We start from the raw sequence: 144179 nt of genomic DNA, 5'->3' as shown, positions 1-144179 counted from the left end.
AGATCTAGAAGGAAAAAGAGGCAAATTGATTGATGCCTTGTTGGAATATGACGTGGAGATCAAACCAACAAAGCTCATCAAAGGACAGGGGTTGGCTAAGCTAATGGTTGAGTCAAATTTGCATGCCTTGGACATCAATCTCATTGCTGCTATGTTCGAGGAAGATGAAGAAAGTCTGCCCACTCAGGTATCAGAAATTTTTCTTCTTTCTCCTTGGTATTCGAACATTTTTTATGTACTCCAAAATCTGTCATCACCACCTAGAATGGCTAAGAATAAAAGTAGGACCCTGAAATTGAAGGCTGCCAAGTTCTGTATCATGAATAATGCACTCTATTGGAAAGATCCTGGTGGTGTCTTTCTCAATTGTTTGGTTGAAGAAGAGGCAAAACAAGCTATGGAAGACTTTCACAAGGAAGATTGCGGAGGCCATCTTTTCTAGAAGACAACAACCAATAAAATTTTGAGAGCGGGGTATTATTGGCCAACTCATTTTTCTGATGTGTACAAAACAGTAGCAAGCTGCCATGAATGTCAAATTTTTCAAGGTAGAAGGAAGTTGCAGCCTTTACCACTCAAGCCCATTGAAGTAAGTGCTCCATTTCAGCAGTGGGGTTTGGATTTCATTGGCGAGATCCATCCTTCTTCTTCAGTGTAGCACAAATGGATCCTCACAGCGACAGATTATTTCACCAAATGGATTGAGGCGATTCCCACGAGGCAGGCAACTGATTCGATAATCATTTCATTTCTTGAAAACAACATTTTGTCTCGTTTTGGCTGTCCAAATAAGTTGATCACTGACAATGTAGCAGCCTTTAAATCTAAAAGGATGATTGAATTTTGTCATAAATATCAAATCACTTTGGGGCACTCAACTGCCTATTACCCACAAGGAAATGGATTGGTGGAATCCTTAAATAAATCTTTGGTCAACATTATCAAAAAGCTACTGGAAACAAACAAGAAAAGTTGGAACAAAAAGCTGGTCAATGCATTTTGGGCAGACCGAGTAAGTCAAAAGAAATCTATAGGCATGTCTCCTTTTGAGCTCATGTATGGTGTGGACACAGCTTTCCTAACCTCTCTTGCAGTTCCGGTTGTCAAACTCCTACAAGAAGCGGGCAGTGAAGATGATCATTTGCAGCAAACTAGAGAGGAGGTATTTCAGAACACTTTCAAGATGCAAGAGAGAATCAAGAAGATATATGACCAAAAAGCAAAAGTGGACAATTTTCAAATAGAAGACATAGTGTTGAAATGGGATGCAAGGAGCGAAGAGAAAGGTAAGTATGGCAAGTTTGAAAATCTTTGGAAAGGACCTTACAGGATTGCGGCATATCGGGGCCAAAATGCCTTCCTCTTGCAAGAAATGAATGGAGAAGACTATCCCGGTGGGCCGGTCAATGGTCGGCTACTCAAACAGTACTATTTTTGAAGTATTTTCTGTTGTCATATGTATCATTGTACATACCGGTTTGTTTAAATTCCATTGCAAGTGTGTATTGTTTTCATGCTTTCAGTTTGGGGCCCGAGGTGAAGGCTATAAAACTAAGGTTTGATTTTAGTTTTGGTTTGGTTTGTTTGAGTCAGGTCTTTTAGTTGATTTCAGTCTTGAAATTGGGTCAGTTTTGAGTCACATTTCAGTCCTAAAATTGAGTCAAGAGTCTCGTTTTGGTTTGTCGAAGTTATTGACTCCATAGCCCAATGGACGAAGGCACTGCCTACTTTCCCAGAGATCTGTAGTTCTTGGCACCTCCAAGGAGCTACCATCCCCATTGGAGCCAATGTTAGTGTCGGTATCTTCATCCCTCCGTCAGAGATCAAATTCTATCGTTGCATTGCATATTAGGTGTCTCGTTTAGTCAGCTGCATTCCATTAGGAGCATGGATCATCTGATGATAGTGGCTTGTTGTACATTTTCCCTCATGTCCTTTACCTGCTGGCCCATTTCCATTCATCAAGATCATCTGCAATCACTTTTTGTCTGTAAATTTGCAAAAGTCATTTCTAGGGTTTCAGTTTCATTAGGTCTAAGGTTTCATCAAAGAGGTCTTCAAAATGTCCAATAAAAGCCAGCAGGCACTTGAGGAGGTTGAATAAAGTTCCAGTACCAAGAAATTTCATAATCAATTTCTCAGAAATGTATTTTTCCTTAAAACTCTGTTTTGAGGAAAAACAGAGTATTTTAGGTTTTTATTGTATAAATTCATGTAATTTCAGTTCTCTTGTATGTAAATCACTTCAATGGCAACCCTGGTCACCTTGCCAAGCCTCAGTAGCTCCATCCCCCGCAAGGCAAACAAAATCAAGTCATTTAGTTCATCAAAAGGCTCAAATAAAGTAAACTGCTCAAAAAACAGAGGTGCAAAGTAAAGTCACATGGCAAACATTATAAAAATGGTTTTTATGCATCAAAAATTAAAAAGCTCTTGTATATAAATCATTTTTTACAATTCAAAAGCTCATTGGCATTCCAATAAGAAAAATTGACTAAGGTGAAAGCCGTGTTAGAAAAAGGAAAGCAAATCGCAGCAAAAGCACTTAATTTTGGAGGCACGACACACTGGGTGAGAGGCGCAGCGCATAGGGCCGTCCTCCTCAGTGTTAAATTTGAACTGGCATGGTGCACACAGGAGGTGCGAGGCGCGGAACATAGAGCTGCCAAGCCCGTTTTCCTCAAAAAATTCCTCACATTGCCAAAATCACTCAAGTACTCTAGTGTGCAAGTAAGTCAAGATCTTTTCCTTGCTAATGAAGGAGTTTTTCTTAAAAATTTATGGTGGTTGTGTGAAGAAACTCAAACCCTATTTCCTTGAAATTTCTCAAAAACCATTGCCTAGGGTTTGCATTTGTCATTTTGCTGCCAAATTCATTCTACCACTCCCTCACTTTTTCACTCCTCCATTTATTTTCCTAGCTTATCCACCCATTCCATAAACTCCCATATTCCTAAAAATCATTTACCCCTATCCCCAAATCCCATTTTCCCAAATCTTAATTACAAATTCCCAAACCCTAATTGTTGTCCCTAAAGCTTCCATATTGTTTCCTAATCTCCTGTTTCCCACAAAACCTATCATAATAGTCCCAAAACCCCTCATATCCTCTCCCTCCACAATCCCTCACATATTCTTACCCTTGGTGGCAGAAAACATCAAAATCACCATAAATCTCTTCATACTCATCAAGAAAACTCACACATTAGCAAGGGAATCTGATCCTTCATATGACCAAGATGAAGAGACACATAGTGACTCTCCTATAGAAATGAATGCACCAAGGAGACCTCACAAGGGTGGCAAACATATAAGAGAGGAGCCTACTTCACTTGCTGAGCTGCAGGCCTGCCCTCTTGCTATCACATGCTTCCAACACCAATCCTGTTATCAGTTTTGTGAGATGGTTGCCAGAGTCCAGTATCATCATGAGTTAGCTCGGTTGTTTGTGCTTCATCTACATAATGGCCAAACCACTCTAGCTAGTGTGACACTCTCCTTGACATTGGAGTCTATTTCTCTAGCAGCCGGCATTCCTAATGTCAGAGAGCAGTGGAATAAAAGGCAGCAGATTGACAGGGAACACTATGAACCATACATCAAGCCCAGTTATTTGAGATAACTTAGCAGATTTTTTCCCTTTCGGTACCTGAAAGACTCCTATGCTCCCTTGATGAAACTCATAATGAAATATTTCAGCTGTGAGGGCCGGTTTTCTCGCCTATATGCTTATCATATCAGATTGTTGATGCACTTTACTAGGGTGAGAATGATGAATCTCCCCTACTTCATGTGCCAAAATATTGATAAGATGACCACACTAGTACAATAGAAGACTCCTCAGCAGCAGTTTAACAGTATATACCATTTTGCACTCATCAAAATTGTGGTCATGCATCAGCTTAGTTTACAGGGCATCTCATGGGAGGATTTAATTTCTCATGAGTTCTTCACAACTCCTCAGGTACCTCCAGAGACTTTTCATGAGACATGTGGACCTTCTCATTAGCAGGAGGGTCATGAACCACAGACCGCTAGTGTGCCGATATTTGTCACATATCAAAAGGGCACTAGATGGTTGTTTGCAGCAGCAAAGCGAGTATTATCTCCACCTGGGGTGGAAGGGGTCTCACTTCCTTCATCAGCATAGAAGGTTCAGGACAAGGGCAAGAGGCCATTTCATGATGAGGGGCCTTCAGGTGAGTAGGAGAATAATTTCATTCTCATTCAGGACGATGACACGGATTTGGGCCCACAAAGCTCAAAGCTCAAAGAAGTCATCCAAGAGCAACAGGTGGAAAAAAATGCTTTATCCCTCAACATGGAAAGATCCGAGTGGATAATAAAGTACCTGGAGCAAAGAAACAAGCAACTATAGGATCAACAAACCATAATAGAGCTTAGAAACATACAAGAAAACCGGCAGGCTGACAAACAGAGGAAAGTCAAGTTCACAACACTTGAGCAATAAATCATGTTGATTGTGAGTCTTGGTTGGAAAGGACTAATATCCATTTGGAGAGGATGCTATAGAAAGCCATCAATGAGAAGAATATGTTGAGAAACATGGCATATCATTATTTGTCAAGCAATATGGTGTGCCAAGCTAGAATCATGAGCTTGAAGGCCAAGTTGAAGAAGAGATCAAGGAGGCAAAAAGTGCAAGATAAGCTTCAAATCTTGGCTAAAGATTCCTTGGCCCAACATAGCACTTTATGGAGAACACTCAGCCCAAATTTCAAAAAAGTTGGGAAACTTTTTGTATTTTTGAAATTTTTGGGCTAAAACACATAATTTTCTGCCTAATGTGCCACGCCACCTAGCGCTCGCTTTTGATAGAGGTCTCGAAATGAAAAAACTCAGCATCTTTGGATTTGTATTGGAAAAATATGCATGCCTACCAATGGCCAAGAAATTTTGACAGGTTTTGAGCCCCCAAAAAGGTCAAAAACACCGAAAAAATGACCTTACTGCCCTTATTTTGACACACAGGAAGTAGTGTTGTGAGAACTTAGTTTTGGAGGAGAAAATGGAGGCCAAATTCACAAATTCTGCTTGATCTAGAAGGTATACAGGTAGACCTTTCCAACAAGCACACTTGGAGAGAATTTGGACACCGGGAAGGCCTCCAAAAGTGGCTGCAAATAGGTGCCACGCATAGAGAAATCAGCGCGGCGCATAGGGGAAATTTTGCTCAGTTTGACCAAGTATACTCTGTTTTTCGCCTAGTTCCTTGACAGTTTGAATTTTCTCTTTATTAATGTCAAACTTATGATGTAATTTAATGTAAATTGATGGATCTTGATGTAATTATGTAAAATTTTCACTCATGGAGGTAGATTCATCTATCAAAAAGTAGTTTGCAACTGAATGAATCAGTTCCCTGGTTTCTAGAGGCAAGCTGTTCCACTGCCTAATTTGTAGTTCTTAGTTCATAATTAGTTGGAACAGCTCCTAAACTCATGAGCTAGACCCATAGAGGCTAGGATGAGTTGTTGTTTGCCTATATCTTATGTTTTTTTAGTCATTAGCATGTTGGACTTTTGAGAAAGTTTGGAGCTTCATTGTATACATTTTCTTAGCAGTTTTGGCTAAGGAATAGACCAGGGTTTGTAGCACTCTATGGGATTCATGTGGCAAGTCATTTTAATATTGTGTTTCCTTCTATAAATGTATGTTTATATGTGTTTTATGTATGACATTATCTCTCTTGCTTCTTCTTAACTAAAACAAACAAGGATAAAGGTATAATCCATTGAAATTGCAGTGCTCTATCTAGGGTTTGCTTAGTTATTGATGTTTTCAGCTGTTTGAAGAGGATCCTTGAGGTTGTCTTGCCCTTTTCAACTCCTTAATTGTCTAAAACTCTCCATTTCATTCAATTAGAAGTATCAAATCACTTGCCTACCTTGCCCCATTGAGACCTCTGAAAAACTGAGCCTCATTCCCAAGACCCAAAAACTGCCTTTCCATTTGAGCCAACAAAACATCATCAAATTCAATCAAACCTTTTTGCACAAATACCTAGCCTAAAATCAGTCTTCATTCAAGTCATCTCAAGCCTCATTAATCATTTTTGCTGAGATTGACATGAGAGAGCCCTCTGCCGACCTGGTAGGGCTAGCTACCAGGTTAAGATTGGTTTGATGTTACCCTAGATCCTACCTTTCTCAGCCTGAGGTAGATTTAGGCCCTAACAAGTCTAATGAGATTCCTAGAATAAATGCTCTCTTTCTAAATTCTTGAGTGTACCCTTGCAAACTTTTCCCTTTCAACTGTCGAAGAGTTTGCCAACTCATCATGGCTTGCTGCATGTAGGCCAATGGATAGAACTGCTTTTTGATTGCAGAAACAAATTCACTCTAGACAGAGATAGCCTTACCATGTCTTTTCATATCAGCTTAGGTCCTACCTTCCCACCAAACCAAGGCAGTGCCTCCTAGGCATAGGCTTGCCAGCTGAATCTTTCTCTTGTCTAAATCAATACTCTGCACTCTACAATAAACATCAATTTGTCTAATCCAATTCTCCAACTTTTCTGCATTCAACTCTCCATCATATATAGGTAAATAAAATTTAACATCTAGTTTGATCGAAGATGCTTTATTTTTTTGTTTAGGGCTGTTAGGAGGTGTGAGAAAGCTTTCTTCTTTCCCTTTTCCTTTTGAGTGGTCATGGAAATGAGACTCATCTTCTCCTTTGTCTTGCTTGAAGCCTGATGAATCTTCCTCCTTATGTTTTCTAAAGTCCCTATACATTTCTTCAACCATGGAATTTATGGCTAGGAAAATATCGATGAATTGAGGGTCTGGTCCTATAGAACCTTCTTCTGACATTTTCTTCTAAGGATAGACTCTCCCAATTTCAGGATTAGTTTCAACCAACTCTCCTTCTCCTAACTTGAGCTTTGATCTAGTTAGCATTCAACAGCTAAACAAACACAAGCTTGTCTAACCTTTACTACCTAGAGCTCTGATACCACTTGATCTGAAAATCACCCTTGAGTGATCTCAGTTAAATATTTATTAAATTAAGGTATTACAAACTCATGTGCTGGTGTGTGTCTATGTTATTTTAGGCAACGGATCGATCAGATTGCAAAATATACAGACACTGGAAATACGAAAAACAGCAGAGAAACACAGTAAGAAAATACAAGAACACAACAAATTAATAAGGAGTTCACCCTATCCTCCAGGGCTACGTCTCTGGTCTAGCTTTCAGTGGTGGCCTTCTGTTATTGTGTCTTTAAAGTAGAGAATTACAATGAGGAGCTCAGTTCTCTTGAAACAGAATTGCTTGGCAGGGTAGTTCTTGGATTCCCCAAGCCACTAGAGTGCACAGACTCTTTTCCTTACCAGCTCTTGACCTCTCTGGTATTTAATGGCAGGAGCCCAATGTGGTGCTCAATTCCCTAATAGATCCTCTCAAGGATGGCTCGATGCTGCCTTATACTGTAGGTTAGCTCGGCTGTTTGTCATTCTACTCTTTGCTTCACTGTCTCATTGTTCTCTATCTTCGTCTTCTTCTTTCTTCGATTCTCGCTCTCACTGTCCTCTCTGGTGTCCTGTTTTCTGTGTGTTCATGGCTTAAAGCCACTCTAGCTCATGACTACTCGTTTCCTCTTCCATCCCCCGTCGAGTCACCTACTACTTCTCACTTGGAGTTCCCTATCTCTACATCTTCATCAATGGCTCACAAGAAGTGGCCACTTGTCCTCCTACGAACTGCGCCAACTCTTCCTCGTCAGTTCAGTGTTTCGGTTACACTATGGAAAGAGTCATCCGCCACCTCAGTGGTCAAATCGGACCTCGAATCCTTATACATCGCGGCTTAATCCCTTGTCAAATCTAGTTCTCCCATCGGGCGTGATCTCAGCCGTTAGATCTGGAGCCCCCAGATCTAACGCCATTAGCTCATTTCGTGCGGTTGACTTGCTCCACCGTTAGCACACGATGAGTGGCGATTTTCTCTCTCCTTCGCCTACCATGCGTCAGGCACTGAGTGGAATCGCTCGTTTTTCTCCAGATCCGCTTACCACCCAGGGGTGCCCCCGATAAATATCGTTGGTTTTGGAGCGTGAGTCCCGCCTTCAGCCTTTAGCACTTTTCCCCATGGTTTTCCTAGCTTGCATGTGACTGAGCACTCAGGGCCTCTCCTGCTCGTTGGATTTTGCCCAACTTAGCATAATTAGCGCATCAGAAACTGCCTCCTTTTCCCGATCCGGGCTTCCCAAGTGCTAGTTTCACCTCCTGCGCGGTCTCCATGGACCTCGGTCAGCGCGCTTTGACCGAGGTCCTCATTGTTCCTCGATGGTTGCCAACTGCCACTGTTCAGAGGTATTCCTGATCGCTCTGTGCTTTTGAATTCGAAGTTTTATCCTGATTTGATACAGTCATTGTGCTTTGGTTATTCTTCATGGATCCAATTCGGATCATGTATGAACCCGACACGCCTGTCATGCCAATACTATACTCAGTTTGACCACGAGATAGAATAATTCTTTGTATTAATAGCTAAGATGCACGAAAAGAGGATGCAGCCTCAACAACCTACCCAGAACCTGCAAATGATGATGGTTGAACCACACGAAGAGGATCCTAATGTGAATATTTTGTTGCGTAGTGGAATGATGACTGGCAAAGATAAGGGAAAGCAGCCTGAAGAAAGTGAATGGGTCTGCAAATCTCCAAAGAAGGAGGTTGGATTTAATCTAGAGCGCGTGAAAGAAACCTTCATGGAAGCGAAGAAAAGCTTCACTGAGGCTTCTACCTCAGGAAGTTGGGATAAGCAGTTTGAAGAAATGGACCCATCCATGCTTACTACCTTTTTTTGAGACCTGTATGAAGCTACTACGTGATAGAAAGGCTGTGAAAGAATTACAAGATTTGATCAATAAATGTGTTGGTAAAGAAAATGCTCCTGAGGGACCACGCATGGTCAGGGAAATTGGTAAGAATAAGGCAAGAACAGGTCGTGAGATGAGGCTCACCACACAAATAGGTGAATATGGAATGGACCAAGTTATTTTTGATCTTGGGTCAGATGGGAATGTTTTAAACAAACATGGGAGAGAATGGGGAGACCTATCCTGTGGTGCTCTCCAATTCAATTAAGGAGGGTGAATCAACAAAAGATTATCCCCATGGGAAGATTATAGGGAGTGACAGTAGATATTGAAGGCATGAGTGTGTTGGTTGATTTCAAAGTGATAGAGATTGTCAATGACAGCAATCCCTACCTTATGTTCCTTGGGATCAACTGGGCTATTAACATGAATGGGGTGATCAATTTGAAGAAGCAGACAATATCATTTGAGAGGAGATCGCTTTGTGTAGTAGTACCTCTGGACCCTGCAGAAAAACCGCGTTATACTGAACCGGTCCGCGATTATGAAAGTGACGATGATTTGGACCAAATCTAAAAAATAACAGCACGAGACCAAGATTGGGTGAATCTGACAGCAGATGGACACATTACATGGGACCACAAAAGTTCCTACACGTCAGATTTGGATGAGGAATTGGGACACTGGCATAATAAGTTGCATGAAGTATCGACGTTGCACTGTAACATGATGACTAAATCACTGCATTGTGTCTCATCAGAGGTAAGGAATCTTCCTTATTATGATGATCTAACTGACATAGATAAATTCTTGAATGAATTTGAAAGGGAAGTCCCTGAGAATCATCACTTCCCAGCAGCGGATTTGGCGCTGCACGCTACGCCTGCTAGATGGTGGGGTACACATAAAGAAAATTTTAATGGACGGCACGAATACAAAAGAATGATGAGGGTGTGGTTTGGTCACCCAAAGGTATGATTAATAGAGAAATATGATGGGAGGAATCATCTATGCGATCACTTAGCAAAATGGACTGATTATTATGGAGCAGAACCGCAACCAAAGTGCGTGCATTTGTTTTATCAAACTTTGGATGTAATACCAATGAATTGGTACTTGGAGATAGAGATCTGCCACGATATGGATGAATGGGATATTTTGAGGCAAGGATTCTTGATGAAATTCAACTTTGAGGATGGATTCGAATGCAACGATGAAGTGTTGCAGGAGGTCAAGGCAGCAATCTTCAGAATACCGCATGATCCCTTGGATTTGATTCAACCATAATGGACCACCCAGTTGTGCCATGCGTTGAGGTGCTACAACGTGATTGCTGAAGAAAAAGAGGAGGATCCAAGGAACATTAATCTCACAAAGGCAGAAGAGAATTGTGAAGTTGAGGGGCTGCAGATAGAGAACCCAGATATCACTGCATCGCTGAAATCGAGACAAGTGAACATTGGAACAAAGGCAGAGCTGAAGTTTACGAAGATAGGGGACTACTGGGATGATGCTACGGTGGATAAGGTCATTGAGTTGCTCCATGGGTACTAGGATTTGTTCCCTACAAATTTTTCAGACTTGAAGGGGATAATAGGCAATTTAGAAATGATGAAAATAACATTGAAACCAGACGTGTAGCCTGTGAAGCAGAGGCCATATCGCCTTAATCCTAAGTACAAGGAAAAGGTCTGCTTGGAGTTGGAAAAAATGCTGGGAGCGGAAATTATTGAACCAATGGAGGAGTCTGATTGGGTAAGTCCTATGGTAGTTCAGGAAAAGAAGCAGAAGGATGAGATAAGGATTTGTGTAGATCTCAGGAAACTGAACGATGCTTGCATTCATGATCCTTTCCCAAATCCGTTCACGGATGAGGTTTTGGAAAATGTTGGTGGGCAGGAAGCATATTCGTTTACTTATGGGTTCACTAGATACCATCAGATAAAGATCGCGCCAGAAGACATGAGTAAGACTACCTTCGTGACTGAGTAGGGATTCTTTCAGTATAAAGTAATGCCTTTTGGACTTAATAATGCGCTAACAATATTTTCACTTGTATTCATTGCGACGTTCAAAGAGTTCCTTCATGCTAGTGGGGCGTGGTGGTAGTGATGGATGGTGTTTGGGCTCGTAAAATGCCACGTAGCTAGTTTGCACTTGATGCTGGATACCTGCCAGAAGTATCAGATCGCATTAAACTTGAAGAAGTGCTTATTTTGCATTCTTATTGGAATCTTGTTGGGTCATGCAGTGTGTAAACAAGGATTAATGGTGGACCCTTCTAAGATTGTGGCTATAATTAACTTGGAGGCGACAAGGAGTGTTAAACAATTACGCACAATGTTGAGTCATACTAGTTATTATCAAAAGTTCATCAAGAGTTATGCTCTAATTACCGTGCTGGTGGAAAAATTATTGAAGAAGGATGCTACATTCTGTTGGAATGAAGAATGTCAATGGAGCCTGGATGTATTAAAGGAGAAGATGGTCACCACACCGATCCTAGTATTCTTGGATTGGAAGAAGGAATCTCATGTGCATGTGGATGCATCATGTATTGCGCTGGGAGAAATGTTGACACAGGCCGGTGAAGGAGAATTGGATCACTCGATAGAATTTGCAAGAAGAAAGTTGTTGAAGGCTGAAAAGAATTATTCAACGACAAAGCGTGAAGGGTTGGCTATGGTGTACGTGCTCCATAAATTCAAGCATTACTTACTAGGCGGTCACTTTAAGATGTATACAGACCATTCTGCATTAAAGTACCTAGTCAACAAGACTGTGTTGGGGGGGGAATATGTAGATGGTTGCTATTGTTTCAGGAATACGATTTCGAAGTAATTGTGACATCAAGGAGACTGAATGAAAGACCAGATCATCTGTCGCGCATTAAGACAAGAGAGGAGCCTACTAATTTGGAGGAAGGACTTCCTGATGTGCATCTCTTTGCGATGCGCGTAGCAGACAATCATTTTGCAGAAATTATTCACTTCCCGACTACAGGAACAACTCCAGAAGAATACACTAGTCAACAGAAGAAGGAATTGGTGGTGCACGCAGAATATTTTTCTGTTATTGCAAGTCACTTGTATAAAATGGGATTGGATGAGATATTTCGATTCTATGTGCCTGATTTTGAATGAAGCAGTATCCTAGCTGAAGCTCATGGAGGAATTGCGGCAGGCCATTATGCAGGAAAAGCAACAGCACAAAAGATTTTATGCGTTGGCTTGTGGTGGCCAAAATTGCGTAAGGATTCCAAAGCATATTGTAGGGTGTGTGATGCATGTCAGAGAGCTAGCAGGCCATCACAGAGGGATGAGCTACCTCTGAATCTGCAAGTGTCATTGCATCCATTTGAAAAGTGGGCAATTGATTTTGTAGGACCAATTCAGCCTCCAGGAAGGAAGATGGGTGTGAAGTACATCATCACCGCGACCGAGTATTTTACCAGATGGGCGGAAGCTTAGCCTATAAAGGACTATACAGGGGAAACAGTAGCAAAATTTCTATTTGAGTATGTGTTGAACAGGTTTGGATTCCCAAAGGTTTTGATGAGTGATCGCGGTACGCACTTCCTTAATGAAACGATCAGCGTGCTGATGGAAGAGTTCCAAGTTTATCATCAAAAGAGCATTCCATATCACCCTCGAGCCAATGGGATAGTGGAAGCGTTTAATAAGATATTGGAGAATGTGCTAAAAAAGGTTTTCAATGCGCAACGATTGGGACATGCATGTACCAGCAGTGTTGTGGGCTTATAGAACTACTTATAAGAAGCTTACTGGTCAGACACCGTTTAGTCTGGTTTATGGCGTAAAGGTTGTGATGCCTATGGAATATATTGTGCCTAGTCTTAGCATAGAGGCATTCATATGAATGGCAGACTGTGGAGCCTTATAAGAGTGGCTCGTGTAGCTGACAGAGCTGGAGGAAGATAGATTCTTGGCTAGATTCCATCAACAAGTTCAGAAGGAGCGCAAAAAGGCATGGCACGATCGACACATCAAATTGCACACCTTCAAGGCAAACGATTTAGTTTTATTATATGATAGCAAGTTTGATAAGTTTCCAGGAAAATTTCAAATGCATTGGATGGGGCCATATGTTATCAAAGAGATTACCGATGATGGAGTAGTTTAGCTTGTGAAATTGAATGGAGATCCATTTCTTGGAAAGGTAAATGGCAGTCGATTGAAACCATACACTGAGGATCTGGCTAGATGACTATATGACGGTAGCACAGTCATAGCGCTAAAGGCAGTGGGACTATAAACTACACTGCTTGGGTTTTATAGCTACACAACAAGAGGTTTTCACTAAACGGAAGAATGTTATGGTATTAGAAAAAGCGCGAAGGGAGTTGTGCTATAGGGGTGGAGACTATACAACATAGCCAAAAAGTGACCATTACAGTCAATGTTCATGATTTCAATGCCAAAAGACAGTTAAGAGGAGGGGGCGGCAAACATTTAAGGCATTTAAGGCTAAAATCAAGTGTGAATTTTGGAAATTTTCCACCATTCTCACATTTATGGATGGATTTTGGGGGGAACAATCGAATTTGAATTCAAATTTGCCTATAAATTACACGTGGCCATCCAGCAAGAAACACTTTGCATTCTGAGAATTTCTGAGTTGTTTCATCTGTTGCGTGAGCTCTTTGAGAATTTGCTTGCAATCCTCATGTCTGAATAGTATCCTGAGTCTGCTCAGAACCTCATTAACAATGTCATGCTTGCACCAACTGAGACCGCTAGTACTGGGGGTGTTGTCACCTCTGAGGGAGTTGCCCCTGAGGTTGTGAGTATGGAGGTTCATGTAGCAGTGCCTAAGGCACCGAGGTCACCTAGGCCGAAGCCTATGCCGATGAGAGAAGTTACAACCCTATAAAGGATAAACAAAAGCAACCAATATCAGTGTGCAAGTCACCGAGGAAGAATGCAGCCACACAGGCTCAAAGAAAAGAAAAGCCAACGGGGCAGGAGAATGGAAAAGTGGTAGATCTAGAGGTTGAGGAGGGCACGGAAGACATTGATATTGAGGGGTTAGACCCAATTTCAAAACTGCCAGAGTATATCCCTCCACGCTAGGGAAAGGTGAAGGTCCCGAAGGACCCAGATGAGAGATAGTTCCTCCGGAACACACCCCTGCTACTAGAAAATATAACTTTTGAAGGTCTGCTCTTGGTGCACATCCCACATCAGAAGCTTGAAGATTGGGATTTGGCGGACATTGAGCGGTTCCCCACCTGGCTACCGATACCTTCATGAAGCGAGTGTCTACAAGGAGTCTGGTGTCACTGCGCTGGAGTCGGTGGAATGGATTCGCAGGGTAAATAAGGCAAGGTTGTTAAACCTACTATGGGTGCCTGACTACCACCGTGCCCCACTAAATTTGACAGTCATTAAGCAGTTGTTGTGCCTTGTGCATGACGGGTGCTTGTGGTTGAGTGAGCCGATACTAATCACTAATATGTTGATCCATAGGATCACATTACTCCCCATTTAGGATTGAATCCAACCAAGGCATTTGGCGGAAAGACGGGTGAGTGTGACCTCGCCGAGAAGATGAAGGACAAGTTCAAACTTGTTAAGAAATCACGCGAGTATTCTATTTCCAGTATTACTGACCCCACGGTGAAGGTGGCCACCCAAATTTTTGTTGGCAAAGTGATGAGAAAGTGTCGTGTGGACGAGGTGCCGACACCAGTGGTTTCGTTAGTGGCTCAGTGCGCAGAGGGTGTACAGTTCAACTGGGCGTGCTACTTGTGCATCGAGTTCCTCGCGAACTGCAGAGAGGCATATGACCACAGTAAAACCTTCCATTACTCATGGCTATTACTATCAATTGCGTTGGTCGCATGGGAGTTACCAGAGGATAGCCAATTTCCTCCGATCGATATGGATTTTCACGAAGTCGCGAAGTTTGCCTCTTTGTGGGCTACCAAGGACACTGACTGAGTCAAGGAAAGTAAAGTGTTTTGGGTGCTGATGGAGGCAAGGATCCGTGCATCCATCAACCAAAAGTTGTGGTTGTCACGAACCATTTTTGAGAAACTATTTGGCTACGTAAAGTTCAAAATAAACTTCCACCGTGTTCACATCTGGGCACAGAAGGATCTAGATCGGAATTGGTATGATCTTCCCTACTTGGCTACGGATAATGCCATTACCGAGGTCCTTAAGCGATGGCCAGCAAATTAGCACACAGCATCGGATTTGGCCGTCTAGACTAGCAAGCCCACAGAAAAGTAGAAAAAGGAAGCGGCCCGACTGAAGGTTCAGTAGTTGGTAGAAAAGAGGAAGAATGAGACTGAGGAGAAGGCCCACACAGAAGCGGAGCGCATCGTAAAGGAATAAGAAGAGCAGGAAGAGCTTGACTCTGATAGAAGTGAGAAATCTCCTTCGTCACAAATGGAGGAAGAAGAACAATTAGAACAGGGCAGAGGTGATAAGGAGAGCATTCCCTTCCACGTAAAGTGACATAAGGAATAGGAAAAGGAGGGACAGCGAAAGAAGACCAAAGCCTCCAAGTCGTCGCTAGATCCAATCACCTTGACAGACAATGAATTGGACGATATTGGAGATAAGGTAAGGTATATGAAAACCGAACTACTGCAACAATTTGAGTAGCGGCAAAAGCAGACTTTAAGTGCCATACAGATGGGTTTGTATGAGCTACAAATCCAAACAACTAGACTTCAGACAGGTGCAGGGCAGAGCAACGCGGTATCAACCAGTTTGGCACCAGGGACTACTCAAGCAATAGAGTTGGTTCGATCCTTAGATCTCCAGGCAATCGCGCTGCTTGGTGGAGCTTTGAGCACGGAGGTGGACATTGACAAGGCTACTATTAGCACTTTAAGGAATATTGTTCTGAACTTGGCTACGCTCCATAGTGAATTCCTTCACATGCTGCAAGCAGGTGTGATTACAAAAATTAAGGCCCGGGAGCAGTGTGTGCTTAGCTTGATTAGTGAGCAGAAAGCCAGCAACGGACAAATGTTCATTGAGAAGACAGTAGCACTAGAAGCATGGAAGAAGGTTCAGGAGCAGAACGAGCGATTTACAGTTGTGGTGGCTGAGGCATGCAGAACAGTCCCTGAGCTTCACATTCCAGAAGAAGCGTTGTTGGAGGCCAAGATTAGGAAATTGGCTGCATGTGTGCATGATGCGAAAACAGAAATGACCAAGGCTCAATTTGAGCTGAAGCTGAAGATCACAGAGCTTCCACCAGAGGTCAGAGAACAATGTGAGGCAGCTGTAAAGGATGCAGCCGCAACAGTAGATGCCGCAGTGGAAGATTGCACCACTCTCTTTGAGCAGTCTATGGAAGTCGTTACGAATCTACAGAAAGATCCTAACCTGCAAAGGTTGAACACAGAATCCCACAAATTGCAGCAGCAGTACGATGAAGCAAGAATGATGGCGTGCATCGTCGCTATCTCACAGTGCTTGGCCAAGCTACATAAGTTAAAGAAGTTGCTCGAACAAGTGGAGGCAGCGTAATGGAAAGAGGCGGTCCTCAAGGCCAGATTGGGGCCTTGGCTAGACGAGGATTATGTTATCTATGCCACCATTGAAGAGAAGTTGGCAGGCCTACAAAGGACACAACAAAATATAAAGTAAGACAGTGTAAGGCCAGTAACAAAGAAGCTAGTGGAGTAGATCAAGCAGGCAACCATGCAAAGCGCTATTGAGGTAATAGTGGAGCAAGTCGAGCTGGGAAGTCTCCGCAGTAAGATTTTTGTGTCAGAGCACTGACTCAAGGGAATGTCACGATATTTGTGTCAAGGGCCTGTTGGGACAGGGTCCCCTAGGATCAACTTTGGGGGAAAAGCCCAATTTTTTGGGCAGAAAGCCCAAGTTTTTGTTATGTAAAGTGTAAAGTCTCCACAAGTTGTGGTCATGGAGCAAGTAGATAGTAAAGTGTCATAAAGGGTTTTTCCCTCCTTTTAAGTAAGTTGTGCCGGCTTTAGTAGATCTACCCATGGTCTGCGAACCATGGGATTGTATAAAAAGGAGAGTCTTAGAAATTCTAAGGCAGATAGATGGTAGCGAAGAATGAATGTAATGGGTCATTAGCAGAAAGAGAAAAGAGTCTTAGAGCAGAAGAGAGGCTCTATAGTTGTGTGTGCAGAGGCATAAAGTAAATTATGAAGCTGAGTGTGCAAGGTAGTCTTGAGTCTGTAAGCATAACTAAAGTATCAATAAAGAGATTATTCCATATATATTTGTGTTTTGTCCATTTACTTCTGTTATGAATGAATGCATTTATGTTATAATGAATAATGGGGTTATGATTTAATATTGTATGGAGGCATGATTCTGCATGTTTTACATTGTTATATGAACGCAAGTACTAATAATTGTTTACGCAAATAATATCTTAATGCACGTTAAAGATATCAGACACTCATGTCGATATGGGTAAATACAACACTAAGGATAATTACAGAGGCACGTAAGTAGTTGATTCACCTATTTAGGGTTCGTGAATGATAGTCATATACCTTCGCGAAGGTCTAGAGGTTGATAAAGGAAGTTATATTGATAAGCCTTAAGGGCTTATCGCTCTGTGCGAAGGCATATTAGGGGTAGAAAATGACATCACGATCATCTCTAGGTGCGGAAACTTGGTTCCAGCATCCCCCCCATACTGCTTCGTGTGAGACTTCAGTCCACGCTCCATGGATTGATGGCGAAAGGGCCAGTAGTGTAGGGATTTGTTTGGTGAACTTAACTCTGAACCTGGGTCAGGACCCACTAAGCCAAAAAGTAGGTAGAATTCCCTTTTTTCATTAAGAATAATTTTCCCTTTTCCATTTAGTAGTCAGACTCCTTCTAGTCAATAGAAGACTGGTTTGAAAAACCCTAGTGGTCTATCACCCCAGTTGAAAAGTGACAATAGCAAACAGTTGCATCTACTGTGTATGCAGTAGTGTCACCTCCAAGTTTGTACGAACCCCGGGTTGATGAAGTAAAGTTGGTAGCCCCAGGAGTTGCAGCATTCTTGCTACAATACTAGTGCTCATCACTTTTTTGGCGCTGTTGTCGGGAAGGTGTCTAAGTAGATGTGGTTGCTTCTTTCTTTCTTTCTTTCCAATTCTGCAAATAGTTTCATTCAATAAAAAGTTGAAATCTTTGTTTTCTTTCCAATTCTACAAGTAGTTCCATTCAGCAAATAGTTGCAATCGTTTCTTTATTTCCATTCTACAAGTAATTCTGTAAAAAAAAAAAAAATGCTTTCATGCCTCGTAGGAGTAGAGATAACTTAGGAATTTTTTTCCCAAATACCCCGACCGCATCTAACAGACCACTTTCCCTCTTCTTTGGTGGCTGTGAGCTAGAGGACCCATTAGGTGAAAAACCAGAGATATTTGAAGAGCCTATTGGGGAAGAATAAGAGACCATTCCACCAACCTACACCATGGCTGAAAATAGAAATGGGATTGAAGATAGAGAAGGAGTTGAGAATAGAGCTAAGGGTGTTTTTCCCATAAGAGAAACCAATGGGGATTCTAGGATGAAAAACATAAGCCCCTCTACCCTTCTTCACTTCCATGGCTTGACCTCAGAGGACACGGATACCCTTTTGTTTGATTTTGTTGTCATATGAAGAACTTATGATTACACCTTTGATGACAAAAAATTGAAATTGTTCCCATCCACCCTCAAAGACGCAGCCTTGCATTGGTTCATGCGTTTAACTGGGGACAACATCACCACCTAGGCTCAGATGCAACAAGACTTCAACAATAAGTATAGGGACTATTGTAGGTCCAAAGATATGAAAGAGGAAATTTTTAGAATGACCTTAGGACATGATGAATCTTTGGAAGATTATGAGGAAAGGTTCCAACTCAGCTACAAAAGGGCCAGATGCACCCTCGATCTTGAATCACTTAAGCTAGTCCTTCTTAGAGGGATCAAGGAAGATCTCCTAGAAACCCTAAACATGCTGTCAGGAGGGGACATATATCAGCTACCATAAGATCATATCAAGACAGTTTTCAAAAATCATTCTAAGGAAGCCAGAAAGAAGGGTAGGCCTAGTCAAGCTTTGGCCAGTTCATGAAATTGGCTCATATAACACATCCATAAAAAGTGAAATTGGGAACATGTTGGAAGACTTCAAGAGTGAAATGTTGCATACCCTTTCTTTGAAAATGGACACCATGTAGATCAAGAGGAAGCAGGAGGAAGCATAAAGATCCTTAGTTGTCTTCTTCCCTAGATGCACTATAAGGTACCCTAGGAATGAATGTCCATTGAATGTTATAGAGATCTACTTAGTCTATGAGGATAACCACTCCACAAAAAAGTGCCCTTCTCTGCTTGGATTAAAATTTGTGTATCAAGGAACTGAAGGGGTAACCAAACAACTATGTTATATCAACCAAAGCAGGCCTCAAGGACCTCGACCATACGAGCAAGGCATGCAAGGGGCATCCTATTCATATTACAACCCTAACCAGAATGCAGCCATTCCCCCGTGGTGCTGTCATGCTCATCCTTCATGGTCCTAAACTTCTCCCTAGTATTTTGCACCTCAATACCATTCCCAACCTGCCAACCAACCATTTCAGTCATATACTCCTCCACAACCTCAATGGAATGAACCATCCTAGGGGTGGAGGCCCCCATACAACCAATCTCTAGCCTTACTGCCTCCATCTCCATCTCAACCACAACTCCTTCACCTTGATCCACCTAAGTAGCCTCATATGCCTTCTCAACCAAATCTGAACCCGAACAACTGCCAGGAAAAATAAGTCTATAGTGGAGAAACATCTTACCCTGCCTATGTTATGGAGATTCAAGAAATCAACCTCAGGTATGGAAGAGTGCTTCCAGAGAATCAACCTCCATATCCACCTGAGGAGCTCGAAGAGGAAAGGGAGGAGAGTGTCCCTCAAGCGAATCCACCTCCTTTTCCTAAAATATTAATCCATCATATCTAGCACACCCCAGAAGAGACTGAACTTTTGGGTGAATTGAAAAACCTGTGTGTTAAAATTCTGCTCCTCCAAGCTATCAAGGATTTCCCCATCTACAAAACATTAATCAAGGAGAAATGTTTCAAACATCCTAGGAGGTGAAAGAAAGACACCCCTACCATTAATTTCATTGGACAATTGTCTCATTTAATGTTGGGGCGGGTGATGTACACATCAATGGTATCATTGTCCCCCATACCTTGATCGGTCTTGGGGCTACCATCAATGTGATGACTAAGGAGACTATTATTAAACTAAATCTCCAAGGATAATTAAGAAATACCACAACAGTATTGCAACTGGCAAACAGGTCCATAGTAGCTCCTGAGGGAGTTGTTGAGGATGTGATGGTCTCCATTGGTTCCTATGAATACCTTGCTAAATTCTTAGTTCTCCAACCTAAACCAAGTTCAGTGGTAATCCTCTCATCCTTGGAAGGCCATGGTTAGCGTCTACTGATGCTTACATAAGTTCTGAGGCTGGGAATATGACCATTAAAAATGGGCATTTTTCCAAACAATTGGTCTTGTACCCTCCTGCTCAACCATATTTGGAGCATGAATTACCTTTATGGTTAGAAGAGGCGGAGAAATATGAAGTCTACTCTTCCCAATCTGTACCCTAGATGCTACTATAGGAGGGGGGCAACTTGATGAAGATGACCTAATTGAGAAAATCCTCTAGAATTAGCCCCCCAGCACCATGTCCCTTGAGCAGTTAGTGAAGAAAATTGAATATAACCCTTGGACTAATTTGATCCTAGCTAATCAAGTCCTATTCATGTCAAGATGATAGAATTTGGTCCAGAAAGAACATTGAAAATTAACCCCTCTTTCTGCACAATAGGAAGAGGAGTTATGTGACATGCTAAGAAAGCATCTGGATGCCTTTGCCCGAAGTTATAAAGAAATGAAGGGAATGCACCCTTCGGTGTGTACTCACCACATTTACATCAAGTAAGGTTGCAAGCCAGTGTGCCAACCTCAGAGGAGAATGAACCCAATCCTCAAGGATATAGTCAAAGAAGTACTGCATAAGTTGTTGGATGCATGGTTCATTTACCCCATCTCAGATAGTGAGTGGGTGTCTCCTCTAGTTCTACTTCCAAAGAAAAATGGAAAGTGGAGGATCCGTGTGGACTACAGAGAGCTAAAAAAAGGCACAAAAAAGGACCATTTCCCTCTACCTTTCATTGAAAAAGTATTAGATGGTCTGGCAGGAAATAAGTTTTTCTTTCTCTTGGATGGGTTCAGTGTTTACAATTAGATCAAGATCAACCTAGAGGACCAAGATACAACCACCTTCGCATGTCCTTGGGGCACCTTTTCTTATACAGTCCTTCCTTTTGGATTATGGAATTCCCCTGCCACTTTTTAGAGGGCATTCCTAAGCATCTTTGCAGAGCTAGTCCGCGACTCTTTGGAAATTTGTATCGCTGATTTTACCCCCTATGGGTGTGATTTACTAGAGGCTCTCTCTAACTTGGGAAAAATATTAAACAAATGCATTGAAATGAACTTATCCCTTAGTCATGAGAAGTGTGAGTTCTTGATGACAGCAGGGACTATTCTAGGTCACTCAATATCCCAGGTAGGACTACAAGTGGAACCAAATGAAATCGCTATCATAAAGTTGGTCCCTACTCGGACTCAGAAGCAGAGGGATGTCAAGAGTTTCTTAGGTTTTTTTGGATACTATTGTTGGGTTGTGTTATATTGTTTCCACGACTAACCCACAATGTCTGAGGGGTTTAAGGGGGGTGGCTAACCCCCCTCTACGGGGTCTGGGGCAACGCCCAGGGAAAAAAAAAAAATTGGACCCTATATTAGGTTGGGCGAACCTACCTATGGTTTTTGGTCCATGGTTTTGGACGGGATGGTTTTCGGTCCATTTTATTGGATGCTTCGACTTGTATAAATATGTATTGTAACATTGAAAGGAACATAATGAAAAATCAAGCTGGTAGTCCCAGTTTTGGGATCCAGGGGAAAATCTTTGTGTATATGTGTTTTATGTGTTTTGCTCTCGCATTTTTATTTTATGTGTTTTTTAGAATGCGTATGAAAGTAATTTTTGTATAGGGTTAACACCTACATTTGGTACCAGAGTTGTTTTGGCTTCAAGGGGACGCCTTTGTTGCTGAGGGGTTTCACTCGGGCCTGCGGTAGACTCTATTCAGTGGGAGATCTGCGGGATCAATTCTGGTGGTGAAAGAAGATGGAAAGAAGTGGAAAGAAAGAGATCGGGAAATGTAATGGTCAGAGTTTTGAGTTGTGGAAACTCAAGATGGAGGATCTGCTGGTGGATAAAGATCAATGGATCATGGTAGATCCGTGTACTAAACCAATGGGAGTGTCTGATGAAGAATGGAAGAAGTTGGATCGAAAGGAAAAGAGCACAATACAATTGTGTGTCTTAGATTCAGTATTGCTGAATGTATCAGGGGAAGCTACGACGAAGGCTTTGTAGGACAAGTTAGGGACTTTGTGCCAATCTAAGCCTCTGGTGAATAAACTGTTCCTACAGAAAAATCTGTATAACCTGAGGATAGCAGATGGAGACTCGGTGATAGAGCATATAAACGCATTTAATACTATGGTAATTCAGTTAGCATCTGTTAATATTAAAATTTCAGATGAAGATAAGTGCATCAGCTTGTTGTGTTCTCTACTAGATTCATGGGATAGTCTAGTTATTGCAATAGGTAGCAATGCAACAACCTTGCAGTTTGATGAAATAGTCTCATCCTTATTGACAGAGGAGATAAGACGGAAAAATATGGAGAGCCAGAATGGTGATGCCTTGTTTGTACGAGGACGATCTCAGAACAGAAACAAAAATAAGTCATCGAGTGTGAGATCTAAATCTCCAGGTAAACCTGTAAAGGTGGTGTGCTGGAAATGCAGAAAGGAAGGGAAATACAAAAGGGACTGTAAATCTAAAGCTCCTGAAAAAGGAAAGGGATCTCATGATGCTTCTTTTGCAGAGGTGAAAACCACCTCAGATGAAGGTGGGGATGTGTACTTGGCTTCTTCAAGTACACATGTAGATCATGAGGCATGGTTGATTGACTCAGGTGCATCATTTCACTTCACTCCCCATAGAGAGTGGTTCTGCGAGTATGATAAATACGATGGTGGTGATGTCTTATTAGGGGATGATAGGAAGGCTAGAATCATTGGTCACGGAAAAGTAAAGTTGAAGTTGCAAGGTGGAAGGGTTAGAACACTTCCGGGTGTTCTGCATATTCCTGCATTAGCCAGAAATTTGATTTTTGTAAGCAAGCTAGATAATGCAAGTGTAAAAACAGTGTTCGAGAAGGATACCTGCAAGATGGTTTGGGGAGCACTGGTATTGATGTGGGGAGTTCGGACTGGAACTCTATACAAGCTGCAAAGTAGCACTGTTGTTGATGGGTGCAATAGTTCTATGGTTCCTGAAAGTGGAGCAGAAAATCTAGTGGTCTCTGGAGAGAAGACCATGCTATGGCATCAAAGGCTTGGACATATTGGAGAAAAGGGCCTTCGAATACTTAATGGTAAAGGTATGGTAGAATGTATGAGTAATAGCTCTCTGGATTTTGATTTCTATGAAAATTGCATATATGGGAAGCAGAATTGGGTGAGTTTCCCCTCTCGTGGTAAGAGGGCGAAACATATATTAGAGCTTGTGCACAGTGATGTGTTTGGACCTGTGAAGGTTCTATCACTGGGTAAGCATGTGTACTATATATCATTTATAGATGACTGCTCAAGGAATACAGGTGTTGAGGACATATAACGGTGGAGAGTTTTGCAGTAAAGAATTTGAAGAATTATGTAAGAAGTGTGGTATAGCACGGCAGAAGACTACTCCATATACACCTCAGTAAAATGGAGTTGCAGAAAGAATGAACAAGACATTGATGGAAAGGGCAAGAAGCATGCTTAGTGGTGCCGGGTTACGATAGGAATTCTAGGCAGAGGTGGTGGAGACAACACGTTACCTGGTTAATAGATCATCTTCATCAGCGTTGGAGGATAAGACTCCACAAGAGGTATCGACTGGTAAGAAACCCTCTCTTTCACATCTGAGGGTATTTGGATGTGATGCATATGTACATGTTCCAAAGGAGAAACGAACCAAGTTGGATAGTAAATATGAAAAGTGCATCTGTATTGGGTATAAGGATGGTTTAAAGGGTTATAAGCTTTAGAACCCAGTAATAAGGAAAGTTTTGTATAACCGATATGTGGTGTTCAAAGAGGTGAAAGATATTATTAAACATGAATTCCAACCAAAGGAACCTGAGAAGATAGAGTTTTAGCTAAAGGAGGGAGAATCAGACTCTACAGTAGAGGAGGAATCAGAAGATGAAGAGCCACAAACTCTAGGTGTGAGAAGATCATTTCGAGAAAGAAGGCAGCCAGAAAGGTATAGTCCATCTGCTTTCTGTTCAAATTTTGCTTTATCTATTACTAATGATGATCCCAAAACTGTGAAGGAAGCAGTAGATTCAGAGGATGGAAAACTTTGGAAAGAGGCCATGGTTGATGAAATGGCATCTTTGCACAAAAATGAGGCTTGGGATCTGGTGGAGTTTCCGGCTAGAAGGAAACTCGTTGGCAGCAAATGGGTGTTCAAGAAGAAGACAAATGCAGAAGGAAAGGTGGAGAAATACAAAGCTCGGTTGGTAGCAAAAGGTGATTCCCAGTTGCCGAGAATTGATTTTGGTGATATTTTTTTCTCCTATTGCCAAGGTAATTTCTATTAGATTATTGTTATCTGTTGCTACTACTTTTGATTTTGAGGTAACAGATGGATATGAAGACAATATTTCTTCATGGGGATCTAGAAGAGGAGATCTACATGAAGCAACCTGAAGGCTTTGCAGTGAAGGGTAAGAAAGAACTGGTACGCAAGTTAAAGAAGTCTCTGTATGGGTTAAAACAGTCACCAAGGATATGGTATCAAAAATGTGATACATTTATACAGGGACTTGGCTTCACTAGAAGCAAAGCAGATCACTGTGTGTAGTTTAAATTAATTGATGACCGTGTTAATTATCTGGTCTTGTATGTGGATGATATGTTGTTGGTTGGAAATGACAAAGAAATTATCCAGGATTTGAAGACCGAATTGTCCTCCAAATTCGACATGTAAGATCTTGGTGCTGCAAACTATATTTTGGGCATGGAAATTAAAAGAGATCGGGCAAAGAGGAAGCTCTGGTTAAACCAGAGGAGGTATGTTGAGACAATGTTGTAGAGGTTTAATATGTAGGATAGTAAACTGGTGAAGGTTCCTATTCCTGTAGGTGTAAAGTTTTCTGCTGAACAGTGTGCCAAGACATAAGAAGAGGAAGAGTACATGTCCTGTGTTCCATATGCAAGTGCAGTTGGTAGCCTGATGTATGCAATGGTCTGTGCTATACCAGACATTGCACATGTAGTGGGAGTATTGAGCAGGTTTATGTCAAAACTAGGGAAGGAGCATTGGACAGTAGTGAAGCGGGTTTTCAGGTATTTGCGTGGCACTAGTGATTATGGTTTATGCTACCAAGGAATACCAAGATTGTACAGAGTTTTGGATATCTGTGGCTTTGTTGATGCAAACTGGGCTAGAGATTTGGATCGAAGAAGATCTACAAGTGGGTATGTGTTTAACCTATTTGGAGGTGCAGTCAGTTGGATGAGTAAGAAACAATCTATAGTGGTACTATCAACTACAGAGGTAGAATACATGGCAGCCACTCATGCAAGCAAGGAAGCAGTTTGGTTGCAGAGATTGTGTTCAAGTATGGGGTTAGTACAGGGAGCTATAAGGATAGACTGTGATAGCCAAAGTGCAATTTTCTTGGCAAAGAACCCTGCTTATCATTCAAAGACAAATCACATTGATGTTCAGTATCACTTTGTGAGGGATATGATAGAAGACAAAAAGGTGTTGCTGGTAAAGGTGGACACTTTGAAGAATACTGTAGATGCAATGACAAAATATGTGAGCTCTGAGAAGTTCTACTGGTGTCGAGAAACAATGGGCATTTTAGCAGTGGAAAAATGACTAAGCTCTCCTATCGCCCCCTGTGGAATGAAAACAAAAAGTGGGAGAATGTTGGGTTGTGTTATATTCTTTCCATGACTAACCCACATAGTAGGGGGGTCACGGGGGGGCGGCAGCCCCCCCTGTTCAAGGGGTTTGAGGGGGGCGAGTAGCCCCCCTCTACGGGGTTTGGGGCAATGCCCTAGGAAATTTTTTTTTGGACCCTATATTAGGTTGGGCGAACCTACCTATGGTTTTCGGTCCATGGTATTGGATGCTTTAGCATGTGTAAATATGTATTGTACCATTGAAAGGAACATCATGAAAAATCAAGCTGGTAGTCCTGGTTTTGGGATCTAGGGGAAAATCTCTGTGTATATGTGTTTTATGTGTTATGCTCTCACATTTTTTATTTTCTGTGTTTTTATAATTCATAAGCAAGTAATTTCTATACAGGGTTAACACCTACAACTATAGGAGATTCATAAAATACTTCAACAAGGTAGCCAAGGAACCTGAATTGTTATGGTCAGAAAGCTACCAAGAGGCCCTAGAAACCCTAAAGGACAAGTTGACTATTGCACCTATACTCCGAGGCCCAAATTGGGCTCTTCCTTTCCACATCCATGCTAATGCCTCTAACAAAGCTATAGGATCACCTCTAGGCCAGATTGATGAAAAATTTACCTTATGTCATTTACTTCACCAGTAAAAATTTGTCCAAGGCTGAATTACTATACTATGGCTAAAAAAGAGCTCTTAGTAGTTGTCCATTCCTTAAATAAATTTATACATTACATCATTGGTTACCAGACTTTTTTACATATTGAACATGCTACTATTAAATATCTGATGAATAAGCTTGATGTGAATTCATAAACTATTATATGGTTGCTTTTGTTACAACATTTTGATCTAACTATCATTGATAAGCCTAGTAGAGAAAATGTAGATGCAATTTTTTTTTCCATATTGGCTTTTCCTGCAGGTGAGGAAGGAATGGTTGATCACCAACTTCCATATGATCATTTATTTTCTATTTGATTTCTCTCTCCGTAGTTTGCTAACATATCCAACTAATTGGTAGTTGCACAGTTCCCTCCAAATCTGTCCTCCAAGAAAAAGAGCAGAATTATAAGGACAAAGCACCCCATTCACTTGGATCGGGGGAAATCTCTTCAAGCTAGGCCTAGATCAAATTCTAAGAAGATGTCTCAGGGAGGAGGAATTTTTTTAAATCCTTCAGGCATATCATGATGGGTCTTGTGGAGGTCACTTTGTAGCCAAGAGGACAAGCTTCCAGGTACTAAAAGATGGCTACTATTGGCCCACTCTCCAACAAGATGAAAGAAGATTTACCAACCAATGTGATCAGTGCCAAAAAATGGGGAAACCTACTCCCATGCATGAAATGCCTTTGTAACCTCAAGTGACTTTTAAGCCATTTGACAAGTGGGGCATGGATTTCATTAGGGCCATTGATCCACCATCAGGAAAAAAAAAGTACATAATTGTGTGCACTGACTACTTGACAAAGTGGGATGAAACCACGGTTGTCAAGGTAGCCATAGAAGAGAAAGTGTTGAGTTCTTGATGGAGAATATGTTTAAGTTTGGATACCCTAGAGAGCTAGTCACTTATCAAGGCACTCAATTCACCTCACACGTGATTGAGAATCTATTAAGCCAGAATAAGATCAAGCATAGGAAATCAACTCCTTACCACCCTCGAGCCAATGGACAAGTAGAAGTTACCAACAGAGCATTAGAAAGCATTCTCACAAAGGTGGTGAGTAGCAGCAGGAAGGATTGGTCTAACAGACTAGTGGAGGCCACTTGGGCATAAAATATAACTTGGAAGACAACCACTAGCTTCACCCCTTATGATTTGGTCTATGGGATTAAGGCTCTACTCTCCATTGATTTTGAGTACAACACTTTAAGAATGGCAGCACAGTTTGATTTGGATGTTACCAGGGCACAGCAAGAGAGGTTGCTCCAGCTCAATGGGTTAGATGATTCAGGATGCAGGCCTTCCTACACATAGAGGTGACTCAAGTACGAAGAAAGCTTTGTCATGAAAAAAATATCAAAGACAAACTGTTTCAAGAAGGTGATCGGGCTTTGTTGTATGAATCCAGGTTTAAGGATTTCAATGGCAAGTTGATGACCAGATGGTTGGGCCCATATATGATAGAAAAGTGCCATGACAATGGGACTATTAAGATAAGAACCATTGACGAAGAAGGTATCCCCTTTATTATCAATGGCTATATATTGAAAGCCTACAAAAAACCTTTGTCGAAGGAAGATTTTGTCAATAGCATCAGTAAGGCAGTGATAGTGATTGAAGGAGTCTCGACTTCCACCTCACTTAATTCTTGAATATTGTTGAATTTTTGAAAAAAAAAATGAAAAATATAATAAGAGACCTAGGTGAAAACCTCCATGAGGCACCTAAGGACCACTTTTGGGTTGAAAATCTCCTTGACGCAGCCCAAGAGTGAAAAAAAAATAGAAAAAATAAAGGATCCATGGGTGAAAACCTCCCTTGAGGTGCCTAAGGTAGGCAAGCACGTTGAAAACCTCCTTTGAGGTGACCTGGTTATCTTTAAAAACACACACATACACAAAATTTTATCGCAGGGACCTCAAACCTACCCACTGATAACAGTTCCTGGTTTTTGTAGGTTTTCAAGGAAATAATGCACACCAAGTTCAAAAGGAAGAAAGCCAAGAAAAACCCCATTCTTCCTTCATTCATTTCATATATTCCATGACCACCATGTATCATCCATCCATACTCATATCCAACCATCAAAAATCCAATTTGCAGGCAATTTTTTGACTCCTATTGGAGTTTCCTATAGTACTACAGGAAGTCCTAAAAATCTACAGGAATGAAATCCCGGTTGAGAAATCATAATGCATGCTTGTTTTTGGTTTAAATAGGAGGCCATTGACCTCACTGCATCTCAACTAACACCATTTCATGACCATGTCACCCTCTGTGTCCATCAAGAAATCCACTTAGAAAAAGGGAAAAATAAAAAATTATATAATAAAAAATAGGAATCAAAGATAAGTCCAAGGGCCATACCATCAATATCCTACCTCACCAACCAATCCATATTCCCCATTGCCACCCCTTCCACTCCTACTTTAACATCTATTCCTAAAATAAAAACAAAAAAAACAAAAAATTCAGAAAGAGGAAACTATAGGATTTCCTGTAGTACTACAGGAAGCCCTGTAGCAGCCTATATTGTAACAGTAGCTATCTCCAAGCTCCTCCTTCAACACCCATGTAGAGGAAGAGTAGCAGCGCCCTTGCAGGCATTATAACACCTATCCGAAGCCCAACATCAACAGAAGAGGCTAGCACCTACAGATCACAACAAAGACGACCAACCTATAAGCCGGATGAAATCAAAAAAACAAGAGAAAAAGAGATGTACCTAAACCAGAAGAAGCAACAAAGCCACCCTCCAGCATGCATCAACTGAGAAAAGAAACCCATAGGTATGGCACCTCATCCACACTCTTTCCTAAGTACAAATAAGATAAAACTGTAAGAATATGAAAAAGTTGGTTTTATAAGATGAAGGTGGCTAGTTAACTTGGCCACCATCAACCCGAAAATAAAAAGTTAAGTTATAGTCAACGAGACACATGGCAATGTCAAAATAACAAGAAATAAGTTTGAAAGGTGGTCAAGTTAAGTTGTACGGGAGTGGGTGACGATTATGAGAAATGGATGCATGATAACTAATAGTGGGCCAACGGTCCAAAAGTAGAAATTACGTACTCAACCAACCAACACATCGCTCCACAAAATCGGCCATAAATAGAAAAATTCCCTAACTTTCATGCAATACATCATTCATTTCGATATTTAGAGAAATGGGGCCACCTGGAGGAGCCATCGAATAATAAATCTAGTCTCATTAATCCTATAGTGAGCACCTACAAGAAATGCAGAAAAACTATAGGAAACAGTGGGAATTGTCAAAAAGTCTATGAGAGGGTGCCTAAGGCCCAACTATTTAAAAATTCTCCTCAAACAAGGAATTACAGTGAAAGGTAGGTGGCCCATATCCTTTATGTTTTAATTAGATAGTTAGAAAAGAGGAAAGAAAAAGAAATTTTCATTTTTTTCCTAGTAATTATGGTGTGCATAGAGATAGACAGAATTTGTGTGCCAGTTTCTTCTACCTACCCTTTACTTAACCTAACATTTTTTCTTCACTTTATTGGGTGCATTTAGGCTAGCATACCCTTTTCTTTCCTTTTTCTTTTTGAAAAGCAAACTATCTAATTCTAACCTTATAACATCCAAGGGCTCAGATTAAACTGATGACCTCCTTATTATTCTATACCTAACTACTAATCTGCCAAGATTAAACAATTTGGCTAGATCTTTATTCTCTAACTATAAACATGAAATTTAAAGCATGAACTAGTCAAGATTAAACTATTTTGACTATCATGGGTTGTGGCATTTATGATAAGATGCACACAACCATTAGTTTTCATAATAAAGTAAAAATTAGTGGCACTTGGACTTGCACACTTTCATGATCTGTTTTTTTGCTTTTTTCTTTTCTCTCTAACCTAACATTTTATTTTTTCCTTCATTTTTTAAGGCATCTATTCTAACATTTTCTTTGATATGGAAATACTTATCAAAATATTTCCTAACATTTTTATTTAGTATTCTTTTTTTCCATATCCTAGCTTAACATTTTTTGAAAATGTTTTCACGTTTTGGACTAATTTATTCTAACTTACCAAAACAAAAAAATTCTACAATATGGGCTCCATCTGGGGACTGCTTTCTCTTGTAGAATGCAGAGAACCTGCAGATCCATGTGCCTTCTCCTCAGGCTATGGAGTCTTTTGCTGTAAAAAATTACACTAAGAGATTGAAAAGTAAAAGAAACCGAAGTTTTTACAATGGTAGTAATGAAATCTACTTCAACTTCTCAATATTGAATGTAATGTTTGAGAAACCTTCCATTTACAGGATAAGTGGAATATAGCCCCTCAAGATTTTGTAGCACAAAAGTGTTGTTTCCCTTCACTTCATCAATTGCTAAAGGTCCAAACCATAGGTTGTCAAACATGCCATGCTTTCCCTTTTCTTCTCTCTTGAAATCCCATCTTAGAACTAGATCACCTTCCTTGAAGTCCCTTTCCCTAGCTCTTCTGTCAAACAGACTCTTCATCTTATTCTGATACTTTTTCAATTTGTATTGAACTTCATCTCTGTTTTCATTTAGTTAAATAATCTGATTTATTCTCCTTGAAAAATCATCAGGTTCATCAGTTGAATCTTGCAGGAATTTTAAAACAGGGAAGGCCAAATTGGTAGGGAAGATTGCATCTTTCCCATAGACTAACTGGAAAGGAGATTTTCCAATAGATCTCTTTGGAGTAATTTTGTTTTCCCATACTGCATAAATTAAATGAGGGTCCCAGCTCTTTTTATGATTTGCTAGAGTCATTTTGATTACCTTTACCATACTTTTATCGGAGGATCCTGCAAGGCCATTACCTTGTGGGTAATATGGAGTTGAATGATGTAACAGAATCTGATATTTTTGGACAAAATCAATCATTTTAACACTAGAAAAAGTTGTTGCATTATGAGTGACAATTTGAGTTGGGCAACCAAATCTAGATAAGATGTTCTCTTCAATAAATTTGATTACTACTGAATCAGTAGCATTTCTGACTAGAATTGCTTCCACTGATTTAGTGTAGTAGTTTTTTGCAGTGAGGATCCATCTATGCTGATTACTTGAAGTGGGATGAATCTCTCCAATAAAATCTAATCCCCATTGGCTAAAATGTTTTGAGACTATTGATGGAACGAGTGGAAGAGCTTCTAATTTTTGCTTACCAGCAAACATTTGACAAGGAACACGACCTCTGACCTTTGCTCCTAATTTAAAAAACAATGTTTGCTGATAAAATCCTCCCCTTAATATCTTATATGTTGTTTCTCTCCAAGCATAATGTCCTCCATAAAATCTTGTATGAAACTGGTTAATGATTCCTTTAGTTTCTCATTCTGTTAAACATAATAACAAAATATTTAGTGGGTCTTTCCAGTACAAATTTGAATTTATGATATAGTACTTGAATGCTTTCAGTTTGAGAGTTTTACACTGGCTTTTGTAGAATGATGCTGGACATTCAAAATGGATCAATAAATTTACAATGTTTTGGTACCAATCTGAAAACAGAAATTTGTCATCAATGTATAGAGGGTGGATCTGATCTAAAGTTAAAGGTTCTTGTGGATTCTTTTCTTCAAGATGAAGGGAAGGTTCTTGTGGATTCTCCCCTTTTGGAAGGATAGAAGGTTCTTGTGTATTCTTCCTATCTGAAGTTTGAGAAGGTTCTTGTGGATTCTTCCCATTTGAAGTTTGAGAAGGTCCTTGTGGATTCTTCCCTTGTATCTCTAAAATGGAACTGATTCCAAGCACTTTACAGTTGGATTTAGCTAGAAGCTTAGCTAATCCTTGACCTTTTACTATCTTTGTAGTTTTGATAGTTAGATCAAACTCCAGTATTTGAGTGATCCATCTGCCTCTCTTTCCATCAGTGTCTGGTTGAGTTAAAATGATTTTCACAGCTCTGTTAGGAAGATAAGAATTAATAGAAGAATGTAGGACATACATCCTGAATGATTTTAGGGCTTGAATAAGGGCATATTCTTGCTTCTCAATTATGTCATACTTAAGCTCAACATCTCTCATAACCTTACTGGAAAAGGCTATGGGTTGGTCATGGGAATCTTCATTCTTTTGTAGTAGAACAACAGCAAGGGTTGTTTCTGAGGCAAAGGAAAAGATAGTGAATGGTTTAGTGTAATCATGGCTGACCAAGGTGGGAGCTTCAAAGACAATCCATTTAACTTCATGATCTTTTCAGAGCATGTCAGTTATATCTTTTACAATCTCAGCATAATTTGGGATGAATCTCCTTAAAAGGTTAATCTTGCCTAGAAAAGCTTGAATCTCCTTCTTGTTTCTAGGTAAGGTAAATGTTTCAATGGTAGACACATGCTTGGGATCAATCACTATGTTAGGCTCCCACCCTAACCCCCTTATTTATGTCATGGGATCACGTCATAGTCAAGATTCAATAAAGCCCATATTAATATTTGTAAGTGGTTAACCCGCAATTAATGACGAGACCACAGTTAGTTGCAAATGGGCCGTAGTATTAGATAGATGGTACTAATAAAACCCACGGTATTGGCCCGTGGTATTGCATGTATGAGTCATATATAAAGGATAGAGACTCCCTGCGAGGAGCATTGTGTCTTATTTTTGTAGTCGAGCTCTACTCTATTGGAGGTTGCCCCCTCGAAGAGGCAAGTGAACATTACTCTCTGAATAATAAAATCATTGCTATTCTGTGTTCTGGGTATCTTTTCTTCGCATATTCTGTATTTGGGTATCATTTTGCAGGTTAAGAGCATAACACACTACTCCTTGTTTTGAAATTATATGGCCCAATAGTTTTCCTTCTTTGATAGAAAACAGACACTTTTTAGGATTCAATGATATTATGAATTTTCTACACCTGTCAAAAACCTTCATCAAGAGCTTTAAATGTTTCTGATCAAATTTAGAAAAAATATTTATTTCATCAAGATAAATGACCACAAAATTATTTACCTCACCCACAGAAGCTACATCCATAGCTCTCTGAAATGTTGCTCCAGCATTGTTTAAGCCAAATGGCATTCTAGCATACATGAGTGTACCCCAGGGTGTAGTAAAGGTTGTCTTCTCTCTGTTTGTTGAATCAACATTTACCTGATTATAGATTGAAAAACAATCAAGCATAGAAAGTATTTGTGCTCCTGAAACCATTTGAAGTAACTGATCCATTTTGGGCAAAGGATAGTTATCCTTTAATCATGCTTTGTTCAAATTTCTAAATTCCACACAGAGTATCATTTCTCCATTCTTGTTTCTAACAGGAACTAAATTTGCAACCCAATTAAAATATCTAAGAGGGAGAATGATCTAGGTATCTAGAATTTTCTTAATTTCCTTTTCTGTAGTTGGTAGAAGAGCTGGATTGATCCTCCTAAGTTTCTATTGATAAGGAACTGATTATGGATTTAAAGGAAACTTATGATGTATTAATGAAGTATCATAGGTTTTTAGATCAGCATAGGTCCATGCAAAAACATCCTCATAATTTTGAAGTAACTTAAGATATTGATCTTTGATCTCAAGATCTAGAGATGCACAGATTTGATGTTTTTAATATCATCATTTGTTCCAATATTAATTTCTTCTATGTCATCTTGTGAAGAAATGGACTGAGGGTTTCAGAGGACATCATTTTGATCAAACAAATTTTCTAAAGGAATGAGTCCTTTGGGAATAAAATTGTTAGACAATTGAATAATGTCATGATCAGCAATTTTTGAATTGAAATTTGAAGTATCAATTCCATTTGTATTTTCATTTATTTTTGTTCTATCTTCATCAATTTGTAGAACTGAAAATTCATTTATAACCTGGATAAAAGATTTCAAATGTTCAGCATCTTCAAATATCTGCCAGTGTTTTAGATTTTTGGGATGGATGGTCTGTACTTGACTTGTAATTGATAGAGTACATTGGTCTGATCAAGAATTTTAAATGAAATAGAAGAAACAGCTAAGGCATCTGCATGAATATTCTGATTTGTTGGAATATAAGTCAAGTTAAAAGCATCAAAGAAGTTTTCAATTGAATCCCAAACTTCATTTCGATAAGACCTAAGTCTAGGATGCTTAGTCTGGAAAATATTTCTCACTTGTTTGACAATAAGTTCTGAATCAGTAAAAACACTTAAGTTTTGAACCTTTAAGATTTTGGCTAATTACAGTCCCAAAAGGAAAGCTTCATATTCCGACACATTATTTGTAACTTCGAAGTCGAGTTTGCATGATTGGGTGATATTTTCTTTTTTCTAGTGAATTAAAACTACCCTAGCTCCTACTCCATCTTTTGTACAAGAAACATAAAAAAATAGTATCCATACATCAATTTGATTTGGCTCAGGACTTTCAATTACATCTTCTATTTTAACTTGAGTTTCATGAATTTGGTTTTAAGAGAGTTGAAAGCAACCAAAACCCCGATCAATTGCATAAATGGGATGGTTCCTTGGCTGGTCTATTTTGCAAACAGTGTGCACAAATCTTACCTCTCTATATAATCTTAATTGTTCTCCCCCATAAACTATAATAGTGGAATAAGACATATCAATCTAAAGAATTCTCCCTAATTTGGCACAAAAAGACCTAGAAAGGAGCATTCCAAATTTGGGAGGGATATCTATGAAAACTATAACAAGCACTACACTTTTCACTGGAATTTGGGCAAGGGCGACTACTAAATCCTTAATCAATCCTAAGCAAGGCACCCTTTTAGAATCAAAGGTGTACAAGTCATGATAGGATCTAGTTATGTCAAGTTGCAAATGGTCCATGATAGTTTTTGGCATGAGGTTATGTGATGCTCCAGAATCAAGCATACAATTATATAACATGGAATCATTTGCCTTAAGAGTTACATAGAAAGGAGGCACTATTTCATCTATCATATCTGAGCTTGGACCAAAGACAACTGCTAGTTTTTGATCTTGGAGACTAATGATATCACTTTCAGCATCAATCAGGGTGTTTTGTATCCATTTGGAGACTTGATTTTTATACATAGGGTTTTTGGAAAGTTCTGAAAGTGGAATTGGGATTTTAACTCTTTCTAACTCTTTTTCCACATTAAATGTATTCAAAGCATTTTTATCGTTTTGAGCAGTATCATTTGACTGATTTAATGGTCGAATAACAATTGTTAAAGTTTCAGCAGCTTTGGTACGAGATTAAATTATTGGAGTCTCCTAAGGAGGTCTTCCAAGGCCGGGTCTAGGCCTAAGATCATATCTCTTGTTCAACTCTAAAATTAAAAATTCATAGAAAGCATGGTATTTAGAAACCTGTGAGGGTTCTTGATCTTCTTGAACCTGATTTTGTTGTGAGAGAGGAATAATAATTATTTGATTAGAAGAAGTATTCATGTTATTGATATCTTTAGTAATAGTCATAGTATTTTCATCAGGTCGTTGATCATCTATCAGTAAAGGAGTGGGAACCTGCTGATCATTACTAGGTCTCTGAAGAATTTGTAATTGTCGATTCCTTTTATACTGATCTTGATTTTGATTTTGGGGTCTAGTAACTGTTTGTTGAACTGTCCTAGGTTGAGTCTCAATCTTGGAAATTCTCTTAGATAAATTTCTAAGAAGAGAAGTTAATTCATCTATTTTAGAATTTTCTGTTTTAGTCTTAGAAGAATTAGAGGCCTTTTGAATAGATTTGAGTTTTCTTTGGGCATTTTCCTCTTTAGCTTTCAAGGAAGTTAAAGCAGCCCTATTTGCTTCCACCTCTATAGTATTTGTTCGCATATCTTCAAGAGTTCTTGAAGTTCTCTCTCTTAGCATTACAGCAAAATCATCATCAAAGGCTTTAGAAAACCTAGACATAGTTGTTGTTATAAGGGGTTTACAATCAGGGGGCATCTTATGATAAATTTTATTGAACCTTTTGATAAAATCTGATACAGGTTTACCAAAGTTTCTTTTAAGTTCTTCAAACTTAGTCAGAAAGTAAAGAGGATCTTTCTTTACACCCCATTGATTTTTAAATATGTTTGTAAGCTCTTCCCAATTTCTAATGGAATTTACAGGTAACTGCCTAAACCAGATTCTTACATTTCCTTCAAGTGAATACACAAATAATCTCATCTAAACATTTTCTTGTTCGATATTCATGTTGTCTGCAAAGTCTAGAAAAGCTTGAAGATGGTCCTCAGTTGTAGGGCCAGTTTATCCATTATACTTGGGAAGGTATTTAAAGTACCCAACTGGGAATGCATCGAGGTTAGCAGGTAAGACTAAAGCTACATATCTAGCCTGTACAATAGGTTGGAAAGCCATAGTAGAAGGTGGTGTATGAGGTGTTTGTGTGGATGAAGAAGAAGAAGATGAAGAAGAGGTAAAAGAAGGTGATTGAGGGGGTGTGTGACTATGTGGAGGTGAAGAAGGAGGGGATCTCCTGAATAACTTTAAAGGAGTCTTAAGAACTAAATTTTGGACCGGTGAATGAATACCCTCTTTCATTTCAAGAGTGGATTTGAATATATAGAAATGGTCTCTTTAGGTTGTTCAGAAGTATAAGCTTCAGGTCGTTCAGAAGTGGAAGGAAATGAATAAGTGGTAGGGGATATGAAATCTGTGGGTTTGTATTCAGGTAAATGAACACCTAAGTCAAACGCAGTTTTAGGTGATCCTGGTGGTAGAGGGTGTTCTTGATATGTTTCAAAAGAATGAATGAGGAAATTTGAATCAAAATCAACTCCCCTATCTAATAGTTCATAAACCCTAGGTGGTATTTGTGTCAAATCAGGATCGGATGGAATATTACTAAAAGGATCAAATGATTCTGCAGACTGCAAGGTTGAAGAGGAATAAGAAGATGATTGATATCTCCTTTTAGAACTAGATTTTCTCAGAATTTTTTTGGATCTGACAGAGGATTAACTAAGTCAAATTCTGAATGAGATTTGGTGTGCTTAAAAGGTGTCTGTTTGGGCTAGTGGAGTCACCAGGTGAAGGATTTTGACCTTTCTAGACCTTTAATCACCTTAAAGGAATAGAATGAATATCATTGCCCCAAGAAAACTTAATGGAATTCAAATCCCCAGCAACGGCGCCAGATTGATGTTGTACCTCTGAGTTGATAATGGTCAGCTATCAAGCCAGAGCATCTAAGATAATTGTTTTGGGGGTTTTTGTTTTAATTTGGAGGACCAATGAATGAAATAGATGTAACACTATAATGCCTAACCTTTTGAATAATATAGTAGAGGGCTGCTATAAAATTTCACACAGTGATATAGCTTGAATAGTGGTGAGCAGAAACAAAGAAATAATATGATTATCACAATTTCCAGACTGAAAATTAAATAATCATAAGTATGAAAACCTCTGACCGATGTTCAGAAGGTTCAAGAGAATATGCTTATGCTTACAACAAGATGTTGATGATTTATTGATTTAGAGGGAATTAATTAAACAGACAGTTCATTAATCCATTCTCTTTATAGATTATCACTTCAAAAGCTTATAGGAATAGATTGAAACAAAATTATTCCTACCTAGTTATCTCTGTAAGACATAAGAATATGAAGAAAAACATAATGCGTAATACTGGAAAAACTTACAGGAAACACAAACTGTGTAAAATTGAATTAAGAATCCTTTTCTTTGTATTAAGGGTCCAGAAAAGCTAAGTACATCAAATGTTTACAAATGCTTCATCAAGGGTGCAACATTTCTTCAAGAGTGCAACCTATCTTCAATGGTCAACCCATAATAACTCATGAAGAGAGTTATTTATACAACAATAGAACTAAGAAAATATCCTAAACTATTTTTACAAAAATAGATTATTATGAAATCAAAATAAAGACTACTAGTTGATCTGGCAATATTTTGATGTTGTGTTGTTGGTGACTATCATTGAAAAAATGAAAATTGTTGGAGTTGGCTGACTGTTCCTCCAAAAGTTGAATGTTGTTTGATTTTCACATTGGATGTCATTTAACTTATGACCTTTCATCTGTTTGTCTTTATCTGCCTCCTCTGTTTTAACATTTACTGTGCAAATTGTTTGTTTTAACATTTACTATGTAAATGTTTCCTTCTGCTCTGTCTTTGGTTTAAACCTGATTTCTGTTTGTACAGGAAAATCATTTGAATTCATTTCTCGAGAATCTGGAACAAACAGGTTTTTAAATCAGTATCAAACTGTTTATCTGAACTTCTGGCCTTCTGCTAATCACCTGCAAAATACAACAATTGTTAAGAAAAACACAGGCTGACAGGGAGGGCCGCAATGGCTTCAGGGAACAGGATAGTGTATGGATGGAGTCCTGGCAATGTTTGGAAGGTAATTAGAGGTTGAATTTGGTTGCAGAGGCTTAGGGTGGTGCAAGAAGGGTTAGACTGCTTTCACTGTGTAAATGGGTGAAAGAGCGAAAACGAGGGCCTTTGGTGTTTTAATGGGAAACTTTAACTTTGGTGCGGAAATTCATAATGTGAATAGTGAGTGGTTTCATCGTACACGGGGAGGCAGTTTTATTGCTCATCGCACCACTTTTGGCAATCGGGCGGTATTTCCTTGAGGGCACGTGAGTTAACGTGAGACTGCCACATAACTACAAGGGGCCCCAGTAAAACCATGAATCTCGCGTGCTCTCGGGCCTTTAAAGCTTGGACATAGGTAGCGTGTGATATGGATGCGCGTCATTAGATTTTAGGGTGAAAGATCTAACGACTATCATGCGGTGAAGTTGCACGGAGATGAATAAGCGGAGATTAGCGGGGCCCGAGGATACTAATTACAAATAATCATAATTAATTGATGAATATAGCGCGGGTTAAAAGTATTGTGATGGGTTTAATAAAGTGGGACTAGGGTTTTATATGACTGGGGTTTGTTAACCACACCAAGGGTGGGTTAAAAGGTTTTGTCGGGAAAACATGAATTTGCGGAGTTTTGTTAAGTAATGTGGGGTGAAACAAAACTTAGGCTATAGGGGTCTTTATAGGTTAAAAGGGATTTTTAGGCATATGGCAGAGTTAAAGTTAAATAAAGCAGAGGGGGGAATAAAAGTTAGGATAAGGGGGGTTTTATGGGTTTTTAGGGAAATTACTAGGGGAAAGTGATTTTTTCAAGGGGAAAGGGTTTCACACTAGGGAAAAGGGGTTTTTGGGTAGGAGAATGAGTTTGGAGGGTAAATTTCTAGGAAAATGTGTGAAACCAAGGGGCAAAGGTGAAAATGAAGGGAAAAAGGGTATTTTAACAAGAAATGATGGGATAATGAGGAAATTAGTAAGTATATAGTGGGGGATGAAATGAAATGAGGGGAAGTTAACCAAATCAACTTGTGAACATCTTTTCACTTTCATAACTACTCCTACACACTGAAACATTGGATTAAGCATGATAAATGTGCTTATGCTTCAATCAACTTTGTACTTCTGCAACCTTTCTTCTACCTACCCTTTACTTACCCTAACATTTTTTCTTCACTTTATTGGGTGCATTTAGGCTAGCAGACCCTTTTATTTCCTTTTTCTTTTTGAAAAGAAAACTATCTAATTCTAACCTTATAACATCCAAGGGCTCAGATTAAACTGATGACCTCCTTATTATTCTGTACCTAACTACTGATCTGCCAAGATTAAATAGTTTGGCTAGATCTTTATTCTCTAACTATAAACATGAAATTTAAAGCATGAACTAGTCAATATTAAACTATTTTGACTATCATGGGTTGTGGCATTTATGACAAGCTGCACACAACCATTATTTTTCATGATAAACTAAAAAGTAGTGGCACTTGGGCTTGCACACTTTCATGATCTGTTTTTTGCTTTTTGCTTTTCTCTCTAACCTAACATTTTATTTTTGCCTTCATTTTTTAGGGCATCTATTCTAACATTTTCTTTGATATGGACATATTTATCAAAATATTTCCTAACATTTTTATTCAGTATTCTTTTTGTCCATATCCTAGCTTAACATTTTTTGAAAAATATTTTCATTTTTTGGACTAATTTATTCTAACTTACCAAAACCAAAAAATGCTACAACAAGAAGAACAGTGGGCAAAAATCTAGGAAGGATGAGACAAGCCCTGAAACACATATCAAGGAAGGGTAGGAATCCCCAAGAGTGTAACTTGAACCCAAAGAGAAGGAGGAAGTTGTTGCTTTGACTACCCTAAGCACACCCATAAAGTCAACAGGAAAAAGACAAAGGCAGACTCCCCTATATTTCAAAACAAGGAGGAGCACCAGGATAAAATAGGGGAGGCCACAAACACCTACCAAGGCTCCTATCATCACTGAAGACTCACCAAAAGGACAAGAAAATCTAGTCTCCCCAAAAATGAAAGGTGAAGAGGGAACATCAAAACAGGCTCCCACAAAGTCACCAATCACCTATGTTAGGAGGCCTGTCATTGGGTCAACCTCAGTAAAGCAAATCAAAGAACCCTTGACCCCATTTCAAAAAGGGCAAGGCCTACTATAGGAAACATTGACAGACCTAAAGGAACACTATCAGCACTACAGGAAACATAGAAAAAGTAGCAGGAAGGACAATAGGGACAAAGGAAAGGAAAGGAATTGTTAACAAAAGTATAAGAGGAGACAGATACTCCATAGGCAGTAAAAGGAGAATCAGAAGAGCTATAGGAACCTAGCCCACAGCTGAATCTCAGCTCCTATTATAGATTCATTGAGGGAGGCAGAGTAATACCACATAAATTTTCCATCCCTCTATTCTTTGAGCTTGAAAAGGAGAGAGCAAGGACACATTGCTGGATGAAAATTTCTAAATCAAATAATGTAGAGGATGTGGGCCATATGGAAGAGAAGCTGCTAGATATGGGCAGAGAGTTGAGTGAGATAAGAGACAGGGAAAGAGTGATGAAATCTCAACTAGAGGCTGAGAACACATGGATGAGGAGGCAGGTACAGGAAAAAGAGAACCAATTGACCACTATGGCAAGCCTCTCTATGGAGGCACTCCAGTGCAGGATTCCAGCAAAATCATATGCCTTGTACCTAAAATAAAAATGGTTTCAATCTTAGATAAAGACCCTAGCACAACAAGGAACTATGCCTTTCCAAGACTATAGGAAGTTCATTGAGCTCTATGACCAAAGCACCCTAGAGGACAGGGCCAAGATATCTGAATTATACTTACATAACTTGGCCTTAATAGACTTGAATGTGTGGGACCCCAATCCAAAGTTGGGTGACTTACAACTGATGGCCTTGGCATCATGGATGATTCATGAGGAGGTCAGGTCTAAGAAAGTAAAGAGAGTGTTGGAAAGAGAAGAAAAATAGCCCCTTTACATCAAAGCAGAACCAATAAATTCCATGGCTATCATTATCACCCACAACATCATCGCTAATGATCCCCAACATGCACCAAGATACCTAGCTACACAAGAGAAAAAAATCACTCATTTTGAGGAAACTTTTATATTTCAAGGGGATGAAAGCCAACAAGCATGCCAAAGGAGATGGGGCACCTTACCATATAGCCTAAAGATCAAGGAGTATCATTCCCTTGAAATAATGAGGGATGCACTAGAGAGGACCCCATTATATAAGAAGGCACTGTAGAGGCTCAAAATCAACTGGATTAACTTGAAACTCATTCCACCATTGCTCTTGGGTATGTTAGAAGGAAGAAAGGAAGAAGAAGAAAGAAAGCAGTGGGAGGAAATAGAGAAGCATGCAAGATTTTATCCACAAGAGGAGAATACATCAGCAGAAGCTTGGAATGCCAGAGAGGCCACAAGAGCAATGAAATGCATGGACATAGATTAAGTTTCTCATAGGATAAGCAACACTTTCAATAGGGGGTGATGATGAGGCTCATCAATAGGTAAATTATATGGACCTTAATGCCATTCTGCAGCTTATTAAAATCAAATTTTCTCACATTTATTTACATGTTTTGTTATACTTTTTCTTAGTGAGAAGGGTAAATATGAGATGTTATGTCATGTGGCCTAATGTGTATTAATTGCAGGATTTGGAGAAATTTTGTCTAATTAAATTGGAGGAAATCAAAGTATACAAGAAAGAGGGATTTTAGGAGATTGGATCTCCCTCCTTAACTCCTTATTCACTTGAAGATTCCTCCACCAAATCTCAACAGCTCGGAGTTACAAGCATCCAAACCACTAAGGTCATTGGCAGCCAAGCTAGTGATAGCTGAAGACAGGTTGATCTCAAGTTGGGAGCTAAGCCCCCTAAATTTAAGGAATCTGTTGGTAGCTTCAGTTGTATAAATAAGAAGGCCTAGAGCCTCATTAGGATTCAACTCTTTTTGTTGTATCTAAGAGGAATTTACGAGCTAAGACATTATGACTGATAACTCTTATGTATTTTTGATATTTTAATGAAAATGAAAAGCATTCCCTTGATCCAACACTAATTTGACTCAGAGGGTTGAAGCTCTTGGGTTATGGACCAACCCTAGAAACATAGGTTCCTCTTTATGTACATGTATGCTTAGATTACATTCATAGTTAGCTGTTAAAGTGATTTTGGTTTTGTTTAATCTGCAAGTATTTGGATGATTACGTAGTTTGATTCCATTTGTGGATAGATAGATCAGAGGTACCATAGTGACAGTAAAAACTTCAGAAAATCTTGTGATAGTGGCCTTTACCTCATCTCCCTTATGGTTTCATGATTTGAAGGTTCCATTCACATATCCCAAAAATAGATTTATTGTTTGATTACTGCATAGCCTAGGGTTTCCTGTTGAGATCATTGTCTCTAAATTTATTAGAAGTATCTGCAATTGTCATTTTGATCTCGTGAGTTTTATATGGTATAGAAGCACTTCCATTCATAAACTTAGCCATTAGCTATTAATAACTCTATTTTTCTCCATTCAACTCATCTTTCCCATGTATAAATGAAATGGTGCATAAATAAAGAAAAAGTTGTATGTTGTTTCAGCAGCATCTGATCTGTAGGGAAACCTCATCTTATTTGCCTTACCCAAGTCTTCTCCACCTACGCTTCCATACCCTTGAAACTATTCCAGACCTTTCCCCTGTACATGTCTCCCCTACCAAAGTACAAATTGGAAACTAGGATTTGCATTTCATAAAACTAAAAATTCAAAAGGGATTTTTCTGTAATTCCTAAGTTAGCACATGCATGCAGCAGTCACGGTAGTTCTTAGATAAAATTCCATGGTCAGTTAGTCCAGATAACTAGATGTTATATACAAGGTTAAGTTTGGTCTCTTTTCCAAGCAACATGTGTAGATGCTTAGCTAGATCATTTCATGTCACTTTATAGCACCTTCCAATTCAACACTTTCATTTCCTAGAGTAGGTAGCATTCCCTTTCTTCATTAAGAATAATTTTCCATTTTACATTTGGTAGTCATACTCCTTCTATTCAATAGAAGACTGGTTTGAAAAAACCTAGTTTTATATCACCCCAGCTGAAAAGTGACAAGAGTAGACCATTGCATCTACTGTGTCTACAACACTTCCACCTCCAAGTTTGTACGAACCTTGGGTTGATGAAGTTGGTAGCCCCAAGAGTTGCAACATTCTTCCTGCAATACTGGTTCTCATCACTTACATTGGCTATCTCTCCTAGATTATAACATACATACATACATACATACATACATACATACATACATACATACATATATATACATATAGCCTACAACACTTAGACAACAGGGTCATCCCTCTTGAGTTTAATACTTGAATACATAAACATATATGAGACTTTGTTGAGTCTCTTGGCACTTGGCCCAGACCTACTCTCCTGAGATTGCAATCTATATGTGTGTGTGTGTGTGTACCGCAAAGGCCCTTCCCTTTTACACTTAATATTCAGCTACCCCTCCTAAGCTTATATGGGATTCAACCCATTCCAACCATTATAAAGATACATAAAGGAAAAGCTTGGATTCTGTAAATGAATTCCACAACTCGGGGCCTTCCATTTCAAATATTTATAATGAAATAGTTTTTCCAAACAACAGAGATTACCCATATCTTATACCCGATTAATTTGATTGAATTCATATTCATGAATAAGCACATAAGTTATCCATTTCTCAGCACATATACAATAATTCATCATTTCTCATTATCCTACTTGAAGTAAGTCTTTCCTCGTCAATTCCATGGAAATGACATTCCCAATCATTAGTACATGAATTTTAATGACACAACCAAAATTTACACAATTTTCACATAAGATTTACATGTGTAGTAATTCAAATAAGCACTTATCTTAGACCAAGAAGTTTGGCAATTGAGAATGGGACTTCATCTCTTCACCCAACCTTATATTGGATTGCACTACAACCTTTCTTGCAACCAATCACCCCTAATCTAAATTAAAAGCTTGAGGAGGAGTTTTCAAAGTAAATAACCAATGTTTACAGCTGAAACAAGGGACCTAGATATCATTCCATCTCCATCCAGTAGCTAATCAAGAGAATCTAGAGACTATTCCATCTCCACCCTCCAATTTTTTACGGTGAATCCAAATATTGCACTACAACCACCCTTATATAAATTCTCTTAGTGCCTCCACTCTAAACTAGGAGTCTAGAACTCATTGAGAATAACTAGGCAACAATGATTTTAGTGGCTCATTGAGATGTCCACCCTACTCTTATAATGCTCATAACCATAAATATTCTCTTATCCTCCACCACATAGTCAATGTTATAATATGTATTTCCACTCCTTAGAAGGTTTTTGTTCTGCTCCAATGGATCCCCTCTTACATTGCCTCCAAGAATCATCTTTATGTTCTTTTCGTTGGGTCTATCACACTATGTGTGTTCTAATTGTTCGCACCGAGTCTATTATTGTTGTCTCATGTTGAGTCTCCTATTCCACATCTTGCGCTTTATATGTTCCTCTAATGCTTCTCTATTTTGTTATTCTTCTTATTCCATTGAGTTTATCCCCTCTTCACACACTACTCTACCTATGTTTCTTTGAATGCTTATATTGCTCCTCCTCTCCTTTCCTGACCATGTCGTGGCATAATTTTGGAGGGATCTTTCACCGTCTTCCTATCATCACCATTCTAACTATTTGAGGGTAGCGTGCAATCAATCCTTTCACCTCCAATTGTAATTCTTGTCCCATGGTTCATTGCTCCACAAAGCTCAGCCAACCTACCATTATTTTCATCCTTTGTTACTGCCTTTACATTATAGTTATGCCATCTAGTTATGTTACCATTAGATGGTCGATTCTCCTCAATTTCCCTGTGCACTTCCTCCCCAAAGCTATTAAATTCATGTCTCATATCTCAGTCATTTAATTACAACAAATAATTGCAATATTTACAGTAGGGGGATTTACCAAAAGGGGTTGTCACAAACCCCACCCCTTGGAGGAACACTGTCGTAAATGTTCTATACCCGAACATATTTATAGAAATTCTTTAGACTAAGCACAAAGCTACTATGATATTTATATACATAGCTCTATACAACCATTTACAATATTATTTACATTTGTTAACCAACAAACAAAAACAGATGTGCTTCCCACGTGTGATCAACCATCTCCCATTGGCTTCCTCAAGCCCAAAGTGCCTCCACTGCACCTTGACTTGCTTGAATACATGATTCCATAACGTGAGCTACCTCTGATCTAGGATGCATAGAAGTTTTAAATGGAACCCTCCCTCTGGTTCTACCTGTAACACCAACCAATCAATCACATGATTAACACCTTGTACATACTTTTTTAGAAAAGAAACATGAAAAGCATTATGAAATTTTACTATTAGTGGCAAGGAAAACCTATATGTTATTGACCCTATCCTTTCCATCACTTGAAATGACCCACAAAACCATGGTTCCACCTTATCACATGACCCAATTTTTAAATAAATTATCTTGGGCTGAATATGTCAGTAGACATGCTTCCCTACTTCAAATTCCTTATGCAATCTATGTTGTTTCATATAGCTCTTTTGTCTATCTCAGGCCACCTTTAAATTTTTCTTAATGGTCATCATTTCTTGCTCCACTTATCTAAACATATTAGGCCCAATGAAGACCCTATCAATAGATGACTCCAGTTGATAGAAGTATTGCACCTTCTTCCATAGAGAGCTTCAAATGCTCTCATTTTCAAAGACTATTAGTAACCATTGTTGTAGGTGAACTCAACTAGTGGAAGAAACTCCTCCCATGTCCTTGTTTGGTGTATCACATAAATTTTAAGCATGTCTTCTAGTACCCTATTTATCCTCTTTGTCTACCCATCTATTTGTAGATGGTATGTTGTGCAAAATGCTAAAGTTTTTCCTAGGCCAACAAACAATTCCTTCCAAAACTTGGAAGTAAACTTTGCATCTCGGTTTGAGATATTTTTCTTGGGTACTTTGTGCAACCTCATGATTTCTCTTATGAACACTTGAGCTATATCACTTGTTGTATGACTGGATTTTATAGCCACAAAGTGAACCACCTTTCTCAACTTGTTGACCACTACCATGATGAAATTGTTTTTCTTTGTTTTCCACAGCAAGCCTGTAATAAAGTCCATTGAAACCACTTCCCATGTCCATTTTGAAATGGGGATTGGCTGTAGTAAACCTGTTGGATGTCTACATTGAACCTTTACTCAATAACACAATGCATTTAGATATAAAATCAGCCACCTCCTTCTTCATTTTGGGCCAATAATGAGATTTCTTAATGGTTGTTAACATCCTTTGGTAACTTGGGTGACTGAACTATGGATTTTTGTGAAACTCATTAAGTATGATATTTTTCAGGTCACCATCACTTGGCACATGTATTTGGTTTTTAAATCCTATTATTTCATCTTTGGAAATAGTGAAATTTTTATTCCTCACTCCATATGTTTCTTGTTGCAACTCTTCATTTAATTATTGATATTTAATGTCTTGATGACCTGCTATTTTAATTATCTCTTGGAGAGAAGTCCCATAGGGACTTATGGCTGACATGTGGCATACATGTAACCTCTTGTTGAGTGCATCAACAACTTTATTCTCCTTACCTTTGATGTATTTTATCTTGAAGTCAAATTCATTAATCGTGGCCAACCATTTAGCCTGTTGGGAATTTAGTTTAGGTTGATCAAATAAATACGCCAACTCTCCATGATCAGCCATCAAAGTGAATTTCTTTCCAAGGAGATAATATCTCCACATCTTCAATGCATGAATGATTGTTTCCAACTTAAATCATGAGTCACATATTTTTTCTTGTGCTAATTCAACTTCCTTGACTCATATCATACCACTTGGCCATCCTGCTTCAAGACTCCTCCAAGTCCTTCCTTGCAGGAATTTGTGCACACTAAAAAGTCTTTATCCGGGTCTATTATTTTGAGCACTGGTGCATGGTTTAACATATAATCTAACTGCTCAAACCTTGCAACACATTTTGTTGTCCACTCAAATTTGTGCCCTTTATTTTGCAATGTTTTGATTAGACAACCAAGCTTGGAGAAATTTTTAATAAATTTCTTGTAGTAACCTTTAAGCCCCATGAATGATCTAACCTCGGCGATATTTCTGGGTGTTGTCCATTCCATAATTGCTTCAATATTCTTTGGATCAACTTCCACACCCTCCTTTGAGACAACATGTCCCAAATACTATATGTGAGACTGAAAGAGCTTGCACTTCCTAAGCATAAATATCATGCTATTTTAACAATTTTAATATTGTAGCTAAGTGCTTCTCATGCTCCTCCTTGGTTTCTGAGTAAACGAATATATCATCATCAAACACCAACACGAACTTATCCAAGTAAGGACTCAATATATTTTTCATCGGGCACATGAAAGTAGTTGGTGCATTAGTAAGCCCAAAAGGAACTACCACATGTTCATAATTCCCATACCTTGTCCTAAATGTTATCTTATAAATATCCTTGTCCTTAATGTGCACCTGGTGATACCCAGGCCTCAAATTAATCTTTGAAAATAGTACTACTCCCCAGAGTTGATCATAAAAATCATCAATTCACGGCAAAGGGTATCTATTCTTGATGGCGACTTTGTTGAGCTACTTGTAATCTATGCACAACCTAACTGTGCCATCCTTTTTTTCAAAAACAGGACTAGTGCTCATGAGGGCAACACACTTGGCCTAATATAGCCCTTGTCTAACATTTCCTTGAGCTATAGATTTAGTTTTATCAATTCTAGAGTTCTCATCCTATATGGAGTTTTGGATTTTTGTGTTGTCCCAAGTGAAATTTGAATAGAAAAGTCTACTTCTTTTTGTGGAGGTAAACGAGGAATCTCTTCTAGAAATACATATTGAAATTGGTTTAAGATTGGGTTCTCCAAAAATTGTTGTTGTTACTAAATTCATAGCTACTATGGACTTCGATAGCAAACACCTTGCAAGCCTTCCAACAACTTCTTTTGGCCTAAATAGCTGTAATCAACCAGAAAGATATGGGTTTTATATTCCCTCACAACACTCTTCTTTCCCATGCCTCATCAAGGCATTTAATCTCTTTTTCATAACAGACGAACTTGGTTCGGTGAATGGCCAACTAGTCCATTGTCAACAATGCATCATATGCACCCAATGGCAATAAATTAAAATTATCAGTTGTAGGCATGCCACTTAGCACAAAGGAACTATATTTAACTAGATGTTCCACTCTCCTTTCAATTCCTATGGCTAACTGAAACAACCATGAATCCATGTGCGCTTCTTTGGACAAATTGCGGTATTCAAAAACTCCTAGGATACTGTAGCTAAAATTCAATTCTAGATCAATCAAAACAAATGCATTCTTATTACAAATTGTACTTTCCATCTTGATAATTGACTCCTAGTGGTAAGCTTGTCTATTTTCCACAACAATATAAATTATGGGCACGTTCTGAGTGATGTCCATGACGTTTTTCACTTCCTGGATGTTTTACACTCTCATCCCATCTCTCCTTCGCTACGAGAAATCTTTCTTTAAATGATTCTAGGTGAAAATCCAACATTTCAGAGGCTCTCCCTTGATTCCCCTACTTTTCTCTCCCATAGAATAGGTAATGTGACCTTTATTGGCTGTGTTGAATATTTGTTGGGGTCCACTTTGACTAACAATGGTCATATTCACCCATTTTCCTATAGCTTGTTATTTCCGCCTTTTGTGCCCATTTCCTTTGAAAATTAGACTACCATTGTATTTCCATTCATCCCCATGCTCCAATTTGTGTTTAAATTGCTCATAGAAAAAATTTAATTTTTGGATTAGGTCTTCCAGCATTTTGGGTTCATCGAACTCAATTCAGTCCCTGAAGTTTGATGGGATTCTATTGATATATATCTATACTTTCACCTTTTCCTCCTAAAGATAGGGCACATACCTCACTAGCTCTAAGAATTTTGTGGTGCATGTATTATTCATCTAGCATTTTCCTCACTTGAATTCATAGAAATCCTTGCCTTTGTTGTTAAAGTACCTCTCAAACAAGTACTTTCCTGTAAAATATCTCTTAAACTCCTTCCAAGACAACTCTTCCTCCCTTATATCCTTCACATTCTTTAGATCCTCCCACTAGATATCAACCTTTCCCTTCAAGATGAAGGTAGCCACTTTTTCTTTCATGTTTTCAAAGTATTTGTGGACTTTGAAGAACTTCCTCATCCAAGGTAGTCATGCTTCAACATCCTTTGCCTTCTTTACCTCACCATAAAATGTAGGAGGTTTGGCCTTCTTAAATTCTTATGGCATATGCTCCTTTTACCTCCCTCTCCTATGATGATGTCTCCTAGTAGTAGCACCATAGTGTTTCCCATGGGTGCTTTCCCTCCTCTCCAATGTACTTATTTGAGTACCTCCCCTTACTTTGTCTTCACTTGATGACCTATTATTTTTCCTAGATATTCTTCCATCTACTCCATGAGTCCTTTCTTCTTACTTTCCTTGTCCTAATGAGATCTTCCTAACCTTGTGGCTAGCCCCCAACTCATGATTCTTTTGTTTCGGTAAGTCTGAGAGACTTTACAATATAATTTCATTCAGCTCATCTTTCTTCTCATTGTCAGCTTTGCAGTGCTTTATTTCAGCCCTTAGTTTTCTCATTGTATCCATCTATTCAGGATATCCTGCCTCTCCTCTCTTCTCAATGTATTCCTCTTCATGTCCATGTAGTGACCAGTCAGTGCTATACTACACCATTCTACTTCACATCCATGTTTTACTCTTTTGTTGTTCCTTGTTGCTCTCTTATTTTCTGTCATACACACACATATCTGTTAGACAAATCAATCATAATTGTAGCATATAATTTACCACCTTGCCTCGTTATTATGATTCTACTAGTGTAAGGCTAGATGAAACATCACACGTCAAGCTAGCATGTCCATAGCAACAATAATTCATATCAAGGTCAGTGAACACCCACTATATGCAAAGATCACAACCAAATGTCACAAGAACATGACTATAATTATTTGACACATCAATCCTATAAGTTAGTTTCCATGTCAAAATAAAAAGTCAACATATAATCCATGTTTAAGTATCAAAACAACATACAACAAAAATCATATAAAAGAATTTAACAATGCTTTACTCCCTTAGTATATTATACAACGTCCTCGACCTTGCTTTCAGAGGTCCAATGTTGAATCCTTTGTTCTGATACCACTATGTAACACCCCCATCTACCCCATAGCCCATACTAAAGGTAGAATAAGGTATTACTACCATGAAACTAAAAACTAACACCACCATTGCACCCATCTTGTTGTGAGCTTTCCAACAATATAATTTTTTTTTTTAAACTGACATCTGAATCACAAGATATGGGCGTTTGAAGTTAGGTCATTAAATCATTTCCATGTAAACATTGTGCTACCATGTGGCATCCATGTGGACACAATGTGATTCCACATGGAATCCTTTCACCCTTCCGAGGAGGTCCATGTCATTGTCGCAAGCCACCCTCTTAGCCTTGCAAGTTAGTTTTTTAGCATTATTACTCAAATTGGACTCGTGGCCCATTTATTAAATATATATAAACATATTATATATGTTTCAAGATATATTGATGTGAATGGACCCCTCCATATATACATGTGTTCCATGATAAAATGAATATAATACACATTCCCCCTTGGCTAATCAATGACCTTCATTTGACGGAGAGACTAACAACTAAGATTGAATTGAGGACCCATCCTCACCCTTGCTAATGCCATAGGGGGATGGTGGGGTCCTATATTGTAGTTCCATTATTGGTTCCATTCCCTAAATCAAAGGTGGACATTAATCAGGCTAAATCAAGGAAAGCAGGGGGGTACCCCCATGAGGTATGGAGAAGAGGGGGGTCTGCTATCAGTGTTCCACCCCTCCTGGAAACTTGTCACCTTCCATTGCTTCGATAAAAGATGGGCATGTCCTTGTTAATTAATAGGAGGTATTTCCATCTCGACCCCCATCAACCTTTCCCTCGGCTATTTGTGCTCTCTCCACAAACCTCTCGAGGTCTGATGGAAATATTGTTATTTCGTGGCGGAGAGATCATTGTCTCTCAGCCTGTCAACTCGACTTGTGATATATATATATATATATATATATATATATATATATATATATATATATATATATATATATATATATATATAGATATATATATATATATATATATATATATATATATATATATATATATATATATATATATATATAGCGAGAGAGAGAGAGAGAGAGAGAGAGAGAGAGATCTGTGAGGCCACCCTCGACGCTTAACCATTTACGCTTATGTTTTCATGCCTCCTGTGTATGCTTATGACCATATAATAGTGGGGTGCTCTTATACTTAGTCAAAAACTGCCCATCTCTTCTAGTTTATAGCATACATATATCTATATATACATATAACCTGTGACACTTAGTCAGCAGGTCCATCCCTCCTAAGCTTAATGATTGAATACATAAACGTATATGGGACTTCGTCGAGTCTCTCGACACTTGGGCCAATCCTATCTCTCCTAAGCTTGCAATATATATGTTTGTGCATCTGTGTACTACTACAAAGGCCATTCTCTTTGACACTTAACAGCCGGCTACACCTTCTGAGCTTATATGTGATTCAACCCATTCTATCCTTTACAACAATACATAAAGGAAAATCATTGATTCTATAAATGAATTCCATCATTGGGGGCATGTCATTGCAAATATTTTTAACGCAAGAGTTTGGTTAAACAATAGATACTTTCCCATATCTTATACCCTGATTAAATTGGTTGAATTCATATTCATGAATAAGCACATAAATTAGCGATTTTTCAGCACACATACAAAGAATTTATTATTTATCATTATCCTACAAGAAATAATATTTTCCTCATCAATTCCATAGAAATGACATTCCTCATTATTAATACATGAATTTTAATGACATAACCAACATTTATACAATTTTCACATAATATTTACCTACATAGGAATTCAAACAAGCACTTATCTTAGATCAAGAAATCTGGAAAATGAGATTGGGAATTCAACTCTCCACCTGTTGACGATGCTGGGCCCACCAACATGTTAAGGGGATCTCCCTAGTAAGAAGTCCCAATTAGACCTCATAATGTTTGGTGTAGGAGTCCCAACAGTGGGTCGTAAGGTAATGCCTTGACCGCGATGTCGCATAGAGGCAAGTAAGATAACTCTATCAATATTAAGGGTGTGACCACCATAATGATTCAAGGAAGGTGAATGAGAGGTTCTAACACTTGGGGGTTGAGATGAGTGCACCCCTTAGTAACTTGTAGCATTACTCAGCTGAGAAGGGAACACATGAGCGAAGATGCATCACAAGCTGGAAAGCAGATTAGTTGACAATCCAAAGTGATGGTTAAACCAATAGCAAATCTACAACAAGATTCATATAATCGCATACAAGGCAGTTCATACACAACTACGTAAGTTAAACAACATACTCTGCTAAGCAACCAGAACAATCCAACTATAATAACAACATATGCATGAAAATGTATTGGCTCTTATTATATAAATAAGTGTAAGTCCCAATCATACAATACATCCATGTAAACCTGCTAGCCCCAACAGTGGAATGTTATAGCCACATTTGCCTGCTCCTCCAAAGAGACAAACTAGCTCCATGCAATGGAGAAGCCAAGGCGTGTTACAATACTATCCAAGTTTTCTCCAAGACAGTCTTATCAGAAGCTTGAGTTACCAAAAGCCTATACAATGAGTTATGAGGGACTATTTATAGCAAAGGGTGGGGTGGCCCTTGACATTCCCCTTTGTGACTATTCAAATACCCTCATGACTATTCACCTACTCTATGAATGTTACATCCACTATTGACACTTGACTTACACTTGACATGACTCAACCTTACAATGCACATGTACTCATGTGAACACAATGGATTGAGCAAGCCAAACTAGACATCACTATGACTTAGACAACTATAGAAGTCCAACTGCTCAACATTCTCATGCTAATCAATAGTAACATATTGATGCCAAGATCTGTAGTCTCTGATAATGTCTGTGTGTTCTGCAATGACATCCATCTAAAACCTGACCTTTGCCTCCATAGCATCTGGGTACACTGCTCGGGATGCTCTGTCCAACTTGTCTAAAAGCATGCGCATCATTGTCTTCAATGTGGTCGGACCAAAAACATACTTGCGCATGATGTATGCACTGATAGAAAAGTCTGGGCTGGTGGCGATGCGCATCAACTCATCGAAGTACGAGTCAATCTCTAGTCGGACCTGCTTCTTGGTTTTCACTTGGGTGAGAGTCCCAAGTGATGGGATCTCATGTGTGCGCACCACAACATCCATCCTCTTGAATACTCGTGCATGGGAAGCTTGTATTCTAGTGTTGAGTTGTGAGAGGTCCTCATAGTTTTGGATCTGACTCTGGATACGTGCCTTCAGCTCGACCGCATTGACCCTCATCATCTTAGGCAAGTGAAGTGGGGCTCCCTTGTACTTCATCGTCCATGTTTTCATGTCATCAACAACATCATGTATGTTCATCAAGATGTGTGCTCTCCTAGCACATGGCTCCTGCCATTCGTTGAGATGGATGACTGCCTTGTGCACAATACCAAACTTGGAGTACAATGCTCTCTTAACTGTGTCAAGGGACAATAATTCATCTAGTATTTCCCTCTTCAGTTCAACTCGTGTGGATATTGTCACCAAGTATCCTCCTTGCTTGGCCACTTGTAGTTCCTTCGCCATTCGCTCATTCTAAGCTATAAGAAAATGAACACTTGAGCTAGTGGCTTTGGCATACACTCTAGTTGCATTGTCCAAGGTAGCTAGATGTTTGTGCACATCAGTCATAATTTTAAAAATTGCATAGGAGATGTTTGATACTCCGGAGTTGACACTCTGCGACACTGCACAACTCTATGTTGGGATTCATCCAACAAGATGTTGTGCATCTCTTCTTCCAACTGATCACCAAGGATCTCAGTGCCTCCTTGGTCATATGAGACTTGCTCTTATTCTAGATGCATTGAAGTGGGAGAGTCAACCTCTTTGTGGTGAGGCATGAGGTTGATGTCCTGTTCCAACTCCTACTGCTCCATGTCTACATCCAACTGTTGAAGTGCATGTTCTATCTCATGAGAAAATTCTTTCCCCTGCGATGGTTCACCATATTCACCTGATGTCAGTTATTTAGATGAATCAACTACTTGTATGGGCGCCACTTCATCTATTTGCACATGATGTGCCCCTTGTTGTATTTGTTTTTGTTGTGCTTCCCTCTCTTGTTTTCATAGCTCTTGTTCCCTTTGGAGTTGCTCTCTCAACTCATGCAACTCCTTCTCTGCTTCTTCCATTCTTTTCTTGTCCTTCTGCCTTCACGAGATTCTCTTGTCGTGCTGCTACCTCTTTGCCTATATAGCCATAGTTGCTTTCTCTACAAGTGGATTGCTCTAAACTTGTAGCTTTTCTCCTCCTCCATGTGATTGAAAATATTCCTCTTCCCTTTTTCATGCACTGGTATGCTTGGCTCTGCTGGTGCTCTCCATGATGCTACTTCGCTAACCACTGCATGGCGAATCTAACTAGTTCATTGGGTCAGGAAAAACTGTAGAAATATCTCCATGGATCCTCCTAAGTCCAATGAAATGCCCCGTAGATCTAGTTGAACTGAACTCTCGTGTAGTGATCCTTCACAATGCAATGTGGGTCATACAGATTGTAGCTCTGGAGGTCGAATGGGTACTTCTTCATAATTTCTACTTTGACATCCACTTGCTTGATATTTTGGATCTCATATAACCCAATCCACAATGGAAGAGTGGGTGAAGGTGCCTTCTTCTTCCGCTGCATTCTAGCTATCAATCCTGCCGAGATGTGATAGGCTACTTCCTACATGACAAGTACGTTCAAGGCAAACTTTCACAGAACATGCAAAGGCTTCTCTATACTAAACATTCAGATGAAAGTGTTGGACAGTGAGGCATACCAATCTGCAATCCCTATCAATGCCTCCATTTCTTCCTTTGACATGCAGGGTGGACCTGTTCAAATATCATCTTGTACACAGGGACGAAAAAATGATTAGACAGTCGTGTGATTACTCCTTTGAAGCTGCATTCGGACAAAAACTTGAAATATGTGTTCATAGTAGTCTCCACCAGTGACCATGCCCACTCCAAGCCTGAGAACTCCAATTGGGCACAGACTGAATCTAGGATGTAGGTAGACATGTAAATCTCTACATGCATACCTCTAGGTGACTGTCGAGCCTTCATGACTTGCTCCTTCAGCTGATGAGCCAGTATGTCGGACCAGTTACATGGTTTTCCTTCTCTAGCCACTTGGTCTAGTGCCACCACCCAACTCTGTGGGAAGGTTTTTGTGCTTGCTTGGCCATACAGTCGACAAGAAAATATGGTCAAGTATTGCTACGCCTTCCTCAGTATCTTTATCTTGTAGACCTGGTTGGGTGTCATCCTAAAACGAGCTAGCTCCTTTACCCGATCCTTCAGAATTTATCTAGAGTTAGCACTGCTATTGGGTAAGCTGAATGGAGTCTCCATGACAGTCACGAGCTTTGACATCTGATACATCTCATCATAATCCTATTCCCAGAAGGTCACAAGCTTCGTCCCACTGACACTTCTCAAGGTCATCATCTCAGGATCAATGTGAGAGATGATCCAATGTATCATGTCCGTGCATGAGAACACGGGGTATCTACATGCAATCCGGGATAAGATGGACTTGTGAATGTTCACGTACACCTAATGGTCTTCAAGGTGTTCCCCAAAAGTGCCTGCAAATGTTTCATTGATTTCTTGCCACTTTAGTTTCATTTCCTTGTCTAGATACAACTTCGTATCTTCATAGATTGGCAGACTAGAGGACACTCGCTCAACTATTACCCCAACTACATTTCCATCATTATCCTGAGATCCTATTCTCTTGGAAGCCATTGAGACAGATGAACACCTGAAAGATCTGGAGACAGGCAACATGCATGGCAAGGAATTTGTCAGTGAAAAAAAAGCAAATTTCGGGGATTGACACAGCACATACCTGGGAAACTGATGGGAAAGATTGTTGAATTTCTTTTGGGAGTTTGAGTGACTAGCTACCAGAACTGTGAAAAAGGCAGTATGGGTTGTCTCGGAGGTAGGACTGGATGTTGGATCTGCGCAATGCGCAATCCAAACTGGCCGCTAGCTGTTGGGATTGCTCAATGCATAATTCCAGCTAGGCAGGACTGCGGGCCTAGGGACTGAATTGTGAAATTTCCTGGGCTAGCAATCACTATCCTCCAGAAATGTGAAAAAAATTCCTAGAGGCTAGTGATGGGAAAAAATTCACATTTCTGGAGAGGACGACAGAGCCTTCCTTCCCCAGATTGCACAATGCAGTCTTAGTGAGGCAGAGTCCGGAACAAGGTTGGCCCGACTTGTTGATGGGTAACTAAAAGCAAATAAGACAGTGAATGCAAAACAACACTAAGTGAAAGTAGAATTGAATGGCAATGCATGCAAAACATGAACAAAAGATTCAACAAACAGATCAACATGCATGTGGGTGAAGCAGTTTGTCGTTCGACGAACATTCGTGCAAAACAGTTTCATGCGTGCGACAGTAGTGGGATAGCAATGAAAACGGAAACAGAGCTAGGACAAGCTAGTATAAATTCCAACGACAGTAATCGTTCAAAGAAATCAATCAAACAGTGCTCAAACAAGCTAATACACCAAAAGCGACAGAAATGTTGAAAAAGACAAGTTGAGGCCACTTACCCATGAATAGTTGAGACGGATGTGTCGAAGAGTCTTGGATGTGCCGAGGGATGTCAGAGCTCCAAGATCTATGTGAAATAATGAGCTTTGATGCGTAGAATAACTAATCTTTGGCTCATGACGCGCATGCCACAAATCTAGGAAAAAACGACACTTGGAGGGAAACTTCTAAAACAACTTTGCATGTAACCCTCGGCTGCTACAAATAGCTCCCTGAATCATGGGATGCATTTTTCATGCTCCCTTTTTCTATTCCGAGAAGAGCAAGTCATGCATGCATGCAAGTTAAGTTTCCTTGGTCCCAAGTGGTACTGGTCAACCAAACTGCTCATGTATGCAATTGTTCAACTATTTGAGAAAATTTTGCATTCCTGGCTGGGAGTTGGGTTGACTTCCCGGGAGGTTTGCACAATTTCTGGGTAGAGAAATTGACTACTTCCCAGATTTTCACAAATGTTGGGTTAAATAGCCCTGCTGCGGAAATTTGCGCAATTCCTACTGGGAGTGTTGGCTGGCATAATTGCGCAATTTTGGAGCCTAGCAGGTTGCCATATAGAATTGCACAATTTGTGGAGGGAAGGTTGGTTTCCCTTAAAAAATGTGCAATTTCTTGGGGAAGCTGCTCAACCAGCAGCTAGACCAAGTCCGGGTGAATAGCCTATGAGGTGAATGCATCAAGTTATGCTCGACAAGCTGCTTTTGTGCATGAAAAACATTGAAGCTTGTGTACTTGACGAAGCAAGACAAATTGTTGTGAGAGGTTGGTAGAGGGGCTCCAAAATGGGCTAAGAAAAAATTTTGGAGGGTGGTTGTAGCTGCTACAACACCACCCAACCTGATATTGGCTTACATTGTAACCTTTCTTCCAGTTAATCACGCTTGAGCTAGATTCATAGCTTGAGGAGGAGTGCTCAAAGGAAATAACCAATGTTTCCAACTAAAACAGGGAATCCAAAGTTCATTCCAACTCCACCCACTAGCTAATCAATGGAATCTAGAGACTATGCCATCTCCACCCTTCAATCTGTTACAGGGAATCTAGAGGTTGAACCACCTCCATCCTTATAGAAATATCCTTAGTGGCTCCACCCTAAACTGGGAGTCCAAAACTCTCTGAGAATAACCATGCAACAATGCTTTTAGTGGTTGCACACTAAACTAGGGCTCCAAAACACACTAAAGTAATTGTTAATTATGAAACCAAGCAAGGGAAGGAACCCTCGACACTCTATAACCAAGAAACCAAAGGAACACGGCTTCCACCAAAACCAAGAGTCTAAAGAAGCTTTGCCCCTTCAGCTGAGAGATATCCACCCTGCTCTTCTAGTGAACCAAAAATATTCTCTTCTCTTTCACCACCCATCCAATGGTGTAATGTGTATTTTTTCTCCTTATAAGTTTTTGGTTCTGCTCCAATGGATCCCCTCTTGTGTTACCTCCAGGAATATTCTCTCTATTATTTTCGTTGGATCTATCACTCTTTGTATCTTCTCTCTGTTCGCACTAAGTCTATTCTTGTTTTCTTGTGCTAAGTCTCCTCTTCCATATGTTGCGATCTATATATTCCTCAAATGCCTCTATGTGTTTTTCTTCTTCCCCTTTCACTAAGTATATCCCCTCTTCACACGCTACTCTACATGTGTTTCTTTGGATGTTTCTATTACTCTTCCTCTCCTTTCCCATCCACATTGTGGCATCATTCTAGAGGGATATTATGTTTCCTTCATGTTATCACCATTCTAACTATCTCAGGGTGGTGTGAATTGAAGCCCTTCTCCTCCAATTGTAATTCACTAGCCCATGGTTTTTTAGTTCCTATAACTCATCCTTTTCATCATTTGTTATTGCCATTACATGACAGTTGTTCCAGTTGATTATGCTTCCATTAGATAATCAATTCTCCTCAATTTTCCCAAGAACTTCCTCCCCAAAAATATGAAATCTATGTCCCATATCTCAATCATTTAATTACAACAAATAATTACAATATTTACATTAGGGGGTTTTACTAAAAGGGGTTGTCACAATTAACAAATGTAAAAATTTTGGATTATTTCTAGATTTATGTGTGTCATCCTTATGCAAGGTTGTGCTAATATTCTCCAAATCGTTTCAAATTTGTCAGATGTCTCTCAAAACACATGAATTGGGTATAATGTTCCTAGCAATGGGATGACTAGAGGTTGGGACATGATCATGTGGTAACATGGTAAAGTATTGGATTCAAGGCCAGGAAAATCATTATAGTCTCAATATTTGTGGTAGTTGAACTAATGGGCATGACCATGATTCTTAAACATTTACATGTATCTTCAATGTGGTTATAAACAACCCTTTGTTATCTATTATTATTCATTTACCTACTTTCAGAATAACTGCTCACCATCTTTTGCAGTTAATAATACTATAATATTGGTTCAACTGTAATGATAAGTAACTGTACCCAAATAAACTTTTGGTGAATTGAAAAGATATGTATAGATAATTGTAGAGGGGAACAAGTCACCTAAGAAGAAGGAAGGGGGAGAAAGCCACCTAAGAAGGAACATTAAGAAGTTATAATTATAATATAAAAAAAATATTGTTTAATATCGAAGCTCAAAAGTGGCACTTGAGAGAGACGATAATGTGGTTGTGAGAGGTGTAGGTTGTGGTGTGGAAATGACATCTACAATATGAAGAATGTAGAAATATATATCTTTTAAACTTGTGTAATAGAAAACATAGGCCATAAAAAAATGCAAATGAGTTAAAGTAGATAATTAGTGTTTAATTGCAATATCCATTGTGATATCCATATTGTAAGGACTTAGGATAATATAAAGTTTCTGAAGAGAAATATACATTGGAAATGGAAAAGGCTACAATAAAACATTAGTTTTCTTGACCAATCAAACAGCATGGAAAAATAAATTAATTAATTTTAAACCTAGTTTTTAAAAAAACTTTGGGTAAATGAATAATATGAAAATAAATCCAAAAAATTAATATATAGTCAAAGTAATATCAATCATATTATACCAATATCTTCGAACAATATAATAAAAAATACAAAAATAACATGTACTTGCATACAAAACACAACAAATATATCTTAAAAACAAATTATATATATATATATATATATCATACAAACATATAATATGATAATGTTACGAATATCTTTCTTACATAATATTCTTCATTTGTATTTAACTACAAATATTAATACTTTGTTTAAGATGTACCTTTTCATGTAATGCATTAAATCATTTTTTTATTTTTATTTTTATTTTATTCACTAAACGCACAAACATAATGGTACGAATATATTTCTTACACAATATTCTTCATTTGTATTTAGCTTATATGCTATTATACAAATATTAATACTTTGCTTAAGTTGTACCTTTTCATGCAGTGCACTAAATCATTTTTTTATTTTTATTTTTATTTTATTTACTAAATGCACAAAAGTTTGTGTGATTTTATAGAAAAAAATCCAAAATAAATAATAATTAATATTATTTATTGATATGATATTTATGTTTGATTTTAAGTTAATTTTATGGTTTCTGTATTCAAGCTTCTATGATCCATGATAAATTAAACAAAGTCTTTTGGTAGAAATCACATGAGAGAATTTTTTTATAGTATTAAATTTGTTTTAACTTTATACTAATTTATTATTAAATTTAAGATGAAATTTTGATAAACAAATAAAAACAATAATTATAAATTTAAAAAAATAATAATGAAAATATCATTTATATTATATTAATAAAAATAAAATTTATAAATAAATAATTTTTGCATATATAGTCAACCTCATCCCTCCCTCACTTTTTTCTAGTAATTACTCTGCATAACTCCCTCTTTCATCTTTTATATTTTTATTGTGTTAAAATTTTATTAGGATCATTGTAACTCACTCTTTCACTTTTTACATTTTTATTATGTTCAAATTTTATTAAAATCATTCGAAAGTTTGTTGAAAAAATCTTAATACAAGAGCATATTGTTTTATTGGAAATACTTTTATTTAAATATATTATTTAGAAAATAATTATAAGTCAAAGAATGAAATGGTAGGTGTAGGGTCATTTTAAAGAAGATTAGGAAACAATCTATATATGTGGAATAAGATTGCTTTGAATAGTTAAAGCATTGTTTAAGCAGATTTTAATTATCAAACTTCAAGGTATAAGGAAAATAATAGTGATGGGATACTTTATGTACTCCCTCTCCTAACCTCTCTTACTTTATTTAGTGAATAAGATTATGCAAGAAGTAAAAACATTTCATTAGCATGCATTCTTCTATGTCTTTTAATTCAAAAGCTCCATGGTGAATCATAAGGAAAATTTGGGATTGGAGTTCAACTTTGGAAATGATATTCTAAATAGGGGTGTTTTTTCCTCCTATCCCCAATCTAAAGCATTAATGTGAAAAGTGATATTATAAGTGCCTTGATGAATGTTCAGATCATGTATAGATAGGCATTTAAGTTCCAACAATGTTTATTTATCATACATCCCTTTGCTACAATGTAAATATTTAAGAACCAAATTGGAGTATAGATGGGCATCCAATGTGGGTTTAAGGGGTTGAAAAAACGTTTGTTCTATATTTTTCTCAAAATCTGGCCTCCTTTGGTTTCTAGGAATTTTTCTTCTTTGTTTCCAGTTTCATAAAACTCTCAAGAAACCCTCTCTCTATTGGCTTTGAACTACCATCTCAATTTTTCATGTCTTTTTTAGGTGCTTTGAGTGCTCTATTTTTTCCATGTGGTTGGGTTTGGCATTGGTGCATGGGAATTTTCCATGATTGAGTTTAATGGTTTAACACTGTAGTGATTTAGTATTTGGGTGTGAACTTGTCTTTCTTGCTAAGTGAAAGAGAAATGGTCCATTGTCATTGCAGTAAGGAGTGGTGAGTCGCCTATGAACTTGGGGAATTCAAGGAATGTCTCAAAAGATGTATGAAGGATATTAGAGAGGGAAAATTTATAAATATTAATGTTAAGATTAGATGGGAGTGATGGCAAGCAATATATGAGAAAAAATCCCAGCATGATATTATAGCTATAGACAATTTTTCTTTTGACATAGCTAGGCATGTTGTAGATCTCAAGAATTGGCAAAAAGAAGTGGATACTTTAATGGGTACACAATACAAATTGGGAGTTAGAAACGGTTGTTCAATTAGATAAGGTGGAACAACTTGTGGATCATGTTGTAGCACATCTTAAATCCCAGAAAGTGTATTGAACCCACCATCTCAATCAAATTCTTCCCCTACAGTAGAATCTTCTTTGACTTTTGAAGACCTTCCTCCTCTCCCAAATCTAGAACTAGAATAAGGCAATGTACTACAACCTATTGATGGAAAGGAAACAAATTAGGGTTCCTATAGAGAATGTTGCAAATAAGTGTTGGATTTAAGTTGCTCCTCATAGGCCTAGGGCTTAGTTTTTCTTTTGTATAAGCTTGTTAAGCTTGTTATTTCTTTAGAGTAATATGTACGCTACAACAATATGTAAAGAAATTTAATTGCAAATATATAATATCTTTCTGGGGGGGTATTTTAACCCCTTTAAGCAAAACTTAGATCAATTATGTTTTTTCAACTAATGGCTTTTTCCCTCACTATGTATTTTGTCCCAATTGCTTGATGTTTCTAAAACCTTTTAATACAAACCTAATCCATTATCCTTAAAAGGGACAATTGTAAGTAAGAAAAGGTACAAAAAGGATAAGTGAAGTTATTAACAATGTTAGCACAAAACTGGGATACGAGACTTTGCCAAATGGAAGCAAAGTTGAGGGAGCGGGGGGGTAGTGGGCGCGAGCGATGAACCCTAGCTATCTCGATCCCCTAGTTCATACCTCCACATACTTCCTTTATTGAGGTTTCCCCTCTTTTGTAGGACCAGTAATGGCACTTTAGTTGGGGCTTCTTTTTGGTGTATTTGGATGTTTGTGGTAGTCGGTTCGTGCATATTGGGGTTTCTTTGGGGTCTTATCTTGTTCTGAGTTGAGTTTCCCTCATGTTTCATCGGGTTGTGTTGTTGATCTCTTCCCAATGTCGTTGTCATTGTGTTAGGTCCCTATACTACTATTGTAACACCTTATTGTTATTAGAGCAACCCCCTTATTATATTGTTGTGCCCATGTAGTCCCCATATGGTTATTATTGTGCCCCATAGAAGGTCACTGTTGTTATTGTTGTGCCCTCACATTATTATTGTTATGTTGGCTCTAATTATATTATGACCCTTAGACTCCTATATATAGAAAGGAGGCCTTGTCATTTGTATCATCCAAGAATTGTTCATTTGTGTAATGTAAATGAGGTTGCCCTCTCAAAGAGGTTGATTTCTAAGGCGTTGATCTATCTTTTCTTCTATTTTGTTAGCTAGTTGCATAACATTTGGTATCAGAGCTTTGGATTTTAGGGTTTCGCTGCTCCAAACAGGTTATCGTGGAATTTTAGATATAATTTTTTTCTATGAAGTTTCAAAAGCTAAAACAAAGAACCCATTTGAGCTGAAATATTTCTAAAGCTCGGGTCCAAATTTCAGAGCTTATCTCTCTACATTTTCTAAGATATGATCCAAGGAAGTTAGGGTTTCTACAGGCTTCAAAATTACATCCCAAATAGGTGACCTTGGGAAAATCATCATAACTTTCTCTCTGAGCATCAGATTGAAATTTCATAAGAAGTTACAGAACGAGGATGAACTATAGTTTATTGTTTATTGATTTGAGGTCCTAAGGTCGAAAAAGTGACATGTGAAACTTCGTATAAGTTCACCCTACTGAAAAAAGTATATAATCAAGACATCTTGGGAGATTGAGCTTAACGCTTTCTTGGAGAATCCAATTTTGATCAGACTGGTGGAATTGGAAAGAGGATGCAGAAGGCTACTGCAGGTCACAATTTCATAATTTTGAGATTTGAAACTACAAAGTTACATTTGTTTCAAGATCGAGCTCCTAAAAGAAAGAAAAAGAGATATGAGGAAGTTTGATGGAAAGGATCCGGTAACATGGATACTACATATGGAGCAATATTTTGACCTACATGATGTGAAACTATTACAAAAGGTATGTATTTCGTCTTTATAGTTAGAACTGAATCAGTGTGTATGGTATAGAGGGATTTGTTCTCATAAAGCACTTGTCACTTGGTCAATTTTCACAGAGGAAATGATAGCACAATATTAGGGGACAAAGAGAAACACCTTCTTTAGCTAATTGATAAATCTCAAACAAAAGGATTCAATAGTAGAGCACATTGAGGAATTCCAAAAATTGAATATAAGGGTAAATGATATTCCAAAGAAGCAGAGGATTGATGTCTTCATAGGGACTTTAAAAGATAACATCCAACATGAGGTTCGCCTTTGGGAACCTGATTAATTGGAGAAGGCATACATGTTGGCAAGAAAAGTGGAAAGTAAAATTATGTCAACAAGGAAGTCTACCACTCACAACTATAAAGATGGAAGTGTTGTTTCTCCTAGCCTTTCACAACCTACAAGGTTGACACCACAAAAATTGGAATAAAAAAGAGAAAAAGGGCTTTGTTACAATTGTGATAGAAAATACATTAAAGGTCATAAGTGTGCTGAGAAGAAATTATTTTACATAGGTTATGAAGAGGAGGAAGAAAAGGATCAACAAACATCAAAAGAAGAGTATATACACTGGGAACTAACCCTAGAGAAAGAAGAAATGAATCCAACCATATCTTGTACTGCATTAGCAGGAATTACCACTCCTCAAACTCTCAATATAGAAGGACATATCAAGAAGAAGAAGGTTCAAGCAGTGAAATAGTAGGAATAAAAGGATCAAGAAATGCCAAAAGAAAAGGATACTCACCAGGAACCAACCCCAGAAAAAGAAGAAATGAATCTGGCCATATCCTGTAATGCATTGGCAAGAATTACCACTCCTCAAACTCTCAAGATAGAAGGACATATCAAGAAGAAAAAGGTTCAAGCAATGAAAGATCACATCGAGCATCAACAACAAGTTCTCCAACTTTTAAAGGATAACCTCACTTTGGCGCACAATTGAATGAAACAACATGTAGATCAATATCATAGCAAAATAAGTTTTGATGTAGGTGACTGGGTATTTCTACGACTACAACCATACAAACAAATATCCCTCAAGCAAGCTAAGAAGGATAATAAATTATCACCAAATTACTATGGTACTTACAAGGTGATGCAAAATATTGGTACTATGGAATACAAATTGGAGCTTCCTGCATCTTCTTAAGTACACCCAGATTTCTATGTTTCATGCTTAAAGAAGGTTATAGGTGAGAAGATCCCAGTTCAAACAATATGGCCAAAACTTGAAGAGGAAGGAAAAATCATATTGGAACCAGAAGCAGTCATGGAATCAAGAACCTGACAACTATGAAATCGATCAATTTCATAGTATCTCATCAAGTGGAAGAACTTACCCACTGAAGATTCCACATGGGAGGACAAGAATTTTATACAGAATCATCCAGAACTACTCAAGCGTTGAGGACAACACTTTTTGAAGGAGAGGGGCATGTTAGGTCCCTATTCTACTATTGTAACCCCTTATTGTTATTATTGCAACCCCCTTATTATATTTTTGTGCCCATGTCGTCCCCATATTTTTATTATTGTGCCCCATAGAAGCCCACTATTGCTATTGTTGTGCCCTTACATTATTATTGTTATGTCGACTCTGGTTATATTATGACCCCTTAGACTCCTATATATAGAAAGGAGGTCTTGTCATTTGTATCATCCAAGAATTGTTCATTTGTGTAATGTAAATGAGGTTTCCCCCTCGAAGACGATTATTTCTAAGGTGTTGATCTATCTTTTTTTCTATTTTGTGAGCTGGTTGCATAACACTCTGTCGTTGTTCAGTGTTGCCTATGTTGTTTGCATGCTAAGATGATGTCACAATTTCATGGCACTAATTTTTTTAATTCTCATCAGTCTTCTCCATTTCTTCAGGGCTACTATCAATTTATTGGATGGGATTTTTGGTCTTCTTAGTTTCCTCACAAATCCACTTTCGGTTTTGTACCCTTTGTGGTTATGTTGGTTGGCTTTTGTGCCATTTTTCAACATGCTTATTCTGTTAGGATTTAAAACATGTATTGTAATGTTTCATTGCCCATTTTGGACTTTGTTTGAGGACCCTTCAGGATTGTTTTCCTTTGGAGGGTCTGCGTGCCCTATATCTTGTTTCTAACAGTTTTTTGGCCTAGGGATTTCGGCCCCTAGGGTATTCAATTTTTGTTTGAATGTAATGATTTCTTCCATGGTTCTTGGTCAGGAATGATTCCAGATATGTGTCTATGCATACAAAAAATGTAATTGTATTCCTCTTTTATGAATAAAATTACACATCAATTTTCTACGAAAAAAATAAATAAAATAAATAAATAAATAAAGAAGAAGAAGAAGAAGTGAAAGAAGATTTATTACATTTTTATTACTTACTTTATTGATTCTTACTTTTCATTTTCATCGTGTACTTACAAAAAGGGAATTTTTAAGAGGGTGATTATTCTACAATTTTGTTTGGTGTATGTCAAGTGCCTCCCTAAACCTACCACATTTTAATATATGTTAGGAACATGTGGAAATTATTTTTCAATCATTTAAGGAATCTGTCATCAAATCCAACTACGTGTCTCTCTCTACAAATACTTATGTGATATTCCTTGACTTAGTTCTAATGTGAATTTGTATATGTCACATGTGATGATGTTGTGGCTTTAAGACTTAAAAGAAACTAGTTTATCAACAAAATAAACACTTTGTTGTTGATAGTTATTGTATATAAATATGTTTTTAAGTTATTAATAACATAATATGGAAAATAATGTTGAAGTTGCAAATGGCTAAAGAGAATTTATGGGTTGCAAGAAAATGATTGGATTTGTTCACCCTTGGATGATGTAAGGCCTAGGCATCTAATCTGAGGATAGGATTATTAATTATGGAATATTAAATTTATGAATAACTTCCCTAGATATATAGGATTTTGTATTAGGAAGTTGGGGAGAGTGGATCTTATTAATTAACAAAGTAACTACCTTCCACCTAAAGGATAAGGGAGGGATTTTTTGTCTTTTACCTAGGATGGAATCACGAGGGGAAAAATGGACATGAGGAGGTAAAAAAAAAAGGAAAAAAAGAACGAAAGTTATTTTTGCTGGCCACTCATTAAACCTTGGGGGGGCTCATCTGAGAGTAGGAGGAGCGTTGAAGCTCCAATATTATTTTCAAGAAACATTTGACAAGTTGGTATACTAAACAAATTGTATTTTAGGAATTGTATTATGCTAAGTATTTTATTGAGAATATGTATAATAATAAAGTTGTTATAGTTTTACAAGTTTTTTGAATATTTAATATGCAAATGAAAAAGGAAAGATAGAAATATATTCTTCAAGTAATTTGAAAACCATTCAAGTACTTCATGTTTACTCAGAGCAGTAAAAGATTTTGTTACATATATATAAAAGAATATGTTTTTCCTGTTTACTGGGTAAGGAATTTATGGTATAATTTGCGACATATATTTACTTTCTGAATGCATTGACTGTAATTTTAAAATTAGAATTCTATTTTGCATGTAAACATGGAAAACAAAATCAAAGAATGATACAGTTGGGTAAAAGTTTAATATAATCTAAATTATAATATACACTGGTAGTCATTTGTATTAAATTCTAGATTATACGAGCTTATAATCATAAAACACATAAAGGCAGGTGGTGAGGCCAAACTGGCCTAATACATCAGGAAGGATATGGACAAACATAATTCTCTTAGGAATGATAGGCTATCTACTGGTATCTTAGGAAAATCCTTTCCAATGAAGAAAGCAACGAAAGGATAGTAGTCCACTTTTGTAGATATAAATGACATAGAAAGGAACCGATCAATACCTATCAATGGATATAACTAGTTATGAAATTTATCCTAAAACTTTATGAATGCATTAAAACATTGAAAACTATTAAGAACACACACTGGTAACTTTCCGATACAGCAGAAGAAAAAAAATGATTATAATTTATATAAATTAAAGGAATAATTCCTTTGATATGTCAAACAAAAATCCCAACATACATTGTTATAAGGAAATCGGTGTTAACCAAAATGGTTAATTAAGACCTATTTAAAAAAAAAAAGTATATACAGACTGAAGGTTTCCAACCTTGGTCTTTTTTAGTATTGCAATTCAGGGCATAAATTGCATTTACCATTAAATTTCCCATCAGGAAAAAAATTATGAACAACTTCCATGATATCCAAGTTAGAGTAGAAACTCTAGTATCTCATTCCCTAATGAATATCCCAAATACATATAAGAAACAATTAGGAAGTGCAAGTGCATCCAAATTGTAAGGGAGGAAGTCAAATTCGTTAATAGACTAGACAAATTTTGAATTGAATAAAAGGAATTGCATACAATTCTTCCGGAGTTAATATACCTAAGAATTTTCAACAGTATAAAATGTGAGCCATGGCTTATCAAAAGATAATATTGTTAAAAAGAAACAAGAGAATAATTTGGAAAAAGGTTATACCTAAGAAAAGACCATGTTTGAAATTTCCATAACCTTTAATTGTAACACGTGTTGATTCTGTTAAAAATATTGCAATGGAACACTAAGTTAATAGAACTTGAATAGGGGTAAAACCCTAAGCAATGAATAAAATCTCTACATAAGTAAGTTTAGCTATCACATCGTATTTGCCTATGTGGTCATGGAAAAAACACATATACCAAGACTTAACCAAGACTATGAAAAACTTAATATTTGGTATAAGGTTTCCCCATTAAACCCTAGTTTGTAATTTGAATAGGAAGTAAACAATAAGTGTGAGAAATGCACTGAGAGGTTTTCCTATTTTATTTAATAATAAAGCTAAAATATAATCTTTACCTACCAAAAAATCATCCCTTTCCAAGAGTAAACCTTTGTTAAGAGGAGGAAAAAAATATCTATGTATCTTTGTGATATATCTTTATAGAAAAAGCAAAAGTATTAATACAAACCCTTGATGTTAATAGAATAAAAGACATTGTATTCAAGAAAACAAAAAGATGAGAGTTACCTAGAGAAGAAGGGGACGAAGCAATCACATTCGCAACAAGTTTAAATAAATCGCGAGCCAGCTAATGGAGTTTTTTTGCCATAGATAGATACCAAGGAGAGTCTCAGTGTCATTATGGATAAGCTCATTATGAAACCTGTAACTTCAAGAAGACAAAAGCTAATGGTTAAACTAATAATACATGGAAACAATAGAATATATGGAAATACTTATATATATAACCATAAATTCAACTGTAATCCTTATTACTTATCAGTTCAACCATATGGATTTGCACGACATTCTCACAAAAAAAATGGATGGAAGTATGGAAATATAAATAGGTCTCATCTATTTGGTAATTAGTTGTATGTGGTAGATTGAAAACCAGTTGCAGAGCAGAGCCGTGCTCTATGACAACCTAATTAAAAATGACCAAGTGAACCAGTGAAGAGAAGGTCATTACGACCAAACCAAAACCATAACGTTGAACATTATTGATAAGACCAAATTCAATCTTGTACATTGATATTAAGCTCATGCATTACCATGTGAGGCCATGTGAAGGTAGGTGGAGGACCTCCTCGTAGGTTAATGAAATTGATCCAGGTAAACAAGGGTAGTCCTTGCCATAAGTTTATATGCAACTTTAAGTGTGGAGTAAGTCTAACTATATACATAGCCTTAAATCATAAAACACATCACACTATATAAAATATGAACAATCAACCATAGAGCACACCAAGTGTATTCCATATGTTGCGGATATAGTATATATATAAAGTATATAAATGAAACATAGATGATGGCGAGCCCATTCAATGGCCTCAAATATTTGACTTGAATGCTTGCATAATAGATGAGCCCGTAGATGTCGATATATATTGGAACTAGAGAATAATTATCATGTAAAGGCATGAAATCCTAGTGCGATAGAGGCAACACTTTTCAATAACCAAACATTGATGCTGTGGTTAGATTTTGGTAAATAATGTTAGGGTATGGCTAGCCATAGAAGAACGAAGAAACAGAGGCAAGAGTTTATGGTGTGATTGCATATCATATTTATGAAACTAACCTTGTGTCAAACTTTATATGAATTCAATAAGGGGTTAAAAAAACATTTATGCCTAGCTACATATGCACTAAATTCAAGCTAAAACATATGGTGGTTAAAATATCTCAGAGTTAAATTAAGAGTAAATGTGTTTTAATATGCCACTAGCACAAACCATAGACCAAGGAGTATCATGGGAAAAATTTAAGAACAACCTAAAATATATGAATTATAAGGTGAGCAAGTATTATTTCAAAATTTAAAATCAATTTGTACCCAAGTATTACAAAAGAAAAACTAGTCAATAATCAAGCCAATATCATAGTATTAATTCATAGACTTGTGAAGTAACATTTGAGTACTAGAATTAAGTCAGTGAGGAATGCTTTTTTAGGGTGTGTTTAAGGTTCATTACAACTTATTAACCTTATTCCACTAACATGTTGCACTACCTTTGTAACATTGCTTTGATCTTTCATCATTTCACTGCCATGATCCTTCCACCCTATTCTCTTATTCCTCCTTTACAAGCTCTTACATTTTTTGAGCTTCACAAACGAGCCTTCATTATAGAAGCTTCTATTGCACAATGAGAATTTTCTAGAACAAATTCCTCATAAGAAACTCGACCTATTTTCATTGAGATCTGTAGCACATCACCCTTCCAGTTCGGCAATCCAAGTAGTGATAACATATCATTTTTATTTATGTCTCTTACATCTAGGAAGGGTATCAAATTCAATATACACTAATTTTGTTAAGAAATTGTAGCAATCACTATGGATCACCTCTTCATCTTCACACTCTCACATCCTTGATAAACCTTTATACACCATGCCCTAGAGCTTATTGTAGTTTGCAATGATGTCTCCTATGATGAAAAAAGGCTACAACTCTAAGAAAATAAGGTTGAAAATTCTTGAAGCTTCTCCTTAAAATATTCCACACATGGGTCACAAATAATCTTTGACCTAAACTAGGAACTTCCAATCATGGTAGCATGTAATTACTCACCTTGAATATTTTCCAATTCCCCGACATTATCTCTAATTGGAAGTATCTATCAATAAGTTTTGCAACAGCCATCGAAATATATGTAACAATGATCATTAATGTTCATTTCCCTCTAAACATAACACCATTGTTCTTTTCTAGGAAACCGAAAATGATCCTATTAATATTGCATTGATGAGAAAATTGAACTTGAAAACTGAAGAAGTTCCAAGAAATATGATATTTCATAGCATTGTCTAATCCAAATTTTAGGTATGTTTTGTAAGGTAAACATATTTTCTTATTGGTTAAACAAAATGTAGAACTATATTGGGCATTGTTCAAAATGTTGTGAGTAGGCCATAGGTTATAGTTTAAAGTTGCTTCATAGTTACAAATGAATCATAGGTATCTTGATATTTAGTTGTTCATCCATGTGAAAGAGACCAATGAAGCATAACATGTTTGAGAGGTGTAACACACCCCTTTCAATACCCAGAGACCATACTAAGGGTAGAAGGGTGCATAATTATCATAGACCCGACCTCCATATTCTTGTCATGGAAATGGGGTCATAAAGTTCCTCATTTTTGAACTAACTTAAAATTAGAAACAAACAATACCATAGCGTTTGTCTTGACAAGACCCTTCCGAAAATTCCCTAACCTGACTTACAGATCAAAAGATATGACCATTTGAAATTAGGCCCATTAAACATGTCACAACAATAGTGGCTCCTATGTGTCACCCACATGGAATCGTGTGTGGTGCCTACATTGTTGCTCTACCACCATGAACGGAACCATGTATAACAAGCACGCTTGTGTACAGTCGATAGTCGGTCCATTTCACCAAAAATATAAGGCATGACATTGGTCGAAGATCTGACCCAAACTTGGCCAACTGGCTAACAAGCTTGACTAAGTTATCGAACCGACCTTCTCCCAGGCCCGAACAAACTGAACCTAACCAAAGGATCCCACCTGACTAGCTGAAATGTTCTATTTACTTCTAGTCTCGACCTATCAAGACCCATAGGTGATTATCAACCTGTTTGCAAGGATTTTTACTTGGAATACTTTTTTGGTTTTCTTCCTAGTTTTACATAAGCCCAAATCATTCTGACTCATCTACGTGAAAAAACACGAACTTCATGATTCCACTATAATTACCAATGCACCAAGGCCATGAAATCCATTAAGAATTGTGTTGTGACAATCAACCAAACTCGCTGAAGAATCATAGAAGGTTTGATGATGAAACTTGGAGAATCATATGTACAGGAAGATACACTCAACGAATGGGAATTCGAGTGCATTTTCTTGGAATTATAGGGAACTTAAGCAACTCCCACCCACAAAATAAGGATGCATTTATTTCCATTTAGTAGAGCTTACATACACAACAAACAATGGAATGACAACAATATGTGCTAGCAAATCATATTCAACAGATTTAATGAAATAAACATAGAGATTCATCATCTCCTCATGATTGCAAGTTACTGAGATTCAAACTCTCAAAATATACAAGAATTAAACCATTCCTCATAAATTTATACAAGGAATCAACATCCCACATCCACATAGGAAATCAAATTCCTTATCATCAATATAAACATTTAACTAGTGCAAATAACATATACATATCATTTAAGCATAATAAGTTCGAGTGAATACTTATCTTATGTAGCATAAAAATTTGGAAACTGGGAGTGGGACTTCAACTCTCAACCCAACCATAGACAAGATACATCTAGTTATATCTTGCAGCCATCACCCTTGAGCTAGATTTTAGATCTTGAGGATGAGTGCTTTCAGAGAAACAATTGATAATATCAACTAAAATAGGGTGTCCCAAGGCTACACCACCTTCACCCACCAACTATACAAATAGTCACGCTGACAATAGCGAACATCTTCATTTACACATAATAGACATCAACCTAGGAAACAATCAGTCATTTCAACTGAAACATGGTGTCTCAAGGCTACACCACCTTCACCCACTAGTTATTCAAGTGGTTTAGAATATAGCTATCATTAGTATATGGATTCTAACATAGAGTGTTAAATTCATTTTAAAGAGAATAAATTCCACTTTTATATGGGGAGATTTATCAGCTAGAAAAAATACAATGAGAGTACAAGGATCACCTTTTTGTGGCACTTCCTAGTGAGTCAAGCACCATTTGTTTAGCCACAAGGAAACATCTAGTGTTTCATCAACCCTCAAAAATATCTTAGTGTCTCTGTCTCTTTTCCAGTAGTTTCATCAATTCACAAGATTCCAAATGGTTTCCTCAGCCTCAGGCAAGCCACTTCTCTGTGATATTCACCCAGCAAGCCCTCTTGGGTTTCTTCAGCTGGCTCTCAACAGAGTGTTCTCATTTGAATATTATTTTCACAGTGAGTCATCTTGTCTTGTCATGCTATGTTTCTTACTGCTTAGATCCAATTAATCGAATGAATCATGTTTTTATAGACCTTCCCCAGTGTCCACTTCTCTTCATTTTTATAACTATCTGAGGTTATTTTTTCCTTGTTGTTTCAACATAAAAAACCATCTCATCCCTTTGTAGTCTACGCAGACACCCTTTCTTGGACAGCACAACCCATACCTTTATCATTTTTTTGTCCTTTTCTTGCTAGTTGTTTTTTCCCAACAGAAATATGTGCACGTCCTTGTTGTCAACTGAATTAATAATATAGCTAGTTCCATTAAACATAGCAATCAATTTCCTTGACCAACATTTAAAATAACGAGTTTCTCAACCAATCTCCTTCCCCAAGCTCTTGAATTTTGTGTCCCTTTCTCTCAACCAGTTAATTGTGGCTAAATAATTACAAGGAATATTTACAATGTTTATAAGAGGGAATTTGCAAAAATGGGTATGTCAAAATAGGCATAAGCATAGGTTGAGAATATCCCCATATATTTTGTCAAAAATTGTGATGTTAAACCAATAGTTGAGAAGAGTCTTCTTTTCACACACACACACACATGAAAGAATAGGATGATGTGATTTTTGAACAAACAATAGAGGTCCTTACCACACACTTATATTAATGTTTAGTAATTTGTATACTCAATGTTTACCTATTCTTTTTCTTCCATCCATTTAATTATTATAACAATATTCACCTAGTAATAACTTCATCTACAAAATATGTTGCATTTACCTCTACCATATTGACATAATTTATTTCTAATAAATTATTTACTTTTTACAATAAGCATAGTCATGATATAGTCCTGTAAAATTAGATGGGGAATTTTTTATAGTTAATGATATAGTCTTATTTTATTTTAAATATAGAAAGATAAAGTGTAAAAATGTAAATTTTAAATATTGATAATGATGAAGGATTATTCATAAGAGGCAGGAGCAGGAGGGGTAATATTTAAGCTCAAATAAAAATATGAAATAAAGTATGCATGGGAACTTGGGAAAGCCTCGAATAACCAAGCTGAAGGTCTCTCGCTTTGGAAAGGTTTGAAGATAAGTATCTCCAAAGGCATAAATCTTTTTATTATTGTTGGCAACTCTTTGGTGGTGATACAAAATTTCATAATGCTTTCAAGAATTGTCCAATATTTTCACAATGACTCTTCTCCTTTGATATCAAGAATTATATTTTTATTAAAAAACTTGATAATTTCAAATTCTATCAAGTTAAAAGAGGGAATAATAATATGGTGGACCATCAAACAAATGTGGTTGCGAACCTGCCCCAAGGGGAATTGTATTCAGATCTCGAGGTTACAATATGTCACGTCCCTTAACGAGTGGATTAAATATAATCAAAAGTGGAGTACAGGTGGACTATCAAGATAAGAGCGACTGCGAGGTATAACACCTTAATTGCCACCTTGAGGTTGGTTACAAGAATGGAGGTAGTTGTCAAGGGACGTAGTGCATTTATTAGCAGGTGGGATCGGTAGTGTTTAACATCCATGAAACGATACAAGTGGTATATATCAAGTCAGTTATTAAATGGTGTATTAGATGAGTTAACTTCCAGTACTTCAGCATTTCATCTCGTTCACAGGGTGACGGTGCTTTGACTAGAGGAGTGTGCCATGACGGTTTTGCAAGTAGGGAGCTCATTTAATTATGAAGCGATGGGAGTCTCATCACAACCATACCTCTGGATTATAAATAAGAGTTGGTAAATGCAGAAAAGGAGAAGAATAGCCTTGGTGCACACAATAATAGTGAAGAAAATGGCTTCAGCAAACTCAAGGAGCAGGAAAGAAGCAGAGAACTCTAGGTGCAGTGGGAATGTGCAACAATTGATTGATAACTCAACCAAATTGGTAGTCAAAGAGATACAAGAATAGATAACTGTGTTGTTAGCACACATGAACAGGTTTGGAAAATATTTGGAACTTCTGTAGAAGGCTATGGAAATTTTGAATGTAGGCATGATAAATCTAAGGTATTCTATGGAGAATATTGAATTCAAGATCGAGATGGCAATGGTGGGAGTGCTAAAGGAGGTGTTCAGTCTACGAAGAACCTGGACCAATGGCGGTAGGAGCTCAGGTTGTTGTGAATAACGGTTAGGAGCCTGATGCTAAGCGAACTATGATATGAGTCAGTTGATGTAAGTTTCTCAAGATTCCAAGGAGCATGTCGATCATGGGTAGTCTGCCTCTGAATATTTATGTTATTTTGAACAATTAATATCTACGGATTATTTTGGAGAATATATAGTATATTTAATGTAATATTAGGAAATAGAAATAAGGAAGGTAGAAATATTGTCTCACTAAAAAATCTCTTGCAAATATCTGAGACTTCTCTTCTTAAGAATTTAAGGGACCTGACCCGTTTCCAGATTTTGGTATAAAAAACAAGATGCTACTCATTTCTTCAAAAAAAAAAGTGATGAAGGATGATTCATATATCCAAATAATATTATTACATCAACCTCTCATCATTCGCAAATATTCCTTTTTTTATTTGACTTATATCGACCATCAAAAATCTAATACATTCTTAAGTATATAACATCTTAATGAAAATAGAAAAACATACATAAATGCATATTGGCATTTTAACAAAATTGTATCTATTTGTAACATTTTTATTTAAGGAAAATCACGACATATGTAAGGTTTCATTTGTTATTTTTACATATCAATAGAAAATATAACAATAATATTTGATAGGATGAAAATTTGAAGAAACCTTTTAAACAATTTTTTCTTTTTAGAGTCATGAATAATGATTTTAACTTCAATTATTTATATAATTGAAAATAAATGTTTATAATTTTTTTCACTATATGTAAAAAATTTATGAAAATTTAGTTATAAAATGATGAAAAACAAACCAACTTTGCAAAAATATGTTCCCTTCGTTGGAAGTTCAATGAGTATGTTCACTAAAAGTTGTGACAACCTTCATAAAGGACATAATAGTTTAGTTCATTAAGCCTACTCTAATAATAATGCATATTATTGAAATGTAAATCTAACAAGTGGAGTTGCAAAGCAGCAAACCCCTTCCATGTTGAAGAAAATAGATAGGTTACTCAAAGAAAATAGATAAGTTACTTTAGGAAGAAAATAGACAAGTTACAATAGGCAGTCAGGTAAGTACTGTGAAATATAAGAAAATAGACAAGTTACTTAAGCCTACAAAATTGAAAACCTTCAAAAATCAGGTGACCTTGTAGACATGTCATTAAGCATTTTTCCTCATGTTGATGGTGTTGGACTAGCCAACATTTAGGGGATCTCCCCGATATGAAGTCCCAACTAGACCTCACACCGTTTAGAGTAGGAGTCCCAACAATGGGTGGTAATGTCATGCCTTAACTACAAAAATGCGCAGAGTGAAGTACAATAACTTTGGTGAGAGAAAGTTTGTGACCCTATGAAAAGTCAAGTGTGATGCATGAATGTTCCAACACATGAAGGGAAAAGGAAGTGTACCCCTTGGAAGCCTGTAATAGTACACATCTTGAAAGGAATACATGAGCATAATGACATCACAAGATATTCCATAGGTTAAGGTGACGAATTAATACAACAACACGCATTCAACAAGATTCATACAAATAAAAATGAAATATTTCATAAGCATGAGCATAAGCTAAATAACGTACATTGCAAATACAATAAGAATAGTCCTACTATATTCACAACATATGCATGAAAGTGTGTCGACTATGAGTTTTATTGTAAGTGAAAGTTCCATTCATACATACAACATTGATGGACCACTATCCCCAATAGTAGAACATTAAATTCAAAAACACCTTCTCCTCTAAAAAAGTGTACTTGCTCTATGATACGGAGAATCCAAGGCTCTTCAAAATACTCCCAAGATCTTCCTAAGCCTAAGCCTAGCCAAAATCTTGGCTCCCAAAAGCCCCTTTACATGAGCTATGAGGTTCTATTTATAATAACGGGGTGGATGACCCTTCAACTCCCTTTTGTGACCATTGGAATACCCTCATGAATATTCAACTTCTTTCAAATGACTCATTACATTACATCATGACTCTTCACATTCCAATATTGAGACTTGGAATTTCACTTTACAAAATAATTACAAATAATATTACATTTTACACTCATACCCATATAAGACAAAATAGGGTAGAGACAGCTTGATAGCCTAACAAGACAAAATACTATGATGCTTGATTTTGCGGAGACTCTAGCTTAGAAACTCCACTTAATGATTCTCGGTAACATACTAGTGCCAAGCTTGGTACTGTGCGATGACATCCCCAAACTGCATGATGGTTTATGGCTGGAAGCGAACTCTAGCCTCCATGGCATTTGGGTACAATGGCTTTGAACTAGTTTCAACTTCCCTATGAAGCATGAGCATCATTGTTCTAATTTGGGCATGACCACTGATGTAGTTCTTCATGTTTTGTCTGTTCATCTCAAAATATTCCTTGGTGGAAATATGTCTTAGCTGCTCCAAGTACTCTTAAATCTTCTATCGGACCTGGTTCCTAGGTTTGGCTTTGGTGAATGAACCAACTAATGGGATATTGTGTGTTTTCACCAAGGCATCCAAACTGTTGAATATCCATACATGTGAGGCTTGAATGCTAGCAATAAATGAGGTTAGATTCTTGTTGTTTAGAATCAATATCCAAACTCTTGCTCATTCCATCACTTCATGTGTCTTCATTTTCTTCCCCAAGTCAAGTGGTGCCCCTTCGTATCACATCGTCTATTCTTGAACATAGGTAATGGAAGATTGTATGTTCTTTAGAGTTTTAAAAAAATCATTGGTCTGTTGTTGTAGGCCATGAAAACGTACACCTACTTTATGTACTATCACAAAATCCTCATAGAGGTTCCACATGGTTAGTTCAAGTGTGGATACTTCAACAAGTACTGTGCTCTCATCTCCTCCAAGTAGAACTATGCGGAAACTTTGTTTTGTGCTGCTGCGCGGAGTTGTTCTACCTCTTTCCTGGAATCCTGTAAGTTTTGTGCCAATTGCTCATTCTTGGTCATCAAATACTAAATGTTTGATCTTGCCACACTTGCAAAGGCCAAGTTGGCTTTGGCAATGACCTTTGGATTCTTTTTGGTGTCCGCCACTATCACCCTTTCTCTAACGAATGCAGGTGATGCATGATCATCTGGAAAATTATTTTTCTGTGATTATACAATCTTATTTTGGAACTCAACAAATGACAGATTGTACACATCCATTACTGGATCATCATTGATCTGAAAATGGGGCTCTTAGGCTTCTTATCTATCTTACAAGAACATCTCCCACTTCCAACGCTTGAATTTTTCCAAGTCTATTTGATTAACCAATGCGGAAAATACGAAATGCTTGAAAATATGGGTGTATGCTTGTTATTTGTTTCAGTTGATTATTTACTTTAAAATATGTTGTTTGTGTTGATATGTGAATGTGCTTAAACTGATATATTAATGCATACAACAGTAAATAAAGTAGCAGTAATAATGCAGCATTAAAACATACACAGAAACAACAATATTAATTTGGAGTTCACCCACAACTCTTAGGCTACGTCTCCATGAGCTCTTGACAATTTGACTTGGCTCTCTGGGATTATGGTATTAGTCATTTTTACAAGCTCTTGGCCCAACTCCTGTTGTTCTACACAAGAACAGTAGGTTCAGACACCATTGAATCCCCTCCGACTGTTGAGGCTCTCGCTCCTAGTTCTGGCTCTTGGCTCTAGCTCTTTGGCTCTTGGTTCTGGCTCTTGGCTCTGACTCTGGCTCTTTGGCTCTGGTTCTAGCTCTTTGGATTTTGGTTCTGGCTCTTTGGCTCTGGCTCTTTGGCTCTTGGTTCTGGCTCTTTGGCTCTAGCTCTTCGCTCTGGCTTCTTTTTGCCTTCTGCAACCTTCACGCTCTCTGGCTTTTCACTTGAACTTCAAGTGACCCCAAAGGCTCCCTCAGCTGCTCTTTTCACTTCTCTGCTTCTATTACTTTCAGCATTCAGCAACAAACAACAACTTGGCCACAAATAATAACTCAGCAGCCCTATTTCTTTGACATTCATGGCTTTTAAAGCCAAATTGCGCTGCTTGTTCATTGTCCCTCTCAGGCTCTCTGTCTTCCAGTCGTTCCTTTGTCCCCAATCATGAGGAATCATTCCCTTTTCGCCTTTTTGGCTCTCTGTTCTTTGTATGTTCCTCTCTCTGCAATCAATCCTTTGCGGCTCTACGTCTTGCATAATGCATCCCTGTTACAAAATGCATCATTGTAATATAATGCCCACTTACAGCATGGCACAAGGAATGGAAGCCATTTTTACAGAGGAAAATACATAGAGGCCTTTGTTTCGGACAAATTCCTGAAAACAGAACAGAATTCCAATACACAGAGATATTCAGAATTACATAGGAAAATATGAGCAGAAAGACTTAAGTCAGATCTCAAAGGGATATAGATCCACATATATAATATTTTGGGTCCCCACGTATCGCATATCGCATGTCGCTAAGGCCTGCCCCTTTGTATTTTTAGGATTGCATTAAAACGCTGCAAGTCCCGCTTATGTCGCGATTTCCCTTTGTATTGAAAATACATAAAAATCATTGAAAATCCCACTTACTAGACTTGAGATTATATTTATTTATATTTCAGAACCCCTTCAGGTCTGTTTCCGATCGCAGTCACAAGTCGCATGGCCCAGGGTCCTTCCCTTTTGGGATCGTCGACAGTGATCCGCCGATATCGGTGATCACAGTTGCAAGTCGCATCAGCCCTTCACAGTACCACGGTCCATGGTCCATCACCGTTGGTTATGTGCGATTCGATAAAGCGTTCATTGTTTATCGCTAAACCTTCACGCCCTTGGCTTAAGTCCTCCCTTTGGATGCTTGCGATGCAATATTTCCTCTTTGACCAATCGAACAGGGCCACGTGGCCCAATCCCGGGTTGCCATGTGTCAGCTGTGGATTGGCCTGTGAGCCTATACTAAAATCAAAATTTTCAATATAGTTCAATATTTAATGAAATTGCCTCCTTTTCTAAGGACATTGGACAATTTTCATTTTAAAATAACTCCTTCATCCGGAGTCTGTTTTCGACCATTCAAGTTGTGTTGGATTCAGAATGAGGAGATCTCTGCAATGAGACTATTTCCAAGAGTAGCCTATGATTTTCATTTTCTTCTAATTTACAAAGTATTTGTGCCATTTGGCACCTTTCACCTCTTGCATGAAGTCTTTTAGACTTAGAGGTTTATCCAAGATCCATTTTTGGATCAAGCCTTCCCACTAAAAGAAATTTCGGTCTCCAAAATACTGATATACTAGTCTGAAAAGTAAATTAGAGTGACTCACTCTCTTCTTTCAGCCTCCCTACACTTGCCTTTGCATAGTACCTTTGTACCAATAGTTTTTGACCACTTCCCTTCTCTGGATGGGCTAGTCTTCCTGGGAAGAATTTTCTTCCTCCTTGCCTTCCTACAGAACTTCTACTGAAATGGTCATAGAGGTAGTTTGAGCCTCTCTGTCTTGATCATTGATCCAAGGTGGCTCAACAAATGTGACGTACATCTGCTCCACAAAACTTTCATTTGTACTTGTTTGACAAGCTACGAACAACACTGTTAACAACAACAAGCATACAAACAACAACTAGATGGACTAAACTCCTGCTTCAACAAAAGAAATAGGTTTTCACATCTTGTGAACACCTCCATGTCTTACATCTGCATACAAATGATGGACTAGATAACAAGCCCACAAAACATGCCTTTAAACAATGACCCTTCAAGTCAAGCATGTAGAAAAAGACCATTAGGACTCTTTTTCAAAAGATGAAACTTTCGTCATTATCTCCATTTGGAGACCAAGTTAACTTCTTCCAAGTCAACATGGCATCACATGCATGTCAAATAAATCAACCCTGCAAGTTAATTACACATGTTCAAAAACAAGGAAATCATTGACATCCTTGTGTTCATGCATCTCAAGCTCACACATGCATTTCATCCCTCAAATTTCACTTAAGTACATTGTACTTTCGAAGCTGAAATGAAATATAATGTAGATGCATCATTAGACATGCAATCTCAATCGGATAAGAACTCTAGCCATTCCTTACCAATCCCTTTCAAAGGTACTACCTTTGTTTGCACATCAGCATCATCATGTGAATCATTTTGAGACACATCATTCATGGAATCTTCACTTCCATTTCTACCATCTTCTCTTTCCACTTTCTTTAGCTTTGGTGGAAGCATTGTTGGATTCAGTTTCCAGGACTTTGTAGCAAGATGTCCTTGCTTATGGTAGTAAGTGCACTACATGTGCATCCTCTTGATAGCATGATTTTCCTTGTCCAATGGACCTTTGGCTGCTTGCTTCTTTTCCTTCTTCTACTTCCTATATGCGGCCATTCTCTTCCAACATCTAGAAACATCATGGTTATCCAAACCACAAAAGTAACATGCAACTCTTTCCCCATACTTATGTGGAAATTTATCATGCTTTGCAAAATCAAAAGGAATGTGTTTAGAACCAGATTTATACCTACCTCTTTCACCTTTATTGCCTTCATGAGGAGTTGAAGCAAATGAAGAAGTGGCTCCCTTTGGAACACCATCAAACTCTTCAAGGTTGTTAAAATATCCCAAACTCTTTGGTTCAAGTGTGTGCTTCTGAACACCTACATCCTACAATTGATGTTTCAAGCTATTGTATTCCTCTTGGATACAAACTTCACACTTCTGAGGTAGAGTACATGAAATGAAACTCCTTCTTGGGATTGTTTCAATGGCTTTCATGGTAGCTTTGGAACTCTATCCATAAGAATGTCCATAGCCAAGACCCAAATATTTAGGCCTTTCCTCAAGCATTATTGGTTCAACAATACCTTTTGCATGCTTTCCCAAGCCCTTTCCTTCATAGCCCATCTTGGACATTAGCTTGGAATCTATGCCTTTAGTATGTTTTTCAAAAGAACCAATATAATAATTCTCAAAGGAATTTGAAGACAAACTGGAATGGCTTACCTCTTCTTCAAGTTGATACTTGACTAAGGCTTCTTGGGAAACAAAGATTTGTGTTTCTAACTCATGCATCCTCTTCAGGTTCATATTTGCAATATGAAGTTGCATCTCCATTTCCTGCAATTTGTCAGCAAGCAACTGCTTCTCTTCCTTCATGGAATTCAGCTGCTTTTTAAGCATGTTGCTCTTCCTTCCATCCTCATACATTTCTCTCACCATATACATCATGGTGGACAATTCTTCCTTCATATCTTCATCAAAGAGTCTCGTGAAGAGAGCAAAATTTGAGGACCCACTTGTAGAAGTTGTTATTATGCCAATGAGAAAAAACAACTTCAACAAGATAAATAAAGAGCTTATTTAGGCAACCTATTGCAACAAACCTCTTGTTCCTTGGATTTCCTTGAGGTCCTTTGGGATAGAAGAATGCCTTTAGCCCTTCTCCTTCTTGTCCTTCCTGGACTGAGCTATCAATAGCTTCCCTTCACCTCTGCAAACTTAGCAAATAGTCAATCTAAAAAAAAGCATACAATCAGCCTCTTGTTGTTGAAACACCTTTTAGACAAGTAGTCTTTGCTCTGTCAATCAATCATTCTCATATAACCTTCCTTGAAGGTGGGGTTAATCAATATTAAGCTCTGATCTGAAAATGGGGCTCTTAGGCTTCTTATCTAGCTCACAAGAACCTCTCCCACTTCCAAAGCTTGAATTTTCCCAAGTCTATTTGATTAACCAATGCCAAAAATAAGAAATGCTTGAAAATATGGGTGTATGCTTGTATTTTTTCCAGCTAATTATTTACTTTAAAATATGTTGTTTGTGTTGATATGTGAATGTGCTTGAACTAATATATTAATTCATACAACAATAAATAAAGCAGTAGTAATAATGCAGCATTAAAACATACACATAAACAACAATATTAATTTGGAGTTCACCCATAACTCTTGGGCTACGTCTCTATGAACTCTTGACAATTTGACTTGGCTCTCTGGGATTATGGTATTATTCCTTTTTACAAGATCTTGGCCCAACTCCTACTATTCTACACAAGAACAGTGGGTTCAGACACCATTTAATCCCCTCTAGCTCTTGAAGCTCTTGCTCCTAGCTCTAGCTCTTGGCTCTAGCTCTTTGGCTCTTGGTTTTGGCTCTTGGCTCTGACTCTAGCTCTTTGACTCTGGTTCTGGCTCTTTGGCTCTTGGTTCTGGCTCTTTGGCTCTAGCTCTTTAGCTATTTGGCTCTTCGCTTTGGCTTCCTTCTTCCTTTTGCAACCTTCACGCTCTCTATCTTTTCACTTGAACTTCAAGTGACCCCAAAGGCTCCCTCAGTTTCTCTTTTTGCTTCTTTTTTGCTATTACTTTCAGCATTCAATAGCCCTGTGTCTTTGACATTCATGGCTTTTAAATCCAAATCACGCTGCCTGTTCATTTTCCCTCTCAGGCTCCCTGTCTTCTAGCCGTTCCTTTGTCCCCAATCATGAGGAATCATTCCCTTTTTGCCTTTGTGGCTCTTTGTTCTCTGTCTGTTCCTCTCTCTGCAATCAATCCTCTACGGCTCTGCGTCTTGCATAACACATCCCTGTTACAAAATGCATCATTGTAATATAACGCCCGCTTACAGCGTGGCACAAGGAATGGAAGCCATTTTTACAATGGAAAATACACAGAGGCCTTTGTTTCGAACAAATTCCCGAAAACGGAACAGAATTCCAATACACAGAGATATTCAGAATTACACAAGAAAATATGAGTGGAAAGACTTAAGTCAGATCTCAAAGGGATGTAGATCCACATATATAATATTTTGGGTCCGCACATATCGCATATCGCATGTCGCTAAGGCTTGCCCCTTTGTATTTTTAGGATTGCATTAAAACGCTGCAAGTCTTGCTTATGTCGCGGTTTCCCTTTGTATTGAAAATACATTAAAAAAACGTTGAAAATCCCGCTTACCGGACTTGAGATTATATTTATTTATATTTCAGAACCCCTTCGGGTCCAGTTCCGATCGCAGTCGCAAGTCACATGGCCTGGGGTCCTTCCCTTTTGGGATCATCGACATCGATCCGCCGAAATCAGCGATCGCAGTCACAAGTCACATCGGCCCTTCGCAGTACCATGGGCCATGGTCCATCACTGTTGGTTATGTGTGATGCGATAAAACGTTCATCATTTATCGCTAAACCTTCATGCCCTTGTCTTAATTCCTCCATTTGGATGCTTGCAATGCGATATTTCCTCTTTTACCAATCGAACAGGGCCACATGGCCCAATCCCGGTCTACCATGTGTCAGCTGTGGATTGGCCTGTGAGCCTATACTAAAATCAAAATTTTCAATATAGTTCAAAATTTAATGAAATTGCCTCCTTTTCTAAGGACATTGGGAAATTTTCATTTTAAAATAACTCCTCCATTCGGAGTCCATTTTCTCCCATTCAAGTTGCGTTGGATTCAGAATGAGGAGATATCTACAGTGAGACTATTTCTAGGAACAGCCTGCAATTTTCATTTTCCTCTGATTTACAAACAATCTGTGCCATTTGGCACCTTACACCTCTTGCATGAAGTCTTTTAGACTTGGAGTTTTATCCAGGATCCGTTTTTGGATCAATCATCAAGAGGAACAACATCCCCTTCCTCACTCAGGATTGGCTCTGCTGCAGGAGGTGGTGGAGATTGAATGGTGACCTGTGGTGTGCTCAACATCATATCAACATCTTCATTTTGTGGCTCCTATTCCATATCCATGTTTGTAACTTCGATCACGTGCTCAATATTCTTAGCAAGCTCCTAATCCTACATATGTTCACCTTCCTCCTCAATTGTTGGTTGGTTCTGTTCCTACTCTTCAACTATTATGGGTGTTATTTTCCCACCATTGCACTTTGTCTTTATTCTTCTTCCTTATTTTACTTCTCTTATTTCCCTTTCCTCCTCTGCTCCCATTCTTCCTTCAGTTTCTATTCTTCTTCCCGCAACTTCAATTCTTCTTCGTGCAACCTTTTATTTTCTCTCTTCCTTATCTCTTCTCTTTGTATCTTTTGCTTCCTCTTCACTTCAACTGCTAAATATTCTTTCATAACAATAGGATCTGCTTTCATCTTGCAACCTTTTTCTCCCCCTGGACTGTCGAAAATCTTTCTCTTTCCCATGTCCCACATGGGATTGTTTCCTTATGTTGTTGTTTCTTCCGGAGTTACTGCCCTCTGCGGAGTAGCCTGTGAAGTCCCTGCTAAACTAACTAGCTCATGGCGTTTGGAGGCATTATAGAAATTCCTCCATGGATCCTCCTCTAGCCAATGAAAATTTTCGTTGATCCACTAAAATTGAATTCACGCACAGTTGTTGTAACAGCCATGGTGAAAATTCCATGTAATAAATTTTAAAAACAATAACCATGGATGAATTGGGCACTTATTCCAAGTTGAATTTTGGGCAAGACATCCTAGGGGGCGTTCATTTGGTTGTTTATGGATAAGGAAATTGGAAAAGGAAATGGCTAAGTCTTTGGAAAGGAAAAATGTCATTTTGGCACAAATATTTATGAAAATAATGTAAATTAGGAGAAAAAGGAGGTGAAAGGCCACAGGTTGCATGTGAAGAGGAAAATGAAGGAAAATAATGGAAAATCAAGAAAATAGAGGCCTCATCCATAAAAAGGCTTATGAGGATCAGTTGGCAACCCTTTTTCAGTTTAGCTTTGGATCTCTTTCATTATTCTCTCTCTCTCTCTCTAATACTCTTGGACACTTAGAGTTTTTTTGGAGCACTTTGGCATTGGAGCAAGAAAGGAAAAGAAGGCAAGAGGAAGCAAAGATCAAGTAGGGAAATGTAGGATCATGTAGCTACAACAAGCTTCATTGCAGGTATAAACTTGTATGTGTATTTTCCTTGCTATATTTGGCATGCATGGGATTACATGTGTTTATTTTCTCCCATGGCATGGGTTTTTCCAGGTGTGATAGTATTTTCAACCTAACCTTCCCATTTCCTGATAGCTTTGATGAGATGGGTTCTCTTATGCGGTTTATGTGGGATGGTCGGATTGGATTCGAAGTTAAGTGGGGTGGATCTCCGAATTGACAAACACATGGTGGTAGTGGTCCCTGAAATAGACTAAGGATGCACAAATCCACTAGCCTAGTAACCCCTGAACCAGACTATGGGTTACAGGAAAGCCAAATTATGTGCCAAGGTGGGCCTATGAATTCTTATCGGTGAATAGCGAGATATACGGTAAAGCCAAGAGGTGGATTTTCTCTCCATTGGGACTAGTGATTCCAGGATGGAATGCACGGTAAAGCCTGGGCAGTATGTCTTGGTGTAGAGCCTAGTGATCCCTGGATCAGACTGGGGATGCACAATAAATCTTGAGAGACTAGGAGGAACTCAAATTCCTCATGGTGTAGGCAGAGAACTTCGATGGCATCCACATTTATTGGTGTTTTTGATGTGTTCTATGAGTCCCACATTCATTCTTGGAATATGGCATAGGGGTGATTAGCTGAAGAGAGACTTGGCTCAGCCAATTTATGGTCGGGTGGAACGTGGTAGTCCCATCTCTGATCGGTTCATTGAATTGATTAATGAGAAATGCATTCCATTGATTTTCATGTGTAAATGTACTTGTGTATATATGGATTTTGATGGTTGATATGTTTAATGTAATTTTGTTCATATTATGTTGGTTATATGTTCATTTTATGGCAACAACTATGTTTGGCTCTCATCATGTTTTTACTTGTATTTGAATTGATATTGTATCTATGACCTAATAAGTGATAAGGCAGCGAATGACATGAGGAAACAATGGTTTATGGTGATTCTGAGATAAGTAAGAAGTCCCTACACTTAACTTTGTTGTTTGCACTTGTAGGTTACATGTCGATGATATGGTTGATGAAATTCATGTCATGGCTAGTAGGGATCTGGTTAAGGTCTGATAAACTATTTATCTTTGCATCATTGTTTCCTTGTACTGAATGCAAACTTCACTCTCTTCTTTCCATCGGTATCTGTGACTTTCAAGTTATTTATCTCATATAATCTAATTTTCAAAGGAAGAGTGGGCCATGGTGATTTCTTCTTCCTATGCAAAGTTGTTGACAACCCTATGGCTAGATGATATGACACTTCTTGCATGAAAAGCTTATCGGTGGAATACCTTGGTAAAACATGCAACGACTTCTCTCCATTGAACACTCTAAGGAAGGTTCCACTTAGTGAGGCATACCAATATGTGATCTCTACTATTTCCTCCATTTCTCCTCGTGACATGCAAGGTGGTTCTTCTTCAAAGATGAGCTTGTAAAGAAGGATGATGAAATGGCTAGTTAGTTGTTCCATTACTCCTCGATGACTACAATCCAAAATCATCTTACAGTAGATATGTGCAGAAATTTCTTGTGGTTTCCATGTCTAGTTCATTCCAGGAAACTGATTTTGTGTGTAGATTGAAGCCCGTAAATATGCAAACATACAAAACCTTGTTTTCTCACCCTCAGGAGGACTCTGGGCCTATGTTACATGGGATCTCAATAGTCGAGCCAATAGATCTAACCAATTGAATGAATTCCCCTCGGTCACATCCTAGTTCAATAATACTACCAACCCTTCAGGAAAGGTCTTCGTGCTCTACTACCCATGGATCCTTTAAGCTAAGATAACCAAGAGTTGTTAAGCCTTCCTAAGATAATCCTCTTTGTATGAATGGGTGGGTGTCTTTCAAAAATTCGATGGCTCTTTCACCCAACCTTTGATGATATCTCTTGTGTTCACATAGTTGCTGATGGCATAGAAAAATGAGTCCATGAGCCTCACTGGCTCGGGAAAGTGGTACATGTGCTGATAATCTTCTGCTAGAAAGGTAGCAAGCTTATGTCTGCTAACACTACTCAATGTCATGGTCTTCTCATCAATGTGTGAAAAAATCCAGTTGATGACATCTGCACATGGGAAGCCTAGATATTTGCATGAAAACTTGTGTATCTTGATTGTAGGATACTAAGATAAACATGTCGGTCCTCTAGATCTTCCTCGAGGCTCTTTGTTAAAAGAGCTTCATTAACTTGATGTCATGTTGGTGTTGACTCCTTTTCAATAAACAGTTGAGTGTTCACATACACCAGAAAATATACTCGTGTTTTCTCAACTGCTTCCCTAGTACTTCTTTCAGTGGTATCTTTTGAAGTAGCTCTCTTTGGTGCCATGGTAAAAATGATTGTTGGAGTTAAGTGCTTCACAGGTTTGGTACCTGTGGGACAAAAAGGACACTAATGGCAAGAAAACATGAGCTTTAACAAATCTAACTTCAAAGCATGATCAAGCAGCAAACTGGTCAACTGATGAGAGGGATTTTGCATTTTTCAAAAATCAAGGGAGACTGGTTGTGGGAATTGTGCACTGCGCAGTCCCAGCAGCCAAGGGTGCATCCTGAGGTTTGAGAATGTGCAATTTACAGTTCAGCCTGAGCATAGATTGGGAGAGACTAGGCATTACACAGTATCAGTGGCTAATGTGACAAGTTGAGACCTAGAACTGTGTAATGCATAGTTGGGCCAGCTTGTATTGCACACTGTTCAGTTCCAGGGGCCAAGCTCTTGGCTTGAGCCTTAGGATTGCGTAGTTCCCAGCTGGGCAAGGAAAAATCATGGCCAAGGAAAGTGCAAATCTGCCCAGTGGAAGTGTAAAAAATGAGAAAAACTCAGTGATGATGTGAGATTGGGTGCATATCTAACTAAGTATGAATGAATCAATGTCGATCAAGTGTAGAAACTGAACAAACAAAAGGAAAATCAAGTATATGAGGAGAGTCACCGCAATGGTGACCATTGATGCAAAACAATAAAACTGATGCGACCCCTGTGAAAGGAAAATGACAACTTATAACAACACTTCTACGAGCTAAAATAATTTGAAATGCCAACAACCATGAAGAAAAATAAGAAAAACATCACTAACACAAGCAAAATGATAAAAGGCGACAGAAAGATTGGCAAAAGAAGATAAAAGTGAAAATCACCCAGAAAAGCGATGATGATTACACCGAAGGTTCCTTAATATCCTTGGGAATGCTAGAGCTCCACAATCAAATGCGAAAATGAGCTCTAAAGGCATCAATTAAATATATTTGAGTGAATTAGGGTTTATCACGCGCATGCCTAAAATCAAGGAAAAAGTGACACTTTGCGGAAATTTCCAAAAATAGCGAATATGCCTCCTTTAGGATACTAATAATGGATCCCTATTTCTTAGGGAAAATTTTTGTTTTTTTTTCTTTTTCTTTTTTTTCTTTTTAGGGGAAACTTTTCATGTCCATTGTTGGGAAAGACTGTGCAATTTTTGGGAACTGGGCAACTTTCTGACTCAATGCACTACGTTGTTTCTGAGCTCAGTGAGGTATTACACAGTTTCTAAGCTCGGTGAGGGATTACGCCGTTTTTGGGCTCAGTGTTTGGTTTCCTTCCATGACTGCGCAGCTTCTCAGCTCAAGGCTGATTGCTAGTCTGAATTGCATAATTCCAATCATCAAGGTTGCTTTCCCTCAAGGATTGCACAATTTTTGGAATCAATCCCAGAACTATTGTAAGACCAAGTCGGGAGATTAGCTTGTGAGTTAGAAAGATCAGTTAGGTGCAGAAACAAGCAAACACAATCACAAATGAAAAATATAAGTCTTAGTGAAAACATGAATACCTGAATTAGCGTAAGATAATCTCCTTTGGATAGGAAGGAATGCTCCAAAATCGAAGCATAGGCAAAATTTTGGAGAGTGGTTATAGCCGCTACAACATCTCATAAATAGCACACTGTGTAAACTTTCTCTAAAAACTTATCAAAATATACAACCAATTAACCAAGTGTCAACATGTGTAGAGTAGTGAGTAGCCCCAAGAGCACTCCAAGAACCCTACATCAAAGGGTCACAATATGTAGCAAAAACAAAAACTTTATCAATAAAGTAAAAATATTGGCAAGATACAAGAATATCAAGGACCCATATGCAAACTTGCAAAGCTATAAAGGTTAATTTTAAAAATAACCCATTGTATCAACTCATTTTAATGTTATTTCCTCAAGAAATTTGAAAACCTCTCAAAAGTGTTGGCCCTGAGTGCCAACCCTTTCAACCAGAGCATTGGTTTTGGTAATTGTGCTACTTGCCTAGAGTTAGTGACTTGTCACAAAAATAGGATAGGGACATTTGGTGCTTATTGGATCATTTAACTCATAGTGTTTTCTCTTAATAATGTTCACTCTTAGGAAAAGGCATACAAAGAACAAAAGAAATACAAATAAGGAAAGTACATCATAGAGAGGACAAGAATGTTAAAGGAAGTTTGATAGCACAATTGCATCCAAATTGACAGGTGAATCCCTAATTGGTTTCTATATTCTATGGAACATTTTGAAATATCTATTACATTTGACATACATTTCTTTTTCATTGGCCTTGTTGCAGGACTTTTTGGAGCACTAGAAGTCTCATGAATTTTTTCTCAAATTGTACATATACAACTATATTCATTGTTTGGAAGGAATGGTACCTGATTTATTGTCTGTGAATATTTAGTTTTTGTTAAATCATTGAAGTTGTAGAGATCATCCTTTATGTTTTCTCCATGGAATCTGTTATAATTGATAGTTTGGTCTTGTTAATTATTGGTTTCTTTTATGTGGGACTTCTTTTCTAAATATGCATCTTTTGTCACATAGACTGGAGAGAAAAGAGATAGGCTATCACATACCAGTAACAACCTAGATTGGGGATTAATAAGAACCTGCACAGACCTACTAAGAAGAATAGTTCCCTTTTGGGCCGTAGGGGTACAATAACACCAGCACCCATACCTATTAGCAATACCTACCTTTATCAATACCCCCATATTATCCATACCTCACACATACCATGTTATCTATGCAAGTTATCAATATCATTGAAAAATACTTATTATCACATAAATGGTTCCCTCAAGATCACAATACCTATGTGCAAGCTTTAAGCCAAGAGATTTTAAATGCTATTATCTCGCCTTTTTCTCACATATAACACTATTTCCCCTAATCTCTTTGTAAATCTTACTTCATTGTCTTCTTCGGGATAAGATAGATGGTTGGCCTCTCTATAAATAAAAAGTGAAAACATACTAGAAGGATGAGGAAACACTACCCTTTTTTGTAACAAAGGTATGTTGGGGGACTCATAACATGTCTGTAAAATCATTTTTTCACTTCCCATGCCCCAGGTCAGTCTCAATGTTGGCAACACTCTAGCTTCTATATTGGCTGGGTAAATCCTTTCTATTGAGAAATCTAGGGTAGAGAGATGAGATGATTTCTCTATCAATGATAACTGCTTGTGAAGGATTTTTACTTTTCTTAATTAAGTTCTTCTTGACATTATTATTATTATGTGTTCTTCTTTAATCAAACAACTATCAAATCATAAATAATAATGAGACAAATGGACACAAGATTTAGGCTATCAACCAAAGCCAATACCTCTTCAATCTTGAAAGGAAAACCCAAACAATTCTTCTTCTTATAGAATCTTCAACTGAAGAATTCCAAGACCTAGATCCTTGACCAACAACCCCTCCAAGACCAATTCAATGCTTCCTCTAGATGAACTTCTTCTTCTCCAAGTCAATTTTATTAAAACTAGTGCCACAACTTCAAATTTCGGCCCTAACTCAGAATTTCAACTAGTTGTTATAGATCTGTAATTTTTGGTTCCTTCTACAAAAACCCTAGATCACATGTGTGGCTGAAGTATGATTCAATTTTCCTCTTTTTGAATTTTCTAGGGCTTCTCTTCTCTTCCTGACTATTTGGCTTATCAATTTGACCTTCTGTGACCCAAACTTTGGCTTCTTTTGACAGATAGTAATTTCGCCTTCAATTACAACAGAATAATGCTCTAATATTTGCACGTGTGAATGAGTTTTAGCCTAAAACAGATAAGAAATTATCCCGATCTTCTTCCTCTCTTCTTTGCTATGTATTAGGCTTCTCTTCTTCTTGAGATTGAACTTCTTCCATGCTTGAGTGAGTGTGTGCCTTGAGTGAGGTCGAGTTACTCTTTATATAGTTTGTATTGAGCCCTCAATAGGCCAACTTCACCTTCTAGCAAGGTCAACTGCTCCTTAGTAGGCTGGCGTGATCCTTTTCTTTTAAAAAGGTCTTGGAGGGGTATTTAACTTCATTTTTTACTCAAATAATTTTTCTTACAATATGTAACATGCCCAAGAAGGGTTATTCATACATGACAATGACTCTTTTGACTTTATAAACTCAATGAAAAATCCTAGAATCTCTCAATGGGAGCTTGACCTAAAATAAATTTCCCTTGAGCATGAAACCCATGCCTCAATAACAATAATAATAAATTTATTTTTCTCTTTTCATTGAATACATTAAATAAACATTACATGTGCCATTATGAATATAGAACCTAGTTACATATTTAAACACCTTCCTTATGCCTGATATCTTTCAAGAAAATAGCATCTTCCTCCATCTACTGGCATGGAGTTTCATTGTCCCCACACCTTCTTTTCACACAATTTAAATAACCTCAATGAGTTGCAAACTACTAGCAAATACAGAGGCTACATTTCCCAAGGCTTTGAAGCTCCCAATTTTCTTGGAATATCATTATTTGTTATAATCATCCCTTAGTGGGTATTTTTGCTAAATCTTATAGAACATCTTTATATTGAATGGAATGTACATTCCCAAACAAATATACATAAAATATACCATTTACCAGAAATACAATGCCTGTATATTTTACGAGTATATATCATAACATCAACGGGTTGGGTGAGTTGTTTGTGGGTGGGCCTATGTGAGTGTCAATGAAACCTTGCAAGAATAAAGTCAGAAGCCTTGGTCTCACACCATCGAGTAAGTTTAAATTTTACAGTGATTTCCCTCAAAGGATGAAGACCATACAAATATGGCATCATTTTTCTTTCAAATCCCTCTGTAGCTCCCAACACCCAAATGCATGTAGTCTACGAAAGGCTAAGGAAGCACTCCTACTTTGATCCAAAGAAAAGTTTTCCAATCTACCTGGAGAATGTTGGCACAAAGTGGTGATAGATTCGATGGATAATTACATGAGATATATGTATGTTCAAATAGGGGCTAGATATGAGCTATCCATGAGAGAAAAAGAGGTGGTGGAATTTGCTCATAAATTCATGAAAAAATTTGTGAATGGTGATGAAGTTGAAGAGGTTGCATTTGGGTCTTCATCTTCATAACCCCTAAAATATTTCAGCCATTGTTACCTCAATGGGTAACAATGTCCTCAAGGAAGGGGATGAAGCGATTGTTCATGAGGCTAATCAAGAAGCAAATGTTGGTCCATGGGTTAAACTAGAAGAATAGAGAGACCTCCCTATCAAGTTTTGGAAGGTGAATGAGGATTTAAGCTCAAGCTTGGACTCACTTGGTCAACTATTATCCACTAAGACGATAATTTTAGTAGTAACCCATGTTTCCAATGTCTTGGGAGAGCTCCTTGATTTGGAAAGGGTGGTTAAATTTGTCAGGGATGAGATGGGTTGCATCATTATCACAAACAGTTCAATGAATATGCTATATGTGCTGGAAATTATGTGTCACTAACATGAGATCACTAGACATGCTTTCCTAGCCCTCAATAAATTTATACACAAGCTTGCAAGAACAAGGATGTCTGACTTGATGACAAAATACTTCTAATACAATCCATAGTTTATGCACATGGAATGACTTATAGGTTGGTTTTCTAACATGAGATGTAAAACACTTTAATGAACAAAATATTGGTTAGTGATTAGTGAATTAGTATAATTTGTGGCACCTGTTTGTCAGAGAAGAAAAAGGATCAAAAAAGCCTTGTTTCTAAATAATTGGACTTCTATTGTTAGGTGTTGAATAAATGGAGTCTATAAAAATTAGCATCTTTTTCCATCTACTGGCATGGAGTTTCAATAACCTCAATGAGTTGAAAAATAGAGCTGTAAATAACTCAATTTCCAAGGGGAATTTGATATCGGTTCAACCAAAAATGTAGTGGGACTGTAACTCCTTGAAATCCATTGAAAATACAACATTAAGAGAGTATACAAATGTTATTTATACACAAAATAAGACAATTTTTGCAAAATTATTGCAAATCATGACATGAGCATTAAACCATAAGTTTGGTACGTATCCCTCAGGTTTTAAATTCTTGTTGAACTGCCAAATTCATAACACAGGCCATAACAAAAAAGTTGTGCCATTGTTTTCCTCCATTGATAGAAGATGTGCTTGAAGAAAACAAAGGCCCCACGCAACTGCCTTGAATGACAAATAGGGTGATCATCGACCATTCTCATCCATTCCTAATAACATAGCTACAAAAATCAATGGCCATCTATCCAATCTCTAATGTTTAGACCTTAATTTAAATTTTGATTTAATTCAATCAATAACGTCCTATAATTATCTGTAGGGAAAGTGAAGCACTAGTTGTAGGTTTCAAAGGCAAAAGAGGATACCACCTGGAGGTGGAAAGATAGCAACAAGTTGTATTGATATACACCTCTGATATATACTCGACAGTGAGAGGTATATCTAGAAACCATTCCAAGATATAAAAATGGCACCTAAAATGCCTCAGAAAGTACCAAAGTGCTCCAATATTTATAATGACATACTATTGTCCAATTCAAACTCTACTTAAGGCTTTCATGAAGGTTTTGGTGCCTCTATTCAAGGGCTCACAGTAGGTTTCCAAGGGTTTCTACAACAAAACTTTCACTAGATAACTTCAGAATATTAACAACCCTTATGAGATTTTGTACCACCACCATTTATGCCAAAAACTTGTTGTAAGATGAAGGCACATGAATACTTAAAATGGTTGTTGCTTGAAGGAAATAAGATTGTTGTTTCAGCTGATGGGTATTTAAATTTTTACTGTTGGTTTTAATTTGTTGAAAATCACCCTAGAAGTAGTCACAAAAAAGTATTGAAGGTTACTATTATTCACAACACTTAAATGTGGTTTTAAATCCCTCAAACAATCCCACAATTCTATCACCAAATGGCCACCATCCTTGCCTTATAGGCCAACCATCCTCTTTGGCCACTTTTCTTGAACCAAATGACAAAACAACCTTATAAATCAGTATGGTCAAAGTTGTAACACTTGCACTGGAAAATAATTCCAAGGGGGTTTCTATTGAGGGCAATCTTTGACGAGGAGGTCTTGTACCTAGCATGCAAAGGATTTGAGGTGGTCTTGCAGTTAACATGCAAAGCGAGCATTAGGAAACTTTAGATAATGAACCTTTTACTATTTGACCCCATCTACTATCATGATATAAATTATGAGGTAGCTTCTTTTTTAATCAAATTTTACCCAAACCCTTGGGCTATCTCAAAATGAATTGCATCATCAATTCATAATCACCACATTTCCCAATTGATTGGTAAATAGATTGAGATATGGCCATCATTCTTTCCTTATAGGCCATCCTCGTTGGCCAGTTTTCTTTAACCAAATGAAAAACCAATCTCATAAATCGGTGTGGTCGAAGATGTAACACTTGCACTCATAAAGAATTACAAGGGGTTTTCCACTAAGGGAAGTCTTCGATGAGGTGGTCTTGCACCTAACAGGAAAATGATTTAAAGGTGGTCTTGCACATAACATGCACAACAAGCATTGTCCAAATTTACATAACAAGCATTTTTCTATTTGATCCCATCCATTGTCATGATAAAAATATTTTGAGGTGGTTTCTTTTTTAATCAAATTTTATACAAATCCTTGGGTTGGCTCAAAATGAATTGCATCATCCATTCATAATCAACACCTTTCCAAATCAATTGGTAAACATATTGACAAATGGTCACAAATCAAATCGATTGGAAAATAGATTGAAAAAATGGACACATATTATCTCCTGGAGAAAGGAACTCCAACCACAAAGGATAGTGTGCTTGCCTCAACTCTATAGGAAAAAAATATGTCTTCCATGGTTGAATATAAGCCAAATATCCTGCAATATTCCAAGTTCCAGATCACAAAACTTGCCTTATCATAGCTTCAATATTGAGACCATTTTCACTTTCCATTCTAATAGGAACCATTTGATAAATTCACCTTCATCATGTGTATGATGCATGAAGTAAAGACAAATAGAAAACAATTTTATTAAAATAACATATGTCAAAATTTATTTGTATGGTACTTGGATTATTAATTATTAACATCTTAGATTTGGAATATCTTCAACAAAATTTAATAAGTGGGGTGAGTAGTAGTGTTTCTTATTCTACCTCCCTTGTTTATCAGTTTACAAATAGTTAAATATTGTAAACTTGAGGGGAAAATCACTTGAATGGTGAAATATCAATGGAGTGATACTAGGAGAGTGGATATTTTGCATCTGTGAAGATGTCCAGATTGTATAATGTGATAGTGTAAGTGGATAGCTAGAGAGTGAATGAGTTGTAATGGCATTCTCTAAACATGTGTTTCATCATGAAAATATTAGGAATTGTTCACTAATTTTGTCTTGAAAAGAAACTAGGGATTGAATATTAGAAGCAAGTGTTAATTAAACAAGAGAATGAATGTTAAAAGCGAGTGTTAATTTTCAAAATATATTTCTAGTTTCTAGGTTATTTCAAAACACATCTAATTCAATTTTCTATAACCATGCTTCACTAAGAAACATCAGTTGTGAAACAGGTTGAAATTTCTCATCACTTAACCTCTCAATCCATACAACTTTCATTGGCTACAGATTTGATAGTGCCTTTGTCCTAAATGATAGATTTGTTTCCTATCACTCATAAGATCTTGGAACAACATTTTCGTTGGTCCTACATAGCTCCAATCCACATTTGGAAGGAAAATTATGTATGTGAGTAATCGGCACTGTATACACCAGTCATCAATGACAATTCTCTTGCAGGTTCTACAGTGTGTTTAACCCACTCTCCCATATTAGAATCTCTCACAAATTCATAAAAGAATTTATCAGATGTTGTGGTCAACTTTGGTCTCTATATAATATTAAGTTTTAGGAATTGTTCACAAGCTAGAAAGCTATATAATATAAGTAGGGATATTCTATAGTTATGGATTTTATCCCTTTTCATTTCATGCTTTTTAATCAGGTATAAAACACAACCCATCAGATATGGCTACTAACAAGGAAACAATCAATTGTGACGTCATTATAGATGAAAGTGCAATGATTTTTCAATGTGATTCGTATCCAAAATCTAATATGAAATGTGTTTATGCTAGTTGTTATTAAGGCTAAAAAATCACCTAAGTTGTGTGGTAGGAATGTGCAGGTCTAAGGACAGTCAAGTCTACAAGAGTTGAGTGTGCATGAAGAGCACAAGAATGAAGTGGTAGATAAATTCTCCAAGGCAAACTCATAGCAACACCAGTTTGGAAATGAGAACATGTATTACAACACTTTACAGTATATGTCATTGCAAGACCTTCCTTAACTAAGAGAAGAATGGCCATGCAGAAAACTGAAGGCGGAAGTCCTCCTCGAGAGTGAAGGAAACGTTACTTCTGCAGCAAAGCAGGACATATCTAGAACAACCATGGAATTTAGGTGGTTGGTGGAGTAGAAAAATGAATGTAAAGAGCACCAGAGTCCAGTTGCAGAATGTACAATGGACAATATTGGAGTCTTTAGAAGTCATGGCAGTGCACAAGATTGGATTCTTTAGAAGTCATAGTAGGCTCAAACTCCTAATACTTGAGTGTAAGTTTATTATACTACCAAGATGTAAAAAGGAACATTTATTGGAGGACAAACCAGATTTTCTATTGATGTTGGATGGGCTGAAATTTTCAGTCATCACTGAGTCAAATCCGGCCATTAAGTTAGGTGATAATCAAATGGTTAATGAATTGGTATCAACCATGCCAAATATAGATCTTGCATTCAATTTTGGTGCATTGTGCTTTGAAAAGACAATGGGATGTGGATTTTTCAACCATACTCTGTTGTGGATCAATTCCACTATTGAATGAAGGGTCATGGAGATCACTAGTATAACCCTAACTTGCTTTCTCAATTGATGCATAGTATCATTTACTACAATCCTAATGTCGAGAATAGAGGCATCATTTTGAATTAGGTAGTTAGACCACTTGCATATTTTGGCACTTTAATTGTAATTGCCACTGCCACCAAGTGTTGGGTACTGGGGGCTCTAGATGTTTGTCGAGTTAGTGTGATACATTGAATTTCACAACTTGATTTTATCTTCCAAGTAAATCTAGTCAACATTGGGTTATATATACATTACATTTGGATATAAATTACATTCAAATTACTTCAGTTGTATGTTGTTTTGTGGATTAATATGGAGATGATATGGGTCAGATAATTAAAAACTACATATACAACACCAAGTGCACAGCGTTCTCTATGTTTTGATTCATTAATAGTTGAATTAGTATTTGGATTTAATAGAAGACATTATGAGATGACCAACTTGGCTGAGTAGGTACAAACCCAGCTGATTTGGACTAGTTTAGCATTGAACTAGCCCCCAACCTAAATAGAGGGATGACTCAAGACGGTATCTTTTCAACTCTGTCAATTCGGTCAAGTCCAAGTCTGAATTTTCTGAGGTTAAAGTAAAGAAAAATTTTGATCTAGATACAACAACTAGAAGTAGTGATAATTCCAATGTATGGCACCTAGAAGAGACTAGGCAATTAATTTAAGATGCAAAACTACATAGTAGCCACAATGGTAGTTCTCAGTTAGTGATATCATGCATGATTTGTTGTAGTATTCATATTGATATATGGCATGTTAATATGGCAAGGTGTTGTGCTGTACAACAAGCCCCATTTCTGTAAAAAATTTACACAAAACTTTCAATAAGAAATGGGTCCCTTTTTAATAAACTTAGTTAGATTTGTGAGTTGATGAATAAAAATGGTATTGACCTCATTGCAAGAAAAATCTCTATTAAAATTCCCGATGTAAATAAATAATTTTATAAAGCCTTTGATAAAATTGTTCCTTTTAGATATTATAAGAAATTTTACATTGCGATAAAGCAATTGGAAATCGCATATCGCAACAATAAAGGGACACACACAAACTGGGCTTCATCAAATCCTCTGATCCAATAAAGAAATCGCAATCAACAATTGGCAATCGGAGAAATCAAATGCAAAAGGTACACACATAAAAGGGCTCATCAAATCTTCCGATACGATATCGCAATCGGTGATCGGCGATATCAAATGACAAAGGGATAAAGCGTAAGCCAAACCCCAATTTGCGATCAATTAATTGGGCGCGCATCTCAAAAGGTAAACATACGATAAAACGGTTTGCATGCATAATACTCCGCTCCATTATAATATTACTTTTCGGCAATTGGAGATATTCATTGCAAGTCACTAAGCCTCTCCCTTTGAAACTCCTGATTGCGATTTGCGATTTATCACCGATCGCATATCGAGGAAATCCAAAACACGCTTGAAATAATCATTCAGTATACGAACGACGAGATGAGTATTTATGGTATTAATTTACCACGATTGGCGGTTTGAACAACTATTAAATTTGACAATTAAGAATAAGATTTATCTTATATCAATCACCGTAATTTTGTTCATTATCATATTGCCTTTCAGCGGCGAAATCTCTGTGTTACGGTTTGCAATTGTCTATGCAGAGTCTCTCCGAATCCATAAATCCAGAGAAAATGGGGAAGAAATCAAAGAAGCCCACAACAACTCCTGCAGCCAAGGAACCAGGACCGAGCAAGAAAGGACTAATATCAAATACAACGTGCCTCAGTCTGGGAAATACTAGTTGGGAAAGCATTTATAATCTGATAGAAGGCAGAAAGAGAAACTTCAAGATGCAGATCGGTAAAAAATAATCTGGTGGAATTGATTAATGATACTCTTTATTTGTCAAATTTAATCACAGAGTGTTCTCTAGGGAAACTTCCATCAATAAAAACATTGGAACAGACATGGAAACAGGAGTTGGAAAAGAGGGAAAGATTGATTGCAGGTATTCAAACTTTAACATGGAAAACCTTTTGGTTTTTCCTTGTTAAATCACATAGCCAGCGAACAGCGTTGAAATGCCTCATCGATGCAATCAGTCATATGATTTCTGAAATTTTTGATGCCACATACACTGCTCAGTTACACTCACGAATGAATCAGCCACCAGAACTTCAACCGATGCTTGCCATTTGTCAGCTCAAGTCACAAGATAAGAAGCCAATATAGTGAATCATTCTGACTGACACAATATGCCTATTTCAAGAAGATCTCCACATATTTGTCATTTGGTTATACCAGCACATAGAATTTTTATTTCATAGTTTTTTAATTAGATAATATTTATAGACCCTTTCATGTTTTTAGAAAGGGTCCTCAAATTTTTGTATTAAGACTTGGATTGGAAGTTGCACTAATGTACTTCCAATATATTTATTTTAATAAAAAATGGACCTGAAATTCTGAGTTTTGATGAAGAATACTTTTATATGATATGCACTATTGCTTCCTGTAAAAGAATTTCCAAGTTGAAAGGCGGGATCTGAATGCGATTTATATCGGAGGAGTCTCAAATGCATATGGTAGTATTATCTATGTTTTTGTTTCATGCTTTTATGTGAATCAGCATTTATTTAATTTTTCTATTATTGATATATGTATATGCTCTTACAGTAATTCTTTCACTTATCACTATTGAATGTTTAAAAATTGTTATTTTTCATATGTATATGTATCAATAATATATAAAGATTAGTGTGATAACACTTTAATTATTACTTTGTTCAACTACTTGAACAAAGTAATTATCCTCTGTTCAACTACTTGAACAAAGTAATTATCCTCTGTTCAACTACTTGAACAAAGTAATTATCATATGAACAAATATTTTTGTTTATAAGTAGAGTCATCTATATGCCTACTTGTTAATAAGAATCATCAAAAATTGCACTAGGAGAAAGACTTCCCGGGATAGATTAGTTATTTATATTGTTGTATATTAGAATAAATCATCCATCATTACCATTAGATATTAGAAGATCGATCACTTATCCATCCCATTTATAAATCATTGAGAAAATGGTCCCATTATATCTAGTCGGAGCCACCACACCAAACGGAAAAGGAGCTGCTTTTAAGGTCCAGACCGAGTGGTTTTCCCCGATGTTAATGCAGCGATTTTCGAGGCATCAACATTTTTGGGGCTAGAAGCAGGGCATGAACTGTGAATGGCAAGAAAATCCAAATCTACAATCCATTCTAAGAGTAAATCTCCTTCCACCTCACCTCTGACTTCTCCCTTGCATGCTAAAACTCTAGTGTTCAAGCGAGAAGTTGAGGAGACAACAACCACTGCTCAATCCCAAAACATCTCAGATAAATCAACTCTACAATCTCCTAAATTACAGTCTCTAATCCACAAACATCAAGGATTCTCCATATCACCATAAAAATCTAAGTCATCACAAGGAAGTGTGACTTCGCAATTCGTTCCTTCTCATCCCCTCACTAGACTTTAGAGCGAAAAGCTTGGTATTGAACCTACTGAGTTACGTTTGCCTAAAAGGAAAAGAGCAAGGAAGACTACTGAAGGATATGATAGTGAAACTTTCTCATCATCATCATCCATTTCATCTTCTCCATTGCGAAGTCAACCATCCACTCCTCCACTCCAGATTGTCGTTCAACAGGGAACTGCAACTTCAACATCTCTTTCCCAGCCATCTCAAACTTCAACATCTGTTTCCCAACCATCTGGAACTTCATCTGTGCTATCATCTATTAGTAGCTCGACAATGGCACAGAACCCATGGAGCAGTCCTAGTGCAGTCGCCATGCCTGCACCTTTAAACGCATCGCCAGCTCATCCTGAAAAATGGTTACCAAAATTTAATCTAGATGCAGGCATACAGACAGACGAACACATAAACAACTTCATGTTTTCAGTCAACTTTAAAGGAGTTAGTAAGGAAGATGTGGTTGTTAGACTTTTCCCTTATACCCTACAAGGATCAGCTGGGTCTTGGTACTTTTCCCTACCATCAGGATCCATTACTAGTTGGAATATTTTTCAAGAACAGTTCTTAACTAAATATGGTGATGACAGATCTGTAGCAATGTTAGTCAATGAATCAAATCTTAGAACAGAATCTAGAGAACCTATTAAAGAGTTCAATTCACGATTTAATAAACTCTTAAATAAGATTCCTACTACCTCTAAACCTACTAAACAAGTTAGAAGTGAATGGTATATAACAGCTTTACCTTCAAACATTGTTATCTTTGTAGATAGAGCTGGAAAACCCACTCTAGCAGAAAATATGAAACATGCAATTGTTGTGGAAAAACGTATCATCGCCTTAGAAAAGAAAGCTGCTCTTAAAGATAGAAAATCCAAAAAAGTCTCCTTCAAAGATGATTCAAAGAAGAAAATGGCTAAAGATCCATACGATATGGAAGGTCTCCAAAAAGTTCTAAAGACTATGTCAAATGAAATGATAGAAATCAAGAAACAAGTAGCTAAGACTTCAACTAAAAATCCATTTAGAAATTTTAAGAAACCAGAATCAAAACCCCCTAATGCTATATCCATTGTAGATTCAGACCCCGAGGATGAGGAAGAAGAAGATACAGTCTTATCATCTAAAAAAACTGAAGAAGAGGTAGTTGTAGAATGTCATGGGATGTGGGACTTCATTTTGCCCAATTCTGATACTGAAAATGAACAGGAAGCTTTCCTAGTAAGTACCAGGAGTAAAGGCACTCTTGAACCTGTTCAAGCAACTCAGAAGGAAAAGAACACAGGTACTACCACTAAAGAAAAGGCTCCCACAAAGAAGTTTATAGTGACACCTACTCAAAATCAGGCATCAGCTTCCAATCCACCTTCAACATCTAAAACATTAGTAGTTACAGACTCTATGGATTACAACATCATTGAAGACATGAAGAAAACGAAAGCAAATATCACTATGTTTGAGTTGATTAAACTCAAACATCAACAAAAATTGCTACTCAAGGAATTAAATGCAGTACCTTCTTCTCCGCTTCCGAATGATGTATCGTCCAAAGCTACTAGTGAGTCAAGTAAACCACCACCTGGTAGAGTAGAAGCTACTAATGTTGTTCTAATCAGAGATAGATCAAATTCCCATACTCCTACTTTTATCTTGACCTACGAGATTTATAATAGAAATCTCCACAATTGCTTGATAGGCTCAGGGGCTTCATCGAATATAATGTCAGCCTCGGTTTGTTCTAAACTGAATATTGAACCCCAAAAGTCTGCAGTGCATACTGCCCAATTGGATAGAACTAAGGTCCAAGTATTAGGAGAAATCAACTCGGTTACCATCAGGTTATCAGCTGATCCAAGAGTGTTCAAAGAATTGACATATTAATTGTTGATATTCCTGAGTTCTACGGTTTGATTTTAAGTAGAGACTGGTCTGAGAAACTTCATGGTTACATTTCTATCGATTGGTCTCACATGTGGCTGCCCTATAAAGGAAAGCCAAATTAGATTAAGATTGATTGAGAGAAGCATATGACTCATACTATAACAGAGTTTGAACAAGAAAATCAGCCTATAGCATTCAACAATAACATTCTTGGTAACTACTCATCTAAATCATTCTTTGGAAATTTTACTGCTCAATCATCACCTTTCTCAGTTAATAATTTCACATCTCAAATTGAAAACTTTTCCCAAACAGATACATCAAGGTGTGTTAAAATTGCTGATGAAATTGTAAATAAAACTGTAGATAAACCTTTATTTTGGTCATTATATTTTGATGGGTCTAAATCTAATGAAGGTGCAGGAGCAAGATGTATTTTAGTTATTCTTGAGGGAGAAAAAACCATGCTATCATGTAGATTAGAATTTGAGTGCAAAAACAATACTGCTGAATATGAAGCCGTGATTCAAGGACTTTATAAAGCAATTGGTCTTAAGATACAATATTTGAAAGTTTTTGGTGACTCTAAAATTTTCATAAAACAAGTCAGAAATACTATACATTGTCTTTCTAGTCACCTTAAACATTATCAATCTTTGGTACAAGACCTTATATCTCATTTTCTAGCATTTAATATTTCTCCTATTCCTAGATCTCAGAATGCAACAGTGGATTTACTAGCCAATGTTGCTTCTAAGCTCCTTCCATCTGAAGATTACAGTCCCGATAGATTTTCAGTAGAATTAATTTTTCAGACATCGATTCCCGATAATGTCACTAACTGGCGAGTGTTCAATCATGATGATGATATTTTGAATTTCTTAACTTTTGATAAGTCCTATGATGATCAAATTATTGATGAAAGTGAGCATGATCATCAAATGAAGGAAAAACTTGAAGAAAATTCAATACCTAAACTAGTGGTCAAACTTGAAGATCCTTATGACATCAAAGATAGGTTTAAACAGGTTATTAATTCAAACTTCCAAAGTTCTACTTTGAGATTTGAATTGATAAACCTTGGTATGGAAGACAAGCCACAAAACATCAATTTGGGATTAGGACTTACCTCAGAAGAAAGAATTGCATTTATCAGATTATTGAATAGATATAAAAATGTCTTTGCTTGGAATTATGATGACTTGAAAACATATGATACCTTTATCATACAGCATACAATTCCAATGATATCCGAAGAAAAACCAGTACAGCAGAAATTAAGGAAAATTCATCCCAACCTCGAAAGTCAAATAAAAGCCGAGTTAAACAAACTCTTGAAAGCTAAGATCATTTCTCCTATTAGACATTCAAATTGGGTGTCCAACTTGGTGATAGTAAGGAATACAAATGGTGACATTAGATTTTGTATTGATTTCAGAAATATTAATAAAGCGAGTCAAAAGGATAACTTCCCTTTACCAACAATGGAGAAAACTCTCCATTCCGTAGTTGGTTCTGAACTAATGTCTTTCTTAGACGGTTTTTCTGGGTATAACCAAATTTTGGTGCACCCTGATGACAGACTTAAGACTACTTTTAGAACTAAGTGGGGAACTTATGCATATCAAAAATGCCTTTCGGATTAATCAACGTTGGAGCTACATTCAAAAGAGCGATGGAGATAACATTCAAAGGTCTAATCAATAAATCAATAGTTGTCTATTTGGATGACATTACTGTCTTCTCTAAGAAAATATCAAGTCATTTACATGATTTGAAACTAATCTTTGAACGTTGTAAGAGGTATGGCATTTCACTCAATCCTAAGAAGTCTTTTTTTCTCTTGACCAAGGTAGACTCTTGGGATTCATTGTTTCAAAAGATGGTATTTATATTGATCTAGATAGAATCAAAAAGATTTCTGATATTCTATTTCCACATAATAAAAAATCAATACAATCATTTTTAGGTCATATTAATTTTGTAAAAAGATTTGTTCTAGACTTTTCACAGATTGTTTTACCATTACAAACCATGATAAAAAAAATTCAGTTTTTAAATGGGGGCCTATAGAAAGAGAGGCATTTGATTCAATCAAGCAGTCAATCATAAATGCTCCTGCTTTAAGCACTCCCAATTTTTCAAATCATTTCATTTTATATACTCTTGCATCTGATTCATCTTATGCAGCAGTGCTGACACAAATCAATGATCAAAACTTGGAAGCACCAATTTCATTTTATAGTTCAAATCTTCAAGGTGCTGAACTTAATTACTCTGAAGTTGAAAAGCAAGCCTTTGTTGTATACAAATCCATTAAACACTTTAGGCCCTTTCTCTTAAAGGCTCACACAAAAGTTATAGTCCCTTTTTCAGCAGTAAGATAGTTACTAATTCAAAGGGAATTGGGAGAAAAAATGGCAAACTGAGTCACAACATTACAAGAATATGATTTGGACATTAGACCAGCAAAGATTGTCAAAGGCCAAGGTTTTTGCAGGTTACTAGTAGGAGCCTCTAATATTCAGGAATATGAAGGTACAAACAATATCGAAGAAATTAATGAGATAAGTACCATTAATCCTGAATCCCAATATGCAGATTTAATATTCTATTTGAAAAATGGATATGCTCCTTCTAATCTTTCCTATAAAAATAAACATGCCATTAGACTAAAAGAAAAAACTTCATGATTGTTGATGATGTATTGTTTAAACGGAATTATGATTCAATTTTGTTAAGATGCTTAGAAAAACCTTAAGCACAAAAAGTCTTGCAGGAATTACATGATGGTCCAGCAGGAGGACATTTTGGAGCTGATACAACAGTCCACAAAATTATTCATGTTGGGTATTATTGGCCTACCTTATTTAGAGATACTCATGAATATGTAAGGAAATGTAGAACATGTCAAACTACCAGTGGAAGACAAAGGAAGCCGGTTTTTCCTCTGGAACCAGTCAACATTGAACAACCCTTTGAACAATGGGGATTGGATATCATTGGAGAAATTATTCCACATTCATCCAAACAGCATAAGTATATCCTTACAGCTACCGATTATTTTACTAAGTGGGTAGAAGCAATTCCTTTGAAGACAGCAAACTCTGAGGCAATCATTGAATTTATAAACCAGTTCATCATTACCAGGTTTGGTGTCCCAAACGCTCTTATTTTTTATAATGCATCTTATTTATCTGGTAATTCTATACTTGAATTTGCTATCAAAAGAGGATTCAAATTGAAATATTCTACAAACTACTACCCTCAGGGTAATGGTTTAGTAGAATCTACCAATAAAAATTTTATCAGAATCATTAAGAGAACTATTTATCAGAATCATAAGAATTGGCACAAGTCTTTGATATTTGCATTATGGGCAGACCGTATAACACAGAAGGCCTCAATAGGCACTTCTCTATTTAATCTAGTGTATGGAAAGGAGGTTGTCATACCAGCAAACTTAGTACTTCCATCACTAGCCTTAGTGCAGTTTATTGAAGAAAATCCCTCATCTTCTATTCAATTGAGACATAATCAGATTCTGAAATTAGAGGAAGAAAGGGAGAAAGCCCGAATAACACATGCAAAGCATCAACAAATTATTAATTCTTCTTTTGATACAACTTCAAGCGGCTCAAAACATTTACAAGTTGGTGATCTTGTTTTGAAATGGGACAAAGCCCACGAGGATAAAGGAAAACACACTAAATTTCAGAAAATGTGGCTCGAACCATTTCAAATCAGCAAGAAGATAGGCCCATCAACATTCATATTGCAAGATCTATTAGGAAAGAGAGATTCGCTTCCTGTCAATGGGCTTATTTTGAAAAAAATTCTTCAATTGAGGAGGTAACCCCTTCTCACTTTGTAAATATTCACTTTTCAGCTATATTTGTGTGAATAATTAGTTATTTTCTTTCTTAGAAAATAAATTTGTAAATAGTCTTCTATTACTCTTTACTATTTTGAAAAGTTTACTTAAAAGAAAATAGTCTTAATATTTACTTTTGATAAATGGAAGCCTTGAAGGAAAAGGAAAATTCTAGGAAATTAGGTATAAGTAAACTCTAAAAACCCTTTTTATTTTTGTGAAATCTTTCAAAACTTGAAAATACTGTAAATCATTCTAAGTTTTAGAAGCCTAAAAAGGTTATCAATACAAAGCAAATACTTATCCAATCTTAGCATCTTCAACTCTTGAAATTTTCATCCATGTTCTCTTGAGGAGAAAATTATTCACCCCATCCATCAAAGTTTATGTTTTTTCAAAATGTAATTCTAAAATATATTTTATATAAAAGATAAGAGGTCTCATCATGAGCCTGCTTACCATAATCATAGAGGACTAATTCAATTGACATTACCAACACTGCAAATCAAAACAGGGTAATGGCTTATAATTATAAGATAAGGGGTCTCATCACGAGCCAGCTTGTTCAGTTAAATTACAACCAATGAATGGCATTGTCAACAACTGGCCACCAAACGAGGACAATGGATTTTTATCTTAAAAATAAAGAAATAAGGAAAAAAGAAAATGAAATACAAAAATGTGGAAACATATCTTTTGGATTTATTCTTTTAAATTATACTCTGAAATGGATGGGACAATGAATGATCAAATGGTTAAAAGGTAACCTTGTCGAGACTATGAACGTTTGCTGGCAGCAATGGCTCTACCTATGACAAAGGAGTCATTATACAAGCTAAGTTGGAGAAGTATTTTGTCTTATCATTATCAACCAATTAAGGTTTACTCAAACTTAGGATGTATTTAATTTTGAGATGAGAAAGAAATAGCAAAAATAGTTTTCATTATATTCAGAATTTATAATTACCTAGTTATATTAGATTTTCTCTATCCATTAAGGTTTTCATATTAAGAAGGTTAAAATATTATCTTATTTTCTCATAGATAATTGTTTCTCCCAATGAATAGCCAATTGATGTGTTGTACAACAACCCCCCATTTCTATAAAAAATTTACACAAAACTTTCAATAAGAAATGGGTCCCTTTTTAATAAACTTAGTTAGATTTGTGAGTTGATGAATAAAAATGGTATTGACCTCATTGCAAGAAAAATCTCTATTAAAAGGCCAGATGTAAATAAATCATTTTATAAAGCCTTTGATAAAAGTGTTCCTTTTAAATATTATAAGAAATTTTACATTGCGATAAAGCAATCGGAGATCGCATATCGCAACAACAAAGGGACACACACAAACAGGGTCTCATCAAATCCTCTGATCCGATAAAGAAATCGCAATCGACAATCGGAGAAAACAAATGCCAAAGGTACACACACAAAAGGCCTCATCAAATCCTCTGATACGATATCGCAATCAGTGATCGGCGATATCAAATGACAAAGGGATAAAGCGTAAGCCAAACCCTAATTTGTGATCAATCAATTGGGCGCGCATCTCAAAAGGTAAACATACGATAAAATGGTTTGCATGCATAATACTCTGCTCCATTATAATAGTACTTTTCGGCAATCGGAGATATTCATTGCAAGTCACTAAGCCTCTCCCTTTGAAATTCCTGATTGCGATTTGCGATTTATCGTCGATTGCCGATCAAGGAAATCCGAGACAGGCTTGAAATAATCATTCGGTATACAAACGACGAGATGGGTATTTATGGTATTAATTCACCACGATTGGCAGTTCAAACAACTATTAAATTTGACAGTTAAGAATAAGTCCTTCAAAAATATTTCATTCGTGGTAATTCTTAACTGCAATTGATTTATCTTATATTAATCACCGTAATTCTGTTCATTGTCATATTGGTGGGCTTCTTTGATTTCTTCCCCATTTTCTCTGGATTTATGGATTCAGAGAGACTCTGCAAGCCAAGGAACCAGGACCGAGCAAGAAAGGACTAATATCATATACAACGTGCCTCAGTCTGGGAAATATTAGCTGGGAAAGCATTTATAATCTGATAGAAGGCAGAAAGAGCAACTTCAAGATGCATATCGGCAACGAATAATCTGGTGGAATTGATTAATGATACTCTTTATTTGTCAAATTTAATTACAGAGTGTTCTCCAGAGAAACTTCCATCAACAAAAACATTGGAACAGACATGGAAACAGGAGCTGGAAAAGAGGGAAAGATTGATTGCAGGTATTCAAACTTTAACATGGGAAACCTTTTGGTTTTTCCTTGTTAAACCACACAGCTAGCGAACAGCAATGAAATGCCTCACCGATGCAATTGGTCATATGATTCCCGAAATTTCTAATGCCACATACACTGCTCAGTTACACTCACGAATGAGTCAGCCACCAGAACTTTAACCGATGCTTGCCATTTGTCAGTTCAAGTCACAAGATAAGCAGCCAATACAGTTAATCATTCTAACTGACTACAGCCTGCCTATTTCGAGAAGATCTCCACATATTTGTCATTTGGTTATACTAGCACATAGCATTTTTTTCATAGTTTGTTAATTAGATAATATTTATAGACCCTTTCATGTTTTTAGAAAGGGTCCTCAAATTTTTGTATTAAGACTTGGACTGGAAATTCCACTAATGTACTTCCAATATATTTATTTTTATAAAAACTGGACTTGAAATTCTGAATCTTGATGAAGAATACTTTTATGTGATATGCACTATTGCTTCCTGTAAAAGAATTTCCAAGTTGAAAGGCAAGATCTAAATGCGATTTATATCGGAGGAGACTCAAATGCATATGGTACTATTATCTATTTTTTTGTTTCATGCTTTTATTTGAATCAACATTTATTTAATTTTTCTATTATTGATATATGTATATGCTCTTACAGCAATTCTTTCACTTATCACTATTGAATGTTTAAGAATTGTTATTTTTCATATGTATATGTATCAGTAATATATAAATATTAGTGTGATAACACTTTAATTATTACTTTGTTCAACTACTTGAACAAAGTAATTATCATATGAATGAATATTTTGTTTATAAGTAGAGTCATCTATATGCCTACTTGTCAATAAGAATCATCAAAAATTGCACTAGGAGAAAGACTTCCCGGGATAGATTAGTTATTTATATTGTTGCATATTAGAATAAAGCATCCATCATTACCATTAGATATTAGAAGATCGATCACTTATCCATCCCATTTATAAATCATTATGAAATTGGTCCCATTATATCCAGTCGGAGCCACCACACCAAACGGAAAAGGAGTTGCTTTTAAGGTCCAGACTGAGTGGTTTTCCCCAACGTTGATGCATCGATTTTCGAGACATCAACACAAGGAAACCTTAATTATGATAAGGAAACCCTAATTTTTCATTAGGAGTGTTATAGACTAGTTTAATATTGTGCTAAGTATTTGAGATTACTCATACATACTAGAATTTTCCTTTATTCTCTTTGTTCAATTCCAATGCAAGATATTTGTTAGGCCATAATGATTTGGGTTTCCAGCATCTGACAACACCTCAAAATACCAGCTTGCAAGTTCCCCTGGACAACAGGGTTGGAGGCAGATTTAATCAGTGCTGAGGAGGATTACATTGTAAACTTTTGTTTGTTCTACAATGTAACAAAGAGGTATCTGAAATTTTCACAAAAGACACATGATAATCAAATATCACAAATCGTATAGTTGCAAGCATACCCATTTCATTTCTAGTGACACAAATAAGGTATTATATATCCCAATCATGCAATCACCATCATACTCATTAGAATGTATGCTAGTTTTAGTTATATCCTAAATATGTTTTTAACTTTTTAATGTAATCCTAGGATCATGGATCTTTGTTCTAAAAAATTAATACTAACACAATGGGATATGCTAACTCTAGATTCTCAAAAAAAACTAAAAATACCATGTTCAATGATTCATCTACTTTGTAGAATATGGGTAGATAACCTGATGTCAATAATAAAATGATAAGGGAAGTGGAGTCTCAAAGCATACTTGCATCCCTTATTCCATAAGAAAAATAATCTCTAGGCTGCTAGTTAGAAACTAAGAATGAAGAAGAATAAAATCGCATGTTTTCACTTTAATTAATCCTCTAAAACTCTATAACATAAAATGAGTTACAACGATATGATTGAATAAGTTATTTTAAATATACAACACATATGAAACAGATTCATATATTTGAAAATAATAAGCATCCCTGGACATACACCATCAAGAAGATGGAATTTTTTATTACATCATAAATATATTGTGATAAGTAAAAATCTTTAAACTTACTTCTTCAAGCTTGGCCACAGTAGACTCCTTCAGTATCTTTTTCAGAGGGAATTGGGCAGAGTTGACCAAACTAAATGCTTGTGCAAAGTAATCTCCAAATCGCATCAACTAAACATTAGGTTGCTTTTCATATGAGGATTACAAATCAAACACGAGAGGCATAACACCAAAGACATAACCCAATTAGAAGAAATAAAATCATTTTCTAATAATTGCTCCAAACGTTGATCATATATTCATGATGAAAAGCATCTCATCCTAATAGTTCAGTTCACTAAGGAATAATATTTTCACTTGATGTGAAAAAAAAAAAGAAAAAAACTATAACCTCAAAAGTTGTAAACCAACAAGAATGAAAATGAACCAAATTTTTGTCACTAAGGGTTAAACCACGAAAATAGAATTTGAAATAAAATTTTATAAAGTTGATTTTTCCAATACTTTCTTGATTAAATTTCGTTTAGCGGTCTTCATCCTAAGTAAAAGAGCTTGTAGGAACAAGACAAGTCCCAAATGATGGCAAGTCTTGATCCTTAGTAAAAGAGCTTGTAGGAACATGACAAGTCCCAAAGGGTGTCAAAAGAAAAAAAAAATCATAAACATTATTCATATCAGCCTAAACAGTATTCATATCAAAGTTTAAAAAAACACGTCCAACAAGTGACAAAATGAATCTAGAGTATAAGAGTTTTAAAATAGTTTTTCCCTATTTTCCATTAAAACTCAATGGACCTATAAATATTTTTCAATCAAGTTTGATAGAATACCGCAAATAACCTAAAAGTTAGTTATGTATCAACATCTAACCTATATACATGAGTGTTTGAATCACTACTATTTTTGACTAGATAGAATAGAGTCAAACTTGGGATAAAATTAATTAGGCTCACCAACAAGGCCAAGCATGTTTGCCTTGGGAATAATCAAAACCTCAACGAAATTTACAACTAAGGTTGAATTCAATCCATAGAAGCCTAAATTCCTTTTAGCAGTACCATTATAGCACCATACAAATGAAGATGAAGAATGTGAAAGAAGATCTTGATGAGGAATGTGAAAACAAACCCTAAATATTTTGAAATAGCTAAAATAGTTCAACTATCTGAATGAAGATGAAGAATGCTTAACCATGTACAGAAGATAGGAAATGCTAAATCATTAATTAAAAATCTTATATAAACGTTTGGAGAGGAGATCAAAATTCTCAGATCATTTAAAGAACATATACAAAATAAAAAACATTTGTAAATGTGTGCAACATTTCATTTACTAATGACAAAAATGTCAATCGATCCATACCAGAAGTAATTCAAAGCCTTGGGTATCTACCACTGAATCAGGAAACTCTAAAACTTTTGGAAGCCCAATAAATAAATAAATGTGATTTATATTATTAAATATTAAGTTATATCATTAAATATTAATGTATATCATGTAATTGTGTTTGTGGTTCTTTGTCGTACATTCACTCTACAAATGTCATATGCCATCTACAAATGTCATAACTATATATAAACCCTACATTTCCTCAACATGCAGCAGGGAAGCAATGAATTCCCTCACACACCTAAGCATAATGGTCTTGGAGCAGCTAGATTTGGGAAGAGGAAATATGCGGTAACTTCTTTCCCTAGGTGGCTGAGTTCAAGTTGAACCAACAGACTGAGACTCCTTACTTATAAAAGATGCTTCAATCTACACCTAGCTTCTTTCCTTTCACCAATATATTTAGGGGCATCTATTAATATTTAACAAGTTCAAGAGTTGAGTTGTGATCTAGAAGGAAAGTTGCTCAATCCTCTCTTATAGAGAAAAAGAACATTAAAAAGATGCTTCCTTTGTTAGGTCCATCATTCACCAGTCCCAAGTAGTTCAGCTTCTGAATTTAATACTCTAGGTGGATCTTATGCCTTCCTTCTCTTCGGCATGGTAGGAATAATCCCTCTTTTGCATGGCAGGAATAATTCGAGCATGCTAGAGTTTGCTTGGCATGCATTGCATACTTGCTTACAACTGCCAAGACTTTGAGAACGAATAAATGAAACAATGAAGCCAGAGAACACAACACCACAGACAGAACAGGTACTTACAGCTAAACATAAAACCTTGTTGTAGTTCCAATTAACATAAGACCATGTTGCAGTTCCAATTCTAGGTACAACAACAATATAACCGGTAAAAGCACATAGTAAGAGAAACACATAGAGTAAACCCTAATATTAAGGTTAAAGAGATAGGCTATGGGACATAAAAGCACTTGGTTGAGTTACATTTGGCATTGCACATTATGGGAGTCGAACCCATAGCCTCACTCCTAAAATGAAGGAGTTTTTTAACCAAGAAGGATAACCTCGCTCCTAAAATGAAGGATTTGTTGAATAAACATGGATAACCTAGCATGGACTCTCTAACGCAATTGGAAAGGTGACCATCGAGAGGGCACATTCCCTCCAGAACCAGGTTGAATGTACACTGGGAAATAAAGTAATTATATTTGATATAAAGGGAAGAGCCATTCAAATACTTCCCAGGTGAACACTTCGTAAAGGAAGAGTTAAGGTCTGGCGAGTATTTGTCAAAAAGAAAATGAATGGAACCAGATAGAACTAGTAGGTAGCATCAAAGCAAGCATAGGTATCTAGAGCATATCCATAAACAATGGAAGTAACACCAACAGTAGTAGTACCATAAAGAGAATATATAGTTTACTAAGTATGAGTAGTTGATCCAATCTTTGAAGCAGTAGTTTACGTCAATGGAGCAAAGGCAATTGTATACCTATATCTAGTATCAGGTCCAGATCGAGATGAAAATCCAAGATCCAGTGCAAACCAATCTGCCCGCCATTTATTATATCATCTCGGGGTGATTCGAGAGCCAGCCAAGCTCTTGTATTAAAGCGCCCAGGTCAAGGTGAGGGAAAACTTAAAATCAATTTCCTAGGTACCACCTATAAATATTGTCCTAAGAATGCTAAATCTATAACTCTCGGCTGGGAATAGTGTAGGCTATACACCGAGAGGTCTTGCTCACATAAGGTGAGGATTTGGCATGAGAAAATACCATATACAAACTTAAGGACCCAACTGAGAGATGCCACATTGGAGATTTTGTATATCTCATAAACTAGCACCTAGGTTGGAAAGAAAAGTTAGCTCCCCTCTAAAGTGCTATTTACTCCAAGCTTCCGATGTATATCTCATAAACTAGCACCTGGGTTGGAAAGAAAATTTAGCTCCCCTCTAAAGTGCTATTTACTTCAAGCTTCCGATTATTTCCTTTGAGCCACTGCAATAGTAGTAATTTTCATTGTCACCTGAAGGAAACCTCCTACTTGAGGGCTCGAGAAAAAATGGTTACATAGAGCCATACATGTGATAAAGAAACCAAGTGAAGTGTGAGGTAAGAAGCGAGTGTTTAACTATTATTCTTCCAGAGTTGATGGGTCAAGCACCTTTGGTCCCGTTTTTGGGGAAAAAATCACTTGCAAAATCACTTGCAGCGATGGAATCAGCCAGTCGCTCAAAACCAAGCAAATATTGAGGTAATAAGTGAGTGTTTAGCTATTTTTCTTCCAATACCGATGGGCCAAGGGACTCTAGTCTCTTTTCTGGGAGACAACATGCAGCAAAGGAATCAACGGGTCGCCCAAAACTATTTGTGAGTTACACATCTTCACGATCAATACATCACATTCATTAGGAAATTGTGTGATCAACACATCACATTCATTAGGAAGTTGTGTGTAATCAACGAGTTGGGAGCCACATGCACATTTTGGCGAGACATTATAAACAACAAACATTTGATATTAACTAAATAATTCTAACTCTAATACTAAATGTGGAAAATGCAACAAGAAAATATTAATTTAATTTTGTCCTTGAATTAAATTAGGAATAAAATTGTAATTCCACAACACAAGACAACTTTTACAAGTTAACTAAGTTAAATTGACTTATTTGGCTTAGTTAATTCAATTTGAGGGTCTAACCAGAGTCATGTAGAGTGTCTTCTACGTTATAGGAGCCCTGGTTGAGTTTATTTTGAGTTGCAATTAATTAATTCAGTTCAACCGATTTAAAGTAAGTTAAACTAATTCCAACTTATGGAGGAACAAGTAGAAGTTCATACATTGGGGTGTTGCTTCATGTGTTCAACCAGTTAACCAATGATTCACTCATAAATAACTCATGGATGTTAGATCTGAGAGTTACCCAATTGAGATTGGAGTTCAGGGACAATGTAGTATTGGTTGTATAATCATCTAAATTGTACAGGTGGTGCATGCAGTCAGAGGAAGGCCTATGGGGATTTCAAAATTCATATTGAGGAATTTCGTTAATTAATAGGGGGCTAATTCCCAAGGAAACAACACAAGGAAATAGGGACTTCGGAAAGAATATAATTGGTTAAGTATTGGCCTAGGCTTGTCCATGAAGTTGTGAGATAGATAGAGATAGTGCAGAGGTTACTCAGGCTTGAAATTGTAATCTTCTCATATTTTTTTACTAATGCAATATACAGATAACAAGGGATTTTAGCTATGGCTTTCTCCAGGAAATCATTGTGTAATGTGTTGATTGAATTATTTCTCTTGTATGCTTCGTGATTTCGCAATTGTTTAATAGTTTTTGCTGATGAGTAGAGTCGATTCAAGTCTATTATTTAGTACATTACAATTAGCAGTTTGAATCTACAAGGAATTTCTACATGCTATCAGAGTAGAAATCACTCTAGAAGAGGAGAATACAAGTTTGTCTTTTGTAGGTGAAATAGAATTTTTAGTATCATTCTTCAAAGCCAAAATGATGTCATTCTACAGATTGAGACTTGAATATGCCCTTGAGGGTAGTTTGAACTATATTTCTTGGAAGGACAAGATGGAAGTAGTGTTGGAAGACAATGGGCTGAAGGAATTCATAGACACTAATATTCCTAAGCCTCCAATAATTGATGCTCAAAATATGGCAGAGTGGAGTAAATGTGTTGCAAAGGCGAGAAGGATCATACTAGAAGGAGTTTGAGATCATATTGTCTTGAACCTCCATGGGAAGCAGACTCCATATGCGATGTGGAAGGCCTTAACAGACATGTTTCAAAATAGCAGTGACCATAGGAAGCTGGCACTGAAGGAAAAGCTCAGGGAAATCAAGATGGAGAAGGGTGACAAAATACCAAATTACTTGACCAAGTTCACCCAATGTCAGGATTATATTTGAAGTGTTGGTGTTATAGTTTTTGAAGATGATCTGGTCAACCTAGCACTTCTAGGCCTTCCCAAGAGTTTGCACACCTACTAGGATTCGGTAAATGGGAAGGAGAGGCTACTAGAGGGAAAATTTGTGGTGTGACTTGGTGCAAGAAGAGATTCGGTGAAAAACCAGAGATGGATCCTCATCCAAGCATGATGATGAGGAGAACTATGAGTTGGTTGGAAAGGCAAAAAAGGAAAAGGGAATTCGTCCCATTCAAAATCAACTTCCAGTCAAGGCGGAAAGAAGAAGGAGTTGTCGAAGATTAAATGTTTTCACTATCACGAGCTAGGACACTTTACTCGAAAGTTTCTACACAAGAAGGTCGGAAAGAATCCCTCGGGAGGAGCGGTAGTTGAAGCTCTTGCTTCACAATTCGAGTTGGATTTCACCCTCATTGCTTGCATGGTGACATCGCTGATGGGTAGTTTGCGGTATCTGGATAGTGGAACCTCATTCCATATGACCAAAAACAAATAATTTTTAGTGACTTGGAGGAGAAGTACCTTCAGATGCACATAGAAATGGGAGATGGTGGAAGGTATAGCATGATGCACATTAGTACTATTAATTTTCAAAGGGAGTCTAGTTCTCCTCTCACATTAAAATATGTCATGTATGCTCCGAGTCTGAAGAAGATTTTAGTTTCAGTTTCTATGTTGGAGGACCATGGCTACGATATGATATTTAGAAAAGGAAAGGATTTACTTCGTCACATAGCCTCGGGATAAGTGAAGTGGATCAGGGTTCGAGTGAAGAACCTCTACAAATTAGATATAGAATATTGTGTTGCTTTGAGCACAAAAGAAAAGAAGGCGCAGATCCAAGACATCAGTGAATTGTGGCATAGAAGATTGGGTCACTTGAACCATGGAGCTTTGAAGATCATGCAACAAAGTTCTACAAGACTTTCCAAGGGTGCACTAGAGCAGAGAGATACATGCAAAGGATGTACATTTGGGAAGTACACCAAAGCCACCTTTCATGATAAGGAAAGTCGAGTGCAAGGGATCCTTGAAAGAGTTCACTTAGACATGTGTGGACCATTCTCGACAGCCTCCATAGCCAAGCACAGGCATTATGTAATATTTGTAGATGATTTATCACGTAAGTGTTGGATTTTTTTCATGCAAAAGAAATATCATATGTTCTCTAAATTTTTTGAATTTAAAGCACTTGTTGAGAAAGACACTAGCAAGAAAGTAAATCCTCTCAGGATCGATGACGGTGGATAATATGTGTCGAATGAATTCGAGAACGTTTTTGCATCAGAAGGCATTCGATGGGAGTTAATAGCACCCCATAACCCATAGTAGAATGGGGTGGCTGAAAGGGAGAACAAAAGTATTGTGGGAGCTGCACAGGAGATGTTACATGATTGCGGCCTATCGTTACACTTGTGGATTGAAAAATGCAACATAGATTTATATGTGTAAAATAGGATTCCTCATCGAATTCTCAAGATGAGTACACCAGAAGAAGCTTTTTCAAGTAAGAAATCATATGTGGCACACTTTAGGATCTTTGGTTCATCAATTTACTTTCATGTTACAAAGGATGCAAGGAAAAATCTATAGCCAACAACTGAGTTGGTAATATTTGTGGGGTACACTGATACACCTCACAACTATCGGGTGTACCTCCCATCTCACAGGATGACAACGGTTCGTAGAGATGTGAAATTCGATGAAGAGAAGGCCATGAGATGTTCCATTGAGAGGGAGCTTCAGTTGCATGCAGATGAGAAGCTTTTAGCTCTAAAGGAAGAACCTCGAGATGATGTGGAGAAACCACATGCAGAGGAGTAGAGAGTGGAAGCATCCACTCATGCAAATATTGTAGATTTTTACTTGTAGATTCAACAGATTATGTGATATGCTAAAACATAAGACAAGAATCTACTTTGTTCATCAGCAGAAACAAAAATTGATCGATGAAAACACTAAGCAGAAAAGGAAGAATTTCAATCGTACATAACACAATATTTTTATGGGGAAAGCAACTGCTCAAAACCCCAAATATCTATATTGCATTAACCAGAAGATCTGAGAAGAAAATACAATTCTTGTTCAACCTGAACGATTCCTGCACAAGTAAAATCTATCTCTCTGCTTCACAAACAAACTCGAGCCAACACATAGCCAATTCTGCTACCTGCCAAGCCCCTACTTCGTAACATAATTCCTGAGAGAATTAGCCCATATTTAATTGGGAAATTCTCCACTCATAATTATGCAATTCATCCATAGGCCCTCAATTGATTGCATGCACCATCTATACAACTCGAAATATAATACAACTGATAGTACATTGTCCCTAAACTCTAATCTCAATTGGGTCTTCCTCTTAACTAACATGCACGAGTTAATTATGAGTGAATATTCAGTTAACTGGTGGAGCAGTGAAGATGCACTGGTGCTTCACCCCACTACTAGACCTCCTACTAGTTCCTTGAACTATTTGAACTAGTTTAACTGACTTTAACTCAGTTAGACTGAGTTAATTAATTACAACTCAAAAGAACTCAACTTGGACCCCTAAACTTTAGGAATCACTCTACATGACTCTAGATAGACTTCTAACTCGAATTTACTGAGCCAATTACATCAAATTAACTTAGTTAACTATTACAAGTTGTTATGAGAATATAATTTCGATTTAATTCAAGGACAAATTAAATTAGGATTTCATGTTGTTATTTTTTAACACTCCCTCTCAACAAGAAAAGGATTATCTGCTACCTCAATCTTTCCTTTGTGAAACTCGAATTTGCATCTTGACAAGGCCTTTGTCAAAATATTTGCATCATGTTCCTCTGTGGGAATGTACTCCAACAACATAATTCTCCTCTGCAAACAATATCAAAGATGATGATACCGATATCAATATGCTTGGACCAATGATGAAAAAATGGATTCTCAGAGAGTTTGATACAACTCTGGTTATAACAGTAAATCACTGTTACATCCATCTATGGACCAAACAGACCAACCAAAATATTCATCATCCAGATAGCCTCACAATTTGATTGACTAGTATTCATGTACTCTGTTTCTGTTGAATTGAGTGCAATTGATATTTGTTTCCTGTTGTACCAAGAAACAACTGCTGAACCAATACTGAAGATCCCACCTAATGTGCTCTTCCAGTCGGATGGAATCCCTACCCAATCTGCATCGATGAAGCCTTGCAGCTTCACTCCCTCTATCCGTTTGTACCAAAGACTATACTGAGTAGTGCCTCTGAGGTATCTGAACACATGTTTGGTTTCCTTCAAATACAACTTGGTCGACTTAATCATTGCTTGATTAAGTTGGTTAACTGCATAACACATGTCCAGTTGTGTGTTCACCAAATACATGAGTGAACCCACAAGTTGTGTGTAAATAGTAGCCTCCACTACTTCACTGGAAGTAGCATCCTCCTTCCTCCAGTTACTAGCTAGAGGAGTCTCCATGGGTTTACTGCTCTCCATGTGGAACTTCTTGAGTATCTCGTTAGCATACTTTCCCTGAGAGACAAACAGTTCCTCATCACCTTGCCATACTTCCATCCCCAAAAATTAGTGCATGAGCCCCAAGTCCTTCATTTCGAACTCTCTTGCAAGATCCTCTTTGAAAGACTTGATCAACTTATCATCACCTGTCAGAATCAAATCGTCAACATATAAAACAATAATCAACAATTTACCGTCAACCACAATATGGTAAAGGTTCGCATCTGCTTCACTTTTGGTGAAGCCCAATATGTGAAATATTTGTCGATCCTGGTGTACCAAGCATGAGGTGCTTGTTTCAGTCCATACAACATTCACTTTAGTCGGCACACATGCTACTCTTTGTTGAAGGTCTCAAATCCTTCAAGCTACTCAATATATACCCCTTCCTCAATCATCTCATTGAGGAATGTTGTCTTTACATCCATCTAATGTATATTCCATCCCATCTACATTGACAGTGCTAGAATGGACCTAATTGATGAGTACCTTGCAACAGGAGAAAAATTCTCATCATAATCAATCCCCTCCACCTCAAAAAACCCTTTGGCCACAAACCTAGCCTTTTGTTTATCCACACTACCATCCGCTTCTTTCTTTAACTCATAAATCCATCTGGAACTCACCACTGACTTGTATGTCGGTCTTGGGACCACATCCCAAAGATTGTTCTTGACAATGGAGTCATACTCCTCAATGATGGCATCAACCCAAACTAGTTGCTTCAGTACTTTCTCAAAAGAGGATGGCTCAATCTCTACACATCCACTCATCAAAGCCATGTAGCCAATGTACCTCTCTGGTGACCTCCTATGCCTGCACTTTGATGTCGGTGCTCCCACATTCTCTCTAGCATCATGCCACAACCTGTCAGCCTCATTGGTATGTTTTCTCCCATCTCCGGAAGACTCTGCATGAGTGGGTGTCTCCACTCCCTGCTCCTCTGCATGTGTTTTCTCCACATCATCCATCCATCTTTGCTAACATGGTAGTAGACTGATGAACCAAAGATCTTGAAGTGTGCCACATCTAGTTTCTTCCCTATAAAAACCTCTTCTGGTGTACTCATCCTGAGAATTTGATGAGGGCTTCTATTATGCAAATAAAAAATTGTGTTGCATGCTTAAGCCCACAAGTGTAATGGTAGAACTTGATCATGCGACATCACCCATGCCACTCCAACAATACACTTGTTCTTCCTTTCAGCCACCCCATTATGTTGTGGGCTATGAGGTGCTATCAGCTCCCATCGAATACCTTCTAGTGCACAAAACTTTTTGAACTCATTCGACACATACTCTCCACCGTTACCACTCTTGAGAGCTTTAAGTTTCCTACCAGTATCTTTCTCGAAAAATGCTTTAAATTCACAAAAATTATAAAAAGTCTGATCCTTCTTCTACATGAAGAAGATCCAACACTTACGAGAAAAATCATCAACAAATATCATATAATACATGTGTTTGGTTGTGGATGTTATCGAGAATGGTCCACACACATCCGCGTGAACTCAATCGAGGATCACCTATGCTCGACTATCTTTGTCATGAAAGGAAGCTTTGGTGTACTTCCCTAATGTACACCCTTTGCATGTGTTTACCTGCTCTAGTGTACCCTTGGGAATACCGATACAAATTTTCTGCATGATCTTCAAAGTGCCATGGTGCAAGTGACCCAATCTCCTATGCCACAACTCATTGATGATTGAGCTCTACACCTTCTCTGCTTTAGTGCTAAAGGTAGCACAATCTTCTACCTCCAACTTGTAGAGGTTGTTCACTTGAACCCCTATCCTCTTCACCTGTCTTGTGGCTATGTGATGAAGGAACGCCTTTCCCTTGCTAAATATCACATCATAGCCTCTATCCTCGAACATGGCAACAGAAACCAAGTTCTTCTTCAACCAGGAACATACATAACATCTCGTAAAGTGAGGGGTGAACCAGACTCCCTTTGAAAGGTAACTGTACTGATCCCGGTTGCACCATACCTCCCATCATCACCCATCTCGATATGCATCTGGAGATCCTTCTCCTCCAAGTTACTGAAGAGTTATTTGTTATCGGTCATGTGGAAACAAGCTCCACTATCTAGGTACCACACATTACCCATCATCGATGACACCTTACAACCGATGAGGGTAAAATCCAGTTCAAACTGTGAAGAAAGAGCCTCACCTACCACTCCTCCTGAGGGCTTCTTACCGACCTTCTTATACGGACACTTTGTGGAAAAATGTCTTAGCTCATGACAGTGAAAACACTTAATTTTTGACATGTCCTTCTTCTTGCCGCCCTGACAAGAATCTGATTTGGAATGGGATGACTTCCCCTTTCCTTTCTTTGCCTTACCCGCTAAGGCACAATTATCCTCATCATCATGCTTTGATGAGGATTCACCTCTGGTGTTCCGCCAAATCTCTTCCTGTACAAAGTCGGACCACAATTACTCCAACTTTGGTAGATTCTCCCTCCCATTAACTGAGTCCTGGTAACCGTGCTAGCTCTTAGGAAGTCCTAGAAGTGCTAGGCTCACTAGATCATCTTTTGCGATTGTAATCCTGACACTTCCCAGCTCACCCCAACATTGGGTGAACTTGGTCAAGTACTTCGGAATAAAGTCAACCTTCTCCATCTTGATCTTTCTGAGTTTTTCCTTCACTGCCAACTTCTTGTGGTCAATGATATTTTGAGACAGGTCTTTCAATGCCTTCCACATTGCTAATGGATTTTCCTTACGGTGGATATTTGAGACAATATGGTCTTGAACTCCTTTTAGGATAATCCTTCTCACTTTTTCCATACATTTTCTCCATTCAGCCAGATCTTTAACATTAGATTCTGGAGGCTTCAGAATATCATGATATATGAATTCCTTCAGCCTATTGTCTTCTATCACTGCCTCCATCATTTCCTTCCAAGATATGTAATTCGAGTTTCCCTCTAGGGCATACTCAAGTCTCAAACCATAAAATGACATATTGTTGACTCTAAAGTATGAACCTGTAAATTCGATTGCACCTACACAACAAACTCGAATTCTCCTCTTCTATAATGTCTTCAGCTCTGATACCATGTATATTTTTACTTGTAGATTCAACAACTTATGTGATATGCTAAAACATAAGACAATAATCTACTCTACTCATTAGTGGAAACAAAAATTAATCGATGAAAACACTAAGCAGAAAAGGAATAATTTCAATTGCACATAAAAAAATATTTTTCTGCCGAAAGCAACTACTCAAAACCTCAACTATCTATATTTCATTAACCATAAGATCTAAGAAGAAAATACAATGCTTTTTCAACCCAAACAATTCCTGCACAAGTACAATCTATCTCTTTGCTTCACAAACCAACTCAAGCCAACAGTTAGCCAATTTTGATGCCTTCCAAGCCCCTACTTCCTTGCACAATTCTTGAGAGAATTATCCCATATTTAATTGGGAAATTCCCCACTCATAACTATGCAATCCATCCATAGGCCCTCAACTGATTTCATGCACCATCTATACAACTCGGAAAATTATACAATTGATAGTACCTTGTCCCTGAACTCTAATCTCAACTAGGTCTTCCTCTAAACTGACATGCATGAGTTATTTATGAGTGAATCTTCAGTTAATTAGTGGAGTGGTGAAGCTATATTGGTGCTTGTCCCCACTACTATACCTCCTACTAGTTCCTCCAACTGTTTGAACTAGTTTAACAGAATTTAACTCAATTAGACTGAGTTAATTAATTACAACTCAAAAGAACTCAACCTGGACCCCTAAAATTTAGGAATTTCTCTACATGACTCTAGATAGACTTCCAACTCAAAGTTAATGAGCTAACTACATCAAATTAACTTAGTTAACCATTACAAGTTTCTATGAGAATAGAATTTCAATCTAATTCCTAATTTAATTCAAGGACAAATTAAATTAGGATTTCTTGTTGCTATTTTAACAAAGACTTCCAGAGATGGGAGGAAGCACACTAGAGAGGCTGACAGATTGATGCATGATGCTAGAATAAGTGTGGGAGCACCCACATCACAGTGAGGAGGTCACCAGATCGGTACACTATCTACATGTCTTTGATGAGCGAGAGTGTAGAGATTGAGCCATCCTAATTTGAGGAAGCAGTGCAACAACCAGTATGGGTTTATGCCATTGTAGAGGAGTATCACTCCATTATCAAAAATAGTGTTTGCAAAGTGGTCCCAAGACCACAAACAAGTCAATGGTGAGTTATAGATGGCTTTACAAGATAAAGTAATCAACATATGGGAGTGTGGAGATACACAAGGCCAGATTTATGGCCAGAGGGTTCTCTCAGGTGGAGGGAATTGATTACGAGGAGACCTTTTCTCCAGTAGAAAGGTACTCTTCAATCAGATCTATTCTAGTACTTTAAGCCAGATGGGATGGAAGATACATCAGATGGATGTGAAGACAACATTCCTCAATGGAGTGATTGAGGAAGAGGTGTACATTGAGCAGACTGGAGTATTTTAGACCTTCAATAGAGATTCGCATGTGTGCAGACTCAAGTGAGTGTTGTATGGATTGAAACAAGCACCCCGTGCTTGGTACACCAAGATTAACAATTATTTCACCAGGTTGGGCTTCACCAAAAGTGAAGCAGATGCGAACCTTTACCATATTGTGGTCAAAGGTAATATTTTTATTATAATATATATGTTGATGATTAAACTCTAACAGGTGATGAGAAGTTGGTAAAATATTGCAAAGATGATCTTGCAAGAGAATTCGAGATGAAGGACCTGGGGCTCATACATTATTTCCTTGGTATGGAAGTATGGCATGGAGATGAGGAATTGTTTGTCTCTCAGGGAAAGTATGAAAACTATATACTAAAGAAGTTCCACATGGAAAGCAAGGAACCCATGGAGACCCCTCTAATGGGGAATTGGAGGAAGGAAGATGCTACTTCAGGTGAAGTAGTGGAGGCTACTATTTACAGGTAGATTGTGGGTTCACTTGTGTATTTGGTGAACACATGACCAAACATATATTTTGCAATTAACTAGCTTAGTAAAGCAATGGATAATCCAACCAAACTCTATTGGAAGGAAGCTAAACATGTGTTGAGATATCTCAAATGCACCACTCAGTTTGGTCTTTGGTACAAACGAACAAAGGGAGTGAAGCTTCAAGGCTTCACAGATGCAAATTGGGAAGGGAGTCCATCCAATAGGAAGAGCACATCAAGGGGAGTCATCAATATTGGGTTAGCAGCATTTTCTTGGTACAACAAGAAGCAAAGATCAATTGCACTTAGTTCGGAAGAAGAAGGGTACATGGTTGCTAGTCAAGTAGCTTGTGAGGCTATTTGGATGAGGAAAATCATTCTTGGGATCATTGGTCAGCAGATGAATCCTACATTGATTTACTATAACAATCAAAATTGTATCAAACTCTCTGAGAATCTAGTTTTTCACGATCAGTCCAAGCATATCGACCTCTGGTATCACCATCTATGAGATTGTGTGTAGAGGAGAATCATGTTGCTCGATTATATTCCTATAGAGGAATAGGGTGTAGACATCTTGACTAAGGCATTTTCAAGAGGCAAATTTGAGTTCCATAGAGGAAGAATTGGGGTCTCTGATAATCCCTTTCTTGTTGAGAGGGAGTGTTGAAAATGCAACAAGAAAATCTTAATTTAATTTTGTCCTTGAATTAAATTAGGAATAAAATTGCAATTCCACATCACAAGACAAAGTGTACGAGTTAGCTAAGTTAAATTAACTTAGTTGGCTCAGTTAATTCAAGTTGAGGGTCTAACTAGAGTCATGTAGAGTGTCTCCCACATTATAGGATCCTTGGTTGAGTTTAGTTTGAGTTGTAATTAATTAATTCAGTTTAACTAAGTTAAAGTATGTTAAAGTATGTTAAACTAGTTCCAACTAATGGAGGAACTAGTAGGAGGTCAGACAGTGGGGTATTGCTTCATGTGTTCAACTAGTTAACCAATTATTTACTCATAAATAACTCATGCATGTCATATCTAAAAGTTACCCAGTTGAGATTTGATTTCAGGGATAATGTACTATCAATTGTATAATCATCATAAATGTACAAGTGGTGCATATAGTCAGAGGAAGGCCTATGAGGATTACGCAATTCATATTGAGGAATTTCCCTAATTAATAGGGGGCTAATTCCCAAGGAAACAACATAAGGAAATAGGGACTTGGGCAAGCAATAAATTGGTTAAGTATTGGCCTGGATTTGTCTAGGAAGTTGTGAGATGGATAGAGCTAGTGGAGAGGTTGCTCAAGCTTGAGAAAAATAGTGTAATCTTCTCATATTTTCTTACTAATGCAATATACAGATAGTAAGGATTTTTTAGTTGTGGTTTTCCCCAAGAAATCATTGTGTAATTTGTTTATTGAATTCTTTCTCTTGTATGCTTCGTGATTTCACGATCGTTTAATTGTTTCCGTTGATGAGTAGAGTAGATTCAAGTCTATTGTTTTAGTAAATTACAATTAGCAGTTTGAATATACAAGGAATTTCTACACTAACATTACTTCATTAAGAAAACAATTCTTCAGAATATGCATTTTAACACTAAGTTTTCTTCCCCTTGTCTTCAGGAAGAGGTCAAGTAAGACCTCAAATCTTTTCATTTTCTAACAGAAAACCTTGTCAGAATTTAATAGACTGCAAAAAGGTGAACTGAAACATGAGAACCAAAACTTTGGATTTAATCATTTGAAAACTTTGGATTTAGTCATTTGATTTATAACAGGGACTAAATATGCATGCACAGATTGATGCATATTGATTCCTATAGTCCCTGCTGCCTTAGGGCAAGGACTAATAAGCTAAGGTTTTACTTATGTCCATTTGCTTTAAAGCTTTTAAAACATTTATGGAAATGAAGAGTAACAATGCGCTTTGAATTCAACAAATTTGTTGACTCCAGTTTTTTAGCTAAAATATATTTATTTAGAAACTTGGATAACAAAATTAAAAACATTCCATCATGCCAATAATAATGGCCAATGTTAAAGATTAAAAAAACATAATATTTATGGAGGAATTTTCATGTTAAATCAAATAATGTATAAAAATCATGTTAATTTTTTATAAATAAGTTAATTTTAAGATTTATATCACTTTTAAAGTTTACACAATCAAGGACAAAATCATATTCATTGTACCATTTAAAAAATAATTAATTTAATCAAAAGAGAGAAAACTAATTCTCTAATTGATATAAACAAATAAAAAATAACTTGATATTCTTAATTGGACTACTTATTTGCCATTTTTAATCCAAATATGTAATGTAAAAGTGGTATGTTTTTTTAGGATTTTACATCTCTTCAATGTTATTTTTAAAACTAGAATATCAAAATTTGTTTTCAGTCTTTTTTTCATCGATAAAACATACAATTATGTTATGGCAAGAAGTATTAGAGATATGACATTGATATTTCTACCACATAAGTTATAGCGGAGGATATTTGAGCTTTAAAATAATTTTCTTAAAGAAAATAATAAAATAAAAATGGTAAATTTTTAAAAGAAAAGGAGAAAATTATTTTTAAATCACATTTTTAACTATTTTTTTATACATTCTCTTTTAAAAAAAGGTAATCATGTATTGAATATAAGCTGTGCAGATCTCAATTTCGATGTTTTTGTTTGTGCTTCTCTTAGAATGCTCCACAACATTGATCAAGGTGGTGCTTCTCTTAGAATGCTCCACAACATTGATCAAGATAGTGTGTAGAGGTGTGTTAATTTTAAGATGAATTAAATAAATTAATGAGCCTTTGGCTTACTAGAAATGTCAAACTCTTGTGTTTCCCATTGCATAAAGGATGAGTGTTAGATATGGATACCCAAGGTGACGAAATTAGGGAGTTGCTTATTTGTCGAAACATGTTTATCGTCATCACCACATGTAATATAATTGAAGTAATGGATGGGGCAATTCCAAACTCCACAAGAATGACACCCCAAAAAATGGTCTCGAATATGCTTAGAAAACTTCAAAAAAATATCCCTTCTATTTGGCTATGATTTGCTATTCAAAGATATGATCCATAAATCTCAAACCTATATAAAAGTGTTGTTGTAACTAACAAGTGAAAGAGCTAAATCCATCCAAATAGCATCAAATTGAAGTTTTAAACACTTTTTATTAAGACTTATATGACTCTAACATTTTTTAATAAATAGCACCATAAATATATAAATGATAGGACCATATTAACCCTCTTGTCTTCCTAAGTGAGAACCACTTATTATACATTTTGGAAATATCGAAGAAAAAATTAAATAAAAAATAAAAAATAAATCAAAATATTTTTTTGTCTTTGAATATCTCTCGCAAAATAAACTTCCAATGTTATGTCATTTAGAAATTTAAAAACGAAACCCACTACTCATGTTGAACCTAAGTTATCTAAAAAGAATGAAAGGGAGAAAACACCACAAAGGAAACCTAATGAAAGGAAAGGTATTGCATTATAATAAACTTATTAATTTAAGTTAGTTACTTATTATAAAAGTGACCTTTTATGATTCACATATATACATATATCTATATATATATATATATATATATATATATATATATATATATATATATATATAATTAGGTTTATTATTAACGTAAATCTATTTTATTTTTGGATTTATTATAAATTAAAACGGGTCAAATTTTTGTTTTTTCAATTTAAGAAAGTGTGATGGATAAATCTAGAGTTAAGATGGGATGGATATATATATATATATATAGAGAGAGAGAGAGAGAGAGAAAGATAAGACCCTTTGTTGTGGAACAAGGGATCCACTTCAACATAAATTATTTGAGTGTTAAAGTCTATGGAGGTGTACATACTATACCTCTCTTTGGATTTGAATTTATTACATCTCAGAAGGAGATACATGTTCTTAACCATTAGACCCACTCAAACTCTAGTGTAACACATACACACATCAAATCCATGATGAGGATGGAAATAATTGCACATCTTCTTCATATTGAATAACACAACATTAAAATGTTTTAACAATAAAAATATTTTTACTTTCAATTGTTTTATGGATATATTGAAATATTTCATTTATAACTTACTTTGATTTTCTCTTTAGTTATTAATATTTTTTTTAAATGTCATCTGCCAACTCCATGTTGAATGCAAAAGGAATTACACATCTTTAGTCCAAATATTTCTTATTGAAAGGGTTTTCTTGTTTAAAGAAATAAGAATATTCTAGGGGAGGCAGGAGTGGTAGGGATTTTGTATCACCCCGATGGAGAAATAAAGATGAAATTTGCATGGGGGTTAGCAATCACATCGAATAATCAAGTCGAGATCTTAGTCCTTTGGCAAGGATTGAAGATGGCCTCCTCAATGGGATTTTGTCACATAAGTCTGAGTGGAGACTCAATGATTATCATTCAAAAATGTCACAAAATTAAAGATCAAAGGGAAGTAGATCTACCTCCTATATTCCACCATATAGGGATTCTCATGAAAAAATTTGATATCATCAACATATATATGTTAAGAGGGAAAACAATCAGACCGTTAATGAACAAGAAAATAGAGGTGCCAATTTAGAACAAGGGATGATGATTATGGATCAAGGGGAGCCAATCTTATGTTATATTCCATGAGGAAAATAAATCACCGATAGAGGCCTCTTAAGGTTTCGAAAGATCTAGAATTAGCTCCTGACAGACCACTAATTGTTCTTCTTAATTGTAACGCACAGTAGGCTCACCTCGGGTGGCGATACAAGTTGAAGGAATCTCATAGGAAGATCACCAACTGGAAATGGAAGGGGATCAAAGCCATGATATATGACAAGTGAAATCAAATCGTGACAACATTTAACCTTCGCTTCAAAGGAAGAAAGGTCAGTACTCTTCTCGCGCTGAAGTTGTTAATCTCAAGCAAGTTCAAGGGTGGAGTGACGACAGTGGGAATGGAGCTTCGAGTCGAACCTGATCAGAAATGAGATGTTTGCATTCAATACGAAAGGATGTATACATCAAGCGACAAGGACCAAGACAAGTATATTAAGGTCCTAATACAGAATTTGAGAATGCAAGTGATACGAATCTAGGGTCGAATAGTCTGCAAAATGGCATCTTCTAGCACAAATGGTAATGGCGCTCTTTCTGAGGAATAGATGACCTCAATAAAGGAGGATATTCTGGCTCTGATAGCTAAGATAGGGGAACAACTTATTCAAGAGGCTCATTCTCATTTCACAGTGGTTTCTAATCAACTTACAAGAATTTAGCAAGAAGTAGCCCGACTTCAGTTTTCAGTTGACAACTTGGCAACCAAATTGAACAATCTAAATCTTAAAGTCGACAACATGGAAGTCACGGTGGAAACATCCATGGTGGGAGTTCTGAAAGAAGTTTTTGGGCTCATAAAAGCAATTCCATCTAGTGAACAGTCTATCATGCAAGTGGATGAAATGCAAGGAGCGGAAGCAAAGTCCCCCTTCCAAGAGGCCAATGAACAAGCAACACAAGAAGGAAGTCCCCGTGAGGATATGGCAAGAAACGAATAGCATTTTATATAGTTTATGTTTATGTAAATGTTTTGTTGTTTTGTAGAAATCAATGGAGTCTTTTGACGAAGTTATAAGATAAATGCAATTAGTATCATAGTCCATAATATGCAGAGTAACTATATGAGACATTCTGAACAATTTTGGAACAATTCTAAAAATGCGCAATCTTTGAATGTAAAAGTGTTAGTTTGATTCTAGTTAGATTAATACAAAGCTTTTCATTCCTCTAAAAAATGAAAAATAAATTAATATTCTATCTTTTTAAATCTAAATTTGAAAACTTAAAAAAAATAAAAAATACATATTCTTAATTAAGAAATCATATAGCTTCTTTTATATTTATTTATTGCCTCTTTTATATATAAATAAATAAATATAAAAAAATTATATAATTTCTTAATTAAGAATATATATTTATTTATTTTAAATTGTAAATGGAAATGAAAAACATTTATATTTTTTAAATAAGAAAACATTTTAATAAAAAAATATTTAGACCAAATATTATTTAAGATATAATAATGATAATAATAATAATGGATATGGAAAAAATGATATGCATTTCTCTCGCCATATAAAATAAACTTAATCAATCTTCATTTACATATTTTAAAATTATATTAATGAAATTTATACAAATAATTTAAAAATATAAAAAGATATAATTAATCATATTTAAATATATAAATAAAACATTTAAGTAAACGCCTTCGATGGACGTAAACAATACGCAGCCTTTTCATGAAAATACTGTGGCATGCCCGTAATTGGTTTGTTGAACGACGGTGCATGAGAGGCAAAATTTGACTTCGTTTTCGACAAAGTCGGTGTTGCGAGAGACTGGGATCTGCTAATAGACAGCGGCCATCAGTATCAGCGGTAGAGGCGGCGGGATTTCGGATATCGATTGACAGAGGGATGGATGTTCAGTTCTATGTTTGGGTTATGAATCCCTGGGGATTTGCTAATAGACAGCGGCCATCAGTATCAGCGGCCGAGGCGGTGGGATTTCGGATTTTGATTGACAGAGGGATGGATGTTAAGTTCTATGTTTGGATAATTAATTTATTTAATTAAAAGAGTAGAAAGGGCATAACTACTTTGAGACTAATATTAACCTTTGATCATATTACTACTAAAAATATTTTAGAATATTCTATGAGAGTTAAATTTCACCTCTTTATCATACAGTTTTTTCCAAAAATAATTTGTACTCCATGTAATAAGATTATTAATCATGGAGATTCATTTCCACTTAATAAGATTCTTAACTTATAAATAGGCTTTGTTACAATACCATGGGTCAATATCATAACTTATTAATACCACATGTCCAAAAAATAAAATTAATCAGTTTAATTAAAAGAGTAGAAAATGCATAACTACTTTTGAGACTAATATTAACCTTTGATCAATAACTACTACTAAAAATATTTTAGAATATTCTATGAGAGTTAAATCCTTGCTATCTATCTAATAATTATTACTTCGATAGACAACTAGCTCTTTTATTGTATGGAAGAAGATTCATCCACCCACAATATGGGATGCTTATCACGAGGATCGTGAGAGCCTGAATGAGATGCTTATCACTAGGATTCTGAGAGCCTGAATGGGATGCTTATCACCAGGATTGTGGGAGCCCGAATGGGATGTTTATCACCATGATTGTGGGAGCAGCATGAATGGACCCTAAATGAAATGTTTATCACCAGGATTGTGGGAGCCTAAATGGGATGTTTATCACCACGATTGTGGGAGTAGCCCGAATGGAGCCTGAATGAGATGCTTATCATCGGGATTGTGAGATCTTGAATGAGATGCTTATCACCAGGATTGTGGGAGCCTGATTGGGCGTGAATGAGATGCTTATCACCAAGATCGTGAGAGCCTGAATGGGATGCTTATCACCAAGATTATGGGAGCCCAATTGGGATGTTTATCACCAAGCTTGAATGAGATACTTAACACCAGGATTGTGAGATCCTGAATGAGATGCTTATCACCAGGATTGTGGGAGCCTGATTGAGCCTAATGAGATGCTTATCACCAAGATTGTGAGAGCCTGAATGGGATGCTTATCACCAGGATTGTGGGAGCCCGATTGGGATGTTTATCACCAAGATTGTGGGAGCCTGATTGAGCAAAGTTTAATTCACCCAAAGTGGCTTCCATTCCCAACCCCTCCCCGTGAGGTTTGAACAATTCACCCAAAGTGGCTTCCATTCTCAGCCCCTCCCCATGAGGTTTGAACAATTCACCCAAATTTTTCATCCAAATTGGCTTCCACTCTCAACCCCTCCCCATGAGGTTTGAACTTGTGACCTGGTAGGGACTAAACCCAACACAAACCAACTAGTCTACACTTCATGGGTAAATCACACAAACCAACTTGTATATACTCCAAGATAAGTCAAAAGTTGGGATTTATCTCCAAATTAGTTATTCCTTTTTTTCTCTTATAATTAAATTGATTAATTAAAAAATAATATCATATGAACAAGTGTCATCTGAAGTAAGATGTGATTTTTTAGGCGTGTAATATGGATAACCCATGGTATTAGCTAACAAATCTTATTCACAAATTAAGAATCCACATGGTAAAGTGGGGGTAAATCTCCATATGTAAGAATCTTGTTCTCTTTTTTAAATGTGTATATGTTTAAGTTACATAGTAATTTTTTATTATAGTTATTTATTAGTATTAAAAAATACAACTGCAGCCTTCACTAATTAAATTATATGCAGAAACAAGAACTGAGCACACATAAGTGACACTGTTGTTTTTGGACAAATGTCCCCAGGAAAACCCAACGTGGGAAAACTGGTGCCGTAGCTGAGGGTTTGTATTGTTATGCAGTAGTTTCTTAATGAAATTCTTCGGATGCCTGTTAGCTCTACTATTACTTTCAACATTTTAAGGACAAATACAGGCCTGATTGGGTTGTTGATGATCAAAAAGGGGGTCGCAGTAGTTGGTTTTCCTTCCCTCCTTCATTTTTCTTTATAACTCTATAACTCTCACTACCTCTGTTTCCTCCTCCACCTTCATTCTCCTTATTCTCCCTTAACATCGTTATTTCTATTTTCCTCTATAATCCTTTGTAAACCCCGTATAAATCCTTTTTCCCTTGGGTCCCGGGCGCAAATTAAACCCATGAGACCGTGGTCATATAACCACGCGCATACGAAAAAAGCACTATCGTCAAGGCCCTCCGCTGTCACATCAATCAATAATCATGTGCGATTAATCCCCTCCGCGATCGGACGGCAGTCGCACCTCCTGCCGCTGGAACATGCCCGCACGTTAATCCGCGGGGAAAGCGGTTTTCCTCTACCACGTGTCGTGCAAAGACTAGATTGCAAGCCCATTTTACGTTTATCACCGCACACCAAAAGCGGTGCGATAATTACTGCCATCCGCCCAAAACCAATTTCCCGGCCGTTAAATTCCCCGCAGCTTCCGCGCCCGTCGACCATTGGATCTCCCCGCCCGAGATCCAACGGCCGGCGGTCTCCTTGCTCCTCTATCTTCCAATATCCTCCGTAGACTGATCTCCACCGTCCACATATGTGATCCGACGGTTCGTAGTTGCTCTGCCCCGCGTCTTCCCATCGCCTCCCACCATGAGATCTCAGCCATTCGTTAGTTATATCCAACGGCTAACATTCATTCCCAGCCCTCCGTTCATTTTCCCATGCAGTCATCGTGTTTTTGGCCTGTCCCGTGCATCTGAAGGAAGAAGGCGATCACCCACCAGCACTCTACGCAATTAATCTTCAACTACCTCATTCAAGAGATAGCACGGCCATGGAAGGAAAGTACAATCCTCGAGTAGTTAAACGCCTTCAGCAGTTATGGAAATTTATTTATACAACACTCCACCTACTCAGAGAAGGACTACAAAACACCACAGAATGTCAAATTAATTTATTAAAGCAGCAGATTGTATCAGAGATGCATATCAGATTATTAAGGTGGTTGGTGGTCCATTATGACCCCTCCACGCATAGGATAACAGATATTTTTGTAATCAACCTCTATATATACCCAGAAACAAGATGTAATGAAGCTTGATGAATATGGTTTTGATGTAAAGTTCAACTTCTAGAGACTGTAACTACTGTGATACCTACAGCGTCTGGTCTTCATTTTCAGCTAATGCAAGCTTCTTTTGTTGTTAATTTCTCACTTCCCAATTCTTCTTTGTTCCAGGTTGTGCCTGTTATGCATTTTTCATGTGTTCTTGATGTTTAGCATTAGAGTAGTTGTCATCCAACCTCTGTGTTAGAATCTAGTATGTATTATTGAAGGTGTATGCAGGTTTCTGTTTTCTTGGTGCCAGAGAGTTGTCATCCTGTCTGTGCATTAGGAAATAGATTTGCATACCTTTCTACTGGTTGCAGCCGGCCATCACATGGTACTGTGCATCTGCTGGTGTGGTCAGTATTCTCCATCTTCACCTACCCCTCAAACTGTGAGTAATTGGTGGTCTAAAGCCGTGTAGTCTGGGGGTGTTCACCCATGTCTGGGGTTCATCATAGTAGAAGTGGTTATCTAGCTTGAATATGCATCATTCTTTCCATTCATCCACCATTTTCCAACATTTTTGTTGAGTTTGTAATGTTCCCGAGCATCTCTAATATACAACCTAGGAGAGTTTCTTGGGGTGATAACATTAATTGGCACAGTTGCCGGGGAAAAAAATTTGAAGTTCAGCTTCCCTGGGAGAACGACACAGTTCCAGATTTTGATGATAGACAAGGTTTTGGCACATATTCTGGTTGTAATCATCTATCTGGCGACTCCATTGGAGGAAGACCAACTTTTGGCGACTCCACATTGAAGTTTTGGCTCAATTTGTGAGACATACTCGAAGAAATCCTCAGAAATCACCAGCTGAATCAGTACCTGACCCTGAGAAGATTGTCAAGTCGAAGAAAACATCACAGAAAGGAGCATCAGGATCAGGTAAGCCCAAGAAATCTTATTTGTCTCTGCATGAGGAGTTTTTAGTTGAAAATACACAATTTGAAGACTTGGAGCCTAGTGCTGCTAGTGAACAAGCACTTGCAGAGATTAGTAGAGCTCCTTATCAATCTAGTCCCCCTTTAAAGCTCAGTCCAAAGAAAGTTTCCCATACAGTCCAGAATATCCCTTTGTCTCTGTCATCTATTTCATTGTTTCAAACTGCTCAATCTGCCAATATTCTTCCACATATCCCAATCATGGCAGGCCAGCAAGCACCTACGAAGATAGAAAGAATTGTAGCTGCCATGTATGGACCTCTAGTCTTTCCTGTTCCTTTGAATCCTATGCTTGTGGGATAATATCAGAAATATATGCCTAAGTTTACTGGCACAGAGGGAGTAACAGCAGAAGAACACCTTGAAGCTTTTTATAGTTATGTTGACTAGCCCCTAGATCTATTGTTGATATTGAAGCCTTAGATGATGCATGTTTGAAGCAATGGGGAGATAAAAAAGACTTGTTGTATTACCATACTGAGTTTGGCAACCTGAAGAAGGAAAATGGGGAATATTTTCCTGATTTTAATAAAAGATTCAATCGTATGTATAGTAAGATACCAGCTGAGGTAAAGCCTACCCCCACCTCTGCCAAACTCATCTATGCCAATGCTTTTGATTCTGATTTCTTCCTGTTATTGAGAGAAAGGAGATGTGCCACTCTAGCTGATATGCAGGATGCAGCACTAGAGGTGGAATCTAACATTATGGCTGTAGAAAAGCTCAAAAGTCAAGCTAACAGAAGGAGGCAGAAAGGTCAGGCTTCTTCTCCCTCTGCTTCATCTTCAGAACATAAATTAGATAAAATGACTAAGATGATAGAGTCATTGGCCGTTGAAATTTCTAAGCTAAAGGTTGAGCCAAATTCAGGAAAGACAAGGCAGCAGAACACATTTGCTCCAAGAAATCCAAATCCATTCAGAAGAGCAAATGAGCAGTTACAAATAATTCAGAGGGGTAAAGAACCAAATGAAGAACAGAAAGTTAAAGCTCCTTTCCAAAATGTAGTCATGGAGGAGGAACAATTTGAAGATGAGGATGAAATTCACTACATGGAAGATAAAGGTAGCGCTGCATTTTTGACATTGGATGCTTATGAAGAATCTTTGTTGCAGGAACAAGACAGTCAGGAATGGGATAGAGAAGCTGTCCTACAAACTGAGGAGCAGCGAAGATATAACTTGAGGTCGAATGCAAAAAATGTCAAAAATAATCATGCCCAAAGAGCTGTTGTCCAAACAGAGTCACAGAATATCAGACAGAGAAGACCAGTAGCTGACCCAGTCATCCTCAAAGCTCCAGTTCAAGAGGTAAGAGGTTCTAATAAATTACCTTCCTCTTTCAGCTTAGAGGTAGGAGTCCAGAAGATGAAAATCTCTGTGCCTCTGGTAGAGTTGGTAAAGAGTGAAGTATTTATAAATCCTATCCTTGAGGCCCTTGAGCTAGAAACCACACAGACCTCCACTAACATTGTCAATTTGCAAGATGATAAGCCTGTCATTGTGCTTAGTCCCATGATTGAACCTGCTGATAATAATTCTCCATATTTTTATGTCTCCTTGACCATTCATGACAAAATCCTCCACAATTGCCTACTAGACATAGGGGCCAGCCACCATTTGATGCCTAAAGCTGTCATGGAAGAATTAGGCCTTGACATCACTAGACCATATCTTGATTTATTTTCTTTTGATTCAAGGAAAGTGAAATGCCTAGGATTAATCAAATACCTGGCCATTACCTTAACTCAGCTGCCCATGAAGAGTATAATGATGGATATTGTGGTAGCAGATGTCCCTCCTAAGTTTGGCATGTTGTTGTCTAGAGGATGCATTAAGAGACTAGGTGGCACATTACAAAATGATCTATCTTATGCCATTGTCCTGGTTTTTGGAGGGGAAAGCAGGAGATTGTATAGAGAAGCACAGTTGGCACATATCATCAGTGATGAGAAGAATCCTACTAATCATCCCATATATGCTATGGACACTGATTTTGGAGAATGTATCCTCCAAATAGAAGAATCTCATAAGGCCGCAATGCAAATCAGGAAACCTACAGTTCAGGCCGAGGAAGAGCAAGGAAGTCAGGTTTGGGAGATGTTCTTTGACGGAGCATGTTCTAGGGAGACTGCAGGAGCAGGGGTGGTGCTAATATCTCCACAGCAAAAGAGCACACATCTATCTTTCAAGCTAGCTTTTCAAGTCACAAACAATATAGCAGAGTATGAGGCTCTTCTATTGGGCCTTAATGCAGCAAAAGACAAAGGAATCAAGAACATAAAGGTGTTTGGAGATGCTAATCTGATCATTCAGCAAGTAAATAAAACATTTCAGGCAAAGCACCAAAGGCTAAAAGCATACAAAGATGAGGTATGGAGACTCAAAGATTCCTTTGAAAATTTCTGTATTTCATATATCCCTAGAGCCAAAAATCAGCTTGCTGATTCCCTTGCTGTGTCTGCTAGTCTGTTTATCCCTCCCATGCCTCCCAGACTGATTTATGAAGTCCAAATGAAATATAGACCATCCTTGCCTGATAATGTCCAGCATTGGAAAGTTTTTGATGATGATGATGAAATAAATAGGTTTCTGCAAGTCATTGATGAGTTTTCTGAAATGCAAATTGACCAAGAGAATGAAGCCTTGTTATAAAGCCCCAAATCCCAACTTAGAAGTAAAATTGGCAAAGAAAGCATTGTCCAGCTTCCTAGTAATCATATTCCTAAGGGCTTAATTCCTCTAGAAAGATTGTTTGACCAGAATGATGTGCCTTATAAGGCTGCCCAAAAAGAAGACCAATCTGTAGTCTGTAAGCAAGATATAGGGAGTCCAAGTCAGCCTAGATACATAAATTTGTCCACTCATCTATCTGCTGACCAAAGTTTTGAATACTACAAATTAATGAAGCAATTTTTTGATGTGTTTGTCTGGGAATATAGTGACTTGAAAACTTAGGATAAAAAGATTATTCAGCATAAAATCCCTCTGGAGAAAGACACCATTCCTTTCAAACAGAAGCTGAGACCAATAAATCCTATGCTTCTTCCTCTGATTGAAAAAGAAATTAAAAAGTTGTTGGTTGCCAAAATCATAGTCCCTCATAGATATTCTAAATGGGTATCCAATTTGGTGGTAGTGAGGAAGAAAAGTGGAGAAATCAAACTATGTGTTGATTTCAGAAACTTAAACAAATGCTCTAAGAAAGACAATTATCCCTTACCCAAGATGGAGCATTTGCTGCAGAAGGTCTTAGGAGCCAAAGTAATGTCTTTCTTGGACGGATTCTCAGGCTTTAATCAGATTGTTGTGCATCCAAATGACCAAGATAAGACTGCGTTCACCACTCCTTGGGTCACTTTCATGTGTGCCAAGATGCCTTTTGGGTTGATGAATGCTAGAGCTACTTTTTAGAGAGCTATGGATATAGCATTTGTGGGAGAGAAGGATAAATTTGTCCTTATCTACCTTGATGACATAACAGTTTACTCCAGCAGCCATCAAGACCATTTGCAACATTTGAAAAAGGTGTTCTTGAAGTGCAGACGGTTTGGGATTTCAGTCAATCCTAAAAAATCACAATTTGCTTTAGAAGAAGGCAAGTTGTTAGGACATGTTGTTTATGTTGCAGGTGTCCGAATTGACCCAAAAAGAGTAAAAGCAATACAGACTTTGTCTGTCCCAAGATCAAAGAAGGATATTCAGTCCTTTCTAGGCAAAATTAATTTCGTAAGGAGGTTTATACCAAATTGTTCATACTTGGTGAAGCATGTTACCTCCATGTTGAAGAAAGGGTCAGAGGTCAAATGGACTGATACAGCGAGGGGATCTTTTGAGTCCATTAGAAAAGCTATTATGGAGGCTCCCACTTTAATAAGTCCGAACTACAGCAAGGAGTTCCATGTATTCTCATTTGCCTCTGAAGACACCATTGCAGCAGTTTTATTGCAAGCAGATGAAGAAGGTTCAGAGCATCAAGTGGCATTTTTCAGCAAAAACTTGAGGGATGCTGAGCTGAGGTATGACATTATTGAAAAAGAAGCATATGCCCTTATCAAATCCTTGAAAGCTTTTAGAGTTTATATCTTGCATTCCAAGATAATTGCATATGTACCCTCTGCTGCAATAAAAGATGTCTTGACACAACCTAATGCTGATGGAAGAAGGGCTAAATGGATTGCAAGGTTGATTGAATTTAATATAGAATTAAGGCCCACCAAGCTGGTTAGAGTTCAGGGTATTTCCAAGTTATTGGCTGAAGAAAATTGCAGATCATTAGATATTGATTTCCTGTGCACAATTGCAGAAATTGGTCAGAGAGATGAAGAAGAGGAAGCAGATGAACCAGACAGAAAGAAATCAGTAGCAGAAAATCTAGCTTCTTGTGATTGGTATTCTGCAATAATTAATTTTTTGCTGAAGCTAGAAATTCCTTCAGGCCTTACTCAAAGTCAAGCTAGAACTATAAAGCTTAGGGCAGCTAAATATTGCATTAATGAAAATCTGCTCTATTGGAGGGATCCATCTGGAGAGCTTTTGAGGTGTCTGGACAGAGAACAGTCAATAGAAGTCATGCAGCAGTTTCACTCCAGCATGTGTGGAGGACACCATTATTGGAAAACCACAGCCCACAAGATCCTCAGAGGTAGATACTATTGGCCCACCTTATTTTATGATGTATTTTCATTTGTTAAATCTTGTGACAGGTGCCAAAGATTTGAAGGAAAGCAGCAATTGAAGTCCCTGCCCTTAAAACCAATACATGCAAAAGGACCTTTTCAGCAGTGGGGATTGGATTTTATTGGAGAGATCAATCCACATTCTAGTGGCCAGCACAGATGGATATTAGTAGCCACTGATTATTTCACTAAGTGGATTGAAGCAGTCCCTACCAGAAAGGCTGATCATAATGTGGTCATGAAATTTTTGACAGAGAATATCTTTACCAGATTTGGTTGTCCACATAATTTAGTCACAGATAATGCAGTAGCCTTCAGGGAAAAAGAATTGGTGGATATGTGTGATTCAATGGGTCTTAAACTGGTTCATTCCACCTCATACTATCCTCAAGGCAATGGTCTAGCAGAATCCTCTAATAAAAGCATGATAAGGATAATTAAGAAGCTGCTTGAGGACAATAAAAAGAATTGGGATTCTAAGCTCAAGTATGCGTTGTGGGCTGACAGAGTGACCATTAAAATATCCACGGGGAATTCTCCTTTCAAGCTGATATATGGTACTGAAGTTGTATTCCCAATTCAGTTGACTCTCCCTATGGCAAAATTCCTTCAAACAGAACAGAATGAAGAAGAAGACATGGCAAAGAGGATCACTGATTTAGCAGAGGTACATCAGATTAGAGAGCAGCTGGTTGAAAAGGCTGCAGCACATCAAATAAAGATCAAGGAAGCCTTTGACAAAGGGGCAAAATTAGATAATTTTCAGGTTGGAGACTTGGTTCTGAAATGGGATGCATTGAAGGAAAAGAAAGGCAATCATGGGAAATTTGATGCTTTCTGGACAGGGCCTTTCATCATTTCTCAGATTCAAGGGAACAACACCTTCATACTGAAAAGTATGGGAGGAGAAGCAGTTTTTGATGGCCCAGTTAATGGGCATTTTCTGAAAATTTATGTGATTTAAGGTCTTTTGGCCTTAAAGGTTGTAAATATTTGGTTTTATCAGTTTTAGTCAGACTCCATGCCCAATGGAACACTAGGAATTTTGCTAATTTGTTTTCATCAGGAAGGCATTGATCTGCAGGTTCTTGAGACCTCACAGGGAGGATCTCATCCCTAGAAGGAGCCAGTGTTAGCTCTGCTATTACTTTCAACATTTTAAGGACAAATGCAGGCCTGATTGGGTTGTTGATGATCAAAAAGGGGGTCGCAGCAGTTGGTTTTCCTTCCCTCCTTCATTTTCTTTATAACTCTATAACTCCCGCTACCTCCGTTTCCTCCTCCCCCTTCATTCTCCTTATTCTCCCTTAACCCCGTTATTTCTATTTTCCTCTATAATCCTTTATAAACCCCATATAAATCCTTTTTCCCTCGGGTCCCGGGTGCAAAGTAAACCCATGAGACTGTGGTCATATAACCGCACGCATATGAAAAAAGCGCTACCGCCGAGGCCCTCCCCTGTCACATCAATCAATAAACATGTGCGATTTATCCCCGCCACGATCGGATGGCAGTCGCACCTCCCACTGCTAGAACATGTCCGCGCGTTAATCCGCAGGGAAAGTGGTTTTCCTCTGCCACGTGTCACGCAAATACTATATCGCAAGCCCATTGTACGTTTACCGCCGCACACCAAAAGCAGTGCGATAATTACCGCCATCCGCCCAAAACCACTTTCCCGGCTGTTAAATTCCCCGCAACTTCTGCGCCCGTCGACCGTTGGATCTCCTCGCCCAAGATCCAATGGCATGCGGTCTCCCTGCTCTCTATCTTCCTATATCCTCCGTAGACTGATCTCCGCCATCCACATATGTGATCCGACAGTTCGTAGTCGCTCCGCCCCGCGTCTTCCCATCGCCTCCCGTCATAAGATCTCAGCCATCCGTCAGTTATATCCAACGGCTAACATTCATTCCCAGCCCTCCGTTCATTTTCCCATGTAGTCATCGTGTTTTTGGCCTATCCCGTGCATCCGAAGGAAGAAGGCGATCAC

General features: G+C 37.4%; 1 non-coding gene across 1 annotated transcript; it reads right to left on the bottom strand.

Moving 5' to 3' along the window:
• Nucleotides 1-59863: 59863 nt before the first annotated feature.
• Nucleotides 59864-59963, bottom strand: LOC149228124 (U6 spliceosomal RNA). The gene has a single exon (XR_016248495.1). It is a non-coding gene; the product is annotated as a U6 spliceosomal RNA (small nuclear RNA).
• Between the last annotated feature and the right edge of the window lie 84216 nt (nt 59964-144179).

Source organism: Pinus tabuliformis, chromosome J (assembly GCF_031772625.1).
Source record: "Pinus tabuliformis cultivar Carrire ecotype Pingquan chromosome J, CPIR1, whole genome shotgun sequence".
Lineage (NCBI taxonomy): Eukaryota > Viridiplantae > Streptophyta > Pinopsida > Pinales > Pinaceae > Pinus > Pinus tabuliformis.
Note: the sequence above shows the minus strand (reverse complement) of the source record. Positions and strands in the feature narration are given on the sequence as shown.